This window comes from Rhinoraja longicauda, chromosome 27, assembly GCF_053455715.1.
Source record: "Rhinoraja longicauda isolate Sanriku21f chromosome 27, sRhiLon1.1, whole genome shotgun sequence".
In the NCBI taxonomy this organism is placed as follows: domain Eukaryota; kingdom Metazoa; phylum Chordata; class Chondrichthyes; order Rajiformes; family Arhynchobatidae; genus Rhinoraja; species Rhinoraja longicauda.
In genome coordinates, this window is record NC_135979.1 from 25,760,153 (window position 1) to 25,901,004 (window position 140,852).

General features: G+C 47.0%; 2 protein-coding genes across 2 annotated transcripts; one reads left to right on the plus strand and one right to left on the minus strand.

The window, feature by feature from the left end:
- The first annotated feature begins 3,366 nt into the window (after window positions 1-3,366).
- LOC144606864 (uncharacterized) lies at window positions 3,367-16,262 on the plus strand. The gene is made up of 5 exons (XM_078423307.1): window positions 3,367-3,427; window positions 6,668-6,783; window positions 8,529-8,770; window positions 11,191-11,254; window positions 15,916-16,262. Exons 1-5 carry the CDS (start codon window positions 3,379-3,381, stop codon window positions 15,946-15,948), a joined length of 504 nt encoding a protein of 167 aa, XP_078279433.1. The 5' UTR covers window positions 3,367-3,378; the 3' UTR covers window positions 15,949-16,262.
- Window positions 16,263-35,606: 19,344 nt separating this feature from the next.
- Window positions 35,607-93,869, minus strand: LOC144606753 (protein eva-1 homolog B-like). Its single transcript, XM_078423096.1, has 3 exons — window positions 93,576-93,869; window positions 44,503-44,633; window positions 35,607-41,461 (listed from the first exon to the last, which is right to left on the minus strand). Exons 2-3 carry the CDS (start codon window positions 44,567-44,569, stop codon window positions 40,983-40,985), a joined length of 546 nt encoding a protein of 181 aa, XP_078279222.1. The 5' UTR covers window positions 44,570-44,633; window positions 93,576-93,869; the 3' UTR covers window positions 35,607-40,982.
- Between the last annotated feature and the right edge of the window lie 46,983 nt (window positions 93,870-140,852).

Here is a 140,852-nt window from a genome sequence, read left to right on the forward strand (position 1 = left end):
CATCCACTCCATGCACTCTTGGAGCAACTCACCTCGAGACCAATTAACCTACAAAGCTGCACGACTTTGGGATGTGGGAGGAAACCGGAGCGTCAGGAGAAAACCCTCAACGCTCACAGGGAGAATCTCTGTGCAAACTCCACACTGACAGCACCCGAGGTCAGGTTGAACCCTGGTTGTGAGGCAGCTGGCTATACCCGCTGAGCCACTGTGCCGCTCTCAAAGACAATCTCTATTCTCATGGTTCCTGCAGCCTGAGATCTGTAGCATCATTCTCTGCTGCTGTGGACTTGCACTGGGGTTTGATAACTCCATCTGAGCTGACACCACTCCCATCCCACAGCTCCAGTGACATATCCCATACTTGTCCTTGGCCAAGTTGATCTCCATACTGATTTTTGACCTAGGAGGGGACCGTTTGGCCTATCAAGTCAATGCTAGCCCATAGAGCAAATCCATTCACCTACAAATATTCCCTCTCACCTATTCTCCCCACATTGCCGTCAACCCCGCCAGACTGTACCACCTCCTGTACACGAGGAGCAAATCAGAGTGGCAGCTTTGCCAACCCAGACATCTGTGGGATGTGGGGGCGAAACCTGGCAACTTCAAACCTTACCTGGTACCTCAATAACTGCACCACTTCTCTTATAACACGCAGACTTGCTTAAGATGATGAACCGACCAACAATAGGCACACAACTCGAGATGGGTCAAGGACAACTCTTTAAAGAATAGGACTATTTTGCTGACCCCTGCAGATTGCCGCACCAGAGGTGGATTGAGGGACCAAATGCACTCGGCTAGGCCCAGCCTTAGACTTGCATCTGAACATGTACAACCACGATTTACTATCAAGGGGGTTCTCATTTTCCATCTCGAGTGGTCCTGAGATCTGTCTGATGTTTTTCTCATTGATTCTCGGTATTTCTCAGTGTGAAACTAGGGTGGCACTGTGGCGCAGCAGTAGAGTTGCTGCCTTACAGCGCCAGAGACCTGGGTTCAATCCTAACTACGGGTGCTGTCTGTACGGAGTTGGTACGTTGTTCTTGGATTTTCTTCAGGTGCTCCGGTTTCCTCCCACATTCCAAAGACATACAGATTGGTAGGATAATTAGTTTCGTTAAAATTGTAAAATTGTCCCTAGTTTGTAGGATAGTGCTAGTGTTTGGGGATCGCTGTTCGGCGTGGATTCAGTGGGCCAAAGGGCCTGTTTCCACGCTGTATCTCTAAAGTCTAAACTGTGACCTCTCTGGTGTCCAAATCCTATTGTAAACGGGACAGATTGTGAATTGATTTGTTCATCTTTTGCTTTGTTGTTCATGCTCCCTTGTCTCTAGAGAAGACATCAGCAAGGGCTCTTCGTGGTTTGAGCTATGGCTTGTGGTGATTCTTTTCTGGCCTGTTCTGACCTCTGTGGATCTGAGCCAAGTGCTAACAAAGCATTGGTTTCAGTAAACATGAAGCTTGATGCTTGCTGATGGGGAGAAGGCAGGCACGGGTGACTGATTGTGGATGGTCAGCCATGATCACTACGAATGGCGGTGCTGGCTCGAAGGGCCAAATGGCCTCCTCCTGCACCTATTTTCTACGTTTCTATTTTCTCTGATGCTACAGTTGCCTTCCAAGCTCTGCTGCTACTTTATCTCTGGTTGGAGAACCGGATGATGGTGATTATATCAGAAAATAACTGCAGATGCTGGTACAAATCGAAGGTATTTATTCACAAAATGCTGGAGTAACTCAGCAGGTCAGGCAGCATCTCAGGAGAGAAGGAATGGGTGACGTTTCGGGTCGAGACCCTTCTTCAGACTGAAGAAGGGTCTCGACTTCTCTCCTGAGATGCTGCCTGACCTGCTGAGTTACTCCAGCATTTTGTGAGTAAATACGTCGGATGATGGTGATTGATCAATAAGCTCGTCTTGAGGGGGAGGGGGAGGGGGAAATAAGTGAAGGTCTTACTTTTAATGTCTGTAATCCTGCTCTATGTTCTCAGCTCCACCGAGCACCCTTATTTCTCCAAGTCACTTCCTAAAATACATAGCGATGTTTCTTGATGAGCCCACTGAGGGTGTATTTTCCTTCCTTACACGTTTATTCCTGATGGACTTTGATGCGATGGTCAAGAAAACACACCGATGCCTCTACTTCCTCAAAGCGCTAAGGAAATTCAGCATCTCTCCAGTGACGTCTACCGATATCTACAGATGAACCATTGAAAGCATCCTATTGGGGTGCATCACAGCCTTGTATGGCTAAGTCATCCTCTCGTCTTCGAAGCCACTTCACCTGTGGTTCAAGATGACACAAATATCTCTGCAAAGGGCTCCTCAATCTCCTCCCTAGCCTCCTACAAGGACTGAGGATGTACTTAGTTGCGCCCCGGGGATTTATCCATCTTAGCAAGCTTTAAAACCACCAATACCTCTCTTCGGTAATGTGTATATGATCTAAGACATCACAACTCCTCTGCCACAATTCCCTAGCTTCCACGATCTTCTCAGTACAAATCGATGAGAAGCATTCTCATCTCTCCCCGTGTGGATGTTAGGAGCTGATGTGATTAAGTCTATCTCTCCCCACCCTGACTCAGTCATGCGATCCTTGGCAGACTTGATCACACAATGTTGCTTTACCCTTCACTGCTCCTCCACCTCCACCTCCACACTGGATCCCACACGACCCAATACTTTTCCCAAAGTTGAGGTGTCAGTGGAGAATTCACTCATGGTGAAGGGAAGGGGACTGACTGAGATGGTGTGGAGATCTAATCAGGTAGTTGAGGCCAGTTCATTGGCTATATTTAAGAGGGAGTTAGATGTGGCCCTTTTTGCTAAAGGGATCAGGGGGTATGGAGAGAAGGCAGGTACAGGTTACTGAGCTGGATGATCAGCCATGATCACATTGAATGGCGGTGCAGGCTCGAAGGGCCGAATGGCCTACTCCTGCACCTATTTTCTATGTTTCTATGTTTCTATGTTTCTATCTCAGTAAAGCAAAGACAAGGGGAGACACAGAGGTAGAGTTGCTGCCTCAATGCGCTAGAGATCCTGAGTGCTGTTGGTGTCTATATAGAGTCTGTATGTTGTCCCCGTGACTGTGTGTGTCTCTCCCGGGTGCTCTGCTTTCCTCCCACACTCCAAAGATGTGCAGGTTTGTAGGTTAATCGGTTTCTGGAAGTCGACCCTAGTGTGCGGGATAGAACTGACAATGTTGGGGCGTGAGGTGGGTGAATTAGGGCTGTCATACAGTTGAATGTCTAGGCAGTAATGTTACAGGACCTGACACAGGAACGTCAGTTTGTACATTGATGACTTGTTTCGTTAAAAAAGTGTGGTACACCTGGTGACTTTTCATTGCAGAGCTGGTGGGGAGCAGATGCCACAGGAACTCATTAAACCCGCCACAGACAGGACCAGTGATCCAGGTAAAGATGACTGCCGCGGCAAGCTGCTAGACTAGACTTCAGACATACAGCGCGGAAACAGGCCCTTCGGCCCACCGAGTCCGGACTGACCAGCGATCACTCTGTACACTAAAACTATACTACACACGAGGGACAATTTACAATTTTACCAAAGCCAATTAACCTACATACAAACATACTTTGTAGGTTAATTTTCCTCCCACATATGTCTTTGGACTGTGGGAGGAAACCCGAGCACCCGGAGAAAACCCACGCAGGTCCCAGGGGGAACGTTCAAACTCCGTACAGACAGCACGCACACACTCGTCTGTGCTCAAACTCGGTCAGGATCAAACTCGTGTCTCTGGCGCTGTAAGGCAGCAACTCTGCTGCTGCGCCACCGTGCCACACTAGACGTAAGTAAATCTGCCGCAGAGGTGGTACCATGCACGACTTAACCAAGAAAAAGCACCGGGGGCATTGGTGCAAGGTATGCATTACCGCGCGACATTGCAACCCCTGCCACTCTGACGGCTACTCCTTTGGAAGTGTTTTTGAATGTGATGCTGAGAAGTTACTGTAGCCAGCAGCGCAGTGACACAGCTATTGAGCCACTGCCCTGTGATCTGGGTTTGATTCTGACCTCCAGTGCTTTGTTCGTGGAGTTTACACCTCCCCAATGACTGCATGGGTTTCCTGCTTATTGCTGTGGTCTCATCATACACCATAATGATCTGTGGGCTGGTGGGTTAATTGGCCGCTGTAAGTTGCCCTGAGCAGTAAAGTTGAGGGAGTTTGTGCGGAGAATAGTTTACTGGGGAAATTAGCACTGATAAGGGTTGCTCTGTGAGTGGTGTAGACTTGATGGGCTGAAAGTGTCTCCATGTTGTAAAGAAATATGGAGAAGTAGTCAAATGCAATATAATTCCCAATGTCAACATTGAGCTGTGAATCTCCCAATGCTCATTTGCACTTTCTCCAGTGGACAGTCCCAAGAGAGGTTATAGACACTCACTCTCTGCTGTCCGGAGTCAAGCCCAGTGCAATACAGCCTTGTTTCCTACATGATTTGGTTTATTTCAACTCTAACAATCAGTACTTACACATCCACAAATGGCTAACATATCAACCTGCCACAAAACACCCACCACCAAAACACCAGTCTATTATATATTTCAAGCTACTGAACATCAAATCACATATATTACGTCCTCATCCAGGATACAATCAGTTCCCCGTGGCGCCCAGCGGTCCCGTAATTTTAGATTTAGATTTTTAGATTTAGAGATACAGCGCGGAAACAGGCCCTTCGGCCCACCGAGTCTGCGCCGCCCAGCGATCCCCGCACATTAACACTATCCTACACACACTAGGGACAGTTTTTACATTTGCCCAGCCAATTAACCTACATACCTGTACGTCTTTGGAGTGTGGGAGGAAACCGAAGATCTCGGAGAAAACCCACGCAGGTCACGGGGAGAACGTACAAACTCCGTACAGACGGCGCCCGTAGTCAGAATCGAACCTGAGTCTCCGGCGCTGCATTCGCTGTAAGGCATCACTCTACCGCTGCGCCACCGTGCCGTCACCATGCCGCCCAAGTGTCCTTTTGAAAGGGACACCCGGGTCAGGCTTCACCCAGGAAAATGGGCAGGCAGTTGACACCATGACTTGTAAATGGCCAGCTGGGCCAAGGCCAGGAGTAAACCAACCAGGACACCCTCCGACCCCCTGCACATGGGATGCCCACCGGTTAGGCTGGTGGGACTGACGTGGAGCAAGGGGGCCAGGAGCCAAGTGCCGGGTGGATCAGGGGTACAACCTTGCGCCAGGGGGTTGTAGGGGCCTGGAACGTGCTGCCAGGGGTGGTGGTGGTGGTGGACAGATATTACAGCAGCAGTCAGGGTCTTGCCAGGAATGGGCAATGCTCATCACAACTGGAGAGAGGACTGGTCCATGTAAATGGCACCGAAACATGGTGCCTCTTGCATTCAGGATCAGTGGGCTATTCCTCGACAATTGCTGACCAGGGATGTGCTTGAGTATTGTAATACTCTACTGGACTGTGTGTAAGAAAATAATCTTACCGTATGTTTACACTTCGCACATGTGACAGTAAAAGCAGCATTGACCATTGACCAGTGATGGTGGCGTTTCAGAGGGTTTTAGATGGGCACATGGACACATGGATATGCAGGGAAGGGAGGTACATGGGTCATGTGATGTGGAAGGAAACCAGAGCACCTGGTCACAGGGAGAACGTGCAAACTCCACACAGACAGCACCTAAGGTCAGGATCCAAACCCGGGTCTCTGGCGCTGTGAACGAGCCTGGTTCGGCAACTTGAACGTTCAGGAGCAGAAAAGACTGCAAAAAGCTGTGAGCACTGCCCCGTCCATCACCGGCTCTGACATCCCCACCATCGGAGGGATTTATCAGAGTCGCTGCCTCAAAAAGGCAGCCAACATCATCAGAGACCCACACCACCCTGGCCACACACTTATCTCACCCCTGCCATCAGGAAGAAGGTACAGGAGCCTGAAAACAGTAACGTCCAGGTTCAGGAACTGCTTCTTCCCTACAGCCATCAGGCTATTAAATACGACAACCTCAAATAAACTCTGAACTACAACAGACTATTATTATTATTATTATTATTATTATTATTATTATTATTATTATTATTATTATTATTATTATTGTTGTCGTCGTCGTCGTCGTCGTCGTCGTCGTTATTGTTGTTATTATTATTGTTATTATTATTGTTATTATTATTATTATTGTTATTATTATTGTTATTATTATTGTTGTTATTATTATTATTATTATTATTATTATTATTATTATTATTATTATTATTATTATTATTATTATTGTTATTATTATTATTATTGTTATTATTATTATTGTTATTATTATTGTTGTTATTATTATTATTATTATTATTATTATTATTATTATTATTATTATTATTATTATTGTTATTATTATTATTATTGTTATTATTATTGTTGTTATTATTATTATTATTATTATTATTATTATTATTATTATGATTATTATTATCATTATCATTATTATTATTATTATTATTATTATTCACAGTGTACTATGTTTACATATTGTGTTGTGCTGCAGCAAGTAAGAATTTCATTGTTCTATCTGGGACATATAACAATAAAACACTCTTGCCTCTAGTGCTATCCTTGTACATTCAGTGACTAACTAATATTTCCCTGATGTTGCTTTGTACCCATTTAGAATCAGTGACCTTCGACTCACTCACTCTGCCCACGGAGCCGCTGAAGCACCCGACGACGGAGCGGCCCAGAGCCCAGGGGCGAAGACCCCCCTCTCACCCCAGGGCTACAGACACTGTGAGTCCCTCTCCTGCCTTCCCGCCCCACTCTGAGCTGCTCTCATTGCGTGGAAGCATACCGAACACAGGCTAAAGTCGGAGGGAGTTACAGGGGACAAATCACGGGGTGAGGGAGAGAGTAGCTGAGGAGAGAGGCAGCAGGAGGAAAGGGAGTGAGAACGCTCGAGGGGGATAGTTTAAGAATAAGGGGTAGGCCATTTAGAACTGAGATGAGGAAAAACTTTTTCAGTCAGAGAGTTGTGAATCTGTGGAATTCTCTGCCTCAGAAGGCAGTGGAGGCCAATTCTCTGAATGCATTCAAGAGAGAGCTAGATAGAGCTCTTAAGGATAGCGGAGTCAGGGGGTATGGGGAGAAGGCAGGAACGGGGTACTGATTGAGAATGATCAGCCATAATCACATTGAATGGCGGTGCGTACAGGCTCGAAGGGCCAAATGGCCTCCTCCTGCACCTATTGTCTATTGTCTATAGAGCAAGAGGAGGCAGAGAGAGAGAGAAGGAAAGTGAGCAAAGGAGGGAGGGGGAGAGAATGAAAGAGAGCACGAGCAAACAGGGAATAAAGGTAGAGAGAATGGAGGGGAGAGGTCGAGACAGTAGTGAAAGAGAAGGAATGAGAGAACAAGGAGAGAACAAGGAAAAGAGCGGAGGGGTGGATGGAGTAAGTGAGAGCAGGAGCATGCAAGAGATAGGTAGAGGTAGAGAGGGGTAAATTGCAGAGAGAAAGACAGAGAATGAGAGATAGCACAGAATGAGAGATAGCAAGTGATAGAATAAGAGAGGAGCACAAAGGGAAGAAAGATCCAAAGGGAAAACAATTAGTGCTTACAAAGGAGAGAGATAGAGAGGGATGTAATGACCATTCCACACAAAAAACATACACAAAGTGCTGCAGTAACTCAGCGGGTCAGGCAGCATCTCCGGAGAACATGGATTCAGGTCGGGACCTTCTTCAGAACGTTGCCTATCCGTGTGCTCCACAGATGCTGCCTGACCCATGGATTGACTCCAGCACTTTGCGTTCTATGCGTTGACTTGTGTCTCCAGAACAAATGTTAAATGTACACGGCATAAACTGGAAAAGATGTAGGCACTGGGTAAGTGCCAGGTAATATTTATTCCACAGGGGGCTACTTAGAGCATCGAGCAGTCCAACCACAAGAACAAAGCTTCATTCTACAATGTCTGTGCTGAACATGATGCCAAGTTAACCTAGTCTCCTCTGCCTGCACGTGGTTCATCTGCCTCCATTCCCTGCATAACCATGCGCCTATCTAAAAGTTTCTTGAGTGCGATCATTGTATCTGACTCCATCACCAACCCTGGCAGCACATCCCAGGCACCCTCCGTCTTCTGTGTAAAGAAAATATACCCCACACATCTCCTTTAAACTTTGTCCCTCTCACCTTAAAGCGATGCCCTCTGGTCTTTGACTTTTCCCCAACCACTTTTCATAAAAAATCTGTCCTCTGGTTTATGTTTCCCCCATCTTCAAAAATACTTGATCATTATCTGATCTTACAAAGCCATTAGTAATATTGAAATCTTCCCTTAAGCCTTTAACCTCCTCTGCTCGACAAGGACCTCCCACACCAACTCTGCCTCTCTGTTCACTCTTTGTGTCTGAAGCCCTTTTCCCTTGAACTAATCTGGGGGAGGTTGGCTGTATTCTTGCCTCGGATAGTTCTGCTTTCATCCAGCGTGGAGATTGTGAGTGTTCTCATTCGACGTTATCCTTTACCCACAGCTGGATGCCAAGAGGCCCACACTGCCGTTAGTAGCACCAAAGGTCGCCCTTCCAACCATCCATGTGTGTGAGCCTGCACCAGTCCAAAGACATCAGCCTACGTCTGAAAGACCAGGCCCACCACTGCCCAGTTCGCCAATGAAAGAACAGGGTGGGGCAGGAAAGGAGGATTCCATTACGTGGCTGAAAGTGGAACTGAGGCACCTGCAGCTGTCCTTAAACCTGCTGATGAATCAGCATTCGTAAGTAGCCTTGAGCTGGGAGAGGAACCCAGTTCTTTATTTCATCTGAGCTACACTGATAACATCAAGAAATTGTGAAGGGAGGGGCCAGCGTTATCCAATTGGGATGGGAGGGACAGTGAGGCAACATCAACTAACTGGGACAGGGCAAGTCACCACGAACTAATGGGGCCAGAGTACTCCAGCATCAATTGACTGTGACAGGAAAGTACATAAGTGCTCGGAGCAGAATTAGGCAATTGGTCCCATCAAGTCTACTCCCCCTGGCTGATCTATCATGGCTGATCTGTCTTTCCCTCTCAACCCCATTCTCCTGCCTTTTCCCCATAACCCCTGACACCCTTACTAATTAGAAAAAAAACAACTAATATTGGACAAGCCAACACCAACTGCTTAGGATAAGCCAGCTCAGCATCACTGGGACCTGACAGAAAGGATAGTTTTAAATGACCAGCATTCATTGTCCATGCTTAATAGTCCCTGAGAAGGTCGTGGTGAACAGCCTTCTTGATCCTTTGTAGTCCTTCCGGACGCAAGGAACTGCAGATGCCGATTTGTGAAATAAAGACACAAAGTGCTGGAGTAACTCAGGGGGTCAAGCAGCAAACCATCGTGGTTGATCATCCACAATCAGTATCCCGTTCCTGCTTTCTCCCCATATCCCTTGATTCAGTTAGCCCTAAGAGCTCCATCTAACTCTCAGATCAGGTTGGTGAAGTTTCGGGTCGGGACCCCTTCTCATACTGATTGTAGTACAGAGGGGAAAGCTGGAAGAGGGGTGGAGGCGGGACAAAGCCTGACAAGTGATAGGTGGATACAGGTGAGGGGGGTTTGATTGGCAGATGGTTGGGCAAAAGCTAGAGATGAAGAAACAAAAGGTGGTGCGATAAGGAGAGAAGAGATGTGAAATGTGAAGTCAGAGGAAAGGATATTGGTGGAAGTGGATTGGAAAAGCAAAGGGGAGGGGGGGGGGGCAGGATGTTGGTGCACATCCAGGTGGGGTAGAGGAAAGAGAGGGGGGAAATAGAGTGGTGGGAAGGGGAGTGAGTCTATTTGCTGGTTGGTTACCTAAAATTCAAGAATACAATGTTCATACAGATGGGATATGAGGTGCTGTTTGTGTGTGGCCTCATTTTGACAATGGTTGTGGCTCAGGACAGGAAGGTCAGTTTGAGAATGGCAAGGGGAGTTAAATTGGTTCGCAACCTCCTAGTACAAACATCGACTGTGCTGTTGGAAAGGCAGTTCAAGGATTCACAGCAAGGTGGCAATAAAGAGCCAATCATATATCTCTGGGTAAGGACACTGCATTACTTGGAACGGAACCTGCAGAGTTTCCATGTGCCTGCTGCCCTTGTCTTTCTTGGTGGTAAAGTCTTGGGTTTAGATATGATACGCCTACAGTAGATCTATCAAGCAGAATAGGGCATTTAGGAAGGAACTGCAGGTGCTGGTTTTCACCAAAGATAGACACAAAATGCTGGAGTAACTTAGCGGGTCAGACAGCATCTCTGAAGAAAAGGAATAGGTGACATTTCGGGTCAAGACCCTTCCTCAGACTGAAGACTGAAGAGGGGTCTCAACCTGAAACGTCAGCTATCCCTTTTCTCCAGAGATGCTGCCTGAGCCGCTGAATTACTCCAGCACTTTGTATCTATCTTCAAGAGGAACAGGACATCTTCAACAAGGGTCAGACCAACATCAACTAACAGAGAGAGTACAGAGTAGCTTCAGTGAATGGATACATCATTTGATTGGGATAGGAAAGTCCAGAACCAACTAACAGGTATTGAATAACCCAGCAGCAACTATCTGCAACGGAGACACCTGAGCTTGAACTAATGATAGGGAAATGCAACATCAAATAGCTGGGACAGAACAGGCCAACAACATCAGTGAAATCATACAGAGTGTCAAGTGTCATCCAACTGAGAATAGGCCAACCCTCACCAACCAACTGAATGGGGAAATAGTCCAACACTAGCTATTTGGGACAAACCGTCAGAAGGGTCTGAAGAAGGGTCTCGACCTGAAACGTCACCAATCCTTTTTCTCCAGAGATGCTGACTAAAGTATAGTCTAAAGTACTAGCATGCATCCTATTTTACCATTGATTTACTCCAGCACTTTGTGTCTATCTTGAGTGTATGCCAGCATCTGCAGTGCCTTTCTACATAAAGAGAGGTTTGATCCCAGCTTTGATGCTACCGAGCCAGAGTGAAAATGGGAATGGTGTTGGCTTGCCTGTGGTCTGTGGTCAAGTGAGGTGCATCACTGAGTACTGAAGGGAAATAGGGACACAGTTCACACAATGTAACACAGGGGATGATGCCACTGTTCCCTGCCCTGCTGTTGAAGGTTTATCCGGGGTTTACTGAGAAAGGCTTTATCTGAATGAGTGTTCTCTTGATGATTTATAGGAGCGATTTGATTGAGTTAAAAGAAGAGTTTGCAGAGGAGCGGATCAAATGGAAGGCGTTACAGGTGAACCCATTTACTGAATCTCTCTGAACCAGTACATATATCATGACTATGGGATTAGATACAACAGACAGCAAGGAACCTGTTCAACAAAACACAAGGTGCTGGAAGAACTCAGCAGTCATGTTGAAGAGGTACATTTGTGGAGGGAATGGACAGGCTGGGACACTTCTTCAGACTGATTGGAATTGAGGGGAGAAAGCTCTAAAAGAGAGGTGATGGGGTGGGGGGCAGGTGGTGGTGGGGGATGGGGGTGGGGGTGGGGGGTGGTGGGAGTGGGGGGGGGGGTGAAGTTGGACAAACCCAAAATACATTCAGATTGGGCAATTGGAACATCCAGCTGGAATTATAAGTTTCTATCCACCTGAACCTTCGTACCTCTTCCACAAGTTGGCATCGTCTGAAAATGACTCACTCTATTGACGTTACACTCAAATATCAAGGACGGCACGGTGACGCAGAGGTAGAGTTGCTGCCGTACAGAGCCAGAAACCCGGCTTCGATCCGGGTTTGGTGCTGTCTCTATGAAGTTTGTACGTTCTCTCTGTGACTGTGTGAGTTTTCTCCAACAGCTCCAGTTTCCTTCTTTACTCCAAAGACGTACAGGTTTGCGGGTTAAATTGTGAACTGTCTCTAGTGTGTAGCATTGTCCTAGTGTCTTGTACAGTGCTGGATGGGCGAAGGGGCTGTTTCCATGCTGGATCTCAAAAGTATAGTCTAAAGTACTAGCATGCATCCTATTTTACCATAGAGTCATAGAGTCATAGTGTGGAAACAGTTTGGAAACAGGCTCTTTGGCCCAACTTGCCCACACCGGCCAACAATATCTCAGCTACACTGGTCCCACTTGCCTGCGCTTGGTCCATATCCCTCCAAACCTGTCCTATCTATGTACCTGTCTGACTGTTTCTTAAACGATGGGATAGTCCCAGCCTCAACTACCTCCTCTGGCAGCTTGTTCCATATACCCACCACTCTGTGTGAAAACGTTACCCCTCGGATTCCTATTAAATCTCTTCCCCTTCACCTTGAACCTATGTCCTCTGGTCCTCGATTCCCCTACTCTGGGCAAGAGACTCTGTGCATCTACCCGATCTATTCTGAAGTGGTCATGACGTTGAGCCTGTGATTTAGGCTGACCCACCAGAATGTGCAGCATTTCTCCACACTCCCGCTCACTTTCCCCTTCCCCCCCTCATCCCTTTCCACCTTTATCCCTTCCTCCGAATTCACTTTTCACTCCTCTTCTCCCCTTACCTGACAGCCTTTTGAATTTTCATCTCTGGCCTTTGTCCACCCATCTGCCAATGAAACCCTCCTCACCTGTATCCACCTATCACTTGCCAGGCTTTGTCCCGCCCCCCCACCTCTCCTCCAGCTTTCTCCCCACTACTGCAATCAGTCGGTCAGTCAGGTGCCGCCTGAAACGTCACCTGTCCATGCCCTGCTGAGGTACTCCAGTACTTACTGTCTACCTTTGAAAATCAGCTTCAGCAGTTCCTTGTGTCTATGTAAAAGGCTGGTGGTTTGAGAGTTTGAAATCTAAAGAAATCCTGGCAGCAAAGATGATCAGAGAGTGTGAAGAAGGGTCCTGACCTGAAACGCCACCTGATTCTGATGAAGGGTCCCGACCTATAACGTTACCAATCCATGTTCTTCAGGGATGCTGCCTGACCCGCTGAGCTTCTCCAGCACTTTGTAAACCAGCATCTGCAGTTCCTTATTTCTACATGATCAGAGAGCTGCCAGATTGTCACTGGTTTACCAAATTCCCACGTGGGAACTTGCTGTGTTTACCTGGTCTGATCTGGTCGTGACTCTAGACTGTACAGCATGGCTGACAGCCCTGTTGCCATCCAGGAATGAGTAGCTTAACCCATGATGAGCGTTTGTCGGCACTGGGCCTGTACTCGCTGGAGTTTAGAAGAATGAGGGGTGACCTCATTGAAACACACAGAGTTGTGAAAGGTTTGGATAGAGTGGATGTGGAGAGGATGTTTCCACTAGTGGGAGAGCCTAGGACTAGAGGTCACAGCCTCAGAATTAAAGGACGTTCTTTTCGGAAAGAGATGCTGAGAAATTTCTTTAGTCAGAGGGTGGGTGAATCTGTGGAACTCATTGCCACTGAAGGATGTGGAGGCCGCCATTGGATATTTTTAAGACAGAGATAGATAGATTTTTGATTAGTACAGGTGTCACAGGCTATGGAGAGGAGGCAGGAGAATGGGGTTAGGAGAGAGAGATAGATCAGCCATGGTTGAATGGCGGAGTAGGCTTGATGGGCTGAATGACCTAATTCTACTCCTATCACTTATGACAATATGATGTAGACACAAAATGCTGGAGTAACTTCAGTCTGAAGAAGGGTCTCGACCCGAAACGTCACCCATTCCTTCTCTCCTGAGATGCTGCCTGACCTGCTGAGTTACTCCAGCATTTTGTGTTTACCTTCGATTTAAACCAGCATCTGCAGTTATTTCCCTGCACTATGACCTTTTGATGTGGTGCAGGAAGGTTACACGTGTCAGCCATAGCAATAAATGTCAACATCTATACCTCCACACCTAGTTCAGTTAAAAACAACCTTCTGCTTTAGTGCCATCCACTGAGTTGTAAAGAAGTATTTCAAGCATTGACTTAACATTGTGTAAATGAAACAGACACCACAAGCACTAACCACACTATAAACTACCTTGGTTGCAGAGGTCTCTGGGCATTTTGCATTGATATTGATTTTTTTAAATAATTGCATTTTTTTTGTTTGTTATGCTCTGTTGTGAGTACTGTTTTTTCAGGCCAGTTATGCTGCTGCAAGTAAGAATTTCATTGTCCTGTTGTCGCATGTATAACAATTAAACACTCTTGACTCTTAACTTTTAATGGGAAGACCACCTCATTCACAATAGCCAAGAGCTCCATCTGCTAATTCCCGTAGTGCCACTGAAGGGCCTGCTGGTGGCAGTGCTGAGCAGGTCTGCTGGTGGCAGTGCTGAGCAGGTCTGCTGGTGGCAGTGCTGAGCAGGTCTGCTGGTGGCAGTGCTGAGCAGGTCTGCTGGTGGCAGTGCTGAGCAGCCTGAGTCACTTGGTGAGGCGATTGTCCTTGGATAGGTTCTCCCGGGGATCAGATCTCAAGTCAAGTCAAAGTTTATTTGTCACATACACATACACGATGTGCAGTGAAATGAAAGTGGCAATGCCTGCAGATTGTGCACAAAAAAGAATTACAGTTACAGCATATAAATAAAAGTTAATACAGAGAAGACAAAATTTAGTCCCTGGAGTTATAAAAGTTGACAGTCCTGATGGCCTGTGGGAAGAAACTCCGTCTCATCCTCTCCGTTTTCACAGCGTGACAGCGGAGGCGTTTGCCTGACCGTAGCAGCTGGAACAGTCCATTACTGGGGTGGCAGGGGTCCCTCATGATCTTGCTTGTTCTGGATCTGCACCTCCTGATGTATAGGTCCTGCAGGGGGACGAGTGTAGTTCCCATGGTGCGTTCTGCCGAACGCACTACTCTCTGCAGGGCCATCCTGTCCTGGGCAGAGCTGTTCCCAAACCAGACTGTAATGTTGCCGGACAGGATGCTCTCTACAGCCCCAGAGTAGAAGCACTGAAGGATCCTCAGAGACACTCTGAATTTCCTCAGCTGTCTAAGGTGGTAAAGGTGCTGCCTTGCCTTGCCCACCAGTGGGGCAAGATCTCTCTGCATTGAGAGTGAGGCGAACATCAGTAACCACAAAAAATTAAAAGTAACAGCAACACCGCCCACAATCCAACGGCCAGAGACAACCTCACCTGTGGGGGCTGTGGGAGAGTCTACCTGTCAAGGCCAGGCCTCTTCGGTCACAGCAGGTAATGCGGACACAGGTGAACATTCCTGTCTCCAAACAGGACAAGGTCAAAGCCGCACCATCATCTCTCGCAGACGGACAGATCCCAACAAAAAGGTATTTTATAACATAATTCCTCACTCCTTCGTCCCCCCTCTCCCATCAGGCACGAGGTACAGAAGTGTGAAAGTGAACACCTCCAGATTCAGCGACAGTTTTTTCCCAGCAGTCATCAGGCCACTGAACCATCCTGTCACCAACTAGATTTTAGATTTAGATTTAGAGATACAGCGCGGAAACAGGCCCTTCGGCCCACCGAGTCCGCGCCGCCCAGCGATCCCCGCACATTAACACTATCCTACACACACTAGGGACAATTTTTACATTTACCCAGTCAATTAACCTACATACCTGTACGTCTTTGGAGTGTGGGAGGAAACAGAAGATCTCGGAGAAAACCCACGCAGGTCACGGGGAGAACGTACAAACTCCGTACAGACGGCGCCCGTAGTCAGGATCGAACCTGAGTCTCCGGCGCTGTAAGGCAGCAACTCTACCGCTGCGCCACCGTGCCGCCCTAGAGAGCGGTCCTGACCTCATTGAAGACCCTCAAACTATCTTTAATCGGATTCTACTGGACATTGTCTTGCACTAAACGTTACATCCTTTATCCTGTATCTGTATACTGTGGGTGGCTTGATTGCAATCATAGAAACATAGAAAATCATGTGGCGTCTTTCCACTGAGTGGATAGCATGCAAAATAAAAGCTTTTCACTGTACACGTGACAATAAACAAAACTAAACTAAACTAAATTTGATATTTTTGTTGCAGATGGAGGTTGAAAACCTGAGACAAATGATCTGACTGTGAGACCACAAGCTTTGAACTGTCCCTCCATCCCTACAGCCTGGCTCCCACCCACAGGCCAGGCCTCTGAGAAGACAACGTCAGACACTGCCCTGATGTTGGATTAGCCTCCAGTGTTGAACCTTTGAGAACATAAATGTGATTCCTGAGCCCAGCGGGATTTGCAGGTTTTGCTTGTTGGGCATCTTCCTTGTTCCTTGTGGAAGCCAAGAATCCTCAGCATTCTCTCTCACAGTCAGAGGCACGAAGCCCGACACAGCTCCGAAAATAAGACTGGAGTTGTAATGGCGACTTTCAAGAACCCAGCCTGCCTTACTGTCAATAAAGAACTTTCTGGAGTTTGTCTGCTATCGTAATGTAAATGCAACATTGCAACTGGTTAAAAGACCTTGCATGGGCTTTTGTCCACAGTCCCTGCGCACAATGGAGCAGCTGGTGGAGCTGCTGCCTCACAGCACCAGAGACCCGGGTTTGATAGACAATAGACAATAGGTGCAGGAGGAGGCCATTCGGCCCTTCGAGCCAGCACCACCATTCAATGTGATCATGGCTGATCATTCTCAGTACCCCGTTCCTGCCTTCTCCCCATACCCCCTGACTCCGCTATCCTTAAGAGCTCTATCCAGCTCTCTCTTGAATGCATTCAGAGAATTGGCCTCCACTGCCTTCTGAGGCAGAGAATTCCACAGATTTACAACTCTCTGACTGAAAAAGTTTTTCCTCATCTCAGTTCTAAATGGCCTACCCCTTATTCTTAAACTGTGGCCCCTGGTTCTGGACTCCCCCAACATTGGGAACATGTTTCCTGCCTCCAACGTGTCCAACCCCTTAATAATCTTATACGTTTCGATAAGATCTCCTCTCATCCTTCTAAATTCCAGTGTATACAAGCCTGATCCTGACCTCGGACGCTGTCTGTGTGGAGTTTGCACGTTCTTCTTGTGGCCAGGTGGGTTTCCGCCAGGTGCTCCGGTTTCCACCCACATCCAAAAGGCATATGTGGCTTTGTAGCTTAATTAGACTCTGTGAAAATGCCCCTCGTGTGTTGGGAGTGGATGAGAAAGTGGGATAACATAGAACTAGTGTGAACGCGGGATCGATGGTCGGTGTGGATTCGATGGGCCGAAGGGCCTGTTTCTGTGCTGTATCTTTAAACTAAACTAAATTATACTGTACACTTTAAGCACGTAAACTTCTTAGATTGTCAGTCAGAACCACTGCAATGAACAAGATTAGTTTATATTTTGGTGGCTGATGCAGTGATCATAGTTTAGCATCTGGTTAAAGCTGGAACAAGTATAACAGGTATAACAGGTATAACAGAGCTTTATTTGTCGTTCGGTACCGAAGTACCGAACGAAACTACATAGCAGTCATAGAAAAAAAAAAGAACTCAAGACACATGACCCCAACACAAACGTCCATCACAGTGACTCCAAACACCCCCTCACTGTGATGGAGGCAACAAAACTTCCACTCTCTTCCCCACGCCCACGGACAGACAGCTCGTCCCCGACCGACCCGCACAGTCCCCGCACCGGGCGCTGAAACGTCCCGCGGCCGAACCGGGCGATGAAAGGCCCGCGACCAAGCCTTGCGCAGTTAAGTCCCGTGGTCGAGCCGCACCGGGCGATGTCAAGTCCGCAGCCGAGCCGCACCAGCGATGAAAAGCCCCGCAGCCGAGCCGCACCGGGCGATGTCAAGTCCGCAGCCGAGTTGCACCGGGCGGTGTTAAGTCCCGCAGCCGAGTTGCACCGGGCGGTGTTAAGTCCCGCAGCCGAGCTGCACCGGACGATGTTAAGCCCCGCAGCCGAGCTGCACCGGGCGATGTTAAGCCCCGCAGCCGAGCTGCACCGGGCGATGTTAAGCCCCGCAGCCGTGCTGCACCGGGCACTGTTACGTCCAGCGGCCAAGCCGCACCGGGATGTAAAGTCCAGCGGCCGAGCCGCAGCGGGCGATGTTAGGCCCCGCAGCCGAGCCGCACCCCGCGCCGTGAGGAAGAGAAAAGTTCCCCCCACCCACCCACACCACCACACCACCACCCCCTCCCACACATACACAACCAAAAAAAATATATAAAAACCATCCCAACACCGACACACAACAAAAAAAGGGGGAAAAAAGACGGACAGACTGCTAGTCAGCCGCTGCCGTTAGATGAATGGTGCCGGTCAGATTCAAGGCTGGTTCCTGCAGTCTGCCTGTCTCTCAGACATCCTTGGCCTTCTCGGTGAGAGGAAGCAGCCCGTATAGTTCACGTAGACCATGTCAGGGGAGTTTAGACATAAAAAGCTGGAGTAACTCAGTGGGTCAGACAACGTCTCTGGAGAAAAGGAATGGGCGACATTTCGGACAGACTGAAGAAGGGTCTCGACCCGAAACGTCACCTATTCCTTTTCTCCAGAGACGCTGTCTGACCAACTGAGTTACTCCAGCTTTTGTTTCTATCTTCAGTTTAAACCGGTATCTGCAGTTCCTTCCTACACATGCCAACTGAGTGGATCTGGTGAGGTTCTCTGGTTGGTCTGAACCTGCATCAGTGTAAGGCACAAGCTACTGCAGATGCTGAATCTAACACTTTTAGTTTAGATTAGTTTAGTTTAGAAATACAGCGTGGAAACAGTCGCACTGAGTCCACACCACCAGCGATCACCCAGCACATGTACACTCTCCTACACACAAGAGACAATTTACAATTTTACTGAAGCCAATTAACCTACAAACCCGTACGTCTTTGGAGTGTGGGAAGAAACCGGAGCACCCGGAGAAAACCCTCGCAGGTCACGGGGAGAACGTACAAACTCCATATAGACAGCACCCTTGGTCGGGATCGAACCCGGATCTCGTTGCTGTAAGGCAGCCACTCGACTGCTGTGCCACCTCATGCCAGGCTTCATCCCACCCCCATCTCTCTGACAGTTTACTCCACCCTAAGACAATCAGTCTGCAGAAGGGTCCCGACCCAAAATGTCGCCTATTCATGTTCTCCACAGTTGCTGCCTGACCCGCTGGGTTCCTCGCGCACGTTGTGTTCCGTATCAATGTGAGTTTGTTTTTGGTGTGTGACTGTGTCAGATCAAAGTCCACATTGTTCAGTGTAAGTCTGAATCAGTGGAGTAACAATGGGTCCGAGGGAGGGTGGGGGGAGGGTGGGGAAGAGTGGGGGAGGGTGGCGAGAGGGTGGGGAAAGGGTGGGGGAGGGTGGGGAGTGGGTGGGTGAGGATGGGGGAGGGTGGCAGAGGGTGGGGGGATGGTGGGGGAGGGTGGGGGGTGAGGTTGAGACAGAGCCTGGAAGGTGGTAAGAGGAAACAGATAAGGGAGGGGTGATGGATGAAGGTGAAACAATTTCTAGACATACCTGAACAATGGTGCAGGTCTCTGCAAATGCCTCTTGCATCCCTCCAGTAAATGTTCCTTTAGATAGACACATAGAAGATAGACACAAAATGCTCAGAGTAACTCAGTGGGGGAGGCAGCATCTCTGGATAGGAGGAATGGGTGACATTTCGGGTCGGGACCCTTCTTCAGACAACAGAGAGCTGACTCATGCTAGCTTCCAGCAACCCACTGACCCCATGGAAGTGAAAAGTACAGCATTTTTTATTTATTCCTCTGACTTAACACTTGAGTGCTGGATGTCCTCTTGAGTTTTGTCAAAGACACTGGTTTTGCTAGTGGGGGGCCACTAATGATTTACTTTGCCTTCCATTACACATGCATGTTAATGCACATGGTGCTCACTGCAGTTAATATAGTTAACGGAAATGTCAGTGAAGAATGCAGGGAAATATGTGCAAAGAAATAGGCAGGGAGAGAACGGCAGTGGAAAACCAAGAGACGGAGAGAGAGAGAGAAACAGTTATGGAGACACAGAGAGAGAAACAAACAGTAGTGGAGACAGAGAGAGAGAGAAAAACAAAAAGAGTTGTGGAGAGAGAAGGAGAGAGAAAGAGAGAGATTGTGAGAGACAGACAGACAGAAACAAAGAGAATTATGGAAAGATAAGGAGAAAAACAGCAATGGAGACAGGGAGGGAGAGAGAGACAGAAACAGAGAGTTGTGGAAAGAGAGGGCAGCATATGGAGGAAAATGTAGGGAGATGCACATAGAAAAGAGATGCAGAAGCCACATATACAACGAGTGGGCAGAGGACTAATGATACACACACATGCAATTATGTAATGGTTGTGTGCAGTATTATACTTTCCCTGTGGGCCAGTGTGTGTCTCAGTCTTTCTCTGTGTGTGGATTGGTTTATTATTGTCATGAATATAATGGAGAACAATTGTTTTCGCTATCCGTTGGTGGGCATGGCAATAATAAAACGATACTGATATTAATATCAACACACGCACACACACACACACACAGAAACAACAACACACACAGAAACACACACACAGAAACAACAACACACTCACACAGAAATAACACCACACTCACACACAGACACACACACAGAAACAACAACACACACAGAAACACACACACAGAAACAACACACTCACACAGAAATAACAACACACTCACACACAGACACACACACAGAAACAACAACACACACACAAAAAGAAACACACACACAGAAACAACACACTCACAAAGAAATAACAACACACACAGAGAAATAACAACACACACACACACACACAGAAATAACAACACACACAGAGAAATAACAGACACACACACACACACACACAGAAACAACACAATCACACACACACACACACACACTGACACACACACACAGAAACATCAACACACACACACAGAAACAACACATGCACAAACACACACATACACACACACACACACGCACACACAGAAACATTAACACACACACACACACACACACACACACACAGAAACAACACACACACACACACTGACACACACACACGGTAACGTCAACACACACACACACACACACACAGAGATTGTAATGAATTTAATGCAGCGCTCATTTGAATGTTTTATCTCCATTTGCCAACAGCTGGTAGAGCTGCTGCCTCAGTTCTGGAGACCTGGGTTCAATCTTGAACTGGAATGCTTTCTATGTGGAGTTTGCATGTTCTCCCTGTAACTGTTCTTTTTCCTGTGGGTTCCACATTGCAAACATGCATGGAGTTGCATGGTAGGCTGTAAATTGCATTGTAGGTGGGTGGCAGGTGTATTAGATAATGGGCATGAAATGGATAAGAGGTTCCGGGGAAAGAAGTGAGAGTGGGTCTGATGGGAATGGTCTGAGGGCTAGCAGAGATCTGATGGGCTGAATGGCTGCCTTCTGTGTCGTAAAGAAAAATCAGAAGCATGAGAACTACTCGGTCTTTACAATGATCACAGGGATTACATCTCCATCGCCCATTTCCCTCCCCCCTAGCACTTGAGAGCAGAACTGACTAGAGTGGAGACACATCGTCACTGTATAAGAAGGGACAAAGATACCCAGGACAAACTACGCAGAGAGGCATTAAGATCAGATGCAGGAAAAACAGAGTGACAAAGGTCACGAAGGTGAGGTCAGGATACTTAAACCTGGGCCGAGGCAGACTGAAGCATTGACCGAGTGCGGAGATTTCCTTTGACAGGGAGGGGAGCTGGCAATGGGCAGATCCCTCGCTGGGATTCAGGGTGGGCTCCACTCGGTGGCATGGGTTATTGGTCAGGACCAGATGCTGCTCCACCATCACCCCTTCCTCAAGGAGACTGGCGTCAGCGATGCAAGGACCTCCGGCTCCATCCACTTTCCCGAGGCACTGGTTGGAAGACTATACATGATTACAATCAAGCTGCCCCAGTGTATACAGATGCAGGATAAAGGGAATAACGTTTAGTGCAAGATAAAGTCCGGTAAAGCCCGGTTACACATGTCTGAGCGTCTCCAATGAGTTAGATGGTAGCCCAGGACTGCTCTCTAGTTGGTGCTAGGATGGTTCAGTTGCCTGATAACAGCTGGGAAGAAGCTGTCTCTGAATCTGGAGGTGTGCGTTTTCAAACCTCTGATGGGAGAGTGGGGAAGAGAGAGTGTCCGGGGTGCAGCTCGTCCTTGATTATACTTCTGGCCTTGCCGAGGCAGCGTGAAGCGTGGATGGTCAATAGAAGGGAGGTTGGCTTGTGTGATGGTCTGGACTGTGTCCACAATCCTCTTCACTTTCTTGCGGTCTTGGATGGAGCTGTTCCCCCAAAAAATCAATAAATCATTAACCACAATATTATTGAAAAAAATCCAAAGTTCTCAGTGCAACCAAAATAAATGTCCCTAGAAGTTCTTGGCTGAGGTTAGTGTTGTGTGGCAACCCCCCTTCTATTGACTGCATTTATACCTCACGCTGCCTCGGCAAGGCCAGCAGCATTATCAAGGGCGAGTCGCACCCTGGCCACTCCCTCTTCTCACCTCTCCCATCAGGCAAAAGGTACAGAAGTGTGGAAACGCACACCTCCAGATTCAGGGACAGTTTCTTCCCAGCTGTTATCAGGCAACTGAATCATCCTATCACGACCAGAGAGCAGTGCTGAACTATTATCTACCTCATTGTGACCCTCGGACTATTTTGATCGGACTTTGCTGGCTTAACCTTGCCCTAAACATTATTCCCATATCATGTATCTAAGCAGGTAATGCTGTATGGATCAGAGACATGGAAAACAACAAAACGAACAACAAACCGGCTGCAAACATTCATTAACACCACAGGAGAATACTAAACATCTGGTGGAGAGGCAAAGTAAGCAATGTGGACCTGTGTAAAAGGACAAGCCAGGACCCCATTGACTTACAAATTCGAAAGAGAAAATGGAGTTGGATTGGACTCACCCTCAGAAAACCTGCCACAAACATCACCCGGCAAGCCCTGAAATGGAAACCCCAAGGAAAAAGGAAAAGAGGTGGCCCCAGGAACAGCTGGAGAAGAGGTGTCCAGGCAGGAATGTCTGGGAGTGGGCTCAACTGGGGAGATCTCGAAAGAACCGCCAACAACCGAGTGAGGTGGAGGACATTTGTCAATGGCCTATGCTCCCTAGAGGAGCAAAGGGCTTAAGATATCATGTATCTATACACTGTAAAAGGCTCAATTGTAATCATGTGCTGGCTTTCTGCTGATGGGATAGCACGCAACAAAAGCTTTTCACTGTACCTCGGTACACCTGGCAATAAACTAAACTAAAATAAACTAAACAAGCCTGATAGTTGTTGGGAAAAAAAGCTGTTCTTGAACCCTGTGGGTATGGTTTACAGGCTCTTGTAGCTTCTTCCCAAAGTGAAATGAGAGCGTGGCCAGGGTGGTGTGGGTCTTTGAAGAAGCTGGCTGCCTTTTTGAGGCAGCGCTTCCTATAGATCCCTTCGATGTTGGGGAAGTCGGTACCTGTGATGGGTCGGGCAGTGTTCACCTCTCCTTCATACCTGGGCGCTCATCTCAGCGTCTCAAAAATAGCCAGGAATTGTGTTTCAGAGGCTTTCTCCGAGGCAATGCAACAGGAGATTTTTGCATTGTACGAGGGAGGTGGGAATTTCTCCCACAAGTACGCAGCTATTAGTTACTTTTGCAAAGAACGTTAAGGCCTGCTATTGTTGGAATGAAAGGTCACAGATCTCGCCCTCCTATAATTAGAAGCAGGCGAGAGGGAGCCTTGTTCCCAGTGTGTTGGAGCCACACTGACCTGGAGGTGGCTGTCCTACCATCCTTCCTTCACATCAGTGAAGTCATCTCTGATCCCCAACATCCAACTTACACAGGGCCCCTACTGCCTGCAACTGATGGAAAAATCATCCACATAATTACTTTCTTACAAAGGCAGCACAATGCACTTCAGGCCAAATCAAACTCAATTTTTAACACTGGAGGAACTGACAAAAAAATGTGCCAAACCAGATTTTCCAGAATTCCTTTTCATGCGAATTAGTTTAGTTTTAGTTTAGAGATACAGCATAGAAACAGGCCCTTCGGCCCATCGAGTCCACGCCGACCAGTGATCCCTGCACACTAACGTTACCCTACACACACTAAGGACAATTTTACATTTTATACCAAGCCAAATAACCTGCAAACCTGTACGTCTTGGGGTTGTGGGAGGAAACCGAAGATGTCGGAGAAAATCCTTGAAACTAGTTAGATCGGTGAGGCTATTTATGAGGCGAAGTTGGGGGGGGGGAGGATGTGGGGGGGGGGTGCAAGCTGGAAGAGCGGAGAGGCAGAGCAAACAATCGGAGATAATAGCTGAACATAGAATAAGGGGTAGGCCATTTAGAACGGAGATGAGGAAAAACCTTTCAGTCAGAGAGTTGTAAATCTGTGGAATTCTCTGCCTCAGAAGGAGTGGAGGCCAATTCTCTGAATGCATTCAAGAGAGAGCTAGATAGAGCTAGTCAGCTAGAAGTTAGCGGAGTCAGGGGGTATGGGGAGAAGGCAAGAACGGGGTACTGATTGAGAAAGATCAGCCATGATCACATTGAATGGCGGTGCTGGCTCGAAGGGCCGAACGGCCTACTCCTGCACCTATTGTCTATTGTCTATAGGTAAAGGGGAGGTTCTGATAGGTAGATGGTTGAAACAAAGGCCGGAGATAAAAGCAAAAGGTGTGAGACAGACAGTTGGAAGAGACACAAATTGTGAAGCCAGAGGAAGGAATGTAGGAGAAAGTGGAGGGGGGGAGAGAAATAGGTGCGAGTCTAATTGGGGCACAGTGGATGGTGGGGTTGGGGGGGGGGGGATATGAGGTGTGGAGGAGAAAGGAGAGGGGGGAGGGCGGGTGTGTGTTACGGGTTACCTAAAATTAGAGAGTTCAGTGCTTATACCCTAGGGTTGAAAGCTACCAAAGCGGAATTTCTCACTGCTCCCCCTCGGTGATTCCTGCTGCTCTCCACACTCTGGCCTGCCTCTCCTCTCTTCCACCTTTCTCCTCCCACCCCCAATCCTACAAACTCCCCCCTGCCCTAAACCCTACGGATGACACAAAGCTGGGTGGCAGTGTGAGCTGCGAGGAGGATGCTATGAGGCTGCAGGGTGACTTGGATAGGTTGGGTGAGTGGGCAGATGCATGGCAGATGCAGTATAATGTGGATAAGTGTGAGGTTATCCACTTTGGTGGCAAGAACAAGAAGGCAGATTATTATCTGAATGGTGTCAGATTAGGAAAAGGGGAGGTGCAACGAGACCTGGGTGTCCTTGCACATCAGTCACTGAAAGTATGCATGCAGGTAGAGCAGGCAGTGAAGAAAGCTAATGGCATGTTGGCCTTCATAGCGAGAGGATTTCAGTATAGGGGCAAGGAAGTCCTACTGCAGTTGTACAGGGCCCTGTTGAGACCGCACCTGGAGTATTGTGTGCAGTTTTGGTCTCCTAATTTGAGGAAGGACATTATTGCTATTGAGGGAGTGCAGCAAAGGTTCACCAGGTTAATTCCAGGGATGGCGGGATTGACATATGATGAAAGAATGGGTCGACTGGGCTTATATTCAGTGGAATTTAGAAGTATGAGAGGGGATCTTATTGAAATATATAAAATTCTTATGGGTTTGGACAGGCTAGATGCAGGAAAAATGTTCCCAATGTTGGGGTGGTCCAGAACGAGGAGCCACAGTTTGAGAATAAGGGGTAGGCCATTTAGGACTGAGATGAGGAAAAACGTTTTCACCAGAGAGTTGTGAATCTGTGGAATTCTCTGCCACAGAAGGCAGTGGAGGCCAATTCACTGGATGTTTTCAAGAGAGAATTAGATATAGCTCATAGGGCTAACAGAATCAAGGGATATGGAGAGAAAGCAGGAACGAGGTACTGATTTAGACACATGGTAGACACAAAATGCTGGAGTGTCTCAGCGGGACAAGCAACCATCTCTGGAGAGAAGGAATGAGTGACATTTCGGGTTGAGACCCTTCTTCAGTCTGAAGGAGGGTCTCGACCCGAAACGTCACCCATTCCTTCTCTCCAGAGATGCTGCCTGTCCCGCTGAGTTACTCCAGCATTTTGTGTCTACCTTCGATTTAAACCAGCATCTGCAGTTCTTTCCTACGCCTTTGGCCCACCGAGTCCACACCGACCAGCGATCTCCAGACACTTGTTCTATCCTTTGCACTAAGATCAATTTACAGAAGCCAATTAACCTACAAACTTGTGTATCTTTGGAATGTGGGAGAAAACCGGAGCACCCAGAGGAAACCCACACGATCACAGGGAGAACGTACAATAGACAATAGACAATAGGTGCAAGGGGAGGCCATTCGGCCCTTCGAGCCAGCACCGCCATTCAATGTGATCAAGGCTGATCATTCTCAATCAGTACCCCGTTCCTGTCTTCTCCCCATACCCCCCTGACTCCGCTATCCTTAAGAGCTCTATCTAGCTCTCTCTTGAATGCATTCAGAGAATTGGCCTCCACTTTCAAGAGAGAGCTGGATAGAGCTCTTAAGGATAGCGGAGTGAGGGGGTATGGGGAGAAGGCAGGAACGGGGTACTGATTGAGAGTGATCAGCCATGATCGCATTGAATGGCGGTGCTGGCTCGAAGGGCTGAATGGCCTACTCCTGCACCTATTGTCTATTGTCTATTGTCTATTGCCTCCACTGCCTTCTGAGGCAGAGAATTCCACAGATTCACAACTCTCTGACTGAAAAAGTTTTTCCTCATCTCAGTTCTAAATGGCCTACCCCTTATTCTAAAACTGTGGCCCCTTGTTCTGGACTCCCCCAACATTGGGAACATGTTTCCTGCCTCTAACGTGTCCAACCCACATGCTTTGTTTTCACCTTTTACCTCAACCTCCCTTGGCGTGGTCCAATCACTTTTGTCAGTTTTCACAAACTGTTTGTTTTAGTTTATCTAATTCCTTTCTCAGCTTCAGCAAAGCACAAAGTGCTGGGGAAACTCAATGGGTCAGGCAGCATCTGTGGAGGGAATAGACAGGCGACGGCTTGGGTCGGGGCCCTTCTTCAGACTGATCAATCAATTCCCTGCACAGATGCTGCCTGACCTGCTGAGTTCCTCCATCACCTTGTGTTTTGCTCAGGATTGATCCCAGCATCTGCAGTTCCTTGTGTCTCTGTCTCAGCGTGGTGTTTCAAGGTGTGCAGGTCTGGTCTGGATTTGCCACAGACGGGCTTGGTAAGGGCTGACTGTGTACGCATGCATTGACTGTGTTCTGCTGGTGGAGCTGTCGGCTGACACGTTTCCAACTACACAACAAGGTGTTAGCTGGAAGCATCCGTGTGGAAAGCATTCTGCAGAACCTTCTTGAGTTACCCCGACTCTTTCCCCTTGGAGCTAGGGTGCTTTCCAGGGTTTCTGACTTAGCCTGATGTCCCTTGTGTTGCTCTGGGTTTTCTACAAGCCCCAATGTCTGGAAAACTTCACCAGAGAATGCTTTCAGAATGATGGAGCTTTCATTTCAATATTATCTGTCGGAACTTGCCAGATTGAATGGCTTTGACTCACGCTCGAACAGCCTGCTAAAGCACCAATTCACATGTCAAAGTGAATCACTACCTTTGCTCAGCAACCTGCCTGCAGCATCTCGGACTAGTGACGCTCCGTACAATCCAGGTTCCTAATAGTCTGCAGCAACCTTCTCCCTGTGAGGCCGTCCCAACTGCCATTGTTTGGATTGTCATAGAATCAGACAGCTCAGAAACAGGCCGGTCCACCCAACTCATCCATGCTGACCAAGATGTCCGATCTAAGCTTGGACTATCTCCGACATCTCCCTACCGTTTCTGGACCTCACCATCTCCATCACAGGAGGCAGAATAGTGACCGACATCTACTATAAACGCACCGACTCGCACAGCTATCTGGACTACACTCCTTCCCACCCAGTCTCCTGCAAAAAGTCTATCCCCTACTCCCAATTCATCCGTCTACGCCGCATCTGCGCCCGGGATGAGGTGTTTCACACTAGGGCCTCAGAGATGTCCTCATTCTTCAGGAAACGGGATTGCATTCATGTTTAGTATTATTTGATCAGTTTGGGTAAAATGCCAAAGATTGTCACTGCATCTTAGTGCATCTGCATGTGACAATAATACACCTAAACCTATAGTGCAATAAAAATACTTTCAAAGCAGTAATATTGAGAGAACAAGCATGTAAGTGCATCACACTCTTAATTGTTTAAAGGAATGCAAGATCATCTCATTGACGGTAGGCACAAAATGCTGGAGTAACTCAGCGGGTCAGGCAGCATCTCTGGAGAGAAGGAATGGGTGACGTTTCGGGTCGAGACCCTTCTTCAGACTTCAGACGGCAACATCATCTCATTGACCTTACTTTTCCAGAGTCTTGTCTCACTGAGGCCATCTCTCATCTCCCGACACTTTGAGCAGCAGCCTAGATACTATTGCTCCTTCCTAATTACTCACTAAAAAGTAACATTGAGGCACAAGGAACTGCAGATGCTGCAATCTTGAGCAGAACACAAACTGCTGGAGTAACTCAGCGGGTCAGGCAGGTAATGGGTACGCGACATTTCGGGTTGGGTCCCTTCTTCAGTCTGAAGAATGGTGGTTGTTAAAAACACAAAGTGTTGGAGCAACTCAGCAGGTCAGGCAGCATCTATGGAGGGAGTGGATAGGTGATGTTTCGGGTCTAGACACTTCTTCAGACTAATTGATTCAGACCCGAAGCGTTGCCTGTCCATTCGCCTGGCAGATGTTGCCTGATCCCCTGAGTTACCCCAGCACTTTGTGTTTTTAATAAGCAACGTTACTGACTTTGCAGTGATTGTTGGCGTAAACAGACATCGGCCTGTACAGGACAGCGCTGGGCGACTCTCTCTCCAAGGGCCGACCTGCCATCAGTGAGTGTCTGGACTCACGAGTAGCGTGGAGCTGGAGGGGTGCCAGGCTGCTTGGAACTGGGCCTCAGCATGAGTCAGGCAGCTTGACGAGAATAAAATTGGCTAAAGACATCAATTTAAAATCCTAAACTTCCAAAGAAATTGACGTGGCTGAGAGTTGAAGGGAAAAGTGAGGAACATGAGACTGTATCACGCTCTGGGGAGCAGTCCAGTGCTTGCAAATACTGAGCGAAAACTGTGGTGAAGGCATGTTGCTTGATCCTATAGCTATGCACTCTGACACTATCAAGCTGCAAGAATACCAAGTGGCAATGGTCAAAAACATGTGAGTCTGAAGAAGGATCTCGACCCGAAACATTACCCCAGAGATGTTGCCTGACCCGCTGAGTTACTTACTCCAGTGCTTTGTGTCCTTTCATTTAACCCAGATTCTTGTTTCAGATCAAATATCTGATGGTTCAGCGGTACTTTATGTCACATGTACATTTAGACTTTAGACCTTAGAGAAACGGTGTGGAAACAGGCCCTTCGGCCCACCGAGTCTGCTGCGGACAGCAATCAGCACACCCCTACACACTAGGGACAATTTACAATTTACAGAAGCCAATTAACCTACAAATCTGCACGTCTTTGGAGTGTGGGAGGAAACTGGAGCACCCAGAGAAAACCCACTTGGTCACAGGGAGAACGTACATACTCTGCACAGACAGCACCCATAGTCAGGACCGAACCCATGTCTCTGGCACTGTCAGGCAGCAACTCTTCCGCTGCGTCCCTCTGCCACCCCTATGTACAGTGAAATTTCTGTTTTGCGTACAGTTCAGTAAAAATCTTACTATAATAGGCACAATTATACTTAAGTTCAAAAGTACAAGAATATGATGTTCCACCAGGCAGCACGAAAAGTTGCCACTTTTCTGGCACCATCCTGTTTACTTCAAGTTTCAAAGTTGTTAAAAATGTGGAATCTTAGCTTGACCTTAAGGCCCGTTGTCCTGGCAACGGTAGTGGGTTGGAGTTGCAGGGTTCGGCCCGGCCAGGCGATGTTGTCGATGTCCTCCACCGCTGCAGGCCACCTCCAATCCACGTGCTTTATCATCTTGCCGTGGCACCCAATCTAATTGAGCCCCAGGCTGCTGCAGGGCCTCCAGCAGCCCTCTCCACCAAAACATCGTCACGGGACAGGTCGACCCGTAAACACGCGGTGTCTCAAATTAGCATAAAGAGGTTCTCAGCATAGGTGCCTGCACTGGTTTCACGACTCCCTGCTTGTGCAAACGAGGGTTGATTGATGAGGGTGGGGCAGGAACTGAGAAATGTCCACGACGAATCCTGAAGTCCACCATAACTGGCGCCTGGCTTCTCGAGCAAGAAGAGAAGAACAAGGGCAGGTTTGATGAGAATTTCGAGGAGCTAGTAAGCTGCAGAGTACTGTTGGACTAAAAACTCCACCAGGGCGGCACGGTAGCGCAGCGGTAGAGTTGCTGCTTTACAGCGAATGCAGCGCCGGAGACTCAGGTTCGATCCTGACTACGGGTGCTGCACTGTAAGGAGTTTGTACGTTCTCCCCGTGACCTGCGTGGGTTTTCTCCGAGATCTTCGTTTTCCTCCCACACTCCAAAGACATACAGGTATGTAGGTTAATTGGCTGGGTAAATGTAAAAAAAAAAAATTGTCCCTAGTGGGTGTAGGATAGTGTTAATGTACGGGGATCGTTGGGCGGCACGGACTTGGTGGGCCGAAAAGGCCTGTTTCCGGCTGTATATATATGATATGATATGATATGATATGATTCCTCACGAAAAATAGTGGGTGGGGTGAGCTCTACAACGCTTCCCAGAGCCCTACCATTCACAATGTAGGTCCTGCCCTTGTTAGACTTCCAAAAATGCAACACCTTACATTTCTCTGTATTAAATTCCACCAACCATTCCTCAGCCCAGCTGCCCATCTGATTAATAACCTGCTGCACGTTTCGAACCATCTTCACTACCAACAGCACCACACACTTTAGTATCACTCAGACAGTATCCATCCGTGGAGAAAGAAACTCTATTACCTTTTGTCAGAGCCTGTTTTATTTTCGATCTTGCTCGTTCTTAAAGAAATTCTCACACGGCCCCATCCTCTAAATATGTTGAACCTGCCAGCATAGAGGCCATTCACCCCATCCTGTCCCTGCTGCCTCGTTGATAGACCAATCCCCATTGCCCCACTCTTTAACTCTTTCACCACCGTCCAACAAAAAGTATCCTTTGCGACTGTATATAGAATCATTGAGTCATGCAGCACGGAAACAGGCCCTTCTGCCCATCTCATGCAAGATGCCCCATTTGAGCTAGTTCCATTTGTCCGTGTTAGGCCCACATCCTTGCCCATCCAGATCAAATCCCTATCAATGTCATTCTTGAACTTGCTTCCATCACGCTTTCAGCAATATGTTCACAATAAGTGTTAAATAAACCCTCTTTCCCATCTGTGTAGAAGTTCTGAGGAAGGGTCCCGATCCAAAACATCACCTATCCTTTTCCCTCCTGACACGCTGAGATACTCCAGCACTTTGTGTCTATCGTCTTTTTCCTTTCTGATTATTTTTGAAATTTCCATTAATCTGTCCCCTCTGGCAGCCAAACTCCAGCAACCCACCTCAGAAGCGTCTCGACCCGAGACGTCACGCTTTCCTTCTCTCCCGAGATGTTGCCTGACCCACTGAGTTAGTCCAGCATTTTGTGCCCACCTCCATCACTCACGCCCCACATCTCCCTCCCAGCCTGGACAATGGAAACTGCTTCTGTTACCTCCTATTACAACCTATTGTGATTTTGGACATCATGATTGCTCACCGCCAGCAATACCCCCCAAAGAGAATTACCCCTCTTTTGACCCCAATGATAGAATCACAGATTAGCGTAGATCATTACAGTCCTCGAGTCGCATTTTCACTCCCGCACTAGCAGGGACACTTTCCACATTGAACGTGCTCCACCAGATCTGCCTTAGTTTGAAGGATGGTGCTAATTTTGGATTAGGTTTCCAGGAAGGATTGCCAATGCAAGTGACACGGGTCTGGCTGAGAGCCAGCTAGCAATTAGATCAAATCTAGTATTCGCCTGCCAACAAGTTAACATGCCCTTAATCTTTTAAACCAGAGGCTCTGGGAATTCTGGAACGATCGCAAGATCAGTGGTTTCTTAAAGGCACAGTACATTAATGCTGAACATTAGGCTGCTTTGTTTGAGTTGCATTAAGCTCAGTCATAACCAAAGCATTGATATGCAGAGGGATCTTGGTATCCATAACACCCTGAAAATAGCAACACAAGTAGATATAGTGATGGAGAAGGCATATGGTTTGCTTACCTTCATTAGTCAGGGCAATGAGTATAACAGTCAGGAAGTCAGGATGCATTTTTACATTGCTTTGGATAGGCCGCATTTGGAGTATTGCGTGCAGTTCTGGTCATCCCATTCCAGGAAGGATGTGGAAGTTTTGGAGAGGGTGCAGTGGAGGATTACCAGGATGATGCCTGGATTAGAGGGCATTAGCTACCATCATGAGGTTAGACAGTCCTGGGTTGTTTTCTCTTTAGGTTGTGGGGGAGACCTGATAGAAGTATATAAAACGTTGAGAGGCATCGATAAGGTAGGCAGTCAGAACCTTGTTCCCAAGATTGAAATGCCAAAGACCGGAGGGCATAGCTTTAAGGAGAGAGGGGCAAAGTTTAAAGTAGATCTGCGGGGAAAGTATTTTACACAGAGGGGTCCCTGGAACTTGCTGCCGGCGTGAGGTGGTGGAGGCAGATGCGATAGTGGCTTTTAAGAGATTTTTGGATAAGCACCTGGTATGCAGGGAATGGAGGGGTACAGATCACGTACAGGCGGAAGCAAGTTGGTCATGGCAATCTGTTTGGCACGTACATTTTGTGTCAAAGGGCCTGTCCTTGTTCTGTGCTCTGTGTTCAACACGAGTCTGCTGCGAAATATGAATTGTTTTCTTCGTGTTATTTTGCAAAACACATTAGTAAATGAGCCTTCCTCATCATATGATAAAGGGGCCAAGGAAATCAAATGTCATGGCATCTGCGGTCGGCATCAGTAAGTTCCTGTGGGAATTTCCATTTGTTATGGTTTGCCGGATCCTGTTGCTCTTCTGGTCACAGAGTCTGATTCTGGGTGAAGTTTAGTTCAGAGATACAGCATGAAAACAGCCCCTTCGGTCCATCGAGTCCATGCTGACCATCGGTCACCCGTTCACACTAGTTCTAAGTGATCCCACTTTCACATCCACTCCCTGCACACTAGGGGGAATTTATAGAAGCTAATTAACCAAAAAAAACCTGCACGCCTCTGGGATGTGGGAGGAGACTGGAGCACCCGGCGGAATCTCATGAGGTCACTGTGAGAACGTCCGGACTCCGCACAGACAGCACCCGAGGTGAGGATCGAACCCGGGTCCCTGAAGCAGTGAGGCAGCCGCTCTACCAGCTGCGCCACCGTGCCACAGAACCAATTGATGAATGGTCACCACACTGCCAATTGGTAAAAGCAAGTTTCCACATGCAGAAGTCAAAGCCCCAGCCTTGTCTCGTTCAGTAATACCTGTGCTGTAGGGTAAGTATTAAACCACTTAACCACATCCCATCGATCCCAGTACAAAAACTTGCTATTATTTCCTTGAGATTAAAAAAATCAGAAAGGGTTTAAATCATTAAGAGGATTTGACAGGCAAACTATTTTCACCACTTGATAACTTTAAAATAAAACTGAAACGATTGCAAGGAACTTTTCCCACACTGCGCTAATGGGGATTTGCAATACTTCCCTCCTCCCACCCTCACCCATGACCTTTGGATACCAGGGGTCTCAAGGGCCTTCTGAATGATTTAGTTAAGTATGCCCGGTAGCCAATAATGAACTGCTGTTGACCCAGAATGGATGGGAAACAATTGAGTTTAGTTGATCAACACAGCATGGAAACAGACTGCAGCCCACAGAGTCCACACTGACCATCAATCACACATTCACACTAGTTCTGTGTTATCCCACTTTCACAACCACTCCCTACACACGAGGGGCAATCTGCAGGATCGATTAACCTACAAACCCGCATGTCTTTCGAACGTGGGAGGAAACCGGAGCACCCAGAGGAAACCCGCACGGTCACAGGGAGAACATGCAAACTCCACACAGACAGCACCCGAGGTCAGAATCAAACCCGGGTCTCTGGCGCTGTGAGGCAGCAGGTCCACCAGCTACGCCATTGTGCTGCCCATATTAATTGGATTAGGGATTCAGAGAGTGTGAGAGTGTGGCAACAGGATGATGGTTCAGTGGTTTAATTACTAGCCTCATAATGGAGCGCAGAGTTCAGAACCCACTGGGCTGGCTGCAGAATTACTACAAAGAGACATTGGAGACAAAGGTCACAAATGAGAGGACTGGTGTAGAAACATGTCAGGTTCAATAACCCTCTTCAAGCAAACCTTATATTCTTTATCCAAACTGTTCTTTTCGTTAATCCACATATGGTATCCACTTATGACGGCACTGTGGTGCAGTTGGTAGAGCCGCTGGCACACGGCGCCGGAGACCCGGGTTCCATCCTGACCTTGAGTGCTGTCTGCGTGGAGTTTGCACGTCCTGCTTGTGACCACGTGTACTTCCTCAGGTTGCTCCAGTTAAGTCCCAGAAACGTTGGTTAACTGGCTGGAACTGGTGCTAACGATGGGCAGCACAGACTCGATGGGCAGAAGAGCCTATTTCCACACCGTATCTCCGAACTAAACTAAAACCCACCGTCCTCTGTTTTAAGGGCGGTTAGGGATGCACAACTAATGCTGGCCTTGGTGGAGAGCCCGGATCCTGGAGTATGAATTAGCAATAAAACAAATGGGGTTGTGGTACAGGTGTACAAAGTCATGAGAGGAATAGATCGAGTCTCTTGCCCAGAGTAGGGGAATCGAGGACCAGAGGACATAGGTTCAAGGTGAAGGGGAAAAGATTTAATAGGAATCCGAGGGGTAACTTTTTCGCACAAAGGGTGGTGGGTGTATGGAGCAACCTGCCAGAGGAGGTAGTTGAGGCTGGGACTATCCCATCATTTAAGAAACAGTTGGACAGGTACATGGATCGGGCGGGTGTGGAGGGATATGGAGCAAGCACAGGCAAGTGGGACTAGTGTAGCTGGGACATTGTTGGCTGGTGTGGGCAAGTTGGGCCGAAGGGCTTGTTTCCACACTGTATCACTCTATGACTCTCTATGAAGTGTGACTGCCTTGAAGGATTGAGGGTCCCTCTGGCTTCCATCATAGATTGCCCTCTGGAGGAATCTGAGCCGTTCCCACACACTCTTGCCCCACCTGGCCTTCCCATTCTTGGAGAGAACTCTCCCAGGCCTGCATTCATTCGTCAGAACAACGCCCGGCAACTCCACACACACATAAAAATAAGAGCATTTTTTCCAGAACTTTCTGTTTTTAATTTGACAGATACAGAGTCAATTTGACCTAATTTAATTTTTTTTTTTATTATTAAGCAAAACAAAATATGAGCTGAAGCAACATTTGAAATGAGAGTTATTAAATTGCAACCTGGGTGTTAATAATCATTCTCCTTCTTGGTGGAAAGGAAGGTTGAACCAATCGATGCGTTTGTGTGCACATCCTTCGACCTCATTTTAATCAAGTCTTTAGGGTTTAGCACCCAGGATAAACCGGTGAACTATTGCCATTCTATTATCAGTCATAACGGAAACACACCCAAATTCAACGTGGTATTGACAATTAATCAACAACCGGGCAGATTATGACTACTTCCTCTTCCACCATTGTTCCCCCCCCCCCCCCCCCACCCCACCCCATCCCCCAATTCTCTTCCAGCTTTCTCTCCCTACTACAATCAGTCTGAAGAAATGTCCCGACCTAAAACACCGCCCATCTCTATCCTCCGGAGATACAGCCTGATACGCTGTTACTCCAGCACTTTGTGTTCGACCTACCATTGGGCAATTGAGCCAAAAACACCTTGTAACAATGGGGGAAACAGTCTCAATCTTCTGTCTGCGTACTTAGGTGTTTCATTAAGCTAGCCTTCTGTTTCTTACTAAGTGAAATCGTGCTGAATAACCGTTCTTGTGAAGTTCCTTGAGACATACTGCAATGGTACAAGTGTTTTATAACACCTATGATATCCCCTGGATTGGGGGATATTAGTTACAAGGTGAGGATGGATAGACTCGGATTGTTTTCTCTGGATTGCCAGAGGTTGAGGGGAGATCTGATAGAAATATATAAAATTATGACAGGCAGACATCGGCAAGACAGTCAGAGCCTTTTTCCCCAGAGTCGAAATGGCAAATTACTAAAGGGCATCGCTTTAAGGTGAGAGGAGCAATGTTTAAAAGAGATGTGAGTGATAAGTTATATTTACACAGAGACTGGGGAGTGTCTGGAACGCGCTGGCAGGGGTAGTGGTGGAAGCAGACATGATGGAGGCATTTAGCGGGCTTTGGATGGGCACATGGATATGCAGGAAATGGAGTCATTAAGTACAGGCTGTTAAGATTTGGTCTTGGCATCATGTTCAGCACAGACAGCGGGAGAATGGGGTTAGGAGGGAGAGCTAGATCAGCCATGACTGAATGGTGGAGTAGACCTGATGGGCCAAATATCCCTTCTATGACCTTACGACATTGTGGGCTGCAGGACCTGCTTCTGTGCTGCACTGTTCTGTGTCTATAAGCATTGGTGATGGTAATGTTGAGCCAGGACATGTCTTGCGACACAGAATATTCCAATAGTGACCTGGGCATCCCATCAATGCTCCTTATTGATGAAGGATGTTGCAACGTTATCAAAAGGGACAAGGTTTATAATCTTGTTCCCCAGAAGGACTCTGATGACTGTCTACAACTAAAGAGGGTCTACGTGTAAAATAATCAACAGTGGGATGGAGATGCAAGATGTGCTCATTGTGGTGAGGTGTTAGCGATGGCGGATGAGGGAATTTCCAATTATTCTAGATTGGACAGGAGAATGGACAAGATCAAACATGATCTTATTGAATGTGGTCTTATCTGAATGGTGTGGCCATCTCCCGTGCCTGCCTGGAGACACAAGGAACTGCAGATGCTTGTGTAAACCACAAAGTGCTGGAGTAGCTCCACTGGTCAGGCAGCATCCATGGAGGCAATATTGTGAATATTGGTGAAAGGGACCTAAACATCACCTGTCCATTTCCTCCACAGATGCTGCTTGACCTGCTAAGTTAATCAAGCACTGTTTCATTTCTTCCTGTTGCGATGAGATACAGAAAGGGAGTAATGTTCCCTCAAACAAAACCCCAATAAACTGCGCCAAGGCAGGGTTGGTTCAGGTTAGACACCGTCCCCACTCCAGAACTTGGAACAGAATTCAGCAGCAAGGTCAGGCTCAGAGATTCCATTAGTTTCATTCTTGGCCTGTGTGGCCACAAAGCAAAAGGTCAACTTTATTGCTTTAAAATTATTTGTGGTTTAGGCTTATTATTGTCATGTGTACCGAGGTACAGCGAAAAGCTTTGTTTTGTATATTATCCAATCAGATCAGATAACGCCATACATAAATACAATGAAGTCAAACACAAGTACAATAGGCCGAGCGAAGGGGAAGATAGAGAGTGCAGAATACAGTTCTCAGCATTGCAGAGCAACAATCCCATAGACAAAGTACCAAGTCCACGATAAGGCAGAGGTGAATCGGGCAGTACCCTAGCTTATGGAAGGACTGTTCAGAAACCTGATAACAGAGGAGACGAAGCTGTTCCTGAGTCTGGTGATGAGTGCTTTCAAGCTTCCGTACCTTCTGCCAGACAGGAGCGGGGAGGAGGGACCAGGCTTGGGCAAGTCTTTGATTATGTTGGCTGCTTTCCTGAGGCAGTATGAAGTGTATATGGACTCAATGGTGGAAAGTCTGGTCTGCATGATGGACTGAGCCACATGCTCATCTCTCTGCAATTTCATGTGGTCTTGGACAGAGCTGTCCCCAAACCAATTTTGTAATTACTTTAGTTTTTATTTAATTAATTTATCTCTGAATGTCAGAGATATTTAGAGGTATTAAAACCCATGACACCTTTGACAGCTGGCAAAGCTTTCTGTCGAGGCTGGTCAGACATTATGTGGGCAGGTACCATGGAACACACCAACTGTGAGGATCAGCTGTCTGAATCTGCTGTCTGTCTGGTGAGCATAGGGACTGGGAAAATGCCAGTCCATCTAGAACTGACCTCTGGAACGATGTGACCCCAAACTCTTTTGGCCACCATGTCACTGCCAGCTCCTAATCCCACATCCCCGCGCTCTCTACAGAGCTCGAATTCCCCGTATGTGCACATCCATTTCCTTTTTCAAAGTTCTTATTGAATCTACTTCCAACTTTCAGACTGAGGTTCCACATTACAAGTCACAGCGTAAAACTAAAATTCTCACCTCACCTCTGGTCGCTATGGCAACTATCTTAAGTTCTATGATCTTTTGCCACTGAAGTCAGTTTGTACTTAATGGAGAAACAAAGAACTGCAGATACCTTTTTTATACCAAAGATAGATAGAAAATGCTGGAATAACTCAGCAAGTTAGGCCGCATCTCCGGAGAAAAATAATTGGTGATGTTTCCGGTCGGGACACCTCTACAGACTCATTCATCTGAAGAGGGGTCCCAACATGAAACGTCACCCATCCTCTTTTTCCAGAGATGCTGCCTGATCCATTGAGTTATTCCAGCACTTTTATCTATCCTCAGTTTGTACTTAACCACTCTAATAAACTCTTTGTCATTTTGACCACTTCGATTAAATCTTCTATTGACCCTCTTTGCTCCAATTACCGCCTCTCCAGTCTGGTCACCTGACTGAAGCTTCTAACCCAGAGAATTGCATGAATAAACCTCCCTGACTGGCTTGTACAGACTTACTGCTCTCCACAGTGCAGGCCTAGGATTGGGCTATGTCTGAAAAAAACTTATTGTGATCAAGGATCTTAGTTTATGACATTTCTAAGCATTATCTCTTCTATTTTCGACGTATCTCCATTATTCTTTTACTATTAATTTGCATTACCTCTCCGCATTCCCCTTACAAAATTTCATCATTTCACGCTGCAGCTATCCTATTTAGTTTTCGTTTAGAGATACAGCTTAGAAACAGGCTCATCAGACCACCGACCCCAGGCTGACAGACCTGTTCACACTAGTTCAATGGTTCTTTATTGCCACGTCTGCATTGCACAGTGAAATTCTTACACTGTCTTCTATGTTCTATGTTAACTAGTTCTGTGTTATCCCATTTTTTCATCCACTCCCCACACACTGGAGGCAGTTTACAGAGGCCAATTAACCTACAAAAGCTTTGGGGTTTGGGACCCCAACTTTGGGATGTGGCCTTTGGGATGTGGGAGAAAACCGAAGCATCTAAAGGAAACTCATGCGGTCACAGGAACAACGTGCAAACTCCACACGGACTGCACCTGAGGTCAGGATCGAACCTGACTGTGTCTCTGGCACTGTGAGGCAGCAGCTCTACCCGCTGCGCCACTGTGCCGCCCTTATCGACGCACATGTCATGGGCAGATTTAACGTAAAATCCGTCTCCTTTGCAGATAGCAGATTTGGCTTACTGTCTGTTCGAGCAGTCCCAGCGTTGTGAATGACCTCTGAAATCCAGAGCCAAAAACAAGACTGAAAAGGTAGTTAAATCACCATGAGGTGGGCATGTTCCAACTGGTAGTTCTGTTGTTTCACATGAGGAGAGTGACTTTACTGGAAGTGCATTGATCAGGTAAGAGTTTCTCTTCCATTCCCCTGCCCAAGTACCCAGTGGTGACCCACTGTGAAAGTGGGTCACCAGCCACTTGTTGTAGCCTGTGTGCACTCGGTTTCATGAGTAACAACCTCAGTCAGTATTCTTGTCAGTTACACTGGGTGGCACAACTACTTCTCCAGACCCTAACACACTCTAGGGACAATTTACAATTTTACCAAAGCCAATTAACCAACCAACCAGTACGTCTTTGGAGTGTGGGAGAAAACCGGAGCACCTGGAGAAAACCCATACACAGGTCACAGGGAGAACATACAAACTCCGTACAGACAGCACCCACAGTCAGGATCGAACCCGTGTCTCTGGCGCTGTAAGGCAGCAACTCTACCGCTGTGCCGCCGTACCGCCCTCTTGATCGCTATCATTCTCTCTCACACACTGAATTTACAATGGGGCACAAAGCAAGGAATAATGAATTTGACCCAATGGATACATTTTCTAACTCTGCTACTGACCAAAGAAATAAAATATGAAGTGAGGCATCTTTTGCCTACAACACACAGAGATCAATCATTACAAAGGCACTTCTAACATGGCAATGTCATCTTTGTAAGTAGGTCACATTTAACTCACAATCACATGTAAAGCACTGACTATATTGGCAACACACATATAGAAATGTCACCAAGTAAGATGCTGGACTATACAGATAAGCAACATATAACACGCTGGTCCCACCTCTGGGCAAAGCTATTGAAGTCGTACCATTGTTCACTTCTTCAAGTGCAATTCTTAAAGAATTCAAGCACCTAACAATAAGTCTCTGGAAACGAATCCAGATCATTGCAAAAGTTCTCCCGCCTAAAACATCAAGCTGTTAAGAGCTCGACAGAAAATATTGTTTTTGAACATACAAAAGATATTGGTCTGAAGACAATTGATGTGGTCCCAGTCTCGGTGTGATTAACGCGGTTCAAGGAAGGTGATTAACATTGCCTCCCGAATCAATGGCCATCCCGAGACAGAATTAAACCCAGAATGAATCGGAGAAAGTCTGGTCAGTAATCGGATCATTTTCCTCTCTGAAACCATTGGGATTGTTGACATCTGAAGTCAGAGATTTCAAACAGGCTTGGATTTTCTTCGAGAATGCGTTGATTCTTCATCACATCTCCCTGTGGAATGGTCCTCAGTTGCCTATAAGTAATGGCAGTGCTGTTAATAACTCCAGCAGCAGCTCCTTGCAAGGCCAAGAGAACCCCTGGGCCTGATCCAATTGCTTCGTAATACTTTCCTTCCACTGTGTTTTTTGATACGGGTAATCCCATACTCTTGGTTCAAATGCTTCAATTACTCATCTTTGGTTATGTGTTTACCATATGTCCAGAACTAAATAATATAATTAGTTTCATTTTGCGTCTCAATCAGCAGTATCTTTCCTCCTTGCCTCTTAGTACTTCCCGTGGGAGTTTGGGCTCCAGGTTCGATGTTCCCTTTGCCCTCCGTTGGGCAGCATCTCCATCTCGAACTGGTGCCAGCCGCTGCCAAGGACATCGGGCTGCCCGCTGCGCCAGATCTCCCGGATGATGCGCTCCCTCTCCTCCAGCAGCTGTGCCCGCTCCAGCTCCTCGGCAGACGTGAAGACGTTCACTCCCGGGCTGGCGTGCCCTGCCTGCCCGTTGTTGACCTGGCCTAAGTCCGTGGCTGTGGGCGACCCCCCATTGTTGACCACCTCCTCCTCCTCCTCCTCCTCCTCCTCGTCCTCGTCCTCGTCCTCATCCTCGCTCCCCTCCTCCGCCCTCTTGCTGGCGGGGCCGGCAGCCTCCGTGCGCGCGTGGCAGGAGATGCGAATCACCAGCAGGCAGAGAGTCAGGATCAGCCCGAAGCACACGCCCGTGATAAAGTACAGGGCTGCCTTCTCGGGGTTAGCTGCAAGACAAAAGCATCGCAACAGGTTAGGCTCAGTCTTCAGAGCAGCAAGGACAAATGACAAGGACCTCCAGTCTGCAGGACGTGTGAAAGTCCATCCGTCTCGGTGTAAACTAGCTGGAGGCACAGAGATGCCTTCATCAGCTAAAAACCTTTGCTGCATTGCAGGCTAGTCTTATAATTGATACCTTTATTACTCTTGCCATCATCACTTTTGCCTATATTACTCTTGCCACCATAACCCCTTTATTTCTCTACTCTAGCTATCATTAGTCTTGCCACAATTACTCTTGACTTTATTACTCTTGCCTTTATTACTCTTGCCATCATCACTTTTGCCTATATTACTCGTGCCATCATTATTCTTGCTACCATTATTCTTGCCACCATTACTCTTGCCTATATTACTCTTGCCTATATTACTTTTGAATATATTACTTGCCACTATTACACCACTTTATTACTCTTGCCTTTATTACTCTTGCCTATATTACTCTTACCTTCATTATTCTTGCTACCATTATTCTTGCCACCACTACTCTTGCCTATATTACTCTTGCCTATATTACTTTTGAATATATTACTTGCCACCATTACACCACTTTATTACTCTTGTCTTTAATACTCTTGCCATCATCACTTTTGCCTATATTACTCTTGCCATCATTATTCTTGCTACCATTATTCTTGCCACCATTACTCTTGTCACCATTGCTGTTGCCTATATTACTCTTGCCATCATTATTCTTGCTACCATTATTCTTGCCACCATTACTCTTGCCTATATTACTCTTGCCTATATTACTATTGAATATATTACTTGCCACCATTACTCTTGTCACCATTACTGTTGCCTATATTACTCTTGCCTATATTACCCTTTTATATTACCCTTGCCACCATTAGTCTTGCCGTTACCATTACTCTTGCCACCATAACCCCTTTATTTCTCTACTCTCGCCATCACTAGTCTTGCCACAATTACCCTTGACTTTATTACTCTTGCCTTTATTCCTCGCCATCATTGTCCAATCCCACCACAGATGTTGCCTGATCTGCTGAGTTCCCCCAGCACTTTTTACTTTGCAACGTCTGCAGTTCCTTGTGTCTTTATATTTTACGTGAATGACCCAAGGGACAGAATAAAGCAATATCTGGTCAGAGTGACATTGCCTATTCCACAGTGAAGACCTTTCTGTTTGGTTTCCAATCACAATGGAGAAAAAGAGGGAATGATTCGAATCATTCTTAATAATCAATTACCCACAGAGCCCTGGCCAGACAATCCATAACATTGATTGAAAGATACAGCACGGAACAGGGCCCTTCGGCCCACCGAGTCAGTGCTGACTATCGATTACACTAGTTCATCGATTACACTAGTTCTATGGTATCCCACTTTTGCATTCACTCCCATCACACTGGGGGCAATGTACAGAGGCCAATTAACTCTATAAACCCACACGTCTTTGGGATGTGGGAGGGCCGGCACAGTGACTCAGCAGTAGAGTTGCTGTGCCACATATGATCTTGTGATTGATTCTGTTGTTAATCACCTCGCTTCTGAGTGTTGGGGTAATCAGATGAAAACCACCTCCAGACCCCAATCTGAACTCAACTAAACTAAACTAAACACAGACTCTAGGCTTCTGAGAAGTGCTGCATTCTCAAGGTTATCATCAAACTCCCAGCCTTACACCAGCATCAGCCGGCTGGGTTTCCTGATTTGAGGGATCATGCTCTGTGAAAAGTCAGAAATGAACATTACTGTACCCAGTGAAATGTATATGCATGTATGGTGTACATCTACAATATCTGTGTGTGTGACTGCTAGGGGCCAAGTAATGATATGTATTAACTTTCAAAAAGGCAGCTAATATCATCAAAGACTCACACCACCCTGGTCACACTCACATTTTGCTCCTACCATCGGGAAGAAGGTACAGGAACCTGAAAACCATGACCACCATGTTCAAGAGTAACTTCTAACCAACGTCCATCATGTTCTTGATCACAGCACACCACTAACCTCAACTATGAACTGCTATGGACTGTATTTTTAGTTACGCTGCAGACTTTTTTGCATTAGTTTAGATTAGAGTTACAGCAAGGAAACAGGCCCTTCGGCCCACGAAGTTCATGCTGACCATCGATCATCCCTTCACACTAGTTCAATGTTATTATAGTTATTAATATATAGGATTTCTGATTATTATATTTATCTGCTTGCATTGTGTCTATGAACCTATTATGCTATGCACGTTAAAATTTCATTGTTGAATTGACAGAATATATGACAATAAACTTGAACTTTGACTCAAGTTTCTAGTTCCTTGTGTAGGAAGGAACTGCAGATGCTATGAGGCTATGGAGTGAACTGCTGAGGGGGGTAGTTGAGGCAAGTACCATGACAATGTTCAAGAAACATTTAGGTATATGGATAGGATAGGTTTAGTGGGATATGGGCCAAACGCAGGCAGGTGGGACTAGTGTAGATGAGACACGTTGGTTGGTGTGGGAAGGTTGGGCCGAAGGGCCTGTTTCCATGATGTATAACTCAATGACCTCACACCTCAAAGAATGCTTCCAAGATGGCGCCCAACCCAGGTGATTATTTGCGTGCTAGCCACAGAAGTAGATCTGCAATCTTTTAAATCTCTACTCCTACAGCAATATTTCCTATTCCTTTATCATGTTTCTATACATGTAAATGGCTCGATTGTAATCATGTATTGTCTTTGACCGACTAGTTAGCATGCAACAAAGGCTTTTCACTGTACCTCATTACACGTGACAATAAGCTAAATTGACTGAACTGATGTTGGTATAAACCGAAGATAGACACAAAAATCTGGAGTAAATCAACAGGTCAGGCAGCATCTCTGGAGAAAAGGAATATGTGACGTTTGAGGTCGACACCCTTCTTCAGATTTCCTTTGTCAAGTTCCCAGCTGCCCAAGACACCAGGAGATTCAGCTGGAGCAGTGAGACTGAGGTGTGACCTCTTGGATGTAGAGAGGAGATGAGGAGTGGTGACTTACAGGTGATGTGCATGTAAGCTTGTATGCTGTTGGTGATGAGGCTGGTCTCTGCCTTCGGGGCATCCATTGATGTACGCAGTGGTGGCAGGCTCACCAGCCCCTCTGATCCTGGAAATGCTTGGGCTGCAGACCTGAAAAAAATAGCATGTACTTCAATTACTTATCACCTTCACAGTGTACAGCCAGATCGCTCACATAGGGAGAACACGTCCAAGTATCTGAGAAGGTGACCTTGGACCAAGGACATCTCAATTTTTTTTTTTTCTCACCATAAGGCCTTATCCCAAGTAGACTGTGGAGACTCAGTCACTTCTCATGGTCAAAACCGAGATCCATGGATCTTGGGAGTCAAGGGTTGTGGGGGTGAGGCAGGGGGATGGTGCAGAGAGAAGAGATCTAAAGGGCGGCACGCTGGCGCAGCGGTAGAGTTGCTGCCTTACAGCGAATGCAGCGCTGGAGACTCAGGTTCGATCCTGACTACGGGCGTCGTCTGTACGGAGTTTGTACGTTCTCCCCGTGACCTGCGTGGGTTTTCTCCGAGATCGGTTTCCTCCCACACTCCAAAGATGTACAGGTATGTAGGTTAATTGACTAGGTAAATGTTTTTTTTTAATTGTCCCTAGTGTGTGTAGGATAGTGTTAATGTGTGGGGATCGCTGGGCGGCGCGGATTCGGTGGGCCGAAGGGCCTGTTTCCCCGCTGTATCTCTAAATCTAAATCTAAAAAAAAAATCAGCCACGACCTCATTGAATGTCAGAGAAGCATCAAGGGGCCCAAGTGCCAACCCCTTCCACTAGCCTCTGGGCCTCCTCCACTCAGTGTGAGGCCCAACGCAAATTGGAGGAACAGCACCTCATATTTTGCTTGGGCAGCCTACAACTCAGCGGTACGAAATTTGACTTCTCTGACTTCAAGTAACCCTTGCTTTCCCTCTCTCTCCATCCCTGCCCCATCCTAGTTCTCCGACCAGTCTGACTGTCCTCCTGATTAAATGTTTATCTTTGTCACCTTCCCTTAGCTAACAATGATCTATTCTACATTTTCCCTGAGCTCCGTCCCCTTTGATGTCTCATTGTCACATCTTACCCTTCCATATCTCTGTGTCTCCCTCTCCCCTGACTCTCAGTCTGAAGAAGGGTCTCGACCCATTCCTTCTATCCAGAGATGCTGCCTGTCCCGCTGAGTTACTCCAGCATTTTGTGTCTTATCTTCGGTGTAAACCAGCATCTGCAGTTACATTCTATCCACTAGCTTTTATGTTCTATTTTCCAATCCATGTGTGATTGGAAAAAAAAATCAGATCACAGGGGACGCAAAATGACCTAAAAGGAGGGATATAGTTCACATGCAGGCAGAGGGGGACTAGTTTAACTTGGCATGGTGTTTGACACGGACATGGTGGTCCAAAGGGCCCGTTCTTGTGCTGTACTGTTCTACGGTCACTGAACCAGAAATTGTCGTCATTGCTTTTCTCTGTGGGAAAGGAAATGCATTTTCTATTGCACAACACTGAGTCAAAACCCCTTATGCTGCTGAATTTCTGAACAAGCTTTTGGATGTTATCTCTGACCTTCTCCCACAACACCGTCCAGGAGACCAATCCGTCTGGAAACTCCAGAACAACCTAGAAGATTGGCAACCCGGGCGCTGGGCTCTCGGCAGCGGGCCGCTGGTTCCAGGTCCATGGTTCTCCACACAGTCATGTTTTGTAGCAGGGTTGTTGCAAGGCCAACTCTTGCTTCTCCCACCCCCCGACCCCGACCCCGACCCCATCGGGATTTCAACCACTGAAGCCAAGAGCAGTGAGTCACCGGTCCCTCTGGTGAAATACGTTCGTTCACACAGCACAAACTGGAGATGGAACGAGGGGCTTGGCACCTCCGCAAGGCCCAAAATCGCACCAGGAGTGCAGTAACCCGACCCGACCCGACACTGGGCAAGCTCTCGAGAGTTGTACAGTGTGGCCAGGAGGTCGGCGTAATTATGGAGCAAAATACGCACGGCCTTTTGTGCCGATTTACTTTTTTGTTGAGAGTACTTGCGTGGAGAGTTTAAGTCAACAAAACTTTGCACATGGTCAATGTTAATCACAAGAGGCCCGGCCGGAACACTCCCAGTCTGGGAGCTGAGGCAGCTGGAAGCTTTGAGACCCACAGGATCAATCTGTTGCTTGCACTGTTCCCCAAGTGTTTGCATTGATAGGTTGCTAGGTACACGAAGCACTGAATCAATGGGAAGAGATCCTTAAGGTCCGTCCTTTCCCACTCTGGAAAAGCCAGATGTGTTCTGACCCTCCTAATCTTATGAGCCCAGAGTTGCCATCACTCACTTAATATAAACCACATTTTTGGATTGTACTCAGATATTTCCAGGCAGTTTCAAAAGCTGCACTTCGGTTTGAGATTAGACTATATATTTGTTCACAGAGACGTCGCCAACATTTATTGTCTGCCCCTCATTGACTGATAACTTTCTGCTTGCTTCAGGGCGATCGATTAAGTTTCAAGCCACAGAAATGTTTGGATCGCCTGCCAAAATAAAATGAGTGAAGTGGATAGGGTTTTAACAACAATTTGTTAGTTTAATGTTGGGTTACTAACGGTCCCTGCACCACGGGGGAGGGGCATTACATTCCTAAATAACCATCCATTTCCTGATTTTCCATCACACAAAACCACTTAATCTGTGTGTGCGTCAAGAAAAAAATTCTTGACGTGTTTATATATTGGGTTTTTTTTCACATTAGTTCCATGAGAACTATTTTGGATGCCCGGTTTTCTGGTAGTGAATTCTGTACATCAAACTGCTGTAATTCCGGACTCAGATGAATTATTTTCCATTCCCGTTTTAATTAATGAAATCTATTTAAATTCTCCACTGCCACGGTGAGGAATGAACTCAATGCCCATCACAAACAGAAACACAATCGCTTTGGTTCCATGCCCACACTTTGTGTCTCAGTTCTTAGAGTGTTTGCGTAGATAAAACATAGAACCTGTGCAGGAAGGAACATGCAGATGCCACAAAATGCTGGAGCAACTCAACGGGTCAGCCAGCATCTCTGGGAAAAAGGAATAGATGATGTTTCAGGTCAGAACCCTTCCTCAGACAGTACACTCAGAGGAAGGATTCCGACCCAGAAACGTCTCCTAGTCCTTTTCTCCAGAGATGCTGCCTGACCCGCCGAGTTACTCCAACACTTTGTGTCTATCTATTGAACAGTACGGCACAGGAACGGGCCCTCCAGCCCACAATGTTCAGGCCAAACATGATGCCAAGTTAAACGAATCTCCTCTGCCTGCATGTAATCCATGTCCTTCCATTCCCTGCATATCCATGTGCCCATCTGAAAGTCTTTTAAATGCCACTATTTGACGTGTCTCCACCACCACCAGGCCCCAGCAGCACCGGAGACTCGCATGTTCCAGGCCCCCACCACCCTCTGTGGAAAAATACCTGTCCCACACATCTCCTTTAAATGGTGCCCCACGCACATTAAAGCTACGAACTCTAGTCTTCGACATTTCCACCCCGGGAAAGATGTTCTATCCGTTTACCCTGAAGATGTTGCCAGGACCTGAGAGCATGAGCCTTCCAGAGAGGTTGGGCAGCCTAGGACTTTGTTCCTTGGAGGGCAGGTGGTTGAGAGGTGATTTTATAGAGTTGTATAAAATTATGAGGGAGAAAGATAGGGTGAATTCATAAAGCCTTTTACTGGAGTAGGGGAATCAAGAACCAAAGAACATAGGTTTAAGGTGACAGGATAAAGATTTAATAGGAAACTGAGGGGCAACTTTTTCAGGGTGGTAGGTGTGTGGAACGAGGAATGAACTGTGAGGGTGGATGCAGGCAGGTTATCACCAGCCACTCCAGTGAATACGTGAGGTATGAACACAAAAACAGCAGCGAGAAGGTAAATGGGAAGAAAGTGCTTCATCTATAAAGCAGCACCCACTCACTACCAACTCAGCTACCCAAAACGTGGCCACTAAATGAATCACAGCAGGTTTCCACCCGAATATCCGCCTGGATCAGAATTAAGCATAAACAAACTTAATTACGTTAACACTGTGCCCAACTCTCTACTTCTTGCTTTCAGCTGGTTGGGTCATTTTGTGATGTAATGCTAGTGCTCAACACCATCGTTCTGATGGAGAATTTGCTCAGGGTGATCTTACCGAAATGGCTGCTAGCATAGATCCAAACACTGCAAAGCCTAGCACTAATAAAGCAAACTCGACCCGGCAATGAAGCAAGGGTGGCACGGTGGCGCAGCGGTAGAGTTGCTGCCTTACAATGCTTGCAGCACCGCAGACCCAGGTTCGATCCCGACTACAGGTGTTGTCTGTCTGGGGTTTGTACGATCTCCCTGTAACCGCATGGGTTTTCTCCAAGATCTTCGCTTTCCTCCCACACTCCAAAGTCATACAGGTTTGTAGGTAAATTGACTTGGTATAAATGGAAAATGTCCCTAGTGTGTGTAGGATAGTGTTAATCATATCATATCATATCATATATATACAGCCGGAAACAGGCCTTTTCGGCCCTCCAAGTCCGTGCCGCCCAGTGATCCCTGTACATTAACACTATCCTACACCCACTAGGGACAATTTTTACATTTACCCAGCCAATTAACCTACATACCTGTACGTCTTTGGAGTGTGGGAGGAAACCGAAGATCTCGGAGAAAACCCACGCAGGTCACGGGGAGAACGTACAAACTCCTTACAGTGCAGCACCCGTAGTCAGGATCGAACCTGAGTCTCCGGCGCTGCATTCACTGTAAAGCAGCAACTCTACCGCTGCGCTACCGTGCCGCCAATGTGCGAGGATCACTGGTCGGTGCAGACTCGGTGGGTGGAAGGGCTTGTTTCCGCGCTGTATCTCTACATTATACTAAAATAAACTAAAATACACTAAAACTAAATTCCCATCTCAAAAAGATTTATAGTCAAGGCTTCCAGCACTGTATTTAGCCAGATGGATCTCAGGGCTTTAGAGTTTTAATATAAATTTTATTAGATGGAGTGTTAGCAATAAAAAATAATGAATGGAAGGTGGAGAGAGACATGGTTCTTAAAGTTCTGAATGTTACAGCGTGGAACTACAGACAAGTAGATTTGGCCAAAGGTGTTGAATGGAGTAGCATTAACTAAAAAGATGATCTCCTAATGATTGATCAGTCATATGGCACAAAGACAGGTCTAGAAACATGGAACTGCAGATGCTGGCTAATACACAAAAGGACACAAAGTACAGGAGTACTCTGTACCATCTCTGGAGAACATGGAGAAGTGACGTTTCGGGTCAAGACCCTTCGTCAGCTGATCAAGACCATTGACAGTCCATCTACTCTTTACCCTACACTCATCCTGCTTTATTGTCCCCACATTCCCATTAAGAATCACCTGCACACTAGGGCTAATTTACAGAGGCCAACTAACCCACCAACTTGCGTCTTTGGGAATTGGGAGGAACTCACTGGCTTCCCGCCACAAAGACGTTCAGGCTTGTAGATTAAATGGCTTGGTATAATTGTAAATTGTCCCTAGTGTGTGTAGGATAGTGTTAGTGTGCAGCGATTGCTGTTCGGCACAGACTCAGTGGGCCGATGGGCCCGTTTCCGCGCTGTATCTCTACACTAAACCAAACACTGGATGTATGTTGCTTGTTCCGATGGCCAGTGTAGAGAGAATAGGGTGTGCAGGCCCAAGGCATCAGCCAGGCCCCAAACAGTGTAGGGTCCACCTGATCGTAAGCGGCCAGTTCCACCCCAGGCTGCCCATGGAACCGCAGCCCAGGCTAGCTGACCATTAGGTCAACTGGCCCCTTGGATTACCGCTGGTACTCCAATCGGTAACAGGGACGCAGTGCAAGGTAGCACCATGCACCATCACGAGCTCGGCAATGAAGCAAACGCCCTCCACAACCGCAACGCCAGACAGACCAATCTTGGTGTGGCTTTATCGTAAAAGTTCTCTCTGTTCCCTTTTGTGCGGTGGAAAAGTAATCAGGGATCTCCCCAAAGGACCCCAGTGGTTGCCATGGCCGCGCCTCAGTCTTCTAGGGGCCAGTCACAATGCACCCTGGATCCTTTGGGCTCCGATGGACAAGAGTAAACAAATCAATGCTAAGATCTTCACCCATTTGACCTAATGCCGGCATTCCCTTTTGTAGGTGCAGAAGCTAATTTCAATTGTTACCAGCCCCATCAAACTTCACTTGAACTGTTTGAAATTTGCCAAACAACAGTCGCTTTCCAGACATGTGGCTGTGGTGCTTAGCAGATTAGTAAGAGACATACACCTCCACACCAGCTGAAATTGGGGATCATCCTGATGGGGAGAGTGTGGGGAGATGGGTCGTCATTCTGTCTGGCAATTCCGGGAGGGTCAATGGGTTTGAAAGGCTCGTTGTCACAGGGGAGGTTTCTGCTGGAGGCCAAGTAGAAGATGAGAAGATGGATGTCCGCACTTATTTGCCTGTCATCTGATTAGAATGGGTTTCCAAGTTGCTGGGAGCAGTGAGCAGTCATTGGAAGGTAGGACCAGACACCTCAGTCTGTGGAGATGAGGAACGCAGAGCCAGATCTATCTAGCCCATGCAAAGTCCAGTGGCCCAAGCAAACAAATAAGATAGATCTGGCTCTGCGTTCCTCATCGCCACAAGTCAACCAAGACTAGGGTGAAGTGAAGGGGAAACAGTTGTCCCGGGATACAGAGCTGGTCGAGTTACTGCCAGAAAGAAAATCAACAGAGAAGTAACCATCTCTATCGCAACTTTAAAGATAGGCACAAAATGCTGGCGTGTCTCAGCGGGTCAGGCAGCATCTCTGGAGAGAAGAGATGGGTGACCTTTCAGGTTGAGACTCTTCTTCAGACATATGTATTTATGTTCTGGTATATGGATAGGACAGGGTCAGAGAGATATGGGCAGGCAAGTGGGACTAATGTAGATGGGACGTGTTGGTCGGTGTGGGCAAGTTGGCTGAAGGGTCTGTTTCCACACTGTATGACTCTATGACTCTAAGTGAGGGAGAGGCAAATAAGAAGGGGCAATTGAGTTGAAATGGAAAGAATGCATTTCTTTGGCAACAAAGAGTGAAAATGTGGTGCAGTCTCTCGGGGTGTTGCATCCATTAGTGAATAAAGAGCGGGTGAATATTGTCCACGTGGGCGCAGCTTTACACTGACTGAACATGTTACACGTTACACTGACTGAACATGTTACACGTTACACTGACTGAACATGTTACACTTTACAGTGACTGAGCACATTATACGTTACACTGACTGAATACATCCATCTTTACTCACAAGAGGTTTCTGGACTGACAGCGGTATTTTTCATCTTACAATCCACAATTGTCAGGCAACAGAGAGCAGAAAGCTCGCCTGTGAAGAAATGCACAGATATCTGTTTCCCCCGCTGTCTGGAAGATGGTGAAAGCAGGAGTTAAATTCCCTTTTTATTAGATGGCATTCCAAGAATTTTCGCTGGCCTTTTGGGAAGCAAATTTTATGATTTATTTCACTGACAAGCAATGCTCTTAATTAAAGATTAGTGTGGGAAGAGATGGTCAGCTTGTTGGCTCTGCATTTAGCTTTGTTTAGTTTAGTTTAGTTTATCATATCATATCATATACATACAGCCGGAAACAGGCCTTTTCGGCCCTCCAAGTCCGTGCCGCCCAGTGATCCCCGTACATTAACACTATCCTACACCCACTAGGGACAATTTTTACATTTACCCAGCCAATTAACCTACATACCTGTACGTCTTTGGAGTGTGGGAGGAAACCGAAGATCTCGGAGTAAACCCACGCAGGTCACGGGGAGAACGTACAAACTCCTTACAGTGCAGCACCTGTAGTCAGGATCGAACCTGAGTCTCCGGCGCTGCATTCGCTGTAAAGCAGCAACTCTACCGCTGCGCTACCGTGCCGCGATACAGCATGGAAACAGGCCCCTAGGCCCACTGAGTCCATGCTGACCATCGATCACCCCTTCACGCCAGTTCTATGTTATCCCACTTTTGCATCCACTCCTATACACTGGGGGTGGGGGGGGGGAGGAGAATCCGATTAACCTACAAACCCACGCCTCTTTCCAATGTGGGAGGAAGCCAGAGCACCCAGAGGAAACCCAAGTAGTCACAGCGAAAACGTACAAAACTCCACATAGACAGCACCCGAGGTCAGGATCGAACCCACGTCACTGGTACTGTGAGGCAGCTGCACTGTGAATCCCATCAATGCATCCCTTTGCAGTAACTGGCTGATCACATTAATGGAAGATATCAGGGTAGGTGTGCAGGTCAGGTTTTTCTTCACACAGGCGGTGGTGGGTACCAGGGTTGCTGGTGGAGGCAGATACGATAGTGGCTTTTAAGAGTCTTTTAGCCAGGCACATGGACATGCAGGGAATGGAAGGATCTGGATCATGTGCAGGCAGAGGAGAGTAGTTAAACTTGGCATCATTGAGGGCTGAAGGGCCTGGTCCTGTGCGGTGCTGTTCCACCTTCTCTATTCTAAACGTCTGGGCTGACGATCCAAAGACCAGAGTTTAACATTACTTAAAACGTTGACAATCTGGAATTTCTTCCAAAGAGCAACGTATCCAGCGATGATGATTCCTAAGCTTCTAGATTGCTTGCAAAGACACATCTGGCTCAGTGGGGGAGTTCTGCCATTCTTGTTGGCTCTGGTCTACACGTGACTCTAGTGTGGTTCAGTGTGCACCATGACCACTGTGTGGAAGAATAAATCCTGGCAGCCGCCCAGCAGTTCCTCAGACACCAAATTCAGGCATCCTGCAAAGTTCCTCCCAGCCAAACATCCTCGGAAAGCCCTCCATATAACTCCTGGCGGGTGGACATCACTTGCAAAGTCTCATTTAAACTTCGTTCTCAGTTGGTCCGAGGGTACACGTGAGCTTTCTTCTCAAATGCTGATGTTGGAAGCACAGGCAATGCTGCTGCACTCAATCTCAGTTCACAGGGGCGGCACAGTGGTGCAGCGGCCGAGCTGCTGCCTCACAGCGCCAGACACCCGGGTTCCAGCCTGGCAATGGTTCAAGTCAAGTCAAGTCAATTTTATTTGTATAGCACATTTAAAAACAACCCACGTTGACCAAAGTGCTGTACATCTGATTAGGTACTAAGGAAAAAAATGAAACATACAGTAGCACACAAACATAACAGCACATACAAAACAGTTCACAGCGCCTCCTCAACGAGCCTCAAACGCTAGGGAGTAGAAATAGGTTTTGAGCCTGGACTTAAAGGAGTCGATGGAGGGGGCAGTTCTGATGGGGAGAGGGATGCTGTTCCACAGTCTAGGAGCTGCAACCGCAAAAGCGCGGTCACCCCTGAGCTTAAGCCTAGACCGTGAGATAGTGAGTAGCCCTGAGGGACCTGGAGTTAGAGAGGTGGGTTAGAAGATTTTTGATGTGGGGGGGGGGGGGAATGTCCATTTAGGGCTTTATATGTGAATAGGAGGATGCTGTCTACATGGAGGTTGGATGTTCTCCCTTTGACTTCACAGGTTTTCTCCGGGCACTCCGGTTTGCTCCCACACTCCAAAGTGCACATGCGTGTCTGTGTGTTGTGACTTTGTCACTTGCCTGGGCCTCCACAGGATCTAGGCAGTAATGGTGCACTCTAGTCACAGAGTTATAAAGTCGTCTAGCACGGAAACATTCTTCCTCCCGGCTTGTCCATGCCGAGTTTCCCCTTCTGCACTCGTCCCATCTGTCTACATTTGGCCCATATCCCTCTGATCATTTCCTATCCACGTACCCGTCCAAATGTCTATTAAATGTTGGTACTCTACCCGCCTCAACTACCTCCTCTGGCAACTCGTTCCATCTCCCCACCACCCACCACCTTTGAACAAAAGGGTCAGCAACATGGGTCAACACAGGGCAGTAACACGGAGGGAAAAGATCAGCACGATTTTACTGAACATTTTAGGATGGCACAGTGGTGCAGTGGGTAGAGCTGCTGACTCACACCGCCTGAGCCCTATGTTCAATCCTGACCTCGGGTGCTGCCTGTGTGGAGTTTGCACCTTCTCCCTGTGACTGCATGGGTTTCCTCCGGGTGCTCCGGTTTCCTCCCACATATCAGTGTAGTGCTGGTTTGTGGGCTGATTAGCTGTAAAATTGCCCCTGGTGTGTAGGGAGTGAATGCGAAAGTGGGACAACATAGAGCTAGTGTGAACGGGTGATCAAAGGTCAGCGTGGATACAGTGGGCCGAAGGGCCTGCTTCCATGCTTGCCTCTGCTTCTATATCTTCTTACAGTATTACCCCAGACCTCCACTTAATTTGTTTTTAAAGAATCCCTAGCTGAGGTTTTGAAAACAATTATTTTCCTTTAAAAATTTTTGTTTGTGTCATAGTTAAGTATTCTGATAGCAATTCTGATGGATTATTACAGATTTAGGTTTAGGTTTATTATTGTCACATGTACCGATCTACACAGAAAAGCTTTGTTTTGTGAGCTCTCCAAATAAATCATTTAATACTATACATAAATACAATCAAGCCAAACTCAAGTACAATAGGTGGAGCAAAGGAAAAGAATCAGAGGGTAGGAGAGTGTTCTCAACATTGCTGAGCGTCAGTTCCATAGACAATGTCCAATGTCCACAGCAGGTAGCCTCACTGCAAACACTGTTAATATTCCTTTCCTATGCACCCTCTCCAGGGATGCAGCTGACTACCAAATGTCAAGGCTCAGCCAATGCCAAGGGGGGAGGGGGACTTGTTGGACATTAACCAACTTAACCCACACAGCTCTCATGCACAGAATCTTCCATTGTTCCTACACGAGGGAAATAGAATAAGATATTGTCTGAAGAGAAATGTTGACCATCTGGCATTCTGAGGAAGGGTGGACACGTTTTTGCTTTCTATTCTGATGAAAAAGTGGATGCAGAGGGAGTCTGTCAGAACTCCAGGTTGGGTATCGAAGGGTGTGTTTTAGTCATCAATGTGGGGTCTGCAATACACCTGGAATTAATGCCAGAAGAATATGAATAAAACAGCTGAGGAATGTCATGGCTGACTAAAAGGAAATTTGGACTGTAGTCAGAGATCCACTTTTAGTCTAGACACAGGGCAGCAGCGGTAGAGTTGCTGCCTTACAGCGAACGCAGCGCTGGAGACCTGGGTTGGATCCCGACTACGGGTGCTGTCTGTACGGAGTTTGTACGTTCTCCCTGTGACCTGCATGGGATTTCTCCGAGATCTTCAGTCTCCTCCCACACTCCAAAGACGTACAGGTTTGTAGGAAGAAGGGTCTGAAGATGGGAAGATCAGTCTGAAGAAGGGTCTCGACCCGAAACGTCACCCATTCCTTCTCTCCTGAGATGCTGCCTGACCTGCTGAGTTACTCCAGCATTTTGTGAATAAATACCAGGTTTGTAGGTTAATTGGCTTGGCAAATGTGTAAAAAAATTTTTTTTTGTCCCTAGTGGGTATAAGATGGTGTTAATGTGCGGGAATCGCTGGTGGGCGTGGACCCGGTGGGCCGAAAGGGCCCGTTTCCGTGCTGTATCTCTAAACTAAACAGATGCAACATTTTTAAGGCAGAGATAGATAGATTCTTGACTGAATGGGGTTACGAGGGAAAGATAGATCGGCCATAATTGAATGGCGGAGTAGACTTGATGGGTTGAATGGTGTAATTCTGCTCCTATCACTTGTGAACTTATAAACTTATGAACTTTTCAGTCTGACAAAGTGAGAAGGGGACAATTTGTAAATGATTTAAAAAGTGACACTTCGTGCAAGTGAATGTCCCAAACCAGACGCACGCATGAAGCTGGTCAACAGACATTTTCCATCATACGTATTGGAATTGTTATGAAAATTGCAAAAGCATTAAGGTTCTCGGTTGATGTGATGCTCATGGTGAAAAAAGCAAATTTCTGGATGAACTCAGTGGGTCAGGCAGCATCAGTGGAGGGGAAGGGGTTGACAATGTTTCAGATTGGGACCTGAAACGTCACCTATTCATTTCCTCCACAGATGCTTGTTGACCCACTGAGTTACTCCGGCATTTTGTGCTTTGCTCAAGATTCCAGCATCTGGAGATTCCTTTGTCTCAATGCTTATGATGTTCAGTCATTGAACAACTTATCAACTACGCCTAGAAAATGTTGAGTCACGCAGTCAAAGTGGTAGAACACAAGTCCGCCACCTCCAACAGGATCCCACCACCAGCCACATTTTCCCATCTCCAACCCTTTCCGCCTTCCGCAGAGACCGTTCCCTCCGCAACTCGCTGGTTAACTCATCCCTTCCCACCCAAACCACCCCCTCCCCAGGTACCTTCCCCTGCAACCACAGAAGATGCATCACCTGTTGCTATATATACCTCCTCCCTCGACTCTGTCCAGGGACCCTGACAGTCCTGTCAGGTGAGGCAGAGGTTCACTTGTACCTCCTCCAACCTCATCTACTGTATCCGTTGTTCAAGATGTGGACTCTTATACATCGGCGAGACCAAACGGGGACTGGGCGATCGTTTCGCGGAACACCTTCGCTCAGCCCGCGTGAACCAACCTGATCTCCCGGTTGCTGGACACTTTCATTCTCCTTCCCATTCCGACACAGACCTTTCTGTCCTCGGTCTCCTCCATTGTCAGAGTGAGGCTAAACACAAATTGGAGGAAAGTAGCTTTCCCTTGGGCAGCTTACAGCCCAGTGGTATGATTATTGATTTCTCTCACTTCAGGTAGCATTCCCTCTCTCTCCATCCCTCCCCCACCCAAGTCGCACTAGCTTCTCATTTCCACAGCTTACAATGGCCTGCATCATCGTTACTTTTTTGCATATCTTTCATTCATTGTTCTTTATCTCTCCACATCACCGTCTATATCTCTTGTTCCCCTTGTCCCTAGCTAGTCTGTAGAAGAAGGGTCTCGACCCGAAACATCGCCCATTCCTTCTCTCCAGAGATGCTGCCTGTCCCGCTGATTTACTCTAGCTTTTTGTGTCTATCCCAAGTCAGGCAATGCTTTGATCAAACTACTGTGGCCTTGCTAGGACAGAGGTCTGGTCAGCCGACCATTACACAAGGGTCAGGGGGAATAGATGTAATGAAACAGATTCTTAATGTAGAAACAAGGAACTGTAGATACTCGTTTACCAAGGAAAGACACAAAATGTTGGAGTAACTCAACATGGCAGACAACATCCCTGGATCACAGAGATAGTGATGTTTCGGTCGGGACCCTACTTTAGACTCTGTAGAAGGGTCCCGACCCAAATCGTCACCTATCTATGTTCCATCTCCAGGGATGCTGCCTGACCCACTGAGTTACTCCAGCTCTTTGTATCTATCCCAGATTCTTAATATCAGGGTAGAAGCTATGGTGAAAGGTTGTGGAACGAGAAGTGCATTCAGACATAATAATAACATTCAGTAGCGTGAGAGATATAAATCAATATAATATAAATGATATAGACAATAGGTGCAGGAGTAGGCCATTCAGCCCTTCGAGCCAGCACCACCATTCAATGTGATCATGGCTGATCATTCTCAATCAGTACCCTGTTCCTGCCTTCTCCCCATACCCCCTGACTCTGCTATCCTTAAGAGCTCTATCTAGCTCTCTCTTGAATGCATTCAGAAAATTGGCCTCCACTGCCTTCTGACGCAGAGAATTCCACAGATCCATATAATGATAAAAGTAATGAATGAAAACTATGAAAACAATAATGTACACCTGGATCTACAATGTACTAGATGTTGAGCTCACTGTAGCTGCTGGTGAAATGAGTCACCACACACTAATGATTATTTATAATTTGCCTAAATAAGTCATAACTCAGGTGTGTCTCTTCTAGGTTGACAATCAGACACCCGTCTCAGGATGCTATTCATTGACTACAGCCCGGCCATTATCACTATCATTCCGAATAGGTCAATCCCTAAATTCTTCTGCAACTGTCTTCTGGACTTCCTGACTGGCACCCTGACCCTCAGCTCTGGTGTCCCTCAGGGTGGTGTGTTCAGTCCCCTGTTCCATTTGAAGATAGACACAAAAAGCTGGAGTAACTCAGAGGGACAGGCAGCATCTCCGGAGAGAAGGAATGGGTGACGTTTCGGGTCGAGACCCTTCTTCAGACTGATGCCAGGGGAGAGAGAGGGAGATATAATAATATCATATCATATCATATCATATATATACAGCCGGAAACAGGCCTTTTCGGCCCTTCAAGAAAAATAATATATAATAAACATTTATTTTATATAGCGCTTTTCCAAATGCTCAAAGACGCTTTACAAAACAGTCATGACATAAAAACAAACAAACGAACTGTCCTGACGGAGAAGCGGTGAACAAATAGCGCCAGCGTCCTCTCACGTCAGGGTCCGGCAGTAGAAAATAAAGAACACAAGACACACAGTTACAATTTTAACACAAACAGCCATCACAGTGATTGCTCCAGGCACACCCTCACTGTGATGGAAGGCAAAGAAAAGTCTTATCTCCTCCTCATTCTTCTCCCGTGGTGCCACGAGGCGGTCGAGGCTCCCGACTTTTGAAGCCCCCACCGGGCGATGGAAAGTCCCAGGGCCGAGCCGAGCAGGCTGATGAAGGTCCTGAGCCCCCACCGGGCGATGGAAAGTGCCGCGGCCAGGCCACGCAGGGCGATGAAGGGCCTGCGAGCGGGTCGATCAAACCTCGCGCTCCGGGGCGGTCGAAGCTGCTACGGCTGGAGCTCCCGAAAGCCGGTCGCCAACCAGGGACCTGCGAGCTCCCGATGTTGCGGTCTGCAGGGCCCACAGCCGAAGCCTCCGAGATGGTAAGTCCAGGCCCTGCGACCGGAGTCTTCAAGGTCGATCCCAGCTGGAGGCCGCCGACTCCACGGTGTTAGGCCGTAGCATGAACGGAGACACAACACGGTAAAGGTCGCATCTCCGTTGAGGAGGAGATTGGAAAAAAAGGTTTCCACCACCCCCCCACCACATAAACAGAGTTAAAAATAAATCAAAACGTACATTTAAACAATGACAATAGACAAAAACAAAAAAAAAGACAGAGAGACTGCCGGTGAGCCGCAGCTGCAGAACACAGCCACGCCCCCCAGATAGATGGATAAGGAAGTGTAAGGTGTGAAAATAGGACAATGGGAATGGGGATCAAGGAAAATTGTTAGGTGGGAGTTAGCTGCTTTTTAATTCTCCAGTCCCTGTTCTGTTCTCTGTGTACCCACGATTGTGTGGGCTCCATCTCAACACTGCCGTTGACTGGGTCAACACCAATGAAGAGACGGAGTACGGGAAAGAGATTGGGAACCTGATGTCATGATGTCAGAAGTGCAACCTAGCCTTTAACATCAACAAGGGAAAAAGAGTTGGTTATAAGCCTAAGGAAGCAGTGAGCTGGTGGTGGTGAGCACAACCTTGTTCCCATCAATGGAGCTGCTGCAGAGATGGCCGGCAGCTGCAAGTTTCTGGGCTTCCGTACTACCAGCAACCTAACCCAATCCCAGACGTTAGTGGGCAACTCTGACTGAATAACAGGCCTGAAGAAGGGTCTCGACCTGAAACGTCGCTCATTCCTTCTATCCAGTGTTGCTGCCTGTCCCGCTGAGTTACTCCAGCATTTTGTGTCTATCTTTGGTGAATGTCATGCCACCTGTACTTCACCACTAGGGTTGCCAACTTCTTCACTCCCAAATATGGGACAAGGTGACCTCACCCAGCCAGCGGCCACGTGCTCCCGCTCCACCAATGGTGGCCTCCCGGCTGGGTGAGGTCACGTGGCGGTGACATCACCTATTGTCCCTTATTTGGGAGTGAGGAAGTTGGCAACCCTACTAATATGGGACAAGAGTGGTCCCGTACGGGACAAACTAATTTAGCCCAAAATAAGGGATGTCCCGGCTAATACGGGACAGTTGGCAACACTATTCACCACGGATGGCAGAAGCCGCACCAGTACCTTCATTGGGCCAATGCTTGTGATGCTGCCAGAAGTTCAGAGCAAGGCTCAGAGTGCCAAGCAATCCGCATTACTGGGAAACAAAGAAACCTTGTCGCCGGTTCACGTCTCCTAATACTGGCCTCCCATCTTAATTTCAGATCACACAAAGATCAAGCTTTCCAACAACCACTAATGTATGTCAACTGATTTATTTTCACGGAAACGAACAATATTAGTATGGGTTTATAGGAAAATAATTGCAGATGCCGGTACAAATCGAAGGTATCACAAAATGCTGGAGTAACTCAGCGGGTCAGGCAGCACCTCTGGAGAGAAGGAATGGGTGACGTTTCGGGTCGAGGCCCTTCTTCAGACTCCTTAGTATTGGTTTATGATCGTCACATGTACTAAGGTACTAAGATGGGTCACATGTACTAAGATACAGTGAAAGAACTTTGCTTTGCATGCGATGCTGGCAATTTACACCAGCCATTAGCACATTAGGTGGTGTAAAATATAGTGTTACAGCTACTGAGAAAATGCAGGTTTCTAAAACGTGCTCTCTGTTAGCTGTCGGCATCTGACCGTGAAATCTCAAACTCCACGGTCGTCCTATATTTCCCTTCAATTGCGCTGTAAAAGTAGTAGATATTTTGTAGAAACAAACTGGAGATGTTGGTTAACACACAAAGGACACACAGTGCTGGAGTAACTCAGCAGGTCAGGCAGCATCTCTCGATTACATGAATAAGTGATGTTTCGGGTTGAGATCCATCTTTGGACTGAGTCTGAAGATGGGTGCCAACCTGAAACATCATCTATCCATGTTCTCCAGAGATGCTGCCTGACCCGCTGAGTTACTCCAGCACTCTGTGAAACGTCACTTATCCATGTTCTCCAGAGATGCTGCCTGACCTCTGAGTTACTCCAGCACTCTGTGAAACATCACCTATCCATGTTCTCCAGAGATGCTGCCTGACCCGCTGAGTTACTCCAGCACTCTGTGAAACGTCACCTATCCATGTTCTCCAGAGATGCTGCCTGACCTGCTGAGTTACTCCAGCACTCTGTGAAACATCACCTATCCATGTTCTCCAGAGATGCTTCCTGACCTGCTGAGTTACTCCAGCACTCTGTGAAACATCACCTATCCATCTTCTCCAGAGATGCTGCCTGACCCACTGAGTTACTCCAGCACTCTGTGAAACGTCACCTATCCATGTTCTCCAGAGATGCTGCCTGACCTGCTGAGTTACTCCAGCACTTTTTATCCTTTTTAGTAGATGCATTGTTCGAGACTTCCAAATACTCTGGAGAGATTGACTACAATCCTGCTCATAACCCTGTCATTGGTAAGAAGGGTCCTGACCCGAAACATCACCTATCCGTGTCCTCCAGAGATGCTGCATTAGTATGGCTGTCAGGGGTTATGGGGAGAAGGCAGGAGAATGGGGTTAAGAGGGAAAGATAGATCAGCCATGATTGAATGGTGGCGTAGACTTGATGGGTTGAATGGTGTAATTCTGCTCCTATCACTTATGAACACAAACTTATGAACTTTTCAGTCTGACAAAGTGAGACGGGGACAATTTGTAAATGATGTTAAAAGTGACACTTCATGCAAGTGAATGCACCAAACCAGAGGCATGTATGAAACTGGTCAACAGACATTTTCCATCATATGTATTGAAATTGTTAAGGGAATTGCAAAAGGTTTAAGGTTCTCGGTTGATGTGAAGCTCATGATCAAAAAAGCAAATCGCTGGATGAACTCAGCGGGTCAGGCAGCATCAGTGGAGGGTATGGGCTGATAATGTTTCAGGTTGGGACCTGAAGCGTCACCTATCTATTTCCTCCACAGAAGCTTATTGACCCACTGAGTTTCTCCGGCATCTAGTGTTTTGCTCAAGATTCCAGCATCTGGAGATTCCTTTGTCTCGATGCTTATTTTTTTGCCGCCCAGCGATCCCCGCACATTAACACTATCCTACACACACTAGGGACAATTTTTTTACATTTGCCCAGCCAATTAACCTACATACCTGTACGTCTTTGGAGTGTGGGAGAAAACCGAAGATCTCGGAAAAAACCCACGCAGGTCACGGGGAGAACGTACAAACTCCGTACAGACTGCGCCCGTAGTCAGGATCGAACCCGAGTCTCCAGCGCTGCATTCGCTGTAAGGCAGCAACTCTACCACTGCGCCACCGTGCCGCCCCTTATGATGCTCAGTCATTGAACAACTCATCAACTACGCCTAGAAAATGTTGAGCCACGCAGTGGCCTGCTGAGTTACTCCAGCACTTTATGTCCTTTCCTATCATAAGCATCCGATCAGTTGCATTTTGAGCTCACTCCACTGAGCACTGCAGCATTCTGTCCTCACAACAATAAGCGATGACCAATTCTTCCAGTTCACGACTTACACAGAAAATAGATACAGTTGGCTGTTCACAGAGTGAGCTGGAGAATCACCGCATGCATTGAAATCCCATCTTTTATTTCTGGTTAGTGCTGAGATAATTGGAACGGAAGCTACATTACAATCAGTCTCATCGCCCCTGGAATGCATTGAGAAAACTGCTCTGATTGTTATCCTTGAGGATCAACAGAAGTGATAACATCAACACTGAATACAAACACAGCAAAGAGTTGAGTGAAGCCTGAAGAAGGGTCTCAACCTGAAACATCAACCATTCCTTCTCTCCAGAGACGCTGCCTGACCCGCTGAGTTACTCCAGCATTTTGGGTCTATCCTCTGTGTAAACCAGCATCTGCAGCTCCTCCCTGCACCAAAGATTGAGCGTACAGGATGGAACACCTCCCACCCTCTCACAGAGGTGGTACAGCACAGAAACAGGCCTTTTGCATCTCCGGTTTTGTGCCGACAATCAAGCATGCATTTACGCAAATCTACACTAATCCACATTTTATTCTGCCCACATTTGCAGAAGACTCTACAACTGTAGAGGTGTTGTACAGAGCAAACATGGTCGTCCGGTTAATGCACAATGACACAAAAGTGCTGGAGTAGCTCAGCAGGTCAGGCAGCATCTCTGGAGGACATGGATAGGTGACGCTTCGGGTCGAGACCCTTGTTCAGACTCTCAGTCTGGAACTGGGCCTGGAATGCAGGTGTGTTGATGACCCCGCCCTGCTGGCGGCCGGAGGAGTTGCGACGATCAGCAGAGTCAATGGTCGCGGCCTGCGGGCGGTCAGTGAGGGGAGGCCGATGGAGGTGGTGGTGGTGGCAGATGCGGCCTGGAAGCGGAGCAGAGCGGACCAGGGGTGGCGTTGGTGGATCAGCCCGTTGTAACCAAATCTGTTATAAAGCTATCTGTTAAAATGAGGGCTAACTGTATATCCGTCACCTCAGTAGAGCTTACAGTAACCATTTCAATAAATTCAAATTTCCTTTTTAAAAATAGTACAGACCAGATGGGATTACTCAGTGGTACAATGTATTCAGTAATGGTGAAGCCCACAGAGGAGAAGGTAAATGATCATTGAAAGATACAGCATGAAAACAGGCCCTTCGGCCCACAGAGTCCCTGCCAACCATCGATCACCCGTTCACACTAGTTCTATGTTATCCCACTTTTCAATTCACTCCCTACACACTAGGGTCAGTTTACAGCGGCCAATTAACCTACAAACCCGCACGTCTTTGGGATGTTGGAGGAAACCGGAGCAGCCGGAGGAAACCCAAGCAGTCACTGGGAGAGCTTTCAAACTCCACGCACAGGGCACCCGAGGTCAGGATTGAACCCGGGTCGCTGGCACTGCAAGGTAGCGGCTCTACCAGCTGCGCCACTGTGCCGAGTGGCGTACCCCTGCCTCAGTGCCTGTTCGTATTTGCTTACACCGAGAATGACTTAAAAGAAAATGTCCTCTGAAGGTTTATAAACATCTGCTGAAACCAAAAGGCCGGCTCCAGCAGTGAGAGATAATTACAGCACAATGATCACATTACATGAAGATGAACCGTTTGACAACGAAAAAGGCAGTGTGACAACAGCGATACCCTAGCATAAAGTAAACACTCCGGTTATCAACAACAGCCTGAAACAGCCTCGTATCAACGCAGTTAGGTCTGCTCAATATAAATACCCAGCAGTAACTGTGGAATGCAAGTTCCAGTTCCCGAGTCTTGGGCTTGAAAGACAAACTGCAGATTTCTTGCCTGGAGTGAAGGGCTGCAAATATTTCCTGTTGTGTCTTTAACCTTTCCACAGAATTCTCAGAAGTTTGTTCATCTGTGCCAAAGAGTTGCTACTGAATCCCATGGAAAACTGACTGAGGGAAAAGAAGTATTCAAACGTTGTTCAGAGAAGGGTTACTGTCAGAGTGCAGTACGTGCGTTTGTTAATAGTTACCAGATGTTATCAATTCAATGCTTGGTGCAGTTACTTTCCCAAAGCATTAGTCTTTCACACGACTCTTGAAGGGGAAAGAACTGGTTAAAGTAACTCTGGCAAAGTTCATTTGTGTAGGCACCAGTATCTGAAGTATCCTGACCACATTCTCCCTTTTATCTTCTCCCCAAAAGCAGAATTCCCCCGGCAGACCCATTGTTTCTGCTTGCTCCTACCCCATTTAATTAATTTGCACATACCTCGACTCCATCCTATCCGCCCTGGTCCAATCCCTACCTGTCTAAGCCCAAGACTCCTCACACGCCCTTCGTCTCTTCAATGATTTCCATTTTCCAGGCCCCCACTCCCTCATCTTTACAATAAATAGAGTGTCTGAAGAAGGGTCTCGACCCTAAACGTCACCCATTCCTTCTCTCCAGAGATGCTGCCTGTCCCGCTGAGTTACTCTGGCGTTTTGTGTCTATCTTTGGTTTATATCATCACCTGCAGTTCCTTCCTAATTAGATCAGTGTTCTTCATCTATAAAGGAATCTATGGCAGGTACTGTCTCAAATGTCAGCCAGCATCATCAAGGACCCACACCAGCCGGGCTATGCTCTCAATTCACTCCTGCCATTGGAAAGATGAGTCTGAAAACTAACGTCCAGGTTCAGAAACAGCTTCTTCCCAACAAACATGAAGCTATTGAACACCACAAACACTAATTAAACTTCAGACTATGAACTGTCTTGGTTGCACCAAGGACTTCGGGCTTTGTTTTGTTTTGCACTAATATTGTTTTTTTTTAATTTATTAAACTTTGTTTTTTTGTTTTTATATACGAATATTGTGTTTACAGACCTGTTATGCTGCTGCAAGGAAGAGTTTCTTTGTTCCGTTTCAGTACATATGGCAATGAAACACTCGTGATTGTAGACGCTTCAGTGGATTGTTGAAGAAAGGGGATGTGGAAGAAAGCCGAATGGTGAATTGCCGTCCAATCCTAATATAGAGTCTGTCAAGCGATCACCGATGAATAGTCAGCAAAAGGAATCTTTCCTGGCCTTTTCCCAACATTTTCTGAAGATCCCGGGCCAGGTTTGGCTCAGTCTCATTTCGAAGACTGTAAATCCTAACTAAACCACCAGGGCGTCACAGTGGCACAGCGCTGGAACTGCCGCCTTACAGCGTCAGAGACCCGGGTTCGATCCTGGCTACGGGTGCTGTCTGTACAGAGTTTGTATGTCTCCCTGTGACCATGTGGGATTTCTCTGGGTGCTCCGGTTACCTCCCACACTCCAAAGACCTACAGTTTTGTGGGTTAACACAAAAAGCTGGAGTAACTCAACGGGTCAGACAGCATCTCTGGAGAGATTATTCAGTCTGAAGAAGGGTGTCGACCCGAAACGACACCCATTCCTTCTATCCAGAGATGCTGCCTGACCCGCTGAGTTACTCCAGCTTTTTTGTGTCTATCTTCGGTTTAAACCAGCATCTGCAGTTCCTTCCTACAGGTTTGTGTATTGTATATTGTAATTGGCTTCGGTATATTGTAAATTGTCCCTAGTGTGTAGGATAGTGCTAGTGTACGGGGCGATCGCTGCTCGGCACAGGCTCGATGGGCTGAAGGGCCTGTTTCCACGCTGTTTGACTAAAGTCTAAAGTGCAAGGAGACCTCAAATTGCCCGAGCTCATCTAGCAATGGCCACCAGTCATTGCCCAGTCAGGTGGGACGTAATCTACCCCAGCAGGTCCCATCACATGACCTAATTCATCCAAACATCCCGCCCCCAGGCTCCTGCCATTGGTCCTCCTACATGTCCATCATCACTGTGCCGCCCTGCCTGACCATCGTCATCTCCACCATTGTGGTGGGATAATTCTTGACTGACAGCCAAACATCCATTCCTTCCCAGCCCCAATGTTTTTTTGATTAACAAGTGAGATTGTGAATAATTACTTTTTAAAAGCCCGACTAATGTCGTGGGTGTATGTAGCAAAGGTTAATCAAAGGGACTCCAGGCCAAACTTGCCAGGGGACTGGTGTCCTTATCTGAACTAGTATTCCACATCTGATAATAAATCGGCACTTTCGACGTCTTTGTTCGTCTTGGTGAAACAGAATAATTCACACAGCCAACACATTCCCACCCAAATACCACATAACGAGTAAGATTATTCTGCGGTTTCAATCAGCCCAAACCCCAATGGAATATTCTGGCTTATGATTTTATAAAGAATTGTGAGAAGTGTCTTTGGCTTGGCCTAACCATGGACTTGAAATCTTTGCAGATACCAATTTGGTTCCACACTGGGAGCATTGACATTCTCACAGGAAATCCTGCATCCATTGCAACTTTGCATTGTTAAAGAAATGTAACGTTGGACCTCATCTGTCAGAGTATTGAGTATAGAAGTTGGGAGGTCATGTTGTAGTTGTACAAGATGTTGGTGAAGTCGCATTTAGAGTATTGTGTTCTGTTCTGGGCACCATGTTACAGGAAATTGCAAAGCTGGAAAGGGTACAGAGAAGATTTTTAGATTTTTTTTTAGATTTAGAGATACAGCGCAGAAACAGGCCATTCGGCCCACCGGGTCCACGCTGCACAGCGATCCCCGCACATTAACACTATCCTACACCCACTAGGGACAATTTTTACATTTGCCCAGCCAATTAACCTACAAATCTGTACGACTTTGGAGTGTGGGAGGAAACTGAAGATCTTGGAGAAAACCCACGCATCGCACGGGGAGAACGTACAAACTCCGTACAGTACAGCACCCATAGTCAGGATCGAACCTGGGCCTCCGGCGCTGCATTCGCTGTAAGGCAGCAACTCTACCGCTGCGCCATCGTGCCGCCCTTTACAAGGATGTTGCCAGGACTAGAGGGTCTGAGCTATAGGGAGAGGTTGAGCATGGCGGGGCTCTATTCCTTGGAGTACAGGAGGATGAGAGGTGATCTTATAGAGGTGTATAAAAACATGGGAGGAATAGATCGGGTAGATGCACAGAGTCTCTTGCCCAGAGTAACAGAATCGAGGACCAGAGGACATAGGTTTAAGATGACAGGGAAAAGATTTAACAAGAATCTGAGGGGTAACTTTGTACACAAAGGGTGGTGGGTGTATGGAACAAGCTGCCAGAGGAGGTAGTTAAGGCTGGGACTATCCCTATGTTTAAGAAACAGTTAGACAGGGACATGGATAGGACAGGTTGTCAGGGATATGGACCAAGCGCAGGCAAGTGGGACTAGTGTAACTGGGACATTGTTGGCCGGTGTGGGCAAGTTGGGCTGAAGGGCCTGTTTCTACACTGTATCACTCTATGACTCTAAATTTAACTGTTGGGACAAGTGTTAAGAAGAGTTGGGGAAGAAATTCTGATGGTTATTGTTTTTTTATCATCAATCTCACATCGGTCTCACTTGACCTGCCATTTCTGATACAAGAATGTACATGAAACGGTCTTGCGGAGGTGCAAAGGGACTTGAGAGTGTTGGTGTAGGATTCCCAAATGGTTCATTTTCAGGTTGAATCGATAGTAGGAAAGGCAAATGCAATGTTAGCATTTATTTTGAGGGGACGAGAATGTAGAAACAGGGATGTGATGCTGAAGCTTTATAAGGAAAATCTAGACAAAAACCTGGAATAACTCATCTGGACAGGCAACATCTCTGGAGAGAAGGAATGGGTGGCGTTTCGGGTCGAGACCCTTCTTCTTTACAGGGTACTGGTCAGTCCGTATTTGGAATATCGTGAGCAGTTTTGGGCCCCATATCTAAGTAGAGATGTCCTGGCACTGGAGAGGGTCCAGGAGAGGTTTATGGGAATGATCCTGAGGATGATTAGGTTAACGTACGATGAGCGTTTGACGGCTCTGGGCCTGTACTCGTTGGAGTTTAGAAGAATGAGGGGGGAACCGCATTGAAACCTACCGGATAGTGAAAGGGCACATCCGCAACGCTCAGCGATTTCTTGTGGTCTGGGGCAGTGCAGTTGACAAACCAAGCTGACAGCATACTTTCCACAGTGCATCTGTAGAAGGACATCTGTTTATCTCCAGTAACTGGTTTCTGAGGGAGCTTTAGTCTGAATTGGGTGAAAACTATCTGATCCAAGAGTGCTTCATGTTTATCATGAGCATAAAATACGCTGTCCCTCAGCATCACAAATACAAAATGGAGGATAGACTCCACTGGCAGATAGGAAACAGCATAGACTGAGACAAGGATGGAGACTGGAGACAAGGCTCGAGTCTAGACCGGTGTCTGGGGCAGTCCAAGGGTGACTGGATGGAGATTGTGGACAGGTTGGGGATAGACTGGGGATAACGGGTAAAATGTACATTTGTAAGGCAGTAGACTATGGAGTGGGTCTGGTATTAGCTATTCTAAGAGCTCAGACCAGGCCATCTTGAGGAAAACTTAAGGCCTTGTGTTTTTTTTTTGTTAAGTAAACGGAAATTCCAGCTGTGGTTTTCCAGTTCTTCGGAATGTAACCACTGCAATGTATGGAATTTGTGTTTATGAATAACACTGCACATACTACTCTGAGAATATCCGGCTTCACGTAGAATAAATACATCACACTAAACCAACAATCAAGCAAATCTAAGGAACTTTAATGAGTCTGGTTGTTGCCTTTGTGTGGGGGATTCCTAAAATAGCGTTTGAAGGAAACAGTAAAATGGAGAGTAGGAATATTGACTTATTGCACCCTCCAGCTAACTCACAAGCTCAACGTGGCAGAGAATTGTGGATGTAACCCACTCCATCATAGAGACCAGACTCCCTGCCAACGACTCCATCTACACTTCCCACTGCCTTGGGAGAGCAGCCAACATAATCAAGGACCTTTCTCACCCAGGTCATTCCCTCTTTTCCCCTCTCCTATCGGGCAAAATGTGCAAAAACTTGAAAGTGTTTTGCACCAGACTCAGGATCAGCTTCTTCACCTCTGTCATCAGACTACCGTCTGTTCCTCCCTTTGTGTCACGGAGTGATAGAGTGCAGAAACAGGCCCTTCGGCCCAACTTGCCCACGCCAATCAACATGCCCCATCTACTGTTAGGGTTTCAAGTTTGGGTGTAGACCTGACCTTCCAGCCTGCCTTCATTGTGAATGTTGGACATTTTCTCCTGAATTTAAAGCGTCAATTCAGTAAAACTATATTCTGCACTCTGGTATTTTTCACTTTGCTCTACTTGTGGTAGTCTGATTGTACTGATGTACAGCATCATCTAATTTCAATTGGAGAGTGAAAGCTTTTCATTGTACTTCAATATATGTGACAAGAATAAACTAATATCAACATCCAATGAAATATTTTACAGTTTAAAGCTGTGACATTAGTTAACGTACCAGGACAATGTGCCTGAGTTTCTTATCAGAAGAAGTTCCTATTTTCTGCCAAACACGAGGTTCTTCCTGTTCAACATGAAGACGTGGCTGAGCCTCCATCAGTAATGCGGAACTAAATCAACAGGCCCATTGACCCACAATGTCCGTGCCGAACATAGCACACAATGTATGCACTGTTGAGCCAAAACATTATGACCACCTGCCTAATATGCTGTTGGTCCTCCGTGTGCTGCCAAAACCGTGCCGACCCGCCGTGGCATGGACTCTACAAGACCCCTTGTGGAAGAAAAATTAATATCCTTCCTGACTTAATTTTGATTGGAATTGAACAAGGTAACAAAAGGGTGTTTGGATGTGACAATTCGCATCTCTCGTTGACCAGGTGCAGAAGAGGTTCATGGGAATCGGCAAAGATTAGACGTGTCACCTCTTGTCTGGGAATGTGTTGAAGGGTGGATGGGAAATGTAAACATGAAATAGTGGAGGAGATAACAAAGCTTGTTTTCCCTTCTGTGAGAAGTTACAGTAGACCACCCACGTCCCCTACCGCTACTGGCATTGAAATGTTATTGTAAATGAGGAGCTTATGATTGGCTCGGAGAGGGGATGGTGGCGCGGGCTGCCTAAAAGGTGAGGTAGAATAATGTCAAGATGCCCTTGTATTGTGTTTGACTTGTATTAACCATTTGTTGTTGAATAAGATTAATATAAACAAGAAGTATGTTATGACTAATGAAATAATTGGTAACCATGTAGTTGATAGAATATTTTCGTAGAGTAGCATTTAACAAAATACAAAAGTTGCTTACTGCACAGTATAACTGTCGGCTAATTCTGCTGTGAAGTCAGAGAACTGGTGGGCAGTTTACTGCTGCCATCTCCATGATAGTTTATGGTTTGTCCCTCCTCGGACCACTGTCGGTCGGTACTCACCACTGCTGACCGGGAGCACCCCATAAGCCTTGCCGTTTCAGAGATGCTCTGACCCAGTCATCTGGCCATAACAATTTGCCCCTTGTCAAAGTCGCTCAGGTCTTTACTCCTGCCCTTTTCTCCTGCATCCAACACATCAACCTCAAGAACAGACTGTTCACTTGCTGCCTAATATATCCCACCCCTTGGCAGGTGCCATTATAACAAGATAAGCAATGTTATTCACTTCACCTGTCAGTGGTCATAATGTTTTGGCTCATCAGTGTGTATCTCCATCACCCACATATCTATCCAAAACTCTCTTAAATGCCACAATCGTACATGCCTCAATCACCATCCCTGGCAATGCATTCCATACACCCTCTGTATAAAAAATGTGCTCCGCATGTCTCCTTTAAACTTTGTCCCTCTCACCTTAAAGTCATACCCTCTAGTGTTTAATTTTTCCATCCTGGGAGAAAGTTTCTGACTATCTACCCTATCTATGACACTCATAATTTTATAAAATGTCGATCACGTTTCCTAATAATCTTCAGCGTTGCAGAGAAAACAATCCAAGTCTGTCCATCTTCTCTCTGTAGCTAATACCCTCTAATCCAGGCATCATTCTGGTAAACATCCTCTGCACTCTTTTCCAAAGCTTCTACATCTTCCTTGTAGGGAAGCGACCAGAACTGCACACAATACTCCAAATGCAGCCCATCAAAGCTACACTGTGACTTCCTGACTCTTATACTCAGTGCCCTGATCTGTGAAAGCTAGCATACCATATGCCTTCTTTACGACTCGATCTGCTTGTGCTGCCACTTTCAGGGAGTTATGGATATGGACCCTAAGATCCCTCTGTACATCAATGCTGATGGTGATGCCATTAATTGTATATTTTCCTCTTACATTTGTCCAAAGACAAAGTCCATTGTCCACAGTGGGGTTTAGGTGAATTGGACAGTACCCCAGCTGATGGAAGGACCGTTCGGAAGCCTGACACCAGAGGGTGGTGGTGCACACTTTCAATCTTCTGTACCTTCTATCGGACGGGAGGGGGAAGAAGAGGGAATGACTGGGGTGGGACAAGTCTTTGATTATGTTGACTGCTTTTCCGTTGCAGCATGAAGTACAGATGGAGTCAATGGTGGGGAGTCTGGTCTGTGTAATGTAGTGGACCACATCGACAACCCCCTGCAATGTCTTACGAGCTTAAACCCAAACCTAAAATACTACACAGCCAGATCACCGACAGATTTAATGACAGAATCATTATGAAATATTAATGTTGATTCCCAAGATTTCAAGACCAATTTATTGACCCATGTACCAATTAAGGTACAGTGAAATTTGAGTTACCATACAGCCACACTAAGTGAAAAGCAACAAGCCACACAGCCACACAAAGTAAAATTTAACATAAACATCCACCACAGCGGATTCTACATTCCTCACTGTGATGGGAGGTAATGAAGTTCAATCACCTTCCTCTTTGTTGGCGGGTTTATGGCTAAATTAACATTTGGGTCCACGCATTGGCACTCAGGAGAAATCACCGACACCTCATTTGTGAGGCGACTCTTAAAAGCTTAACCGACTGGGGTTAACTTTTCACAAACCCTGGTAATGCAGCCCGCAAGCCAAAACATTGAGATCAATCTCTCCAGAACTTGTGGAAACCTGATTCCAATATATTAATCAGTCGTTTGCCTCCCCTTAGGTTATTAGTGTTACAGGTGACGCCAATTATCCTTGCAACCCTCCATGAAAAAAGGCACTGCTGGGTAACCAGGCAACAGGTTGGCAAGGCTTAACAGGATTTCAAACCTTCAAACAGCACCTGAATCTCTCTGGTGGACGGAAGGGAGGGAGGAAGGAATTAACAATGACCTCCGAGTCAACCGATGAAGTGGAGGTGGGATATATGAGAGGATTTACAACCAAGTAGATTGATATCACTGCTAAGTAGCAGACACAATTTGAACAAACATTGCCTAGAGTCTAGTACATAAAACGTCGAACAGCACAGCACAGTAACAGCCCCTTCAGCACCGCAATGTCCATGCCAAACATGATGCCAAATTAAATTTATTTCCTCTGCCTGCACTTAATCCATAGGTTTAGGTTTATTATTGTCATGTGGAACGAGGTACAGTGAGCAGCTTTTGTTTGTGTTCTATCCAATCACATTAGGTATAATCACTATACATGATTACTATCAAGCCAATCTTAGTTTAGCTCAGTTTAGAGATACAGTGTGGAAACAGGCCCTTCGGCCCACCGAGTCCACGCCGGCCAGCGGTCCCCAAACACAAACACTATCCTACACGCACTAGGGACATTTTACAAATTTACCAAGCTAATTAGCCTACAAACCTCTACGTCTTTGGATTATATTAGGAAACTGGAGATCCCCATTGAGAAAGCCCTCACAGGTCACAGGGAGAACTTACGAACTCCGTTCAGACAGCACCTGTAGTCAGGATCAAATCCAGGTCTCTGGCGCTGTGAGGCAGCAACTCTACCACTGTGCCTCCGTGGTGCGCAATAGAGTGAAGAGAGAGATACAGTGTGCAGAATAGTTAGTACAGAAATAGTGCTACATTTACAAGTGGGAAACAGATTTAAGAGAGTAAGATGGTTGAATTGGATGATGGAAGATCGTCCTCTGAGACCAGCATTGCAAAGAGTTGTCACACTCCAGCAACATTTTGCAACAATTCCTTCCAGTCTCTACATATCTATGTGCTTATCCAAAAACCTCTTAAAGGTCACTATCATATCTGCCTCCACTACCCCCCCCCCCCCCCCCCCCCCCCCGGCAGCTTGCTCCAGGCTCCCACTACCCTCTCTGTGGAATAACCTTAAAGCCTGGCCTTCTAATCTGTGACATTTCCAATCTGAGAAAAAGATCCTGTACCTGGTCACTTGTGTTAAATGTGCCGCACAGAAAGAGCAACCAATCTCCCTGACAACCCACCTGCGTGCACCTTTAGGCACTCGATGCCCCATCCGTGGAAGAGTCTGTGGCCGCGATATCAGTCTCATCAGAACTCACTGAATTGAAGCAAGTCACCTTTGATCCCCAGAGGCGGCTCAAGATGATGATGCAGCCAAGAGAGGCAAAAGGAGGGAGCCCTTACTGCACTGATAAACTGCCAAGCAAGCAGGGGCGGCACAGTGGTGCAGCTGGTGGAGCAGTCGCCTCACAGCGCCAGAGACACAGGTTCGATCCTGATCTTGGGTCACGAGTCAAGAGGGTTTTATTTTCATACTAGACCAAGTGGACCCGTTGGGCCCAAACCTCTCCTGCATTGGTGCAGCACCCTGTCCTCCCCCCCTCCCCTCTCTCCTCAACCCCCCCCCCCTCCTTCCCCCATCCCTCCTCCCTTCTTTTTAAACAGTAAAATGTGAATAACTTTAAAAATATAACACCGATTTCAATAAAACGACTTGCATTATCACTAAAGTGACAATGATGAGTAAGGTGGGCCTAAAATTGTTGCGCTATCGTGTACCGTTTTGGCTGAAGTTCAGTCACAAACAAGATAACAAACGAGAGTTTTAGTATATAGATGTCCCAGATAGAACAATTAAATTCTTACTTGCAGCAATGCAACGCAACACAACACAACAGAGTGACGTCTGTGTGGAGTTTGCACGTTCTCCCTGTGACCACATGGGCTTCGCCCGGATGCTCCGGTTTCCTCCCATAATCAAAAGACGTGCGGGTTCATAGGTTAATTGGCCTCTGCTAATTGCCCCAAGTGTGTCGGGGGTGGATGCGAAAGTGGGGATAACATAGAACTCGTGTGAACAAGTGATCGATGATCTAGAGTAGACTCAGTGGGCCAAAGGGCCTGTTTCCGTGCTGGATCTTTAAAAGAATGTGCACCAGAGCTCACTGAATCTACACCCACCGAACTTAAACAGAACCCTCCCACACAACACTGCCCTGTTCAACAGAGCTTATTTAAACATCATCTTTGTGTATCTCAGCAAACTGAGCCTACACAAAGCAAGCAGTCTCCTCAAATAAAGTCAGTGCATAATGCAGCATTATGAGACTATGCTTAGCAGGGTCTATTTAAATAGAGTTTCTGGATACCGAGTCAAATAGAATCTATCCTCAGCACACAAAGTCAAGCACAGAAACACGAGAAATGTAAGCAGGATCCAGTCCCACCAGCCTGCACTGCCATTTACAAGGTCCGAGCTCATCTTCTACCTCAGTCACCATTTTCCTGCACTTTCCCCACATCCCTCGATTCTTTAATATGTCCAGAAATTAATTGTTCTCAGTTTTGAGTGCAAGACGTGACAGAAGTTCCACGCGCGTGGGATACAGTTCTCCACAGTTTCAAAGTCACACATGGCAGCACACAGGGTTTACTGTTAACTGACCTCTGTAAATTGCCGCTATTGTGTACGGAGTGGACGAGAGTGGGATAGCGTGGAACTGGTGTGAACAGGTGATCGATAGTCGGCGTGGACTCGGTGGGCCAAAAGGACCCATTTCCATGCTGTATCTTTCTATCATAAAACGGTCGACAAGTTACAACTTCAAATTCCCACCTGGGTGGACTTTATCCCCCACCAACTTTCAGGCAGCAAATTCCAGATCCCCCAGCTTGGGAATGAAAACGTTCTTGTTTCCCAAACGTCTGTCCAACCTTCCTACCAACTAACCAACCTCTGACGATTTATTCACAAAATGCTGGAGTAACTCAGCAGGTCAGGCAGCATCTCTCCCGAGATGTTGCCTGACCTGCTGAGTTACTCCAGCATTTTGTGAATAAATCGATTTGTACCAGCATCTGAAGTTATTTTCTTTTAACCAACCTATGACCATGGGTGATTGGCTGGTTGTAAGATACAGCATGTAAGCAGACACCTTCAGCAAAACTGAGTCCATGCCGACCATCATTCACCCATTCACAGGATGCCTGGAACGCACTGCTTGGGATGGTGGTGGAGGCTGGTACGATAGTGGTCTTTAAGAGGCTTTTAGGTAGGCACACGGATATACAGGAAATGGAGGGGTATGGATCACATGAAGGTAGAAGAGATTAGTTTATCTTGGCATCATATTCAACACAGACATTGTCGGCTGAAAGCCCTGTCCTGTGCTGGACTGTTCTATGTATGTTCTAACTATACACGCTTTCCACCTCCACACTCAAACTGCTGGTTTGATCTCTACTAGGACACTCTCTTTCCTTTCTATTCTTCTTTCCCTTCGCACATTTGGTTAGGGCTCGCTTTGATTTTATCTGCCAATATTCTTTCCGAGCACCTTCTCTGCCTTCCTAAATTCAGTCATAATTCAATTGCTGCCCTTTCAATCCCCCTCTAGCTTTCTGTGTTAAGTAGCTCCATGCTTATCTTAAAATTCCAATGATGACTTTTTTCCCCCTCATCAAAACACAAAGAACTCAGCGGGTCAGGCAGCATCTGTGGAGGGAAAGCATCGGCCACACTTTGGGTCGGGACCCTTCTTCAGACTGGCCGTGGTAGAGGGGAGAAAGTTGGAAAATAGATGAGGGTGGCACAAAGTGATAGGTGGGTACAGGTTGGGTGGACTGTTGGGTGGACCAAGGATACAGATAAAAAGGACCAGAGATTATGGATCTCAGAGATTATGGGGAGACGGCAGGAGAATGGGATTAGGAGGGAGAGATAGATTAGCCATGATTGAATGGCGAAATAGACTTGATGGGCCCAAAAGCCTAACTCTACTATCACTTATGATAAGGAGAGAAAAGGAGTAAAATGTAAAGCCAGAGGGAGGGAGATGGGTGGAAGGATTAAGGGACTTGAGGAAGGGGGGCGGGAGAGCGGAAGAAATGGGTGAGCACCAGAGTGTGGGATCACAGGGAAGATTGAGGGGGAAAGGCAACAAAAATTGAAAAACTCAGTGTTTGGGGTATCCACGGACATCCTCAGGAGTTTGGTATTAGGAGGGGATTCTTTTGCTTTAACAGTACATATCAGTTTTGAGCCATCACCGTCTGACCCCTGAATGCCCCCCCCCCCCCCCCCCCCCCCCACTGCTCTGACATCGATTTAACTTCAAGTAGCCATTTCCAGGCCATTTTCACTAAATCATGTCTCAGCTGCGTAAAATTGGTCTTAACCCAACTTAGAACCTTTACTATAGAATCATGGATCTGTAGATTGTAGTTTACAAAGAGGGACATAAAGTGCTGGAATAACACGGCACCTCAGGCAGCATCTCTGGCCCTTCTTCAGACCCTTTAGGTTCTTTGGAAATGTCACTTGTTTGAAGCACGAAAAAGCGCCCCAACCCGAAACGTCGCCTATCCAAGTTTCCCACAGATGTTGCTTGACCCGCTGAGTTACTCCAGCACTTTGTGTCTTTTTTGGAACCTTTACTCTTTTACTCCATAATTCAGTTACAATTAGTGTTTAGTGTTTGGGGATACAGCATGGAAGCAGGCCCTTCGGCCCACAAAGTCCATGCCGACCATCACCCATTCACACTAGTTCGATGTTATTCCACTTTCGCATCCAATCCCTGCACACAAGAGGCAATGTACAACAGACAATTCACCTTACAAACCCGCACGTCTTTGAGATGTGGGAGCAAACCGGAGCACCTGGAGGAAACCCACGCAGTCACAAGGAGAAGGTGCAAATTCCACAAGGACTGTACCCGAGGTCAGGATCGAACATAGATCTATGGGTTTGCATAGATGCGTAGTAACGATTACTGAAGCCTGCGCCATTTTAGTCCAGTGCTGTCTAGCTAATGTTAGGGTATTTGAAATGGTTTCCTGTGGCTAGTTTATTATTTTTGCTTTACTCAGAAATATATTCAATATATTTGCTCTTCCATCTGCCTCTGACTGACCTGCAGCTCAGTGAACTTTGGCATCAGTGTGAATGTCCTCTTTGCCTTCCTCAGTTCAACTCTTATGGTTTTATTTGTTGATCTTTGCAATATACCGTCCTTCCTCAGCACTGTGTTTGTTTCCTTAACCATTATTGCAATGCTCCCCCACCTCTAACCTGCTGCCCAGCGCATCTGGACGGACAACCTTGTAACCAGGACTGATTATCGAAGACAGACACAAAATGCTGGAGTAACTTAACGTAGGAAAAAAAACTGCAGATGCTGGTTCAAATCGAAGGTAGACACAAAATGCTAGAGTAACTCAGTGGGTCAGGCAGCATCTTAGGAGAGAAGGAATGGGTGACGTTTCGGGTCGAGACCCTTCTTCAGTCTGGCATGATGTATAGACGGATCTTGAAGTTCAAGTCCATAACTCCCTGAAAGTGGTCACATAAGTAGATCGAGTGGTAAAGAAGGCATACGGTGTGCTTGGCTTAATAGGTTGGGGCACTGAGTACACGATTCAGGAAGTCATGATGCAACTTTATAGGACTTGGATTAGGCTGCATTTGCAGAATTGCGTGTCGTTCTGGTCGCCCATTACAGGAAGAAGGTGGAGGCTTTGAAGAGGGTGCAGGGGATTAGAGTTTTGCATCAACTTTGCAGAGGACAATTAACCTACAAACCCATGTGTCTTTGGTATGTGGGAGGAAACCAGAGCACCCAGAGGAAACACCAGAGAAAGTGCAAACTCCACACAGACAACACATCCAGGTCAAGATCAAACCTGGGTCTCTGGTGCTGTGAGACCCTTCCAGCACTATCAGCTGCACCCATAAATAACTAAGATACATTCATTCAATTTGCCACTATATTTGGTCATCCGAGGATTCATATAAAAACCAGACAACAGCTGACGATGAGGTATCATTAGAGATTGAAATGGAAATTCTCAGGAACTACCTGAAGCAAGCACACCACACACACACACACACACACACACACACAGATACACACAGATACACACTCACACACAGACAGGAATCTGAGGGGTAATCCTTTCACCCACAAAGGGTGGTGGGTGTATGGAACAAGCTGCCAGAGGAGGTAGTTGAGGCAGGGACTATCCCAACATTTAAGAAACAGTTGACAGGTACATGGATAGGACAGGTTTGGAGGGATATGGACCAAGCACAGGCAAGTGGGACTAGTGTAGCTGGGACATGTTGGCTGGTGTGGGCAAGTTGGGCCGAAGGGCCTGTTTCCACACTGTATCACTCTATGACAGTGTTACACTGGGCTGCCATTGAGACCAATAAATGAAACTGCTCATTGGGTGTATCTCTGGAGGTTTCATCTCACAACCCCTCATCCTCTTCCCTGCCCCAATCTCACACCACCGGTCAGCCTGACCTGCAACACTCTGCCGTCCCTCCCCATATGGAGAATGAACAGATTAAGACACAGATTAAGTGTTGGAGCAACTCAGCGGGTCAGGCAGCATCCCTGGAGAACATGGATAGGCGATGTCTCAGGTGTGGACCCTTCTTCAGAAAGTGATCAAACACCTCTTGACAACTCATTACCCATCCGACTCTTTAATTTTAACAAGTTCGGTATTTTTAACTAATTATTAAAAATCGCAAATAACAAGGACCTTTCAAAAAGAACACTGTCATCTTTCCCCTCAGAGTTCATTCCTGGAAAGGGTGGTGGGTCTCTGACCTGTTTATCTTAGTACAGAAAGATAATTGGAAGGTTAACTAAACATTGTAAGTTGCCGAAACAAGGGACTGGAGGTGCTGCAAGTGGAGATTGATAGGTTGTTGACTAGTAAGGACGTCAAAGTTTATGGGGAGAAGGCAGGAGAATGGGGTTGAGGTTAAGGCAGAAACATTAAACCTGTTCAATGCCACCCCCGATTACACTCAGGTCATGGCCAACAGTGAAATCAAAAACGTGGCAGTGAATAGGTTAAGAATCATTTAGACAGGTACGTGGATAGGACAGGTTTAGAGGGATATGGGCCAAACGCAGGCAGGCAGGACTAATGTAAGATGGGACATGATGGCTGGTGTGGGTAAGTTGTGTGGAAGGGCCTGTTCCCATGTTGTAAGGCTCTATACTCTATTAATTTCAATAATTGTAGACGAGTAGATACCTGGGACATTGGAGAAGGTCTGTGGTGGTGTGAGCACTCATGACTTCAAGCACCTGCGATCATCAGGTTGTGTCATGCTGCTGAGAGTCCAGGTTAGGTGGGATTTCCCAGAGTTGTGTTCTGTGAGGATGCTGTTGAGCACAGGAACTAAGAACAGGATATCCCAGAACAGCAGCAATCTGTTACGTGAAACTACCCCGTCTTAAAAATAGATATTCAATCATTCGGTGAGTCATTGGCTCGACATCCAGTCGGTGTGCTGATCCCAGCCAAGCTGCCTTTGCTTCTGAATTTCAGTTTTGTTTTATTAACTCTAATGTCGTTTCCTTTTCCTCCCCATGTACTTCAGTAAGTAATTTCCTTTTCACAGTCCCCCCCCCCCCCCCCCCAATCAAGTGACTTCTTAAATTAAAACCTATTGCTTCGAAAGCTCCCAGTAATGCTGAAGTGTAAAATTGAATTAGGGAACACAATTAGAGACCAAGAAAAAAATTATTTTGACATAGATCTGTGCATAATTAGCATTGAATTCCACAGGATGTTTACAATGTTCTGAGGCAGTAACTCAGCAGGTTACTCCAGCATTTTGTGATACCTTCGATTTGTACCTGCATCTGCAGTTATTTTCCTACATATTCTGAGGCAGGCTCTGTTGCTGACAATATTCTGGAAGTAAGTTTTCTCTTTTGATTATCGTGTTTTCTCTTCAGATCAGCCATAGAGAGGAAAAAAAATGCACTTCCTTTAGAACAGAACCACATCAGGAAGACATCCTTAAAACTTTACAACAGGGAACTGCTGTCTCTGTTGAGCACTGGTGGTCAGGATGTGGCCTGCTGTTTAAAATCCTCTCAACTTTTTTCCCATTCGTATATATTTTTTCTTCTTCCTCCATTTAACACCCATAACCTCGAGTGGGAAAGCACTGTCAGAGGGATTGTTTTTACAATGGGGTGACAGACGAAATGAGTGGGGGACCGGCTGAGGCTTCACATTAAGAGTCCGCAAACATTTGACTGGAGAGGGGGACGGGGGAAGCAGCAGGACATTCCAACCCCTCGATCAATTACAAAGGCACTTCCCAGCACGTATGGCACCTTTCAGTCAGGTTTGGAAAGCCAAAATAGAAGGTAATATTACAGTCCCTGTTGCAACAATTGTATCACAGAGCAGCAGCCAGTAACTAAGTTCATAAAGTCATAAATGATAGGAGCAGAATTAGGCCATTCAGCCCATCAAGTCCACTCCACCATTCAATCATGGCTGATCTGCCTTTCCCTCACAAATCCATTGTCCTGCCTTCTCCCCATAGCCCCTGACACCCGTACTAATCAAGAATCTATCCATCTCTGCCTTAAAAATATCCATTGATATCTGTGATGTAAGTAAAGTAAAGGGGGAGTTCAAGTCAAGTCAAATTTATTTGTCACATACACATACACGATGTGCAGTGAAATGAAAGTGGCAATGCCTGCGGGTTGTGCACAAAAAGAATTACAGTTACAGCATATAAATAAAGTTAATAAGTTACTATTAGTGTCGACAAAAATTTAGTCTCTGGGGTTATAAAAGTTGACAGTCCTGATGGCCTGTGGGAAAAAGCTCCGTCTCATCCTCTCCGTTTTCACAGCGTGACAGCGGAGGCGTTTGCCTGACCGTAGCATCTGGAACAGTCCGTTGCTGGGGTGGCAGGGGTCCCTCATGATCTTGCTTGCTCTGGATCTGCACCTCCTGATGTATAGGTCCTGCAGGGGGACGAGTGTAGTTCCCATGGTGCGTTCTGCCGAACGCACTACTCTCTGCTGGGCCATCCTGTCCTGGGCAGAGCTGTTCCCAAACCAGACTGTAATGTTGCCGGACAAGATGCTCTCTACAGCCCCAGAGTAGAAGCAATGAAGGATCCTCAGAGACACTCTGAATTTCCTCAGTTGTCTAAGGTGGTAAAGGCGCTGCTTAGCCTTACCCACCAGTGCGGCAATGTGTGTTGCCCACGTCAGATCCTCTGCGATGCGGACTCCCAAGTATTAAAGTAAAGGGGGAGATGTGATGTATATGTAATATAAATGCCAGTGCCCCCTTGAGGCCAAGAGCAGAAGCTGGCCAATGGGCTTGTGCCACGTGACTGAGGTCAGGTGACCTTCTAGAAGTTTCCTAGTGAAGGATCATTAATAAAATCTTCTTACAAGATGTCGGGCGTATATTCATTGTGCTAGCCACAACAGGGTCTTACAGTGGACGTTACAATATCCAACTGATGCTGGGAAACTACATGTTGGTGAAATTCACTGATAAACTGATAAATCATTCCGGGGAATGATGAGCCTGTTCCCTCAGTCAGGAACCAACCTGCTGGGAGATGTATATATTTTAAGGAGATTTACCACATGCCCTGAATTGTGAGTCTAGACGATAATTACAGGGTCTGGGGCCTGATGAGAATTGTCTGTTAGTGTTTGGCGAAGGCTTTTGTACGAGTGACAACCTGTACAATTTTAAATATTTCCAGCGTCAGTAAGCTCTGCTGCTGTTCATAGCAAACCGCAGGGAACAGTTTGAGGTAATTTGTTTCCCTCGTAGCAACAGGCAAGTAGGGGCAGGAGCAGGCAACTGTGACCATAGGACTGCATGACACAGGAGCAGAATTAGTCCACTCGGCCCATCGAGTTTGCTCCTCCATTCGATCATGGCTGATTTATGATGTTTAATGTTTCTGCCTTAACTACCTCCTCCAACAGATCCTTCCATACACACACCACCCTTTGGTTGAAAAAGCTGTCCCTCAGGTTCCTATTAAATCTTTCCCCCCCCCCCCCCCCCCCCATCACCTTAAACCTATCCCCTCTGGTTCTTGATTCCCCTACTCTGGTCAGTCTGAAGAAGGTCACTCGTTCCTTCTCTCCAGAGATGCTGCCTGTCCAGCTGAGTTACTCCAGCATTTTGCGTCTATCTTCGGTTTAAACCAGCATCTGCAGTTCCTTCCAACACAATGGAATAACTTTATAATTTATTGTATTTTTCTTCTTGTTGGACTTTAGACCTACAGTCCTGCAGAAACAGACCCATCAGCCCACCATGTCCACAGTGACCAGCAATCACCCTGTACACACACTAGGAGCAATTTTACAACTTACCGAAGCCAATTAACTTACAAACCTGCATGTCTTTTGAATATGGGTGGAAACCAGAGCACCTGAAGATAACCCACGTGGTCACAGGAAGAACGTGCAAATCCCATATACAGAGCACCCATAGTCAGGATCGAACCCAGGATCTCTGGTGCTGTAAGGCAGCAACTCTACTGTTGTGCCACTGTGCCGCCCTTGTTGTTGGGTCTATCGTGAGTAAGAACTTCACTGTTTCAGTTCATATCCAGCGCCTATGGCAAATCAACTGTGACTGGCCCTGCATCGTAGAACTAGGAACAACACAACACAGAAATAGGTCCTACGCCCCTCAATTTCTGTGTTAAACATGATGCTAAGTTATACTAATCTCCTCTGCCTGCACGTGATCTATATCCCTCCATTCCCTGCACATCTATCTATATACTAAAACTCTCGTTTGTTTGTTCCTGAACTACAGCCAAAACGGTACACGATAGCGCGACAATTTTAGGCCCAGCTTACTCACCGTCTTCCCTTTGGTGCTAATGGAAGAAGTTTCATGGAAATTGGTGTTATATTTTAAAAGTTATTCATATTGTAAAGTTTAAATCTATCTCCTAGGGAGGGAGGGGTAGGAGGGAAGATAAGGGGGGATGGAGGGGGAAGGGGAGGTGGGAGAGGGGAGGGGGGAGAGGGGAGGGGGGAGAGGGGAGGGGGGAGAGGGGAGGGGGAGAGGGGAGGTGGGAGAGGGGAGGGGGGAGAGGGGGAGAGGGGAGGGGGGAGGAGAGGGTGCTGCACCAATGCTGGAGAGGTTTGGGCCCAATGGGTCCGCTTGGTCTAGTTTTATTTAAAAGCCCCTTAACACCCACTGTCGTATCTGCCTCGACCGCCACCCCTGGCAGTGGACACACACCACGCACCCGCCACCCTTCTCCCATTATTTTAAAGCTATGTCTTCTTCCATTTTGATATTTCCACCATGTGACAAAGATTGAGTCTGCCTTATCTATCATAGCTCATAGCTTCTTACATTTCGGGTAGGTCTCCCCTCAACCTCTGGCTAGGCCTGTTCCCCGATACATGGTCCAGTGTGGTCTCTCCTCAAGTTGGCCTATTCACATATTGTTTCAAGAGACCTCTTAGACACACCTAACAAACTCTGCCCCGCCTAAGCCTTTTGCACAATGGAAACTCCAGTAAACATTTGGGGAAGATTGAGTTTGAGTTGAGTTTTATGGTCACGTGTACCGAGGTACAGTGAAAAGCTTTTGTTGCGTGCTAATCAGTCAGCAGGAGGACAACACGTGTTTACAATCGAGCCGTCCACAGTGTAGGGATACATAAATAACGTTTAGTGCAAGATAAAGTTCCAACCAAAGGTAGTCCTGTGATCTCCAATGAGGTAAATAGCTCAGAACTCCTCTCTAGTTATTGGTAGGATGGTTTAGTTGCCTGAAAACAGCTGGGAAAAAACTGTCCCTGGATCTGGAGGTGTGCATTTTCACACTTATCTACCACTTGCCTGATGAGAGAGGAGAGAAGGGGGAGTGATTCGTCCTTGATTATGTTGCTTGCCTTGCCGAGGCAACGTGAGGTGTAAATTGAGTTAATGGAAAGGAGGTTGGTTTGTGTGATGGTCTGGGCCTCGTCACCCATTCTGAGAACGTTAATGTTTTTACATCTTTCTACAATCTGTCTACATATCTGTTCCTCTATCTCCCGCTGGCTATTGGGAGGCACCTTAGTATAATCCCATTAGAGGGATTTCACCTTTCTTATATTTAGGCTCTGCCCATATCGCCTCAGTGTAAGAACTGTCCAGTGTGTTCTCTCTGAGTGCCGCTGTGATATTCTCCCTGATTAGTAACACATCTCCTCATCATCTCTCACCCCCATCTCTTTCGCGTCTGAAACTATGGAACGTTGTGCTGCCAGTCCTGTCCTTCTCGCAAATAAGTCTCTGCAAATGGCCACAGCATCACGGTCCCATACACTGAATCAGGAGGCTCTAACTTTGTCATTTAGTTTATTTAGCGATCCAGCGTGGAAACAGGCCCTGCGGTCCACCAAGTCTGCGGTGACCAGCGACCCCTGCACACTAACACTGTCCTACACAAACGAGGGACAATTTACAACTATACCAAGCCAATTAACCTACAAACCTGTGCGTCTTTGGAGTGTGGGAGGAAACCGGAGATCCCAGAGAAAACCCACGCAGGTCACGGGGAGAACGTACAAATTCCGTACAGACAACACCCGCAGTCTGGATTGAACCTGGATCTCTGGTGCTGCAAGCAGCAGCTCTATAACTGAGCCACCGTGAAGTGTGGTAGAGCTGCTGCTTACAGCGCCAGAGTGTGTAAAGCAAGTTTAATTTGCTTTACACACTTCAGCCCATCAGTCTCACCACATACAGTAATCTGTCCTTCGTTTCAGACTGACTTGACATAACATCCATCTTCCCATCACTCCCTCCACTTTCTGACCTTCTCCTCTGCTAGCCACCTCCATGGCCACTCTAGTTCAAACCCTCTAGAGTAGCACTGGTGAGCCTCCATGCCAGGACATTGGTTGCCCTCACCCTGACCCTCAACCTGCCCTGGAAGAGAGCCCAATGATTGATGCATTGAAGTCTTCCCTCCTGCACCAGCTCCTTAGCCACGTATTCAACTGCACTCTCTTTCCGTTTCTAGTCTCATTACCATGTGGCACGTGTGATAATCCTGCGATGACATCCCTGGAGGTTCTGTTTTTTTAACCTCCTACCTAACACCCTAAATTCTCTTTGCAGGACCTCATCTCCTTTCCTACCTATAACCTCGGTACCAATGTGGATCGTGACCTCTGGCTTCCCACCCTCCCCTCTCAGAGCATCCCGTGCCTGCTCAGAGGTATCCCAGGCACCAGGGAGGCAACAAACCATCCTGGATCTTCTCTCATTCACTTCCCAAAGATACCACTTGCTTAAACCAACAAAGGGTACTTCAAGTTATAAAGGAACTCACTGCACTGCGCAGCAGTTCTATGAATGTAAGAAATATTAGCAGGAGCAGGCCATTCACGTCCATTCCACCACGCAAGCAGACCATGGCGGATCTTTTAACCTCCAGCACCATTTCACTGCACTAACCCCATATCCCTCGATACCCAGCCACCACTATTAACCAGTCATCTTATCTGTCGGTCTGAACTCTCCAGGGTACAGCATTCCAAAAATTCATAACACTCCATATGAAGCAATTTCTTCTGATCGCTGTCCTGAATAGTCGACCTTTCACTTCAAGAGCATGACCCCTGGTCTTAGACGCCAACCAGGGTAAACATCAACTCTGCATCCATTACTCCTCAGTATAATTTCTCCTTTCTCTGTGTGTGTAAAGAACTTACATCATTTAAGATCATATTTTCCCTTTTACATTTCCCTTTTAGTTGCTCCTGCAACTTTATTTGTTGTTTCCAGATAGATTATTCCAATGTGCTGCCTCCTCTTTCCTTATCAATGCCTTGGATCTTTGCTGAATTCTGCAGTTTTCCCCATCCTCAATTTATTGTTTTCTTTGGCAATGTTAACAGATTTTATTTTTAGTCTAATCCTATCTTTAATTTCCCTCCTTATATTGCCTCAAGGGAGTTCTATACTGCATGAAACTGGGTAAACTGTGTGTTAATTCTGTAAAACTTAGCTGTTCCTGGTTTGCCATTGTGGTTTTTAACACGGTTTCCCAATATACTAGGAGCACGTCATTGTACATGCCTCTGTTGCTTGTTTTATTCAGTTTTGAATGAACAAAAGTGGCGTTAATCTGAAGAAGGGTCCCCGAACCGAAATGCCATCTGACCATATCCTCCACAGTTTGCTGCCTGACCCGCTGAGTTCCTCCAGCACTTTGTGTTTTGCTCAGGATTTCAGCATCTGCATTTTCCTATGTCTCCAATATCAATCCGTGCATAAAATTCACTCTGAAAGCTGTTACTGCTAATTTGGTGTGCCCAGTCTGTATATGGATTAATATAATTATCATATTACATTAGATACACCTTTAAGTTTCTGACTTTTACCCCACATTGCCATTGGACTTAGGGGACTCGTATACAACTCATTAATATTTTTACCTCTTATTGTTATTAAATTCCACAAAACTGGTTCTACTTAATTCATGATAAGGAGCGTGCATTATTTAATTCCCAGTCTGAGTCACTTTGTAAAAATTATTAGAGTGCAACCATTTTATTTCAATTTGTACATAAACTCATCTTATTTACATGAGTTCGGATAATAAGCCTGCCGTCAAGTTGTTGTTACTACTCTTATTCACAAAATGCTGGAGTAACTCAGCAGGTCAGGCAGCATCTCGGGAGAGAAGGAATGGGTGACGTTTCGGGTCGAGACCCTTCTTCAGACTGATGTCGGGGGTGGGACAAAGGAAGGATATAGGTGGAGACAGGAAGATAGAGGGAGATCTGGGAAGGAGGAGGGGAAGGGAGGGACAGAGGAGCTATCTGAAGTTGGAGAAGTCGACGTTCATACCACCGGGCCGCAAACTGCCCAGGCGAAATATGAGGTGCTGCTCCTCCAATTTCCGGCGGGCCTCACTATGGCACTGGAGGAGGCCCATGACAGAGAGGTCAGACTGGGAATGGGAGGAGGAGTTAAAGTACTGGGCCACCGGGTGATCAGTTGCGTTAATGTGGACCGAGCGCAGGTGTTCAGCGAAGCGATCGCCGAGCCTGCGCTTGGTTTCGCCGATATAGATAAGTTGACATCTAGAGCAGCGGATGCAATAGGTGAGGTTGGAGGAGGTGCAGGTGAACCTCTGTCTCACCTGGAAAGAATGTTTGGGTCCTTTGATGGAGTTGAGGGTGAGGTAAAGGGACAGGTGTTGCATCTCGTGCGGTTGCAAGGGAAAGTGCCCGGGGTTAGGGTGGTTTGGGTAGGAAGGGACGAGTGGACCAGGGAGTTGCGGAGGGAACGGTCTCTGCGGAATGCAGAGAGGGGAGGGGATGGGAAGATATGGCCAGTGGTGGGGTCCTGTTGTAGGTGACGGAAATGTTGGTGGATGATATGTTGGATCCGCTGGCTGGTGGGGTGGAAGATGAGAACGAGGGGGATCCTGTCCTTGTTGCGAGTGGGGGGATGGGGAGCAAGAGCGGAGCTGCGGGATGTAGAAGAGACCCTAGTGAGAGCCTCATCTATAATGGAGGAGGGGAAGCCCCGTTTTCTGAAAAACGAGGACATCTCGGAAGCCCTAGTCTGAAACACCTCATCCCGGGCGCAGATGCGGCGTAGACGGAGGAATTGGGAGTAGGGGATAGACTTTTTGCAGGGGACCGGGTGGGAAGAAGTGTAGTCCAGATAGCTGTGCGAGTCGGTGGGCTTGTAATAAATGTCCGTCACTAGTTTTTCTCCTGTGATGGAGATGGTGAGGTCCAGAAACGGGAGGGAGATGTCAGAGATAGTCCAGGTATATTTAAGGGCAGGATGGAAATTGGAGGTGAAGTGTATAAAGTCAGTGAGTGCTGCATGGGTGCAAGAGGTAGCACCAATGCAGTCGTCGATGTAGCGGAGGTAGAGTTCGGGGATGGGGCCAGTGCACGTCTGGAACAGGGATTGTTCGACGTACCCGACAAAGAGGCAGGTGTAGCTAGGGCCCATGCGAGTGCCCATAGCTACGCCTCTGGTTTGGAGGAAGTGGGAGGAGTCAAAGGAGAAGTTGTTGAGGGTAAGAACCAGCTCTGCTAGGCGGAGGAGAGTGTTGGTCGATGGGGATTGGCTGGTTCTACGGTCGAGGAAGAAACTACTCTAACTGGAGTGTAGTCCTACCTTTCTATTCATTGCCATTTCTAATAGATATAGATTGTCATTATCAATTTTGCTGCCCTCCACATGGAAACGTCGTCCTTTATTGACAGGGATCGTTATCCCACAGAGGCAGCATCCAGTAGCAACTCCCACACTAACTTTCCAACTCAGAAAACGTTTGACCACATGTTGGAATTCTTCACCAACATTACATTTATTACAGTAATCTATATACTAAAACTCTCGTTTGTTTGTTTGTTTGTTCCTGAACTACAGCCAAAACGGTACACGACAGCGCGACAATTTTAGGCCCACCTTACTCACCGTCGTCCCTTTGGTGCTAATGGAAGAAATCTCATTGAAATAGGTGTTATAATTTTAAAGTTATTCACATTTTAAAGTTTAAATCTATCTCCTAGGGAAGGAGGGGGGAGGGAGGAGGGAGGGGGGGGGGGGGGTGGGAGGGGGTGGGGGGAGGGGGTGGGGGGAGAGGGGCAGGAGGGGAGAAGGGAGGATAAGGGGGGTTGAGGGGGATGGAGTGGGGGAGGGGGAGAGGGTGAAAGGAGAGGGTGCTGCACCAATGCAGGAGGGGTTTGGGCCCAACGGGTCCACTTGGTCTAGTATGCCTTAAAAGTCGTTTCATTTTGTGAAAGCACTTTGGGAATGTCAAAAAGTTGTAAAATGTCTGAGATGTGAATGCTGCAGATGCTGGAATCTTGGGTGAAACAAACTGAAGAGAAAGTTCTCCACAGATGCCCTTGTTGAGTATTTAAGTTATTTGACTGAAGACACAAGGAACTGCAGATGCTGGGATCTTGAGGAAAAACATTCAGTGTCAGAGAAACTCAGTGGGGCAGGCAGCATCTGGGGAGGGTCTGGATAGGAGACGTTTCCGGTCGGGACCCTTCTTCAGACTGATGGTAGTAGCTGGAAAAGAGATGTGGAGCAGGGCTAAGCCTAGCGAGTGATAGGTGGATACAGGTAAGGATAGTTTTGATTGGCACGTGAGTGGAATAAGTGACAAAGGCTCGAGATGAACAGGAGACAGAAGGGTGTCAGATAAGGAGAGAAGAGGAATGAAATGTAAAGCCAGAGGTAGGGATAGAGATGGAAGTGAAAGGAGGGGCAGGATAGTGGGAAACTTTCCCTCTCCCCCGACTCTCAGTCTGAAGAAGGGTCATGACCCAAAACGTCACCCAGTCCTTCTCTCCAGAGATGCTGCCTGTCCCGCTGAGTTACTCCAGCATTTTGTGTCTATCCTCGGTGAAAACCAGCATCTGCAGTTCCTTCCTAAGCTCATTCTTCATACTATTGGCGTGCAGGTTGCCCAAGTGGAAATGTGATAATAAATGAAAGCTTTGCCACCACTAAAGATCTAAATTGCTTCACTTGATTCTGTAATCCATATGCAATCACGCACGACGTCGGTTACACAATTCTGCAGCTGCGCCTGCTATAACACTGGAGAAATATTTGGAAAGGTCATGATTTTACTTCCACAGACCCAACTCCCCAATTCCCAAGCTTTTGGCAGTAACTTCATCACCGTGATTCCCATGACAAGGATGGACATTAACACAGAGATGACCTCTGCTCCTGAACATTGACCCCACAGAGCAGTTTTCTACAGCTAGGTATTTGCTAATTTCACACTGAGCTCACCAATTAGAGACAGACCATAACATGGTTGTGCATGGACCAAACTGTGTTTTGCGTTATCAACAGTCAAGAACTTATGTGTAGGAAGGAACTGTAGGTGCTGGTTCAAACCATAGACACAAAAAGCTGGAGTAACTCAGCGGGACAGGTAGCATCTCTGGAGAGAAGGAATGGGTGACGTTTCGGGTCAAGACCCTTCTTCAGACCTTCAGTCAAGAACTTATGCTGGGAGACTGCTTTCAGGTACGCGTAATGTTAGTGGAGAATTCCAACATGTGTTCGAGTGTTTGTTGCGTTGGAAACTTAGTCAGTGTGGAAGTTGCTACTGGCTGATGCCTCTGTGGGATAAAAACTCCCGGTCAACAAAAGACTAAGTTGCCATGTGGAAGGCAGCACAATTGATAATGACAATCTATCTCTATTAGAATTAGGAACCTGTTCTACGTCCAGTGGCAGGATCTTGGTGGGATCGAAGCCCGATTACAACACCTGGTAGAAACGTCCATCACACCATAGTCTTCTGATCAGGAACTTAAGCCGATTAAATGAAACAAGTGATCCATCTTAACAACGCACAAAATAGAAAATGTACTCATTGGAGATATCAACCATAAATGATATCAACTCATACAAAGAGCGGGCTTGATGTTCCAGATGTAACCCTGATACTGATAAAGGATCTACACCAGAAGGGTGAACTTCACTCCACATGTGCCCAGCATTGCATCAACTTATTTCCAATTCCTCAAGGCTTCTCCTGCTGTGAGGCCATGACTAGTCCTCTTACCATAGAGAACCACAGCTCGGGTGAACTCAATCCAAACCTTTGGCAGGAGGGAAGCCAGGGCTCAAGAGATATTTCTCAACATTTTGACTGCTCATCATCATGTTCTCCCTGCAGATCCCTGGCATCTATTGAAGCCAAAACACATGATGTAACATTGCAAGGACAAGCCACGTTCTCTGTTCAGGCTCCCACTCCAACCCATTTGGGGAAACTCTCCTGCTGCTCCTAATCCCCTATCATTCTCCCCACATTCCCATCAACTCCACCCAGACTCCACCACTCACCTGCACACGAGGGGCAATTAACACACTGTGTTTGAGATGTGGGAGGAAACCCTGTGAAAAATTCGCATCGTTTTTGACTGATTGAAACGCACGACTGGGGCCCACCGAGTCCACACTGACCATCGATCACGCCGGCTCTACGTAGTCCCACTTTCGCATCCACTCCCTTAACCACAGGGCCAATTTGCAGAGGGCCAATCAACCTACAAACCCGCACGTCTTTGGGAATGTGGGAGGAAACAGGAGCGCCCGGAGGAAACCCACGAGGTCACAGGGAGAAAATGCTAACTACACACAGGCAGCGCCCAAGGTCAGGATTGAACCTGGGTCTCTGGAGCTCTGGAGAAGGGGCTCTACCAGCTGCACCATTTCATTGCAAAAGGGCTCAGTTTCCCTGCAGCCAGGTTGTAAGAGCCTCTCCACCTTGTTTGAACAGTGGGGAAAGAAAGGGTGAACCGTCCATTAAATAAAGATCCACCTCTCTCCGGACATCTGTGTCTCAGTCCAACCCAGTCTTTAAAGTCACAATCTTGTATGTACTAAACCATTTCTGCACAACCCTCCTCCCACAACCCACGCCAGGTTCCCAGACTGTTTAAGTTTCTGACATGTGGCGCTCATAAATCCAGCTCACTGATGTTTAACCCTTTAAATACAGCGCCTGCTGCCACTGTGTCCAGTTTCAAGTTCCCCACAGCCTCTTACGCTGCCTCGCTTTCTCCTGGCTTTTTTTTCCCGGAACAACCAGTGTTTGAACTGAGATGCTCTTTGAGGTGAAAGTTTAACCCTTTCCTGCACCAGGACCCTTGCTGTATAAATAACCACAACAACCTCAGCTCCTCTCGCTTGCCCGCCTCTGGGGTTTGCAACGCGATGCCTGAAAACTCACGGCCAGAAGTTAACTCAAAGTATTAAACCTGCGTTTCAAATTATCCGGAGACACCAGGAACTGCAAGATGCTGGAATCACGAGCAGAATACAAAGTGCTGGAGGAACACAGGGGGCATCCGTGGAGGGAGTGGACAGGAGACGTTTTGGGCCAGAGGTTATAGGGGGGGTAGAATTAGGCCATTCGGCCCCTCGAGTCTACTCCGCCATTCAGTCGTGGCTGATCTCTGCCTCCCAATCCCATGTTCCTGCCTTCTCCCCATCACCCGCTCTAATCAAGTCTGTCTCTGCCTGAAGGGCCGGGGCCATTGGAAACACAGTCAGTCTGGAGAGATGTCCAGTCTGTGCAAGTCCTCCACAGATGCTGCCTGCCTGCCTGCCTGGTCCTCGTGAGTTCCTCCAGCACTCTGTGTCCGCCTGCAAATATCCATCCTGCCGACTTCACACGCCCTCGGGCAACTCTCAACGACACTGTCGGAGTGTTCATTCGTAGAGAGGAAGGGAGTAGATGTCACCAAAGGCATCCTTGTGAAGCCGGGCTGTCTACTGGAGTCCCTCTCCCTCTCCCCCTCTCTCCCTCTCTCTCCCTCCCCCCCTCTCCTTCCCTCTCCCTGTCCCTCTCTGCCTCCCTCTCTGCCTCCCTCCCTCCCTCCCTCTCTCTCCCTCCCTCCCTCCATCTCTCCCTCCCTCTCCATCTATCTCCCTCTCTCTCCGCCTCCCTCTCCCCCTCTCTGCCTCCCTCTCTCCCTCCCTCTCTCCCCCTCTCCCTCACACAGAATAACTTTCCTTCCACATCTTCTCATGCATTCGTGAGCTCACTGCAGAGACTCGGAAGGCGGGGAGTCAGGGGAGAGAGTGAGGGGGGGGGGGGTGGGAAGGGCAAAGTCGGGGAATAAAACAAAAAAAAGTGGGGTCGCTCTCACCCCCGATGTAATAAAGGACAGAAAGTCTTACCAGCTCGGCAACTCCCCGGAGCGCAGCGCAGCGCAGCGCCCCGCGCTCAGTCTCTTTGGCAGCAAAACCAGTTGACAGGAGCCAGGAGCTCCCTGGATGAATTTGGGGAAAGAACAGATCTGTTTAGCATTAAGGCAGCCGCAACAGGAAATTCTAACCGAGGGGGCCGCTGTTATTCTCTCTCCCCCTCCACTGCCCAACTATCCGCTCACTGTGGCCTCAATAACCAGTCTCCAAATCCACGCACCAACACCGCCGGGTGAAAGAAAAAACCCACGTCTCCTTCAAACTAAGCAAACATTTGCGTGTGTGTGTGTGTGGTTTATTTGGCAAGGTGGGGGAGGGACTGTGAAGGGGGTGGCGGTGGGAGGGAGGGAGGGAGGGGACAACGCAAAAAAAGGTGTGAAAGAGTTCCTTTCGAACAAGCGGTTAATAACTGGGGCGCTATGAACGTTGTCATCTCCCGACAGGGAGTCGAACATTTCACCGGCTATCCCCAAGTCGTTTTAATCAGACAAAGGTGCAAACTATTGCACTGCCAAATTCCTCAGTCTGTACTCCTAAGGACCCAATGCAGATATAGAGAGTGTGTAGCCAACAGTAGGTTAATTGGTCTCTGTAAAACCGCCCTCAGTGTGCAATTACTGACAGCTCTCTGCACAACGACATTTTGAAATAACTAAACATTATGAAGAGATTCACAAAAAGCTGGAGTAACTCAGCGGGACAGACTGTCTGAAGAAGGGTCTCGACCCGAAACGTCACCCATTCCTTTTCTCCAGAGATGCTGCCTGTCCCCCTTAGTTACTCCAGCTTTTTTTTTATGTGTGTCTATCTTCGGTTTAAAGCAGCATCTGCAGTTCCTTCTTAAATATTATGAAGCATTTGGCCAAAGACATGTGATCCAGCAGGAGCCGGTGTCTCATGATCCACTTTGGTGGGAAGGTCACTCAGACTCTGGATAATTGGACATCTTACACATCCTAATAATAATAATAATAATAATAATATTCATTTATTGTCATTGCAACGAGTACAACGAAATTAAAAAATAGCCAATCCTGACGGTGCGTACAAACATATATGCAATAAATGCAAAAACAAATAAATACATAAATACAATTAAATACAATTATATTAAGTACAAGATTTTTTAACGGTGTTGCCTAGTGCAAAGGTAGTGTTCAGTTCTCGTATGGCCCTGGGGTCTGAAACATCATCGTTGGCCTTTCAGCCCAAGTCTGAACTGAGTCCAGACTAATAAAATGTGCCAAGCATCACTTGGGAGAGTTTGAGATGAAGTCATTTTCCAAAGAATACAGCTTCAGAGCCGAGAACAAAGATGGACCCAGCCTAGGGAGAGCAGCCGACAGCCAAGGTGGACCATTGGGGACTGTAATGAGCACTTTGTAACTTTGTCGGCGCCCTGTATGTGGCGCCTCTTTGCATACCTTGTGTATGGTATGCAAAACAAATCATTAAAAACAAATATTCTTACTGTAACATGTCACATGCGATAATAAAGTATCAATCAATCAATCAATCAATCAATCAATCGATCAATCGATCAATCAATCAATCAATCAATCAATCAATCAATCGATCAATCAATCGATCAATCGATCAATCAATCGATCAATCAATCAATCGATCAATCGATCAATCGATCAATCGATCAATCGATCAATCAATCAATCAATCGATCAATCAATCAAGAGCATTCACAAATCTGCTTTGTTTTAAGAGCAACTGGCTATCTCAGTGTTGCACTGATGTGGAGACCCAATCCGAAACGTCACCCATCCGTTTTCTCCACAGATGCCTCACCTGACCCGCTGAGTTACTCTGGCACTTTGTGTCTATCTTTGGAGTTTTAATAATGCTGTGTTGTGAGGGCACTTTAAGAACATCAAGTTCCAATCCTGTTGGTACTAACACGCTTATGAAGTGTGCACAAAATAAATATAACCTTGTACAGGAGATCCACGTTTTAACCATTGAGTTGTGAGCATTTCTACTCAGTGTTTAAATACAGAGAACAGTAGTGCAGCGTTAGTGACCAGTTCAGTTTAGTAATATTGTCACATGAACCGAGGTACAGTGAAAAGCTTTGGGATCGATCCTGACCTTGGGTGCTGTCTGTGCAGAGTTTACACATTCTCCCTGTAACCGTATGGTTTTCATAGGTAGATACATAGGCAATAGGTGCAGGAGTAGGCCCTTCGAGCCAGCACTGCCATTCAATGTGATCATGGCTGATCATCCACTATCAGTACCCCGTTCCAGCCTTCTCCCCATACCCCTTGATTCCACTAGCCCCAAGAGCTCTATCTAACTCTCTTTTGAATGCATCCAGTGAATCGGCTTCCACTGCCTTCTGAGGCAGAGAATTCCACAAATTCACAACTCTCTGGTTCGATTTCCACACTCTTCCCAAAGACATGCAGGTTGGTACGTTAATTGGACTCTGTAAAATTGCCCTTGAATGTGCAGGAAACTGGGATAACATAGAAGTTATAGAGTCATAGAGTGATACAGTTGGAAACAGGCCCTTTGGCCCAACTTTCCCATACCGGCCAACATGTCCCAGCTACACTAGTCCCACCTGCCTACGCTTGGTCCATATCCCTCCAAACCTGTCCTATCCATGTACCTGTCTAACTGTTTCTTAAATGTTGGGATAGTCCCAGCCTCAACTACCTCCTCTGGCAACTTTTTCCATACACCCACCACTCTTTGTGGGAAAATGTTACCATTCAGATTCCTATTAAATCTTTTCCCCTTCACCTTGAACCCAGGTCCTCTGGTCCTCGATGCCCCTATTCTGGGCAAGAGACTCTGTGCATCTACCCGATCTATTCCTCTCTTGATTTTATACATGATTGTAGAGTTGTTGCCTCACAGCACCAGAGACCTGGGTTCAATCCTGACTACGAGTGCTGTCTGTACGGAGTTTGTACGCTCCTCCTGTGGCCTTGTGAGCTTTTTCCACACCACCAGGTGCAGCACTTTCCTACAACTATCAGGTTCTTGTACTGACCTGCGCAACCCTAATCCTGCTTTAGGAATGGAACACTAATGGTGCCTTCTGCACTACCATGGAATTATTATCTTCCTAATCATGTTTTTGTGCTAATTAATGCCTTATCTTTTTTGTACAGACTTTTTTCTTTATACTCTCTTGCATAATATATGTGAAATATATGTATAATCTATGTATAATTTAGACATAAGGAACTGCAGATGCTAGTTTACCAAAAAAGACACAAAGCGCTGTGGTAACTCAGCGGATCAGGCAGCATAAGACATACGAGTAGAGTTGGGCCATTTGGCTCATCGAGGGTACTCTGCCATTCTACTTTTCCTTCTCAACACATTCTCCTGCCTTCTCCACATTACCTTTGACACCCGTACTAATCAAGAACCTGTCAATCTCCACTTTAAAAATACCCAATGTCTTGGCCTCCACAGGCAGTGAATTCCACAGATTCACCATCCTCTGGCTAAAGAAATTCCTCCTCACCTCCATTACAAAGGTAGGCTTTTTATTCTGAGGCTGTGCCCTCTGGTTCTAGACTCTCCCATTACTGGAACATCTCTGGAGAACATGGATAGGTGATGTTTTGGGCTGGGTATAATTTATGTTGGCTGAGCCTATGCGCCTGTGAAACTGCTGCAAGCAAGCAAGATTTTCTTTGTACCGGTACCTCACCAAAGTTGTGCTTATGGCAATAAACTTGACTTGACTTGACTCCCATAACTTCTGCTGTGAGAGTCATAGAGAGTCAGAGTGGTACAGTGTAGAAATAGGCCCTTCGGACCAACGCCCATACTGACCAACATGTCTCATTTACGCTGGTCCCACCTGCCCGCATTTGGCCCATCTATATACTAAAACTCTCGTTTGTTTGTTTGTTTGTCCCTGAACTACAGCCAAAACGGTACACGATAGCGCGACAATGTTAGGCCCACCTTACTCACCGCCATCCCTTTGGTGCCAATGGAAGAAGGTTCATTGAAATCGGTTATATTTTAAAAGTTATTCACATTTTAAAGTTTAAATCTATCTCCTATGGAGGGAGGGGGGAGGAGGGGGGATAAGGGGGTTGAGGGGGATGAAGTGGGGGGGAGGGGAAGGGGAGGAGGGGGTGGAGGGGAAGGGTGAGTGGGGAGGAGGGGAGGAGGAGGGGGAGGGAGGGGGAGGGAGGGGGGGAGGGGGGGAGGGGAGGAGGCAGGGGGGGGAGGGGAGGAGGCAGGGGGAGGATAAGGTGCTGCACCAATGCAGGAAAGGTTTGGGCCCAACGGGTCCACTTGGTCAAGTATTCCTCTAAATCTGTCTTGTCCATGTACCTGTCCAAATGTTTCTTAAACATTGGGATAGTTTGATTAAATGTTGCTATTGTACCTGCCTCAACTACCTTCTCCGGAAGCTTGTTGCATTCACTCATTATGCTTTGTGTGAAAATGTTACCCCTCAGGTTCCTATTAAATCTTTCCCCCTTCGCCCTAAATCTATGACCTCCTCCGGTTTTCAATTACTCTGAGCAATAGACTCTGTGCGTCTCATGATTTTGTATAAATTTATAAGATCACCTCTCATCCTCCTGCACTCCAAGGAATAGAGTATCAGCCTGCTCAACCTCTCCCTATAGCTCAGACCCTCGAGTCCTGGCAACATCCTCGTAAATCTTCTCTGCACCCTTTCCAGTGTGACAACATCTCTCCTATAACATGGTGCCCAGAACTGAACACAATACTCTAAGCGCGGCCTTATTGAAAACATTTTTCAAGCTTTTTTTTGCACGGTTATTAAGTGAGAATTTCAGTCCCTCTGATGATTTTCTAAAGCTTCAGTCAGGCCTTGAGGGTTTGACCATTTGACCTCTTGGTATCTCTAACAAGCCTTCCTCTTCCATTTGACCTTTACTGTTAAATCCCGATTTGGATCTTATGTGCACTTCCATCTCATTGTTTACATGTCGTACCGGAAAGTCTCAGAAATAATTTGGTGAAAGGTCATTTTTGCAAATCCGTTCTTCTTGAGTACACTCTTAGGCCAACCCCTCAGTGATTCTTTGATGGAATTCGCCCTGATCACCTCTGCTCACTTTGATAAGAATCAGCTTCGCTCAGCTTGCTTCTTTGCTGGTGAGGGTATACTCCACAACATGCCAAGGCAGTGGCACATCTTATCACGGTATCAAGCAGCCGCAAAGTGAAATCCTAACACCAGCTTTGAAAGACACAATCTCAGGCCAATAACTCAGCGGCAAGTCTCATTTGGGGACATTAGAGGTTCAAATCATATCAGTGTGAACACAAAAGTAAAGTTACCTTCAGCTTTAAGGAAAACACAAAGTGCTGGAGTAACTCAGCGGGTCATGCAGCATCTGAGGAGGGAACGGACAGGCAACGGGAGCCTTCTTCAAACACGAAACGTGACCTATCCTTTCCCTCCACCAATGCCGCCTGACCTGCTGAGTTACTCCTGCATTTTGTGCTTTGCTCAAGATACCAGCATCTGCAGTTCCTTGAGTCTCTTTTCGTTTAGTTTTAATGCACAATTAAATGCACCCGAGATATCTTTTTCACATATTTATTATAGTATTGTGAATGGAAAATCGGCCATGTTTCACGGAATATAGGATAATATAGCACAGGAACAGGCCCCCTCAGCACACAATGCCCATGCAAAACACAATGCCAAGATAGACTGATCTCCTCTGCCTGCACATGATCCTTATCCCCTCCATCCCCTGCATTTCCATGCGTCCATCTAAAAACCTCTAAAACACCTACATTGTCTCCACCACCACTACCAGGACTACACCTCCAGTTAGAGTGAGTGGAGTGGGGTGGAGTTAGGGGTGCCAACTATCTCACTCCCAAATACAGGACAAGGTGACGTCACCGCCCCGCGCCACAAGTGACCTCACCCAGCCAGCAGCCACGTGCTCTCGCTCCACCAATGGCGGCCGCCCGGGCCGGGAGGCTGGTTGCTATGCAACCTCCATCAGGCGAACACACTCGGCCCCCGCTCCCCGAACACACTCCGTTAGCCTACACTGTGTCGGCTGACAGCGGCCAACAGCGAACGCACGACAAGGGCGGTCCCGTACGGGACAAACCAATTTAGCCCAAAATACGGGATGTCCCGGCTAATACGGGACAGTTAGCAACCCTAGGTGGAGTGGAGTGGGGTGGGGTGGAGTGAGGGGAGAGGAGAGGAGCGGTGGGGAGTGAGGTGAGGTGGAGTGAGGGGAGAGGAGTGGAGTGGGGTGGGGTGGAGTGGAGTGGAGTGGAGTGGGGTGGTGTGGAGAGGAGTGGGGTGAGGGGAGAGGAGTGGGGTGAGGTGGAGTGAGGGGAGAGGAGTGGAGTGGAGTGGAGTGGAGTGGAGTGAGGGGAGAGGAGTGGAGTAGAGTGGGGTGGAGTGAGGGGAATGGAGTGGAGTGGAGGCCAATTAAACTACAAACCTGCATGCCTTTGGAATGTGGGACGAAACCGGAGCATCCAGAGAAAACTCACGCAGTCACAGGGAGAATGTGCAAACTCCACACAGACAGCACCTGAGGTCAGGATTGAACCTGGGTCTCTGGAGCTGTGAGGAAGCAGCTGGTCCAGTTTTCTACTGTGCTGAGAGTGCTGCCACAGACACCTGAGTGTGTTGCCTGGAGATCCAGAAGTACTTGGTGTAATCAGCGTTGTGGCAGTGCAAGTGGAAAGGTCAATGGCAAGGAAAATTATGGACACGATAATTACAAAGGTGTAATAGTATAATACAAACGAATAATAGGATTGAGCAAAGTCAGCCTGGATTCATGAAGAGTAAAACATGTTTAACTATTCTGCTGGAATTCTTTCAGGATGCACCTGAAATCAGTCTGAACCGACCTGAAACGTCACCCATTCCTTCTCTCCTGAGATGCTGAGTTACTCCAGCATTCTGTGTCTACCTTTGAATACATAAATGGGATCCAGTAGATGTGGCGTACTTGAAATTCCAAAAGGCTGTTGATCAAGTGGCACACAAGGATAGAATACATGGACTGGGCTAGAAGGGTGGTTCTTGGACAATGAGGTTGGCAGGCTGTGAATCGTGGGACCCCCCCCCCCCCCCCCCCCAAATATTCACAATCTGTATCAACGGGAAACAAGATGCCCTTGCTGTACAATTGGTGCCGATACCAAACCAGGTGGGATTGTGAGCATGAAGTGTGTGAAGAAGCTTCACGTGAATAGGGCCAAACGGAGTGAGGAGGCGCTGCCAAAGGAAGGTTGGCATGAAGCTGGAAAGGTGCAGGGAAGATTTACGAGAATACTGCAAGTACTCGAGTGCCTGAGCTATTGGAAGATGTTGAGCAGGCTAGCGCAGGAGGCTAGGGATGAGGGTGGACAAGATCCTGAGGGGATTGGGAATAGGGAATAGATAGGGAATAGGGAATAGATAGGGTGAAAGCAGAGTGTTTTATCTCACAACGTTCTTCTTATCTCATATTTCTTACAAGATAGAAGGTGGCATGCTGGGCTGAAGAGCATGATTCTGTGCTGTTTGGCTCTCTGAGTCCATTTGGTCCATCGACTCAATGCTCAGAGCCCTGCAATCAGTAAACAATCCGCCCGAGTGCCCATCATCTGCACTGTTCACCCATTCATACACGCACGCAAGCATACACATGCATGCATGCACTTAAACACACACACATGCATGCACACATGCATGCACACACAAACACACAAACACAAGCACACACAAAAGTATGCACGCAGACACATACACACAGTAACACAAACACACACGGACACATACACACACACTCACCCACCCACACACGGACACATGTATACACACACACGCTCATGCACACACACACATGCACACACGTATGCACTCACACACTCAAACACATACATACACACATCAGCACACATTCACTCACACACACATCATTTACAGTCGCTCAGGATGTACGAGGAAACCGGAGCTCCAGAAAGAAGCCCATATAATCATGGTGTGAACATAGAAATTCCCCAGAGACAGCACCGGAGGTCGGGATCACACCTTGGTTCCTGATCTGCACGGCAGACACATTGCTGCCTCACAGGCCCGCTCTCAATTTTATTTCCATGTAACCTGGTAACTCATTCTCTCACACACAAACCTACCATCTCCCCTTTGATTCTTTAACGTCTGTTCCTACTCCTGGTCCATATTGAACCTGGCTTCCTGTTATGTTCTTATGTACGATATACACAGTGAATGGAGAGACATGGACCACATGCGGGCAGAAGAGATAGTTTAACGTGGCATCATGTTCCGGGTGGACATCGTGGGCTGAAGGCTCTGTTCCTGTGCTGTATGTTAAAGGTTCTATGCACTATTCTCATGTTCCTTGAGTTAGCTAGCTCTCAAAGTATTCCAAAACTAAACTCCAACAAAAACTAGACAGCATAGAGTTACCAGATAAGAATACTCTTATATAAACAAGCCCAAAGTTTAGTTTAGTTTAGAGATACAGCATGGAAACTGGCCCTTCAGCCCACTGAGTTCATGCCAACCAGTAATCCCCATACATGAACACTTTCCTAAACACCAGGGACAATTAACAATTACCTCAGCCAATTAACCCACAAACCTGTACGTCTTTGGAATGTGGGAGGTAACTGAAGACCGAGAAACCCTTGCAGTCACACGGAGAACGTACAAACCATACAGACAGCAATTGTAGTCAGGATCGAACCCGGGCCTCTGGCGCTCTAAGGCAGCAACTCTACCACTGCGCCATCGTGACGCATCAAAGCATTTATATAAATAAAAAATAATTTAAAGGAAATTCTGAGTATTTTGAATGCAATCCCTTGCGACCATTCTCCATTGAAATCAGCCAGTGGAGAGATGAGTGCGTCAGATAGAACCTGCCGCGGTTCTTTGAGGGATCAGGCAGCAAAACAGCCCTGAGAACGAGGTCGGGCCGGGGTCTCGAGGTTTGGACGGGCTGAGGACGGGGTCGAGGTTGGATCGGAACGGAGTCGTGCCGAGGGCAAGGGTGGGTCGACGTCGGAGTCTCGAGGTCGGGCCAAGGTGGACGAGCCATGTTACTGAGAACAAAGGGGGACCCAGTGGGGGTGCGGTAGTCAAAGAAGGGATGAGCACTTTTTGTATCTTTGTCGGTGCCTTTGTGGCGACTCGTTTGTCTACTTTATATGCAAATACAAAGATTTTCACAATAAAGCATCATCATCATCATCATCATCATCATCATCATCTTCATCATCATCATCATCATGATGACCATCATCATCATCATCATCATCATGACCATCATCATCATCATGACGATCATCATCATCATGATGATCATCATCATCATCATCAATATCATCATTATCATCCAGGCAAAGGCCGGGATATGCATTTACCCACAGATGTGTGGAAATCCCAAACATCTTGGATCTCATGGGGAGTTGCTGCAGGTCCATATGGAAACATCACCACTCCTCCATCACCCATTCCATGAATACCAATCGGACAGACGGAAGGGGAGAAATCAAACACAAATGGTGCTAGAAGTGCGGAGGTGTACATTGGACACAGGCAAGACCGCAACGTTCATTTTGAAGTCCGCATGATCAATTCTCGAGGGGGAAGAGACACCTAGCCCTACACATGCAAAATCAATTTACAGCCACCGCAGACCCTTTGAAGGATCACATCAATCATTCATGAACAAGCACATACACGAAAGGTGGACTGCAGGCCTGCAATCACAAAGCTACTTGAGACACCTCTGATTTAAGACACATTTAAACACTCGTGCTATAGCTGTAAACTGTAATGAACTAAAGTTGCAGTTCACAAGTATTTCTTTCCCCATAGGTTATTATCTTCGCGAGCAGATGGTGTCAGGTAAACTTCAAACACCATACCTTAAGGGAGAGGAAAAAAATCAAACTGAACCAGAACTGAATTCCTTTAACAATGTATATTTTATGCAGCCTTTTTCCTGCCAAATTATCACTCCCCAGGTATATGTAGATGCAATAAGTATGATGCTTCAAGCGGGGTGAGGACAGAGATAACAGATTATTCACACGTGGAAGGACAGGATAAACGGAGGGTGTCTCATGCAAGTGATACAAATTAGGGCGGCACGGTGGCGCAGCGGTAGAGTTGCTGCCTTACAGTGCCCGGGTTTGATCCTGACCAAGGGTGCTGCCTCTAAGGAGTTTGTACGTTCTCCCCGTGACCTGCGTGGGTTTTCTCTAGGATCTCTGGTTTCCTCCCACACTCCAAAGACGCACCGGTTTGTAGGTTAATTGGCTTGGTATAATCGTAAATTGTCTCTCGTGTGTGTAGCACTTGTGTGTGGGATCGCTGGTCGGCGAGGACTCGGTGGGCCGAAGGGCCTGTTTCCGCACGGTATCTCGAAATTAAACTAAGCTAGACACATAGAATCTCTTGCCCAGAGTAGGGGAATCAACAACCAGAGGACATAGAGGTTTAAGGTGAGGGAGGAAAAATGTAATAGGGACTTGAGGGGTAACTATTTTTACACAAAGGGTGGTCAGTGTACGGAACGACCTGAAAGTAGTTGAGCCAGGTACTATCACAACGATGAAGAAATATTTGGACAGGTACACGGATAGGACAGGTTTAGAGGGATATGGGCCAAATGCAGGCAGGTGGAACGAGTGTAGATTGGACATGTTGGTCGGTGTGGCCAAGTTGGGCCGAAGGGCTTGTTTCCACACTGTATGACTCTAAATGGGTTAAATATGTAATATCAGCAATACCATCATACATAGAACATAGAAAATTACAGCACAGGAATAGGCCCTTCGGCCCACAGTGTTTGTGATGGACATGATGCCAAGATAATCTGCCGGCACATGATCGTATATCGTGCCATTGCCTGTACATCCATGTGCCTATCCAAAAGCCTCTTAAATGCCACTACCATATCTTAAAATGCCAATGACTATACTATATAGAGTTCAGTAATGAATTTATAGAAATTTAATGTAAATTGCACGTAAATTGTACCAGACAGTGAAAATATAGAGACTACGCAAAGAAACAAGATATTCGTGCAAAACACAATCAGAAATCAAGTCCATGGTCCAAAGTTTACATACAAAGGTTACATATAAAGATTACATACAAGAGATGGTCCAAAGTGTTCCTTTGCTGAGATAGGAATAGGGTCGTGCAGCTTCCAGGATCAAGAGTGTTTTATTGCCATTTGTACTGAAACGGAACAATTAAATTCTTACTTGGTTCAAGAACCTGATATTTTGTAGGAAAGTGATCGTTTCTGAACCTGATGGTGTGGGACTTCAGGCTTCTGTACCTCTTACACAATGGTAGCAGTGAGAAGAGGGCAGTGCCCAAATGGTGGGCATCATTGATAATTGATGCCACCGCCTTGAAGAAGCACGTGCAGAAAATGTGTGGTTGTTGACAGTGGCAGGATACAGGGGTGGAGGGTGTGAGAGGAGTCAGGATGGAGGGACAGAGAGGGCAGGTGACCATACGCCAGTATTTAGAGAATTGGAGTCCAGGGATGAGAGAGGGGAAGGGGGTGGGTACTCAGCTGGCCAGAGACCTGGGGCAAGGACTACCCTCTAGTTCCCTACCTCCATGGAAAAGAGGTGGGGATGGGACAAAGCCAGGCAAGTGATTGATAGACACAGAGTGCTGGAGTATATCAATGGGTAAGGCAGCATCTCTGGAGATAAAGAAATAAAGAATAGGTGATGTTTTGGGTCAAAACCCTTCTTCCTTTCTACACAAGTGATAGATGCACACAGGTGAAGGGGTGGGGGTTGATTGGCAGATGGGTAGTTGCTGTAAACCACCACAATGCCATTAGGTGCACGTTTGTCCACAACACTTTGCTGGGATCCCAAGTGGTACCAAAATACACCAATGAGCATAACCAGGTCAAAAGCAGCCACAATCCAATGACCAAGCAAAGTAACTAGGTTAGGTTACATAACAAACCAAGAAGTTGTAGCAAGGGCATATTGTGAGAAATGTGCAATCATAAAATATGTCAGATAGAATAAAGTTTTAGTTTTAACCGATAAGATGGGATGGGCGTACCATGGGATTGAAGTGTGATTGTTCACAGGGAAAAAGGGAACATCTCGAGACAGCGTTCAATTGGGAAGGACAGAGGTAGATAGGCTTTCATCTCACTCGAGATGGAGGACCAAAGAGTGGAGGTGTGGTTGAGACTGTACAGGGCTTTGAGAGGGCTGGAAGACCCTATTTAGAGCTCTTTGTGCAGAGTAGGTTCACTCGGCTGTGATGGCTAGAGAGGTGATGCTGCGATCAGGAATTCATTCAAATTGGGGATTAAGGGAACAGGAGGCAGGTGGTGCAGATGAGATGATTTTGGTGAGGATCGAGAGTGGGACATGAAGTGAACATGCAAGAGATGTGAGGGGAAGTGGATGGGACCTTGGTGTGAGAGTTGTGGGTGAGGGAGGGAACATCGTGACAGGAACAACTTCACCATTGTCTGTGAAGTTGACAGGAGCAACTTCACCTCAATCTAGACGTGGCAGAGGGTCTCCAAAGGGAAACAATGATCAGAACCCGTGGATGGATTGTCTTGAGGATCAAAGGCTTTGGCTTCCAGTTTGATTCCACTTTAAATAACTGCAGGGTTTTGCTGGAGAAACAAAGGTCAAGGTAATGTTTGACAGACTCAGTGGAGGGCAATGAATAAATAGATCAGCTGCATGCAAGAACTTGCAACCTTCTGTATTAAGGCAGGAATTATGGCCGGCAGTTAATGAGTGATTTAGTAAGTGGGATGGTGGGGGCGGGGATGGTGGGGGCGGGGGTGGTGGGGGCGGGGGTGGTGGGGGCGGGGATGGTGGGGGCGGGGATGGTGGGGGCGGGGGTGGTGGGGGCGGGGGCGGTGGGGGCGGGGGCGGGGGCGGTGGGGGCGGGGATGGTGGGGGCGGGGGTGTTGGGGGCGGGGGTGGTGGGGGCGGGGGTGGTGGGGGCGGGGATGGTGGGGGCGGGGGTGGTGAGGGCGGGGGGTGGTGGGGGCGGGGATGGTGGGGGCGGGGATGGTGGGGGCGGGGGTGGTGGGGGCGGGGGTGGTGGGGGCGGGGGTGGTGGGGCGGGGGTGGTGGGGGCGGGGGTGGTGGGGGCGGGGGGGTGGGGGCGGGGGCGGGGGGCGGCGGGGGCGGGGGGGGCGGCGGGGGCGGGGGCGGTGGGGGCGGGGGCGGCGGGGGCGGCGGGGGCGGGGGCGGCGGGGGCGGGGGTGGCGGGGGCGGGGGTGGCGGGGGCGGGGGTGGCGGGGGCGGGGGTGGCGGGGGCGGGGGCGGGGGTGGCGGGGGCGGGGATGGCGGGGGGCGGGGGGTGGCGGGGGCGGGGGGTGGCGGGGGCGGGGGTGGTGGGGGCGGGGATGGTGGGGGCGGGGATGGTGGGGGCGGGGGTGGTGGGGGCGGGGGTGGTGGGGGCAGGTCAACAGAGGGAATCTGAAGAAATTAACCTGGGAGTTACTGGGTCGGCAACAGCCAGTGATATCCATCCCCTCGTTGCTTCCGACGGCACTTCATGCTGCCTCTGAAAAGCATCCAATATAATCAAAGACGTGTCCCACCCCAGTCATTGTCTCTCCCCACTACCTTTGGGAACAAGGTACAGAAGCTTGAAAACGCACACCACCAGACTCGGGAACAGCATCTTCCCCTCTGTTATCAGGCTTCTGAATGGCCCTTCCATGAGCTAGGGTACAATAGACAATAGGTGCAGGAATAGGCCATTCGAGCCAGCACTGTCTGATTCTTATTGTGGACATTGGACTTTGTCTATGGAACCGATGCATCACGATAGTGAGAACTATATTCTGCACTCTGTATCTTCCTCTTTTCTCCACCTATTGTACTTGAGTTTGACCTGTTTGTATTTAGCCTTTAGAGATACAGCACGGAAATGCAAACAGGCTCTTCGGCCCACCGCTTTCACACTAACCAGCGACCACCCCTTACACCACCATGATCCCTCACACCAGAGAATTTACAGAAGCCAATAACCTACAAACCTATACGTCTTTGGAGTGTGTGAGAAAACCTGAGCACCTGGAGAAAACCCACACGGTCACAGGGAGAACGTACCAACTCGGTGCAGACAGCACCCATTGTCAGGATCGAACCTGGATCTCCGGCACTGTGAGGCAGCAACTCTACCGCTGTGCCACCCTCAGAGCTGTGCCGCCCTCGTTTATGTGTGGTATATTTGATCTCATTGCAAAATCCATATGCAAAACCATGCTTTTTACCGTACCTCGTTACCATGACAATAATAAACCTGAACCTCACCCATCATCCATCAGTGATAGACACAAAAAGCTGGAGTAACTCAGCGGGACAGGCAGCATCTCTGGAGAGTTTAAACCAGCATCTGCAGTTCCTTCCTACATATCCATCAGTGATGTGTTCCAAACTCCAGATGCCTTTTGTTAAGATCCCCATGTTAATAATGGCAGACCTAGTCTCAGCTGTACAAATGGTGTGTAATAACTGCAACGTTATAGCTAAGGCACTGTGGGCACTGCAACCTGAACTAATAGAGGGCTCTGGAGAGAGTTTTATCCCACACCTTTCACAGTAAATGTTAAACAGAGTGTAGTGAAGTCACGAGGCCATTTGGCAGGAATGTGTAAAGTCACACACGCCTGATTTTTACAGCTGCATTTGGTAACCATTAGTTCATAATCATTGCGCTCATGTGATTCTTATTTAGACAGGGCAGAACAATTTCAAGGTCAGCAGAAGACATCAAAATGTCAGCCCACTTTTTATATTACTAAATGGAAGATCTTTCCAGTCCATGCTCCTGTGTTCTTCTGCACCAAAGCAGCACCTCTGCGTTTACCAGAATTATATTGGCACAGTGGCGTTATCTGCATAGGTACACCACGACTTGCTTTAGACTTTAGATTTTAGAGATACAGTGTGAAAACAGGCCCGTACCGACCAGCGATCACCCCGTACACCAACACTACCCCATACACCAACACTACCCCGTACACCAACACTACCCCGTACACCAACACTACCCCGTACACCAGCACAAGGGATCATTTGCAATTTTACTGATGCCAATTAACCCACGATCCTTTATGTCTTTGTAGTGTGGGAGGAAACCAGAACACCTCGAGAAAACCATTGGGGTTACTGTGAGAACGTACAAACTCCGTACACACGGCACTGGTAGTCAGGATCAAACCCGGGTCTCTGGCGCTGTAGGGCAGCAACTCTACCGCTGCGCCACCGAGCCGTCTTCTCCAGCACCATGAGGTGACACAGCCTCACAGCGTGGTGTCTTCCAACTACTGACTCTCACTGAATGGTGACAATGGGCCAACCACCCAGCAGTGGCTCATCCAACTGGCCATTCTTCAATGGCTTATCGAATGCAGGGCGGCACGGTGGCGCGGCTGGTACAACCATTGCCTCACAGCGCCAGAGACCCGGGTTCGATCTGTACCTCAGGCGCTGTGTGTGTGTGAGCATGTTCTCCCTGTGACCACGTGGGTTTTCTCCGGGTGCTTCGGTTTCTTCAGTTGGGATTGTTCAATGTATCAGGGATCGTATTAACAAGTGTGTCAAAGTCCACGTTGCCATTCTGGTTTGAGGTGATGGAGAAAACGTAGTGTTCTTCACATCCCACCCTGGTGTGCCAGCTCAGATAGAGGCAGAGTGGTTTCCCAGTCAGAACTTTTATTTCCCACCTTCTGATTTCTGAGCACTTAAATGTAGGCCAGTGGTCCCAATAAATACCCAGGCGTTTGATCCAGTCCAGAAATATACACAGCACATGGAGCGGTGCCTGGTCCATCCCAACCCCAGGCTGCTGCAGGGCCACAGTGTGGGTCCCTAGTCCACCGTGTGGGGCCTCAGTCTGTGGTGGGTGAGCCGGGTTTATCGGGTGTGTTCCCGGTCTGGGGCAATGAAAGACTGCTGAATATTTCCACGTCAGGGTGGTGTGAAACCTTGAGGGGGAATCTATTGGCGGTGGTCCCACCTTGTGAGCCCAGATCACTGCACTGAGGAACCATCGTGGGGATGTACTGGGGCTGTGATGATGGACCTCCAACACCCACCTTCCTCTCTGCATATGCCTAGACCCACGTGACCTCAATGCGACCATTCGTAGGGAGCATTTCCCGATGCCGACGTTCGAGAACATTGCAGCCCGCATGCCGAAGGCAGAATGGTTCTCGAAATTTGACTCTACAAGTGGGTACTGGCAGTTCCCACTGAGCGACGATAGCTCGCGCCTGACCTCGTCCTTCCATTTGGCATCTCATCTGCAAGTGAGATTTGGCCGCGGGCGATGGATGCAGGAAGAGTTTGGCGATTTAGAAGGGGTGGAGATAGTCGTTGATGACATTCTCGTTTGGGGTGTGAATGCTGCACAACATGACACAAGGGTGAAAGCCCTACTCGAACGGGTGAAAGAATCCGGCCTAAAGCTCAATCCCACTTCTGACACAATGTAATGTCTACTGTAAGACCCTGTTGTGGCTAGCACAAGCCCCACATCTTGTAAGAAGATTGTATTAATGATCCTTCACCAGGAAACTTCTAGAAGGTCACCTGACCTCAGTCACGAGGCACAAGCCCATTTGCCAGCTTCTGCTCCTGGCCTCAAGGGGGCACTGGCATTTATATTACATATATATCACATCTCCCCCATTACTTTACTTACATCACAGTGAGTAAACATCGCTATAGGTTTGTTGCCAGAGTCTTCCACCATTTCACTGACAATGAGAGGTGGCTGATCAAGTGGTAATGAGCAAGATTAAATATCTAGGGTATTTATTCACAAAATGCTGGAGTAACTCAGCAGGTCAGGCAGCATCTCAGGAGAGAAGGAATGGGTGACGTTTCAGGTCGAGACCCCTCCTCAGATTGAAGAAGGGTCTCGACCCAAAACGTTACCCATTCCTTCTCTCCTGAGATGCTGCCTGACCTGCTGAGTTGCTCCAGCATTTTGTGAATAAATACCTTCGATTTGTACCAGCATCTACAGTTATTTTCTTACACTAAGATTAAATATCTGATTTACTAACAGCAAGGCATAATGACTGGTGATTAATTTATTGATATGAATTTTTAATTTTTCTTTAGAGATACAGCATGGTAAATGCCCCTTCAGTCCATCAACTCCACGCTACAGTTCATACTACGTCTATGTTATCCCACTTTCTCATCCACTTCCTACATACAAGGGGCAATTTACAGAGGCCCATGAACCCACAAACCCACTTGTCTTTGGAATGAGGGAGGAAACTGGAGCACCTTGTGGAAGCCTATGTATGTAGTCACAGGTAGAATGTGCAAACTCCAAACAGACAGCACCCGAGGTCAGGATCGAACTGGGTCTCTGGTGCTGTGAGGCCGCGTCTCTACCAGCTGCATCACTGGGCCACCCTGTCTGAATCAAAAGGCTAAAAATACACAGCTGCTTATTGCTATTAAAAGACTGCACCGGCTTTGTCTCTTCTCCGACGACCCAACAAAAATCACTTCATCAATTGGGATCTTCAGAAGTTCGTGTTCATAAGTTATAGTCACAATTAGGCCATTCAGCCTATCAAGTCTACTCCACCATTCATTCATGGCTGATCTATCTTCCTCTCGCAATAAACAGCACTGACAACAAACCTATTGTGACGTTTACTCACCATGCATTTCTCCCCGTAGGCCCCGACATCTGTAGTAATCAAGAAAGTTGGAAAGTTAGAGGAAAGGATCTTTGCTCACAGACGGATTCACGGAGCTTGCAAATGATTTATATTACTGAAACAGGGTGGCACAGTGGCCCAGCAGTAGAGCTACTGCCTTACAGCGCCAGGGACCTGGGTTTGATCCTGACTACGGGTGCTGTCTGTATGGAGTTTGTACATTATCCCCGTGACCAGCGTGGGTTTTCTCCGAGATCTTTGGTTGTAATTGTATAAATGTAAAATTGTCCCGTGTGTAGGGTAGTGTTAATATGCAGGGAATGCTGGTCGTTGCGAACTCGGTGGGACGAAGGGTCTGTTTCCACGCTGTATCCTTCATAACAAGAGGAGTTGAGTATAGGAGCAAAGAGGTCCTTCTACACTTGTACAGGGCCCTAGTGAGACCGCACCTGGAATACTGTGTGCAGTTTTGGTCTCCAAATTTGAGGAAGGATATTCTTGCTATTGAGGGCGTGCAGCATAGGTTTACTAAGTTCATTCCCGGAATGGCGGGACTGTCATATGTTGAAAGACTGGAGCGACTAGGCTTGTATACACTGGAATTTAGAAGGATGAGAGTAGATCTTATCGAAACGTATAAGATTATTAAGGGGTTGGACACGTTAGAGGCAGGAAACATGTTCCCAATGTTGGGGGAGTCCAGAACATGGGGCCACAGTTTAAGAATAAGGGGTAGGCCATTTAGAACTGAGATGAGGAAAAACTTTTTCAGTCAGAGAGTTGTGAATCTGTGGAATTCTCTGCCTCAGAAGGCAGTGGAGGCCAATTCTCTGAATGCATTCAAGAGAGAGCTAGATAGAGCTCTTAAGAATAGCGGAGTCAGGGGGGTATGGGAGAAGGCAGGAACGGGGTACTGATTGAGAATGATCAGCCATGAACACATTGAATGGCGGTGCTGGCTCGAAGGGCCGGATGGCCTCCACCTGCACCTATTGTCTATTATCTCTAAATTAAGTTGAACTAAAGCACTTTCCAAAGATACACACTTTGGTAGGTCAATTGGCCACTGTAAACTGCCTCAGGTTGTGTAGCTGGGAGGTAGAATTTGGGGGTGTTGATGGAAATGCACAGGGAATGAAATAGGAATCGAGTAAATGGATGGCTGATGATTGACATGGATTCAAACCTGACCCATATCACACACAATATGAAACGTTATCTGTTTACCTCCCTAATAAGGGCTTTGTGTTCGACAAAATGCAGCAGTTAACTGTTCCAGAGGGGCATTGAGGAAGCCCAGTGTGTAACGCAACACAGCAGCATGATTTTACACAACAGTTCAGCACAATAGAACACCGTCTTTGCAGGACTGTAACGAGACAAAACAAATCTATTTATATGCAGTGGGAGGAAACATGAAACGGCAGCAAACTCAGGTGGTGGTTTTAGATTTCTGATTCCATTGCAGGTAAGTGCATCAGAGATCACTTATCCCCACGGGGCTTACAGCTTTCAGGGCACGGTCTTAATGTGACAATTATAACTGCTGTAGTTTATACCTAATGCAATCACCAACCCATCTGTCAATTGATAGTTTAATGAGATTTTCCATTGTTCACAATGTCAGATTGGAGGCCAAATCTCACTGTGATCGGCCTTTTGCCACTGTCAAGTGCAGGGTCAGGATTCACAGCATTGACACAATGCTTCAGTAATGACCCATATCACGCACAATATGAAGTCATATCAGGATTCCAGACCTTCAGTTGGGTCTCATTTCATTCCTAACCCCACATCTAATTGGACTTGTATATTGCAAGTACTGGCAAACCTTGGGTTGTATCCCATTTGCTTTGTTTCATAAGTTTGTAAGTCGTATGATCAGAGGTAGGCCATTCGGCCCATCCAATCTACTCCGCCATTCAATCATGGCTGATGTATCATTCCCCCTCAACCCCATTCTCCTGCCTTTGCCCCATAACCCTTAACACCCTTACTAATCAAGAATCTGTCAACCTCCGCCTTAAAAATGCCCAATGACACGGCCTCCACAGCCGTCTGTGGCAATGAGATCCACACTCTTGGCAAGTTCTCATTATGGAGAAGACTCAGTATGTCCTCTTGGAGAATTATTGAAATTCCCTATTTTAGTTTGAGTTTTTAGAGATATGGCATGGAAACAGGCCCTTCGGCCCACCGGGTCCAGGCCGACCAACAATCATCCCACACACTAGTTTTATTCTACACTCTAGGGACAAATTATAGAAGGCAATTAACCTACAAACCTGTACGTCTTTGGAGTGTGGGAGGAAACCGGAGCACCCGATGGAGACCCATGCGGTCACAGGGACTCTGTACAAACTCTGTACAGACAGCTCCCATAGTCAGGATCGAACCCGGGTCTTTGAAGCTGTAAGGCAGCAATTCTATCACTGCATCACCTTAATGTTATCATGTTAAAGACTGAGTTCCCTCAGTGACCTGGTCAGTATCTACGTCTCACTCAATATTACTAAAAGAGACTGTAGAGGTCATTATCAAGACATTGGGAAGAGGAATCCTGGGAAGAGGAGATTGATGTGCAATGTACAATAGACAATAGGTGCAGGAGGAGGCCATTCGGCCCTTCGAGCCAGCACCGCCATTTAATGTGATCATGGCTGATCATTCACAATCAGTATCCCGTTCCTGCCCTTTCCCCATACCCCCTGACTCCGCTATCATTAAGAGCTCTATCTAGCTCTCTTTCGAAAGCATTCAGAGAATTGGCCTCCACTGCCTTCTGAGGCAGAGAATTCCACAGATTTATAACTCTCCGAGTGAAAAAGTTTTTCCTCAGTACAAGTTGTACGAGTTGTACAAATTCAATACTCCAGAAAAATAAGAGGCGATCCCTTCCAAACAAGCTACATTCCTAAAGGGCTTGTGAGGGTAGATGTGGAGTTGATATTTCCCTAGCTGGAGTTAGTTCAATGGTTCACAGTCTCAATATAAGCGGTCAGCATTCAGGGCAGAGATGGAGGGGACATTTCATTTTCATGAAGGTAGTAATATCTTTGGAATTCTTTATCGAGGAACAGTGTGGTGCAGTAACAGGTCCTTTGATCCACAACGACCGTGACGAACAAGACGTGAAGTTAAACTAATCTCCACTGCCAGCACGTGATCCATGTCCCTCCAGTCCCTGCATATCCATGTGCCTCTCTCGAAGCCTCTTAAATACCACTTTCGTATCACCACCAAACCCAGGCGAGCAGCACGTTCCAAGCACGCACCACTCACTGTATAAGAAAACGTGCCCCGCACATCCCCTTTAAACTTTAGCCCTCCAACCTTAACGTTTTACCCTCTCGTCCTTGACCTATCGATATATACTTATCATATCATATCATATATATACAGCCGGAAACAGGCCTTTTCGGCCCACCAACTCCGTGCCGCCCAGCGATCCCCGCACATTAACACTATCCTACACCCACTAGGGACAATTTTTACCTTTACCCAGCCAATTAACCTACATACCTGTACGTCTTTGGAGACGTACTTCTATCAGATCTCCCCTCAACTTCCAGCGTTCCAGAGAAAACAATCCAAATTTGTCCCACCTCTCCTTTTTGGTAACACCCTCCATCCACACCATGCACCAGCCCGGTTGCTCTGGGACCTTGGAAGAGTGAGCCTGTTCAAGACAGAAATTGAACTGTTATTGGGATTTGAAGGGAAATGGAATACGTGGTGAGTTTAAGTAAGTGGCCCAGAGAAGAATATCAAAGATGGTTGTCGCTGCTGACAAGGATTTATTGGAGTTATTTTAGGAAATGTGGCACCAGAAACTGGACTCATTTTCACCATGAGTTGCCAAGCTCTTCTCCTTTTTTGTCAGTCTACGGCTGGGATGTCTCGACTGTGTACCTTGGAGATGGAAACCCCATCATTATTCACCCATCAATCCATCAACGCCCATCTCAAACCAAATGTCTGATTCCATGAGAACCAAGATATCCATATTCATCATTTAGCCAGTTAAAGTAATCATCGGTTGCTGGAGATTGGGACATCTTTGTCCACGGGACTGGTGTACTACAATGCTGAGAACTATATCCTGCACTCCGTTTCTTCCCCTTTGCTCTGCCTATCGTACTTGAGTTTGTCTTGATCGTACTTATGTATGGCATGTCTGATCTGATTGCAGAGCATGCGAAACAAGGCATTACACTGTACCTCGGTACACATGACAAGAACCTATTGGAAACCCAAATTTACACCTCAAGCAATGACTCAGGCTTAACGCTTAAATCTAGCATGTTTGCACAAGGCTTTCATTGTACGATTCCATCCTGAAATTTATTTTTAATTTTACGAACGCGATCAGTTTCAGAACAAACAAATACCGCTGAATAACTAACTCCCTTCCATTGCCCAACCACTGAGCTCCACTGAAATTTCACTCACGGTTTAATCCCTGCTCTTTGGCCGTGTCGTAGGTTTAGAACTAATAGCTAACAGGCAGTGGAAGGGAATTAAATATCTTGCCAGGCTAAATGGGTGTGTAGGAAGGAACTACAGATGCTCGTCTAAACGGAATAGTAACTCAACGGGTCAGGCAGTATCTCATGGAGAGAAGGAATGGGTGACGTTTCGGGACGAGACCCTTCTTCTCCAGTTCTGAAGAAGGGTCTCGACTGGAAACGTCACCCATTCCTTCTCTCCAGAGATGCTGCCTGTCCCGCTGAGTTACTCCAGCTCTTAGGCTGAATGGATGCCAGCTTCAAGCCCACGGTCAAACAGCCAGCTAACAATGTTAGACAATAGACAATAGACAATAGACAATAGGTGCAGGAGGAGGCCATTCAGCCCTTCGAGCCAGCACCGCCATTCAATGCGATCATGGCTGATCACTCTCACTCAGTACCCCGTTCCTGCCTTCTCCCCATACCCCCTCACTCCGCTATCCTTAAGAGCTCTATCCAGCTCTCTCCTGAAAGCATCCAACGAACTGGCCTCCACTGCCTTCTGAGGCAGAGAATTCCACACCTTCACCACTCTCTGACTGAAAAAGTTCTTCCTCATCTCCGTTCTGAATGGCCTGCCCCTTATTCTTAAACTGTGGCCCCTTGTTCTGGACTCCCCCAACATTGGGAACATGTTTCCTGCCTCTAATGTGTCCAATCCCCTAATTATCTTATACGTTTCAATAAGATCCCCCCTCATCCTTCTAAATTCCAGTGCATACAAGCCTATTCCTGCCATCTGACAAGCCGGGCATGGTTACTGAACCCGTACCCAGTGAGAAATAGGGGGAGAGAACGGGAGGAAAGAGTTGCTGTCACACCCACACCAACACCAAGTCTGCAAAGTGCAGTCGTTGCCGCAGGCAGCATCTACATTGACAAAACGGCAGCTGGCAACAATTAGAGCAGCAGAAAGCATTCGTCAACTTAATTTGTAAATCAGGTTTGGGGGAAGGGATGGGGGGGGGGGGGGGAAGGGATGGGGGGGGGGGGGAAGGGATGGGGGGGGAGAAAAGAAAGCTGCACACTCATGTGGTTTAAACATTCTCACAAGTTTAGAGCAAAGAGTTGCAACTTGAAACTGAGATCAAGTCCTGTTTCTCATTCATGCAGCTGGAAATGCAGAATCTCAGAACTTCAAGGTGATTTTGTAACTCCAGTGAACAGGTTCCCTCCGATTCACAGATGCCTAATTATTTCCTTTCGTTCCTACTCCTCCCTCTCTCTCTCTCTCTCTCTCTCTCTCTCTCTCCCAACTCCCCGCATTCCCTGCTGTCGCTTCCCCTCGAAAGTGTCACCTAACTCGACCAGCCAGCCATCCTCTCCTCCTGTTCTGCTGTCCTGTTTGCTTTCTGTCCTCCTGTCAAGACGAGTCTTGCAGTGACTGGAAGCCGACATGCGAGGCAGTGGACTCGCAGCACTAATGGTTTAACGATTGTACCCGAAGCTCTGTGCAGCCTGACATTACAGGAGACACCAGCCTGCACAGGAGAGCACAGATTACCTGCTGCCCTCTCCCTCCTGCCCAAAGACAGTACTAGTAGAGACCCTGGCATCACCATCACCATCACTGACCAGGGCAGCTAACGTCCGACCGGGCCGACACTAAAGCATTGATACGGTTGCCAGCATTATATCAAATATCTGCTAGATGATCCATCAAATTCAGAGTGGCGCATTCCCCAGCACTTGTTCAAAGCTCTGTATTTTCAGAATGAGAAAATGACAGGAATAGTGGATAGCGTGGATGCGGATAGGATGTTTCCACCAGTGGGAGAGTCTAGAATCAGAGACTTAGAGGACATTCCTTTATAGGGGGGAGATGAGGAGGAATTTCTTCAGTTAAAGGGTTGTGAATCTGTGGGATTCATTGCCACAGAAGGAGGTGGAGGCCGTCAATGGATATTTTTGAGGTAGAGATAGGCAGATAGATTGTTTAAGAAAATAATTGCAGATGCTGGTACAAATCGAAGGTATTTATTCACAAAATGCTGGAGTAACTCAGCAGGTCAGGCAGCATCTCAGGAGAGAAGGAATGGGTGACGTTTCGGGTCGAGACCCTTCTTCAGTCTGAAGAAGGGTCTCGACCCGAAACGTCACCCATTCCTTCTCTCCTGAGATGCTGCCTGACCTACTGAGTTACTCCAGCATTTTGTGAATAAATACGGTGGATAGATTGTTGATTAGTTCAGGTGCCAGGGATTACAGAGAGAAGGCAAGAGAATGGGGATAGGAGGGAAAGATATAGATCTGCCATGACTGAATGGCAGAGCAGACTTGATGGGCCGAATGGCCTAATTCTGCTCCTATCACTCACAACACAGCACACTGCCTGCAGCTTGCAGCAGTTTGTATAAAGGCAGACGGAATTTTTGTTGCAATGGACTGAGAGCATTCACTTGAATCAATGAAAGCTACTCAAAGAAATTCATTCCAAGTGCTATTTAAAGGGACCGCCTCATTCCCTTTCGGTAAATGTGTTCAGGGTGGTGCAGGGAAGAACTGAGACATGGTGAATGCATCATGTGCAAGAGATGATGTAATTATGGCATTTAGGTCCGAGTGTGGAGCGTTTAAACAGAGTGCGCCGTTGTTCATGATGTGGTTCTCCCTTTGAAGGCGGTATGGGTCTATATGCTTCCAGCCGGCGTTAAGTTGTGCACTGTAACCAATCACCGGTTAATTCTGAGTACCCGGTCATGTGGTGTTCTATCGTCAAAGGAGATCAGCACATGGTGCTGAGACAGACGGTGCCCCACTTCACAACACAACATTCAAACCTTACGTTATAGTCACTCTTGTTGGGTAATGGGGAGTAATGGCCAAAGCATCCGAAAGGGCCATGGATACCTTCAAAAGAGGAATGGGTGCTGTCTAGTAGGGACCACCAGAGTCTATCCACACCCAGTATGGTTCCATGACAAATAATCACAGACTCATCTAGCTCTACTCCCACTGTTAAAATGAGAAATATTGACCAGGATACTGGGAAGCATCACTTTGCTCCCCATGCAAACAGTATTTAGCTTAGTTTTGGTTTAGTTTAGAGATACAGAAACAGACCCTTCGGTCCACCAAGCCCATGCTGAACTGCGACCCTCGCACACTAGGCACAATAGGTAAACGCACACTAGGAACAATTTATAATTTTATCAAGCCAATTAACCTACACACTTGCACGTCTTTTGAGTGTGGGAAGAAACCAGAGCACCCAGAGAGAACCCACGTGGTCACAGGAAGAACGTACAAAATCCGTGTAGACAGCACCCATGGTCAGGGTTGAAGCTGAGTCTTTGGCGCTGTAAGGCAGCAACTCTACCGCTGTGCCCATTGTCGATCAGTCGATCTTTTATTCTGATCTGTGAGTAGATTTGTAAGAACGCAAGTAGATCGAGTGGTAAAGAAGGCGTAAGGTCTGAAGAGGGGTCCTGAAACCTGAACCCAAAACATCACCTGTCCATGTTGTCCAGAGATGCCTCCTGACCCACTGACTTATTCCAGCACTTTGTGTCCTTTTGTGTATTAACCAGCATCAGCTGTTTCTAGTCATAATGCAGCATCATAAGACTTTAGTTAGGCCTCATTTGGAGAACAAACCTGCAGCCCAAACTAATTTATTAAAAAGGCAGTAAAAAGTGCAGAATCCAATTCTCTGAATGCATTCAAGAGAAAGCTGGATAGAGCTCTTAAGGATAGCGGAGTCGGGGGGTATGGGGAGAAGGCAGGAACGGGGTACTGATTGAGAATGATCAGCCATGATCACATTGAATGGCGGTGCTGGCTCGAAGGGCCGAATGGCCTCCTCCTGCACCTATTGTCTATTGTCTAAGCCTCTTAAAAGCCCAGCTCATGAATTGTGCTGATTTATTTTGTGGGGTGTTTTTTCACATTATTGAATGCTTTTACATTTGCAGATTTTATAACTTAGTCTATCTCCGAATCTGAAGTCTTGACCCTGGAGCAGATTCATAGACACGATTGAATGGCGGAGTAGACTTGATGGGCCGAATTGCCTAATTCAGTTCGTGTAAGGGCATCACAGAGGTTCAGCGGGTGGAGCTGCTGTAGTCATAGACGAAACAGTGGCTCAGCGGTAGAATTGCTGCCTTACAGCACCAGAGACTCAGGTTCGATCCTGACTATGGGTGCCTGGCTGTTCGGCGTTTGTATGTTCACCCATGACCTGCGTGGGTTTTCTCTGAGATCTCCAGTTTCTTCCCACACTCCAAAGACGTACGGGTCTCTAAGTTAATTGGCTTGGTATAATTGTAAAATTGTCCCATGTGTGTGTAGGATAGTGTTAGTGTTTGAGGACCGCTGTTTGGCACGGACTTGGTGGGCTGAAAGGCCTGGTTCCTGTATCTCTAAACTAAATTAAACAAAACGAAACTAAACTATACTAAACTAAACAAAGTACATTGCCTTAAACACACAGCTAGATGTTCTCCTATATAATACCACCCCGATTGATGGCTTCTCATGAAGCATTAAGTTGACACCCTGTGCCACAATGCCACACAGATCATTTCCCACATACTCGTGTTGCCTGTGTGGAGTTTGCACATTCTCCAAGAGAGCACATGGATTCCCCCAGTGCTCCGTATTCCTCCTACATCACAGGCAGACTCATTTATACCTGCTCTTTGCTCCTGTTACCCAACCAATCTTCTATCAATGTCAACATGTTACCTCCTCCTCCATGAGCTTTCATTTTCTAACAATATTTCTTTCACAAAACAATTTTCTAGTTTGCATCATTCCCTCAACGCCTCTGAAAGCCCTACAATCACTAATAGCTTTGAACATTTTCCTTATGAGGGATGTTAAAGTCAATTTGCCTGTGTCCCCTGCCTTCTGATTCTCTGCCATTTTTAATGAAGGAACTATATTTGTCGTTCGCTAATCTAATAGAACTTTTGCTTGAATCAAAGGAAATTTGTAAAGTTTAGACCATTCCATCAACTAAGTTAATGGAAGTCTAATCAGAAGTTAATGGAAGTCTCCTGACTTGTCCCACTATCTTTATTCGCACTTTACTGTACTTTATCATGCAGCGTACATTATTCCCTTTATCTTGCACCTGTACACTGTGGACGGCTCGATTGTAATCATGTAGTCTTTCCACTGACTGGAAAAACAAAAAGCTTTTCACTGTACCTGGGTAACGTGACAATAAACTAAATTAAACTAAACTAAACTAAACTAAACTAAACTAAACTAAACTAAACTAAACTGACTTGTGCATGTTACATGGTGGAAAGACTTTGGGGTGTCAGGAGTGAGTCATTTATAGAGTCACACAGTGTGGAAACAGGCCCTTCAGCCCAATTTGCCCACATATTCCATCTACATTAGTCCCACCTGCCTGCATTTGGTCCATATCCCTCTAAACTTGTCCTATCTATGTACCTGTCTAAATGTTTCTTAAACGTTGCGATAGTACCTGCCTCAACTACCTCCTCTGGCAGCACGCTCCATACATTCACCAATCTTTTGCCACAGCATACTCACCCTCTGACCCTGAGATGGGAATATGTTTGAATGTCAAAGGTAATTATCAAGACTCTCTCTGGATGGAGGTAGTCATTAGCTGGCATGTTTGGGGCCGAGTGATACCTATCACGTATCAGTCCCAACCTGGATATTGGCCAGGGACTGAACACAGTTATGGACCACTTCATTTGCTGGTGAGTTAAACATGAGATTGTATACTGTGCAATCATTACACAAGATTCCTACTTCTCAGCTGAGAAACGAAGGAAGATTATTGATGAAGCAACTGAAGAATGTTGATTCAGACATTAATCTGAGGAACACTCAGAGTGATGTCCTGGGATTGAGATATTTGACCTCCAGTGACTACAAGCAACTTACTTTAATTTGGTTTAGTTTAGTTTTGTTTATTGTCACGTTACCAAGTGCTTTGTGACTGCCGACTTCAATATGACTTCATAAATGGTGTCTTCCTGTTCCTTTTTAGCCAGGTCATGAAGATCATAAGACCAGAAGACAAAGGAGCAGAATTAGGCCATTCGGCTCATTGAGTCTGCTCCGCCATTCGATCATGGCTGATCTATTTTTCCCCCTCAACCCCATTCTCCTGCCTTCTCCCCGCAACCTTGCCGCTCTCTCTGATCAAGAACCTATCACTCTCCTCTTTAAAAACACCCAATGACTTAGCCTCCACAGCCACCTGTGACAATCAATTCCACAGTTTCATCACCTCTGGCTAAAGAAATTCCTCCTCATCTCCATTCTAATGACACGTCCTTTTTTTTTACTGAGGCAGTGCCCTCTGGTCCTAGACTCTCCCACTAGTGGAAACATCCTCTCCACATCCACTCTATCCAGGCCTTTCATTTTTCGGTAGGTTTCAATAAGATCCCCTCTCATCCTTTTAAACTCCAGCAGGTACAGGTGCAGAGCCATCCAATGCTCCTCATAAATTAACTCAATTATCTCCAGGATCATGCTCGTAAACCTCCTCTACAACCTCTCCAACACCAGCACATCCTTCCTCAGATATGGGGCCCAGATATATTCAATGCAATATTCCCAATACAGTTTGGCCAGCGCTCAGCATTATATTACATTAAGATGTCTGATTGCTTTATTTTCTTTTGTAATGGAGTCAGGTCTCAGCGGCCCAGTGGTGTGGCCATATTCCTAGGTTCACCTGATCTTCTATGAAGGAATAAAACCTATGGGAATCTCCCACATTCAAATTCTCAGACGACACCAGCATTGTGGGCCGGATATCAAATAATGATGCGACTGAGTACAGGAATGAGATTGAGAACCTCGTGTCCTGATGTCGAGACAACAACCTTTCTCGCAATGTCAGCAAGACAAAGGAGTTACTGATCGACTTCAGGAAGCGGAGTGGTCCACATGCCCCAGTCTGCAGTGACGGTGCCAAAGTAGAGATGGTTGAAAACTTCAAATGCCTAGGAGTCAATATCGCCAACAACTTCTCCTGGACCACCCATATTGAAGCAACGACCAAGAAAGCCAACGACCAACACCTCTACTTTCTTAGAAGTCTTAGGAAGTTTGGCATGTCCCCTACAACTCTCACCAACTTCTACAGATGCACCATAGAAAGCATTTCATCAGGATGCATCACAGCTTGGTTTGGGAACAGCTCCATCCAAGACCGCATGAAATTGCAGCGAATTGTGGGCACTGCCCCGACCATCACACAAACCAACCTCCCTTCTATTGACTTCATTTACACCTCACGCTGCCTCGGCAAGGCCAGCAGCATGATCAAGGATGAGTCGCACCCCGGCCACTCCCTCTTCTCTCCTCTTCCATCTGGCAAAAGGTACAGAAGTGTGAAAACGCACACCTCCAGATTTGGGGACAGTTTCTTCCCAGCTGTTTTCAGGCAACTGAATTATCCTTCCACAACTAGAGAGCAGTGCTGAACTACGATCTACCTCTTTGGTGACTCTCGGACTATCCTTAATAGGACTTTGCTGGCTTTACCTTGCACTAAATATTATTCCCTTGTCATGTATCTATCTATACACTGTAAATGGATCGATTGTAATCATGTATTGTCTTTCTACTGACTGGTTAGCACGCAACAAAAGCTTTTTACTGTCTACGGTTTGTGACAATAAACTAAACATTGCATGTGTGAGAAACAAAAATAAATCTGAGTTTAATTAGGGCATAGTGACTAGATTATGCAATGCTTGGCATTTTAGAGCTTTAATAAAATGTGGATCTAGTCATGAAGTTGAAGAAAGAATAAATTAGGGCATGTAGTGACGAGATGAGCTTTGGTCAAAGAAAGTTGCAGAGAGAGATCAAAATTCCGACGTCATTATTGATTCTTTTTGATGTCCCCATTGTGTCTGAGTGAAATGCCTTCGCAACCAAGACTTATGTAACTTAATATCCCTGTATCACTTCTCTTTAACGTAAAAGATTTAAAATATAATGACATCCGATGCAGGAAGCTTTGTCACAGAAGCCACATCAAGAGCTAATCAAATTGCCCAAACTTGTTTTGCCTTCTGCAAAATCCTACAACCAACCATTCTCTATTAGACACAAAAAGCTGGAGTAACTCAGCGGGACAGGCACCACCTCTGGAGAGAAGGAATGGGTGACGTTTCGGGTCGAGACTCTTCTTCAGACAGACAGTCTCGACCCGAAAAGTCACCCGCTCCTTCTCTCCAGAGATGCTGCCTGCCTGCCCCTGCTGAGTTACTCCAGCTTTTTGTGTCTATCTTCGGTTTAAACCAGCATCTGCAGTTCCCTCTTACACACCCTCTATTAGACATGTAAGCCACAAGTGGAGATGAACAGATACATACGCAACAGTCTCAGGACAGCCCAGGAATGTCACCTCATCTGTCGATGCGGGAATGCCTCAGGATTTGTACGTCTTGGGTCTGGTCTTGAGTGTAGGTCAAGCTGGAGCTGGCTGGCAAGCAATTCCAATTAAAAGTAATAGGAATTCTTGACATTCTTGGGAGTCACAAGGTTAAGCACTCTGTTCACTTCAAGTGCTAAATCAAAGAATGTGGTTGAGGGTAAACAGAAAGAGCAGCAGAGAGGTGGCTCTGAGATTAAACCGAATGATCAGGAGGGGACTTTGCTATTAGCAAACAAGTAAACCTGTAGCAGCAGCAGGCACAAGTTGAAACAAGAATCCACTGTCATTGTATCAACATCACACCAACTGCATTTGTGAGCCACTGACTGAATACTTCCATTCTTGCAAAATGATTACATTGATTGGAAGTTACAGCATGAAAACAGGCCCTTTGGCCCACCGAGTCCACGCCGACCATCGATCACCCACCCGTTCACACAGGTTTAATGCTATCCTACTTCCGCATCCCTCCACTCCCTACAAACCAGGAGACATTTTACGGTGGCCAGCTGACCCTTCAAACCCACACGTCTTTGGGATGTGGGAGGGAACTGGAGCACCTGAAGGAAACCCATGTGGTCACAGGGAGAGCATGCAAACACCACACAGACAGCACCCGAGGTCAGGATCAATCCCGGGTCTCTTGCGCTGTGAGGCGGCGGCTCTACCAGCTGTGCACTGTGATTCTGAGCAGTAAGGCAGTAGATCAATACAGACGATCCACTCATTTTGTACAAGTCAGTCTGGTTAAAAGTCAGGGTTCTTTTCCTTGGTCTGGGCTACAAAGTATGAGTGTCCAAAAATAGATCATTCTTCATCTACCTCTTCTTCCTTCATCTATTCTTCTTTTTGAGGAAGGACATTATTGCTATTGAGTGAGTGCAGCGTAGGTTCAACAGGCTAATTCCCGGGATGGCAGGTCTGACATATGATGAAAGAATGGGTCGACTGGGCTTGTATTCACTGAATTCAGAAGGATGAGAGGGGATCTTGTAGAAACAGAGAAACATTCTTAAAGGATTAGACAAGTTAGATGCAGAAAAAATGTTCCCAATGTTGGGGGAGTCCAGAACCAGGGGTCGCAGTTTAAGAATAAGGGATAGGCCATTTAGGACTGAGATGAGGGAAAAAGAAATTCACCCAGAGAGTTGTGAATCTGTGGAATTCTCTGCCACAGAAGGCATTGGAGGTCAATTCACTGGATGTTTTCAAGAGAGAGTTAGATTTAGCTCTTAGGGCTCCTGCACCTATTGTCTATTGTCTATAAAGGAATCAAGGGATCGGGGATAAAGCAGGAACGGGTGTTGGTTACTGAACGGGGTAAATCGAGTTTCACTGTACCTTAATTGGTAGACGTAACAATAAAATACCTTTGCACTTTTGTGATTTTAGATGATCAGCCATGATCATATTGAATGATGGCTCGAAGGGCCGAATGGCCTACTCCTGCACCTATTTTTCTATGTTTCCCAGGCTTTCTCTTTCTCTCTCTCTCTCTCTCTCTCTCTCTCTCTAGAGCTGTGCTGGCAGAAGTGCTCACTACTTAGCCATAGAGAGAGAGAAGGCTGCAGGAAATCCCGTGAACACCTGTTGGTTCCTATTTTATCAGCAGCAAATGTCATACGTCAAAGCTCTGCACCATCCTTGTTAACAATAGAGGTTTAAGTACTGGAATTATCCAGCTTTCAGAACATTTATACCTTCCTGTTTACTTTAGACTTTGAACCTTAGAGATACAGCATTGGCGATTCAGCCCACCGAGTCCGCACCGACCAGCGACCCCCCTACACTAACACTATCCCACACACTAGGGACAATTTTATAATTTTTTTCAGAGCCAATTAACCTACTGTACGTCTTTGCAGTGTGGGACGAAACCGGAGCAACGGCAGAAAACCCATGTGGTCACAGAGAGAACATACAAACTCCATACAGCTAGCACCCATAGTCAGGGTTGAACATAGGTCTCTGGCGCTGTAAGCAAACAACTCTACCGCACCTCCGCTGTGCTTTTACAGAGCACGCAGCTGAACATGAAATAGTAAGTTGAAGTGTTTAAGCTTTGCACAAGGATTAGCTCCATTTCTGCTTATGGATTCCAACAGTAACACACATGTGTGTGTAACGATCATAGACTAACATGTTCCTGGATATAACACAAGGAATTGCAGATGCTGGTTTACAAGGAAAGACACAAAGTGCTGGAGTAACTCGGCGGGTCAGGCAGCATCTCTGGAGAACATGGATAAATGACACATTGGGTCGGGAAACCTCTTCAGATTCATCCATCAATATCTCAACAGCACGTACACCAATTACTCCTTAAGTCTAGTTTAATTTAGTTTAGAGATACAGTGTGGAGCCATGCCCTTCCGCCCACTTAGTCTGTGCCGACCAGCGATCCGATCCCTACACACTAACACTATCCAACACACAATTGGGACAATTTAGACAATAGACAATAGGTGCAGGAGGAGGCCATTCGGCCCTTCGAGCCAGCACCGCCATTCAATGTGATCATGGCTGATCATTCTCAATCAGTACCCCGTTCCTGACTTCTCCCCATACCCCCTGACTCCGCTATCCGCTAGCTCTATCTAGCTCTCTCTAGCTCTCTCTTGAATGCATTCAGAGAATTGGCCTCCACTGCCTTCTGAGGCAGAGAATTCCACAGATTCACAACTCTCTGACTGAAAAGAATTTTCCTCATCTCCGTTCTAAATGGCCTACCCCTTATTCTTAAACTGTGGCCCCTGGTTCTGGACTCCCCCAACATTGGGAACATGTTTCCTGCCTCTAACGTGTCCAACCCCTTAATAATCTTATACGTTTCGATAAGATCCCCTCTCATCCTTCTAAATTCCAAAGTATACAAGCCTAGTCGCTCCTGTCTTTCAATTTGACCAAGCCAATTAGCCTAAAACCTGTACGGCTTTAGAGTGTGTGAAAAATCGGAGCACCCGGAGTAAGCTCACGCAGGTCATGGGGAGAACGTACAAACTCCGTGCAGACAGCACCCATAGTCAGGATCGAACCCGGGTCTCTGGTGCTGTAAGGCAACAACTCTACCGCTGCCCCACTGTGCTGCCGTCATCCGATTCATTTGCTTCCAACTCCTCTTTGCATTCTGGAATGTTTTCTTTCCGTTCATTCGGGGATATGGGCATCGATGACAAGGCCAGCGTTTATGGCCCATCTCTAGTTGCTGATATATTTCAGTAGTAAGCACTACCATTCTGACCGGGTGACACTGAAGGAACAATGTCCCTGGCCCTCTACCATGCCACCACAGCACCATCAACATCCAGGTGGGCACTAATGACCAGAAATTTACCAGAACCAGCCAAGCAAATATTATTCCTGCATCACCAGTGTAGAAACTGGGTATTCATTTCTTTAGAGAGACAAGGGACTGCGGATGCTGGAACCTTGAGCAAAACACAAAATGCTGGAGGAACTCAGCGGGTCAGGCAGCATCTGTGGAGGAATGCACAGACGACGTTTCGGGTTGGGACCCTTCTTCTCACTGGTGAGACATCACCCATCCATTCCTTCCACAGATGCTGCCCGACCCGCTGAGTTCCTCCGGTCTTTGCGTTTTGCTATTCATTTTATTGATTGTTTAAATACCAATACGAGAGTCTTAAAACGATCCCAAAACACTATAGATAACATGGACAAAAGAAAAACTGAGGTCATTGTAACATTTCTTTTGATAATGGCTGAGTGATTGCGATGTTGGCAATAGTTCTTTTTTTGTCGGCTTCTGTTTGACTGAACGCTCCAGATCACAACAGGAAGGTTCATGGCAATGAAATGAATCAGGCACAAAGGTTTCCAGTGACATGGTGGTTCCTTAGAAGCTGTCAATCTGCAACAGAATGTGTTACTGTGGGAACTTAAGACTAACTGCGGGGCTGGTACACTGATAAGTCAGTTTGGGGGGGCATGGTGATGCAAGGGTAGAGTTGCTGCCTTGCAGCGCCAGAGACCTGGGTTCGACCCTGACAACAACGGGTGGTGTCTGTGCGGAGTTTGTGCGTTCTCCCCGTGACCGCTGGGTTTTCTGTGGGCGTCCGGTTTCCTCCCACACTACAAAGGCATAAAGGCTTGTAGGTTAATTGGCTTCGTTAAAATTGTAAATTGTCCCTCGTGTGTGGGATGGCGCTTATGTATAGGGTGATCACTGGTCTTGGTGGGCAGCTGGGCCTGTTCCCGCACTGTACCTCTAAAGTTTTAAAAAAATGGCAATCAAGATTGATGCTAATGTGTGCAGAGAAAGTGTTTAGAGTTTCAAGTCAAGTCTGAGGTTTCACATCTCATTATTCCTTTCTCATTCAGAAAGTCCCTTAGTTCAAATGTATAATGGAACATCAAGCTGGCCTGTTCTGATAAATACAGGTACCTATCATAGAAACATAGAAAATAGGTGCAGGAGGCGGCCATTTGGCCCTTCGATCCAGGACTACCATTCATTGTGATCATTCATTGTGATCATCCACAATCAGTAACCCGTGCCTGCCTTCTCCCCATATCCCTTGATTCCACTAGCCCCTAGAGCTCCATCTAACTCTCTTTTAAATTCATCCACTGAATTGGCCTCCACTGCCCTCTGTGGCAGAGAATTCCACAAATTCACAACTCTCTGGGTGAAAAAGTTTCTTCTCACCTCAGTTTTAAATGGCCTCCCCTTTATTCTTAGACTGTGTGCCCTGGTTCTGGACTTCCCCCAACATTGAGAACATTTTTCCTGCATCTAGCTTGTCTAGTCCTTTTATAATTTTATACGTCTCTAGAAGATCCCCTCTCATCCTTCTAAACTCCAGTGAATACAAGCCTAGTCTTTCCAATCTTTCCTCATATGACTGCCCCCCCCCATCCCAGGGATTAACCTCGTGAACCTACGCTGCACTGCCTCAATAGCAGGGACGTCCTTCCTCAAATTAGGAGACCAAAACTGCACACAATACCCCAGATGTGGTCTCAGACCCTTCAGCCCACCGAGTCCACACTGACTATTGATCACCCATTCACACTAGTTCTTTCTTATCCAACTTTCAAAAGCACTCCCTGTACGATGGGGGTAATTTACGGAGGTCAATTAACCTACAAAACAGCACGTCTTTGGGATGTGGGAGAAAACTAGATCACTCACACAGTCACCGTGGGAACATGCAAACTCCACACAGACAACAACCGAAGTCAGGATTGACCCCAGGTCTCTGGCGCTGTGAATCTGCAGCTCTACCAGCTGTGCCACTGTGCCACCGCTAAATGTGTTCAAATACAAGAATTACCCACTAATTGGCAGGCGTGTATGTAAACATAAGACCAAAATAAACTCACCAGGCTGTTTGAGGGAATCGGCCAAGTTAAACATGGCTTCTGACTAGCAGCAGGAACTTATGTATAGGTCAATGAATCCCATTGTTACAAAACACTCAACTTAACTATAAATAAAAATTCTGAATATCCTACACAGAAAGTACTAATGAGTGTAGTGAAGAAGTCCTGATTGGTATTTCAATATAAAGCCATGATGCTTGAGAACACAAAGAATATTAATGTAGGTTCTACAGAAATCCATTTGGAACCTATGAATTGAAAAATGTACTTAATCTCCAGAACTGAGTGACCCTGTTTTTTTTCCCAGTTTTTTTCCCAGTTTTTTTTCCGTGTTCAAAAGGTCATAAGAAATAGGAGTAGAATTAGGCCCATCAAGTCTACTCTGCCATTCAATCATGGCTGATCTTTCTCTCCCTCCTAACCCCATTCTCCTGCCTTCTCCCCATAACCTCTGACGCCTGTACTAATCAAGAATCTATCTATCTATCTCTGCCTTAAAAATATCCACTGACTTGGCCTCCACAGCCTTCTGTGGCAAAGAATTCATAACCCTCTGACTAAAGAGGTTTTTCCTCATCTCCTTCCTAAAAGAATGTCCTTTAATTCTGAGGATCTGTCCTAGACTCTCCCACTAGTGGAAACATCCTCTCCACATCCACTCTATCCAACCCTTACACTATTCTGTACGTTTTAATGAGGTCCCCCCTCATTCTTCTAAACTCCAGCGAGTACAGGCCCAGTGCTGACAAATGCTCATCATAGGTTAACCTACTCATTCCTGGGATCATTTTTGTAAACCTCCTCTGAATCTTCTCCAGAGCCAGCACATCCTTCCTCAGATTTGGTGCTCAAAATTGCTCACAATATTCCAAATACGGCCATTACCAGAGCCTTATAGAGCCTCAGCATTACATCCCTGTTTTTGTATTCAAGCCCTCTTGAAATAAATGCTAGCATTAAGTTTGCTTTCTCTACTACCAATTCGACTTGCAGATTAACTTTTTGGGAATCCTGCATCAGCACTCCTGAGTCACTTTGCACCTCCGATTTCTGGATTCTCACCCCATTTGGAAAATAGTCTACGCCTTTATTCCTACGACCAAAATGCATGACTCCACACAATTGCTGCACTATTTTCCATCTGCCACCTCTCTGCCCACTCCCCCAACCTGTCCAAGTCCTTCTGCAGAGTCCCTGCTTTCTCATCCAAATCATTAATGGAAAACGTGAAGATTAGCGGCCCCAGCACCGACCCTTGCAGAACTCCGTTGGTCACTGGCAGCCAACCAGAAAAAGCCCCCTTTATTGCCACTCTTTGTCTTCTGCCATCCAGCCAACCTGCAACCCATGCTAGTGTCTTTGATACCGTGGGCTTTCTTCTTCCTAGGCAGCCTTACGTGTGGCACCTTATCAAAGGCTTTCTGAAAATCTAAGTAAACAACATCTACTGACTCTCCTTTGTCTGTCCTGCTATTTACTTCTTCAAAGATTTCCAGCACATTTGTCAAGCAAGACCTCCCCTTCATGAAGCCCTGCTGACTTTGGCCTATTTTGTTCTTTAACACCTTGGAATAAAAGAAAACTATCGTTTAATGTTGATCATGCAAAATCTGCCATTTGTGGTGGAATCTTCGAAACTACCCAATGGAAGTATATACAATTGTGAGAGGCATATATAGGGTTAGTTTAATTTACTTTAGTTTAGTTTAGTTTAGTTTAGTTTAGTTTAGTTTAGTTTAGAGGTACAGCGCTGTACAAGGGGACCACTCCTGAGTTTACAGTGAAATCCATTGTCGACCTTTCATAACAATACCTGACTCATGGAGTCATGGAATTGTATTGGATAGAAATAGGACGTTGGTCTACCGATTTGTGACCTTTAAGTGAGATACATTTATAACATAGAACATAGATAGAACGTAGAACAGTACAGCACGAGAATGGGCCCTTCATCCCACAATATCTGAGCCGAACATAATGCCAAGACTAACTCTTCCCTCCCTGCATGTGTTCCATATCCCTCCATTTCCTGCATATCCATGTGCCTCTCTAAAAGTCTCTTAAAAATCGTGATCGCACCTGCCTCCACTGCCACCCATGGCAGCACGTTACAAACATTCACCACCCTCTGTCTGAAAACTTGCCCTGCACCTCTCTCCTAAACAATGCTCATCTTACCTTAAAGCTATGTCCAAATATCAAATGTTTTTGATATTTCTATCCTGGCCAAAAGGTTCTGACTGTCTACCCTATCGATGCCCTTCTTAATTTTATATTCTTCTCTCAGGTCTCCCCTCAACCTCCGACATGCTAGAGAAAATAACCCAAGTCTGTCCGACCTCTCCCTGTAGCTAACAGCCCCGAAACCAGGCATCATTCTGGTAAACATCCTCTGCACCCTTTTCGAAGCCTTCACATCCTTCCTGTAATGGGCGACCAGGACTGCACGCATTTACTCCAAATGTGGCCTAACCAAAGTCCTATAAAGCTGCATCATGACTTCCTCGTCTCTTCCTGTTTTATCTGCGTAGCCCTGCAGTTTTTTTCCCTTCCAAATACATGATTTTATTTTCATGAAAGTGGTTATTTTTGGATAGTTTTAGAAGGGAAGTCTTTCCAAAACCCAACCAATGCCTACTCCTTAAAATGGGATTTATCCTTAAAGCATGCATCTGTATCATGTGTCCTTTATCCCCACACTTTATAATGTGTCTGTTCACTGGAAATGGCTTGAGTGCAATAATGAATTGTCTTTCCGCTGACTTGGTAGCACACAACAAAAGCTTTTCACTGTACCTCAGTGCACTTTACAATAAACTAACTGAACTAAACTAAACTAAACTGCAGGAACTATAAGTGGAGGTGAATAGGAAAAGAGGGAATGAGAAGAGAACTAATCCAGGAAAGGCTTTACTCTGCAACTGAATGTGCCAGAGTATCTTCCAATGCTGTCCTTGAACTAGTTATATCTTTAATCAGACTTCTACTACACAATACAAATGTGTAGTGACTTCAGTCCCGCCACAATCACTCTGATGAATCAGAGGCCACACAGGCCTGGCACGGAACACGGCTCCATTTTGTCTCCAGTCTGTGGATCCACCCTATTTGAGATAAAATCAGCCATCAAGCCAGATTGGCACCCCTCCTAATTACACTTAGCCAGTTAAACTTTGAGGATCCAGAGTATGAATGCTAACTGCATGACTGAGCAACCTTATCTTTAACCCTCTTACAACTATCCAAGTCCTTTGATTTTTATCACATTTTTAGATTAGTAAGCACCCTTATTGGTATTTAATCGTAGTAGATTCAAGCACATAGACTCAGGTTATTTGATCCAACTCATGTGTGTATAAGAGCTTAGACCTGGCATTAACCTCCCCTGCTCTCCAACCTGTTTTCCTGTCAGTTTATCCTGCTGTCCTTCCTGGTCTTCCTGGTTTTATAAACATCTGTCAGAGAATCTGAGCAGCAACAACAACATAACAAATATGTTTAGTTTATTGTCATGTGTAACGAGGTACAGTGAAAAGTGTTTTTGTTGCGTGCTAGCCAGTCAGCAGAAAGACTATGAATGTTTACAATCAAGCCATTCACAGTGTATATACATGATATAGGGAATATTGTTTAGTGTTATATAAGGTCCAGTCCAAACTAAGAATCTCACTGTACCTAGGTACATGTGACAATAAAGTGTAATTGAATTGAATTGTATTTATTCACAAAATGCTGGAGTAACTCAGCAGGTCAGGCAGCATCTCAGGAGAGAAGGAATGGGTGACGTTTCGGGTCGAGACCCTTCTTCAGTCTGAAGAAGGGTCTCGACCCGAAACGTCACCCATTCCTTCTCTCCTGAGATGCTGCCTGACCTGCTGAGTTACTCCAGCATTTTGAGAATAAATACCTTCGATTTGTACCAGCATCTGCAGTTATTTTCTTATACCACATTGAATTGAATTGAATCATTAGTTTAGAGATACAGTGCAGAAACAGGCCCTTTGGTCCACGCCAACCAGTGATCCCCGCATATTAACACTATCCTACACACACTAGGGACAATTTATTTTTACATTTACCAAGCCAATTAACCTACATACCTATACGTCTTTGGAGTGTGGGAGGAAACCGAAGATCTCGGAGAAAACCCACGCAGGTCACGGGGAGAACGTACAAACTCCATACTGACAGCACCCATAGTCGGGATCGAACCCGGGTCTACTGCGATGCATTCGCTGTGAGGCAGCAACTCTACCGCTGCGCCACCGTGCCGAAGTAAAGTCAACTTAAAGATAGTCCGAGAGGCCCCAGCGTCACTCATGAGGGTCTGTCAAATATGTATTTATGAAGCAATTTTAACCAATGAAGGATTCAAGATGAAAACAATCAAACCAAATAGAAAGTACAACTCTGTAAAGACTTTAGGACAAGTGGTCAACATTTTGGTTATAGAAGTGGGTTTTAAGGAGGTGGGGAAAGAAGAATGAGGTGTGGAGATAGAGAGATAGCTCAGAGAAAGACACAGCCAACAGAGGTGGAGTGGTGGAGGTTAGGGTGGGCAAGAGGACACACACAGTGAAGTCTGGAGATCGAGAAAAGATGGTGCAGTCTAGCGATCAGGAAAGGATGGAGGACGGGAGATGAGATGGAGAGATCTGAACAAAAGGGTAAAAATCTTAAAGTGGTCACATTAGCAGAGCAGATTATTTGTGTGAGGACTGCAACTCTTGTGTTTAGTTGAGTGTGGAGATACAGCGCAGAAACAGGCCCTTCCGCCCACCGAGTCCGTGCCGACCAGCGATTCCCACACGCTAACGCTACCTTACACACACCAGGGAAAATTTACATTTATATCAAGCCAATTAGCCTGCAAACCTGTACGTCTTTAGAGTGTGCGAGAGGAAACCAGAGATCTCAGAGAGAGCCCATGCAGGTCACAGGGAGAATGTACAAACTCCGTACAGACAAACACTCGTAGTCAGGATCGAAGCCGGGTTACTGACGTTGGAATGCAGCATCTCTACCGCCGCACGACCAAACAAATGATTCTCGTTTCTTGCAGTGACGCCTCTCATTTCCACTCTGTGCTATCTTTCTGCTAAAATACCCCAAGAGAAATCATAGGTTAGAAATTGGCACAATATTGCACAGCAGGTATTGCCTGAGCCCAAGGTTTAATCCTGACCTCTGGTGCTGCCTGTGTGGAGTTTGCACAGTCTCCCCGTTACCAGGTGGGGTTTCCCCCAGTTGCTCCCAAAGACGTGCGGGGTTGTAGGTTAATTGGCCCTCTGTAAATTGCCCTGAGTTTGTACGGAGTGGATGTGAAATTGGGGTAACATAGAAATAGTGTGAATGGGTGATCGACAGTTGGCGTGGACTCAGTGAGCCGAAGGGCCTGCTGTATCTCTAAAACTAAATCCTAACACTACGATGCTAAAGTTTGAAGCAGTAATTAAATATTTAGGGCTTGGCATTTGATAGTTTGTTTAAAAATTGGGCAAAGTATTTGCCATGTGCCACTTTGATACGTGTTGCTTCTTCAAGGACTTCAAGATCTGGGAAGTACCAATCGTTGTATGTTGTCCCCCAGAAGCAAACATTAAGTGCAAGAGATTTTAGGAGTCACAAGATGGACCCAACCTATTCTTCTAAAATAATGCCTGCACAGCTTAACGTGGGAGTAGCACTGAACCCACCAACGCTGAAGTCATTGAATAAGCTGGGGGGGGGGGGGGGGGGGGGGGCTGGGATGACCATCCAGGAGTCCACAGGAGGTTCACAAGAATGATCCCAGGGATGACAGGGTTAATTCACAAAATGCTGGAGTAACTCAGCAGGTCAGGCAGCATCTCGGGAGAGCAGGAATGGGTGACGTTTCGGGACCCGAAACGTCACCCATTCCAGCTCTCCCGAGATGCTGCCTGACCTGCTGAGTTACTCCAGCATTTTGTGAATAAATCGATTTGTACCAGCATCTGCAGTTATTTTCTTATACTATTATGACTGGGTTAATGTATTATGAGCGTTTGACTGCTTAGGGTCTGTACTCGCTGGGGTTTAGAAGGTTCGGGGGAATGTCATTGAAACTTACCGAATAATGAAAGGCCTGGAATAGAGTGGATGAAGAGTGGATGTTTCCACTAGTGGGAGAGTCTAGGACCAGAGGGCATGGTCTCAGAATAAAAGGAAGTAACGTAAGAATGGAGAAGAGGAGGAATTTCTCCAGCCAGTGGGTGGTGAATCTGTGGATTTCACTGCCACAGATGGCTGTGGCCAAGGCATTGGGTATTTTTAAAATGGAGATTGATAGGTTCTTGATTAGTAAAGGCGTCAAAGGTTATGGGGAGAAGACAGGAGAATAGGGTTGAGAGGCAAAGATAGATCAGCCATGATTATTGGGCGGAGCAGACTCGATGGGCCAAATTGCCTAATTCTGCTCCTCTGTCTTACGAACTTGAACTTAAAATGGCAGCAACAGTGCTTAACTAGGTACCCTGAACATGGAGCTGGAGACCTGGAGAGAGACCCTGCATGTCTAGGAAGGAACTGCAGGTGCTGGTTTATACCAAAGATAGACACAAAATGCTGGAGTAACTCAACGGGTTAGGCAGCTTCTCTGGAGATAAAGAACAGGTGATGTTTCAGGTCGGAACCCTTCTTCAGACTTACGGTAAGGAAACGTCACCTATTCCTTTTCTCCAGAGATGCTGCCAGATCCGCTGAGTAACTCCAGAATTTTGTGTCTACCTTCGAGAGATCCTGCATGCTTAGGGACACAGGAGGCCATTCGGCCCATCAAGTCTACTCCGCCATTCAATCATGGCTGATCTATCTCTTTGTCCTAACCCCATTCTCTTGCCTTCTCCCCAGAACCTCTGACACCCGTAATAATCAAGAATCTATCTATCTCTGCTTTAAAGATATTCACTGACGGCCTCCACAGCCTTCTGTGGCAAAGAAATCCACAGTTTCACCACCCTCTGACTAAAGAAATTTCTCCTCATCTCCTTCCTAAAAGAACGTTCTTTAATTCTGAGGCTATGATCTCTAGTCCTAGACTCTCCTACTAGTGGAAACATCCACTCCACATCCACTCTATGCAAGCCTTCCACTATTCTGTATGTTTCAATGAGATCCCCCCTCATTCTTCTAAACTCCAGGGAGTACAGGCCCAGTGCCGACAAATGTTCATCATAGGTTAACCTACTCATTCCTAGGCTACGTGATGTCTGGGACTTAAACCCTGCTGTATACCTGACACATTCATTCACCGGCTCAGATCCACAAGGTTTAACACGGGTTAAGGGTAAGTTAGCGTTGGGATCCTTTTTTTCAGAGAAACTGCGTGGAAACAGACCCTTCAGCTCACGGAGTCCACGACGACCATCAATCATCCATTCACACTCTAGTTCTATGTTATCCCACTTGTTCATCCATTCCCTGCACGCTGGGGAGAATTTACAGAAGCCAATTAACCTACAAACCTGCACAGCGTTGGGATGTGGGACGAAACCAGAGCACCCGGAGCAAAACTCACGCGGTCACATGGAGAGCGTGCAAACTCCACACAGAGAGCACCTGAGGTCAGGATCGATCCCAGGTCCCTGGCGCTGTGAGGCAGCAGCTCTACCAGCCGTGCCACATCCTGGTGCAGATACATAGAGGATGAAATGTCCGGGAATTCTGCTTCCCTAACGCTGCAGATCCAAGTTGTTGACGATCTAGGTGGGTGGGTGACATGGACAAGCACGTCTCAGATGAACTGTAGCTCAGGGACGTCTGAAGCAATGGGGGGAAGAAAGAGGAGCCACCCAATGAACAAAATGCTCTTCATTTAAAGACAACTAGACCAAGTGGACCCGTTGGGCCCAAACCTCTCCTGCATTGGTGCAGCACCCTCTCCTCCCACCCTCCCCCACTCCACCCACCTCCTCCCCCCCTCCACCTCCACCCCGCCTACCCCTCCCCTCCCCTCTCTCCCCCTCCCCCTTCCCCTCCCCTCCCCATCCTCCTTATCCTCCCCCCTCCTCCCTCCTCCCTCCACCCCCCCTCCCTCCCTAGGGGATAGATTTAAACTTTAAAATGTGAATAACTTTAAAAATATAACCGTTTTCAAATAAACCTCTTCCATTAGCACCGAAGGGACGACGGTGAGTAAGCTGGGCCTAAAATTGTCGTGCTATTGTGTACTGTTTTGGCTGTAGTTCAGGAACAAACAAACAAACAAACAAACAAACGAGAGTATATAGATGCAAGAACAGAAGGCCATACATTTTCGAAAGCAGCATAGCTTTTGAAGAATATTCAAAATACCTTCATAGTTCTTGATTTTGTTAATCGCAACATAGCAAGCAAGGAAATAATGCCAGAGTTCTGAGTCTGTGCTAACCAAAGATCAAGAACACTATCCTACACACTAGGGACAATTTACAATTAGGTTAGAACATTGCTCAGGATGCTGCTAGTGCATTGTGTTTGGGCCTTGGATTTACACGTTAGTAAGGATATCAACCCCCTAGAGATTGGCGAGGAAGATTATCAGGGTGAAGGATCGAGCTACCAGAAGCAACTAGAGAATTTGTGCCCCTTGGACCAAAGAAGATGTACAAGATATTTGGCCTGTGACAATTTCTCCGAGATACTCCATCAAAATTACGAATAAGGAGAATATATTTCTTGCCAAGAAAAGGACATGGATTTAACATCAAAAGTAGAGATGATGTGAGGGAAGATTATTAGTACAAGGACTGGTGAGGAGACAAAGAACTGCAAAAGCTGGTTAATACTAGGGTTGCCAACTTCCTCACTCCCAAATAAGGGACAAAGGGTGACATCACCGCCCAGCACCCCGCGCCCCACGTGACCTTACCCAGCCAGCTCGGTGCTCCTGCTCCACCAATGGAGGCCGCCCGGGCCGGGAGACGGGTTGCTATGTAACCTCCGTCAGGCGCATCCGGGCCTACACTGTCCGGGACTACAGCGGCCTCAGGGCTACTGTGTCCGGGCCTACAGTGTCCGGGCCTACAGTGTCCGGGCCTACAGTGTCCGGGCCTACAGTGTCCGGGCCTACAGTGTCCGGGCCTACAGTGTCCGGGCCTACAGTGTCCGGGCCTACAGTGTCCGGGCCTACAGTGTCCGGGCCTACAGTGTCCGGGCCTACAGTGTCCGGGCCTACAGTGTCCGGGCCTACAGAGTCCGGGCCTACAGAGTCCGGGCCTACAGAGTCCGGGCCTACAGTGTCCGGGCCTACAGTGTCCGGGCCTACAGTGTCCGGGCCTACAGTGTCCGGGCCTACAGTGTCCGGGCCTACAGTGTCCGGGCCTACAGTGTCCGGGCCTACAGTGTCCGGGCCTACAGTGTCCAGGCCCACAATGTCATTTGCGCCTAATACGTGACAAGGATGGTCCCGTACGGGACAAACCAATTTCGCCCAAAATACGGGAAGTCCCAGCTCATACGGGACAACCCTAATTAATACATAAAAGGACACAAAGTGCTGGAGTAACTCAGCAGGTCAGGCAGCATCTCTGGAGAACATGGATTGGTGACATTTCAGTCGAGACCATTCTTCAGACTGGTGGTGTGATGAGGATTGTACCACCGGGAAGCAGATTGAATAGTAATAATCAGAAAGAAAATCAATAGGGTCAATAGAAGAATGGTACAGTGTTGCAATGAATGATCTGAGGAGCTGGTTCGTTATGTAGATCTCTGCACAGGATGAATAGACCAACTACTGGGTTGTAAAGCAGCAAGATTGTAATATGAGAAGGGGTAAGTGCACATCTGGGCGAATTTTGCAATGAAAGTCACCTAATATAAACCTTCCCCGACACCATTTTGCAGCTCCTCGCTTTGGCACCTTTCCACAACCCCAGGGGCAGTCGGCATGTTCCCTGACACATCCCTCGATTCACTCACCTTTCTGATAATCAGGTACAGTGCCCAACTTCCCTCTGTTTCCAAAACGTCAGGAGACTCCCATTCTGAAAGCAAGTGATTCCCACTCTGCCTGAGGCCCCCTGAGGGAGGGTTCCACCCTAAACCTGGAGGTGAAGTTACAGTGGTGATGAACGATGCTGTTGCATGAACGCAACTCCATGCAAACAAGTACGAGCAGTTCAGTCCATTGTACTTCAAGTTTAACATTATCAATCTCCCACCAAAACCACAGCCAGCACAGACACAAAATATAAAACTCACATGGGAAAATAAATGCCAGACAGTCGGAACATTTTCCCAGGGGTGGAAATTTCAAAGAGGGCATGACTTTGAGGAGAAAGGGGCAAGGTTTAAAGGAGATGAAAGGAGCAAGTTATTTACACAGAGAGTGGTGGTGCAGGGAGAAAAAAAAATGCTATGCAGTCAGAACAAGTTCCCCAGGGTGGGAATGTCAAAGACCAGAGGGCATAACGTTAAGTAGAAATAAAGTTTAAAGGAGATGTGGGGGGCAAGTTTTTTTACACAAAGAGGCAAATACTATAGCAGTGTTTTAAGAAGCTTTTAGATAGGCATGTGGATATAGGGTTGCCAACTATCTCATTCCCAAATACGAGACAAGGTGACGTCACCGCCCCGCGCCCCATGTGATCTCACCCAGCCAGCGGCCACATGCTCCCACTCCACCAATGGCGGCCGCCCGGGCCGGGAGGCGGGTTGCTATGCAACCTCCGTAACGCGGTGCCCGGGTCTCCAGGCCTACATTGTCCGGAAGCTAGGCACAGATTTTAACCAGCATCTGCAGTTTTTTTCATACTACACTGCCCGGACCTATGCTGTCCGTGCCTACAGTGTTCGGGCCTACAGTGTTCGGGCCTACAGTGCCCCCCGGGCCTACAGCCCCCCCCGGGCCTAGTACGTGACAAGGGCGGTCCCGTACAACTCAAACCAATTTAGCCCAAAATAGTGGATGTTCCGGCTAATACGGGACAGTTGGCAACCCTACGTAGATATGCAGGGAATTGAGGGATTGAGACGATGGACTTTAAAGATGCAACATAGAAACAGGCCCTTCAGCCCACCGAGTCCACGCTGACCAGCGATCATCCCATGCCCTAGCATTATCCTGCACACTAGGGACTATTTACAATTTTTTTAACGAAGCCAATTAACCGACAAACTTATACGTCTCTGAAGTGCGGGAGGAAACCGGAGCACCTGGGGAAAACCCATGCAGTCACAGGAGGAACATACTAACTCCTTGCAAACATTACCCGTGGTCACGATCAAACCCGGGTCTTTGGCGCTGTAAGGCAGCAACTCTACCGCTGCGCCACCGTGCCGAAATGGATCACAAGCAGGCAGATGAGAT

What these genes read in the sequence shown, in the direction of transcription:
- LOC144606864 (XM_078423307.1), top strand. Translation starts at nt 3,379, where the DNA reads ATGCCACAGGAACTCATTAAACCCGCCACAGACAGGACCAGTGATCCA. An exon ending in AGACAGGACCAGTGATCCAG is followed by an intron (nt 3,428 to 6,667) that starts GTAAAGATGACT and finishes GTACCCATTTAG; the next exon opens with AATCAGTGACCTTCGACTCA. An exon ending in CTGCTGATGAATCAGCATTC is followed by an intron (nt 8,771 to 11,190) that starts GTAAGTAGCCTT and finishes GATGATTTATAG; the next exon opens with GAGCGATTTGATTGAGTTAA.
- LOC144606753 (XM_078423096.1), bottom strand. Translation starts at nt 44,569, where the DNA reads ATGGATGCCCCGAAGGCAGAGACCAGCCTCATCACCAACAGCATACAA. An exon ending in AGCTTACATGCACATCACCT is followed by an intron (nt 41,462 to 44,502) that starts GTAAGTCACCAC and finishes TTTGTCTTGCAG; the next exon opens with CTAACCCCGAGAAGGCAGCC.